At 44.4% G+C, this 112,748-nt stretch overlaps 6 protein-coding genes and 2 pseudogenes across 16 annotated transcripts; 6 read left to right on the plus strand and 2 right to left on the minus strand.

Annotated features, from left to right (window-relative positions):
- The first annotated feature begins 12,228 nt into the window (after positions 1 to 12,228).
- Positions 12,229 to 31,422, plus strand: LOC118390528 (actin-binding protein WASF3-like). Of its 3 annotated transcripts, none has more exons than XM_035781183.2 (9): positions 14,794 to 14,889; positions 24,476 to 24,634; positions 24,881 to 25,015; positions 27,000 to 27,153; positions 27,360 to 27,489; positions 28,293 to 28,465; positions 29,288 to 29,554; positions 29,756 to 30,135; positions 30,312 to 31,422. In XM_035781183.2, the coding sequence occupies exons 2-9, from the start codon at positions 24,502 to 24,504 to the stop codon at positions 30,467 to 30,469; spliced, it is 1,530 nt and encodes a 509-aa protein (XP_035637076.1). In that variant the 5' UTR covers positions 14,794 to 14,889; positions 24,476 to 24,501; the 3' UTR covers positions 30,470 to 31,422. The 3 variants fall into 3 exon arrangements, with proteins under 3 accessions (XP_035637077.1, XP_035637076.1, XP_035637075.1); XM_035781182.2 differs by lacking the exon at positions 14,794 to 14,889 and adding an exon at positions 16,450 to 18,291; XM_035781184.2 differs by lacking the exons at positions 24,476 to 24,634; positions 24,881 to 25,015; positions 27,000 to 27,153; ... (3 more) ...; positions 29,756 to 30,135; positions 30,312 to 31,422 and adding exons at positions 12,229 to 12,886; positions 15,381 to 16,402 and having other exon boundaries at positions 14,689 to 14,889.
- A 1,289-nt stretch (positions 31,423 to 32,711) lies between these two features.
- On the minus strand, positions 32,712 to 36,885 carry LOC118390781 (G-protein coupled receptor 12-like). Its single transcript, XM_035781490.2, has 2 exons — positions 36,648 to 36,885; positions 32,712 to 36,036 (listed from the first exon to the last, which is right to left on the minus strand). The coding sequence occupies exons 1-2, from the start codon at positions 36,653 to 36,655 to the stop codon at positions 35,019 to 35,021; spliced, it is 1,026 nt and encodes a 341-aa protein (XP_035637383.2). The 5' UTR covers positions 36,656 to 36,885; the 3' UTR covers positions 32,712 to 35,018.
- A 4,067-nt stretch (positions 36,886 to 40,952) lies between these two features.
- LOC118390530 (NHS-like protein 1) lies at positions 40,953 to 52,305 on the plus strand. 7 transcript variants are annotated; one of them, XM_052457425.1, is made up of 7 exons: positions 40,994 to 41,094; positions 41,483 to 41,533; positions 42,127 to 42,234; positions 42,673 to 42,806; positions 49,043 to 51,452; positions 51,642 to 51,780; positions 52,042 to 52,305. In XM_052457425.1, the coding sequence occupies exons 5-7, from the start codon at positions 49,142 to 49,144 to the stop codon at positions 52,262 to 52,264; spliced, it is 2,673 nt and encodes an 890-aa protein (XP_052313385.1). In that variant the 5' UTR covers positions 40,994 to 41,094; positions 41,483 to 41,533; positions 42,127 to 42,234; positions 42,673 to 42,806; positions 49,043 to 49,141; the 3' UTR covers positions 52,265 to 52,305. The 7 variants fall into 7 exon arrangements, with proteins under 7 accessions (XP_052313387.1, XP_035637078.2, XP_052313386.1 ...); XM_052457428.1 differs by having other exon boundaries at positions 42,127 to 42,228; XM_052457427.1 differs by lacking the exon at positions 41,483 to 41,533 and having other exon boundaries at positions 40,953 to 41,094; positions 42,665 to 42,806.
- A 3,674-nt stretch (positions 52,306 to 55,979) lies between these two features.
- On the plus strand, positions 55,980 to 62,098 carry LOC118389727 (retinal guanylyl cyclase 2-like; annotated as a pseudogene).
- A 523-nt stretch (positions 62,099 to 62,621) lies between these two features.
- LOC118390531 (cysteine protease ATG4A-like) lies at positions 62,622 to 67,144 on the minus strand. Its single transcript, XM_035781186.2, has 12 exons — positions 65,891 to 67,144; positions 65,720 to 65,791; positions 65,533 to 65,631; positions 65,031 to 65,132; positions 64,694 to 64,766; positions 64,462 to 64,541; positions 64,120 to 64,361; positions 63,929 to 64,007; positions 63,444 to 63,805; positions 63,182 to 63,238; positions 62,981 to 63,092; positions 62,622 to 62,693 (listed from the first exon to the last, which is right to left on the minus strand). The coding sequence occupies exons 3-12, from the start codon at positions 65,591 to 65,593 to the stop codon at positions 62,629 to 62,631; spliced, it is 1,233 nt and encodes a 410-aa protein (XP_035637079.2). The 5' UTR covers positions 65,594 to 65,631; positions 65,720 to 65,791; positions 65,891 to 67,144; the 3' UTR covers positions 62,622 to 62,628.
- A 1,916-nt stretch (positions 67,145 to 69,060) lies between these two features.
- Positions 69,061 to 74,820, plus strand: LOC118390532 (transmembrane protein 185-like). 3 transcript variants are annotated; one of them, XM_035781188.2, is made up of 7 exons: positions 69,061 to 69,204; positions 70,993 to 71,169; positions 71,314 to 71,521; positions 71,678 to 71,761; positions 71,877 to 72,053; positions 72,155 to 72,278; positions 72,447 to 74,820. In XM_035781188.2, exons 2-7 carry the CDS (start codon positions 71,111 to 71,113, stop codon positions 72,689 to 72,691), a joined length of 897 nt encoding a protein of 298 aa, XP_035637081.1. In that variant the 5' UTR covers positions 69,061 to 69,204; positions 70,993 to 71,110; the 3' UTR covers positions 72,692 to 74,820. The 3 variants fall into 3 exon arrangements, with proteins under 3 accessions (XP_035637081.1, XP_035637080.1, XP_035637082.1); XM_035781187.2 differs by lacking the exon at positions 69,061 to 69,204 and adding an exon at positions 69,257 to 70,530; XM_035781189.2 differs by lacking the exon at positions 69,061 to 69,204 and adding an exon at positions 70,567 to 70,775.
- Positions 74,821 to 74,968: 148 nt separating this feature from the next.
- Positions 74,969 to 76,033, plus strand: LOC118390533 (protein EOLA1-like). Its single transcript, XM_035781190.2, has 2 exons — positions 74,969 to 75,565; positions 75,696 to 76,033. The coding sequence occupies exons 1-2, from the start codon at positions 75,307 to 75,309 to the stop codon at positions 75,908 to 75,910; spliced, it is 474 nt and encodes a 157-aa protein (XP_035637083.1). The 5' UTR covers positions 74,969 to 75,306; the 3' UTR covers positions 75,911 to 76,033.
- An 18,592-nt stretch (positions 76,034 to 94,625) lies between these two features.
- Positions 94,626 to 96,410, plus strand: LOC118389728 (mitochondrial ornithine transporter 1-like; annotated as a pseudogene).
- The last annotated feature ends 16,338 nt before the right edge of the window (positions 96,411 to 112,748 follow it).

The raw sequence follows: 112,748 nt of genomic DNA on the forward strand, positions 1-112,748 counted from the left end.
AGAGTCACTGTAGGCTTTGTAGGGTCACTATATATGGGACCAAATACTAAACTTTTGACTACTTTAATACACTATAAGTGAATTTATACAAATACTTCTGGTAGTTTACTGGTAAACGTCGAAAGTTTCCGGTAATATACCATCCCTTTTACTACCCTACCTGGACCACCTATTGGTGGCGCCTTTTGTTAAGTAAATCAGGAGATAAATTAGGTGAAAAGGAGACTGGAGTGGGGCCTGGTTTCCATAGGTTTGATACCATTCCATTCACTCCATTCCAGGCATTATTATGAGCCGTGCTTTACATTAACCTGGGTTGAACATGCCAGACATCATTGTTGGCGCTGCAAGTCTTCCCCTGGGATGAAGGTCATGTTGTTTTTGAATCACTTCTGACTGTGGAACTGGACTGAGGACCTATTTGCCTACACAACAGAGGAGGCCTGAAAATAGTTTTTTTTTCTTCAGCACACTATTCCCATATGAGAGCCAGACAAGTCAAATGCATGAACAGCACTACACAGACCATTTAGAAGGGGATATTCTGTAAGGCTTCCAGCATGTGGGTTTTCATCTACGGTCTAAGTTCCAGCACAAATATGATTTTAAATGCAACCTCATAGTATAGGAACATCATTGCTTATGTCTGCAACATGTGAGCCCACCCAAGATGAATAAAAGTCATGTTAAAAGAAGCAACGGTATCATGAAACATGCATCTTAAGTGGGCTGTTTACGAAAGACCAAATCATATACTTTATTCTTATCGTCGTAGTCTTGGTTACCCCAGAACTGAAATCTCACAGAATTTGGTCAGCTGCTCATGAGAGATTACCATTATCGTATGTGTTCCGTTCTCTGTACAGCAGCTGGAAACCTCAAATATAGTGTGTTTATATTATTGCCTCTGAGTTCAAGGGAGGTTCAATGTGAGGGACACATGTTGCGTCTTCAGTATTATACTGTACAGTAAATGCATGTTTCAGACAAATGCATTTCCCATAATGTTCCCAAAGGGACACATTAACAGCCCAATCCCATGTGTTTGTTCTTATAATTGCCTGTGCAAACCGGGCACATCTCTGAAAGTTTATGTCAGAGATGTTAACGAAATGGATCTAATTTTGGGAAATCTCACGAAACCAACAGGGTCGTTCTTGAATTGTTTTTGTTCATATTGAACTGTTAATCCATGATAAAACATAATGCAAGTCATTTCTACTGCAAAATGTTGTGTTTACACATTGTTTAAAGTACTAAGATGAAGCAAATTGGCTTGTCCCAGTAGTGACCCAGTAGAGTTGTGGTGATATGTTTTGGGGATTTGGAGATATTGATCTATTATTTGGAATTCTAGAAAGTATTTAACTGAAGTATTTCATATATTCCATGGATTAATAACAACAGAGAAGGCTACTAAAATACCTGTTGATTTGACAAATATACTGTGTGTCCCTTAGATGTTTGTCATTGGTGTTATTACCTTAAAAATCACTCATTACAAATACATACTGTACAAGGACCTTGAGCATTCCCTCCAGTGACAAACTGTTATCGGGGAGTGGTCTACATTAAAGAAAATGTGACCGATCTGCTCAAATCAGTCTTATCTAGCAAAATTAGAATTGGTGTTTTTTACATTGGATAAGAGTAAAGACTCAGAGCTACAAAATGGTGTATCATACACTACAGTTGAGGAACAATGGGAAAGTAATTTTGCTTTGAAAGTTAATAAACTTGTAAACTCACTTTTGCAGTCTTACTACGCGATACATTTAAAAAGAAAGCTGTGTTAGAGAGGATTACCTAGACATACTGACTCAATATATTCAACTGTATTTTACCCCCCAAATATGAAATGCTAATTAGCTGCTAATGTGGCTATCATAAAGAACTACAAATGCCATGACGATCTGGACAAGACTGCCTAATCGAGGCAAAGGTAAGAATCTCTGGATTAACTATCTAACGTTAGCTGAAATGTAGTAATTCATTAATTGGCTACATTTCTTTAAATGGACAATTCTGTGAAAAGTCTTGTGAAACTTTTAAATTGACAAAATGACTGTTAGCAAAGGTGTCAGCTAGAGATGAAGTGCAGGAGCTTGCAGGAATTTGTAGTTTTGCATGATGTCGACTTTAAAGCTAATCAGCATTTTCGAAACTGAGAGTAAATAGAGCCTAATATTAAAAAAAGAAGTCACCTTGCCTGGGAGAGATGTACATATTAGGCAAGACAGTTAAGAACAAATTCTTATTTACAATGACGCCCTAGGAACAGTGGGTTAACTGCCTTGTTCAGGTGCAGAACGACAGCTTTTTACTTTGTCCGCTTAGGGATTCAATCTAGAAACATTTCGGTTACTGGCCCAACACTCTAACCACTAGGCTACCTGGTTATCAAAATGTCATGCCAGGGTAAGCCTACGCGAATCACAGCCCTTATTTTAAATGTTTCTAAAATCTCCTATGGGAAGAATTTGGGGTTGTAAAACAATTGGAAACATTTACCAATTTGACCGCTAGGTTTTATGGGTATTATGACACCTCCAATGTGGGGCTCTATTGTGTCAACAATGGAGGATTGGTTGATTTCCAGTCTTTAAGTATACATTTTTTCAAGATGACTGACGAGAAAAGTATCATCCAACCCATTGGGTATCTCACTGCACCCTCATATGTCATGTCTTGAAATGTTCATACACATTAAAAGTACATTTACATTGTAATACTTCTGACAGCCAACTTTCTAACTCCGCCCATAACTTTTTGACTTTATAGAATTCCCAGAAGGCAGGGATTATTGAGTCATTGTTAGTTTTACGCTTAAGACATGACTCTGCCATTGTGCTGTAGAATTTGTGAATTCTATATATTAGTTTATACTGGATTAAGTGTACATTTTCATTAACTGTAATTTTGTTAGTTATGTTCAAATTCCCTCCATCTTGTGCCAATATCAGTTCTTTTTAATTCTTGGTTCCAATAGTTTATAAAAAAAAAGTATACGAGATTGTCAGTTGGATAGGCTTTCTGCAAGGTTTTGCATATCTTTCCTATCATATGAACATCCTTTTCTGACTCAGAAGAGGACTCCCTCAAGATTGCCCTGCTGTCCAAAGGATTTCAAATCTACATTTCTTGATATGAAACTTTTAAGTTGCATGTATTTGAAAATATCTACATTGGTCAGTCCAAAATTGCCTTTTAATTAATGGAAATAAATTGATTTCCTATTACCAAGACATGCACAGTTTCTATGCCTTTAGTTTTCCATGTGGACCAATTTATCGGTGAATTCTGAAAAACCATCCAAGGATTGTTCCATAAAGTTGTGTTTTTAGGGAGTGGTATTGGTTCTTGTAGAATACGTTTAATTTTCTTCCATATTGTTATCGTGTTTTTAACTAAGAAGTTGTTCATATTCTTAGCTTTACCCTTTGAAAATAGACACGTGAAAATATTCTGGGGAGGAGCGTGCGCATCTTCAATGTGTACCTATGGTTCCTCTTTAGTGCATTTAAGTAGTAAGAAAAAACCATGGCTGGCGAGTTGATACAATTCCAAATCTGGAAGGTTAAAACCACCCTCAGACTTAGAAAGATGTAAAACGTTCCTTTTTATTTGATGCGTTTTATTTGCCCATATAAAGTTGATTATGACCGAGTATACTTTTTAAAATAATGTCTTGGTTGGGGTAATTGGAATTAAATACTTTGGGAGCCATGCCATTCTGAAGAGGTTTATTCTACCTGTAAGGTTTATGGGAAGATTGTTCAATTGAATTAGATCTGATTTCATATTGTTAAAGGGAAGTCAGGAACCAATACACGCAGTCAGTCAGGAAAGCAAAGGCCAGCTTCTTCAGGCAGAAATTTGCATCCTGTAGCTCTAACTCCAAAAAGTTCTGGGACACTGTAAAGTCCATGGAGAACAAGAGCACCTCCTTCCAGCTGCCCACTGCACTGAGGCTAGGTAACACGGTCACCACCGATAAATCCATGATTATCGAAAACTCCAACAAGTATTTCTCAACGGCTGGCCATGCCTTCCTCCTGGCTACTCCAACCTCCAACAGCCCCCCGCAGCTACTCGCCCAAGCCTCTCCAGGTTCTCCTTTACCCAAATCCAGATAGCAGATGTTCTTAAAGAGCTGCAAAACCTGGACCCATACAAATCAGCTGGGCTTGACAATCTGGACCCTCTATTTCTGAAACTATCCGCCGCCATTGTCGCAACCCCTATTACCAGCCTGTTCAACCTCTCTTTCATATCGTCTGAGATCCCCAAGGATTGGAAAGCTGCCGCAGTCATCCCCCTCTTGAAAGGAGGTGACACTCTAGACCCAAACTGTTACAGACCTATATCCTTCCTGCCCTGTCTATCCAAGGTCTTCGAAAGCCAAGTCAACAAGCAGATCACTGACCATCTCGAATCCTACGTACCTTCTCCGCTGTGCAATCTGGATTCCGAGCCGATCACGGGTGCACCTCAGCCACGCTCAAGGTACTAAACGATATCATAACCGCCATCGATAAAACACAGTACTGTGCAGCCGTCTTCATCGACCTGGCCAAGGCTTTCGACTCTGTCAATCACCATATTCTTATCGGCAGACTCAGTAGCCTCGGTTTTTCCAATGACTGCCTTGCCTGGTTCACCAACTACTTTGCAGACAGAGTTCAGTGTGTCAAATCGGAGGGCATGTTGTCCGGTCCTCTGGTAGTCTCTATGGGGGTGCCACAGGGTTCAATTCTCGGGCCAACTCTTTTCTCTGTATGTATCAATGATGTTGCTCTTGCTGCGGGCGATTCCCTGATCGACCTCTACGCAGACGACACCATTCTGTATACTTCCTTCCTTGGACACTGTGCTATCTAACCTCCAAACGAGCTTCAATGCCATACAACACTCCTTCCGTGGCCTCCAACTGCTCTTAAACGCTAGTAAAACCAAATGCATGCTTTTCAACCATTCGCTGCCTGCACCCGCACGCCCGACTAGCATCACCACCCTGGATGGTTCCGACCTAGAATACGTGGACATCTATAAGTACCTAGATGTCTGGCTAGACTGTAAACTCTCCTTCCAGACTCATATCAAACATCTCCAATCTAAAATCAAATCTAGAGTCGGCTTTCTATTCCGCAACAAAGCCTCCTTCACTCACGCCGCCAAACTTACCCTAGTAAAACTGACTATCCTACCGATCCTCGCTACAAATTCGTCGCCAGACCCACTGGCTCCAGGTCATCTACAAGTCCATGCTAGGTAAAGCTCCGCCTTATCTCAGTTCACTGGTCACGATGGCAAAACCCACCCGTAGCACGCGCTCCAGCAGGTGTATATCACTGATCATCCCTAAAGCCAACACCTCATTTGGCCGCCTTTCGTTCCAGTTCTCTGCTGCCTGTGACTGGAACGAATTGCAAAAATCGGGTTGGATACTTTTAACGTTAAAAGTTGGAGACTTTTTTCTCCCTCACCAACTTCAAACATCTACTATCTGAGCAGCTAACCGATCGCTGCAGCTGTACATAGTCTATCGGTAAATAGCCCACCCAATCTTACCTACCTCATCCCCATACTGTTTATATTTATTTACTTTTCTGCTCTTTTGTACACCAGTATCTCTACCTGTACATGACCATCTGATCATGTATCATTCCAGTGTTAATCTGCAAAATTGTAATTATTCGCCTACCTCCTCTTGCCTTTTGCACACAATGTATATAGACTCTCTTTTTTCTACTGTGTTATTGACTTGTTAATTGTGTAACTCTGTGTTGTCTGTTCACACTGCTATGCTTTATCTTGGCCAGGTCGCAGTTGTAAATGAGAACTTGTTCTCAACTAGCCTACCTGGTTAAATAAAGGTGAAATAAAAAAATAAAAAAATAAAAATGGGATAACGTTATCTTTATATATTTGTTGTCACTTATTATGCGTCCTAAGTAATTTATGTTTTTTTGTGGTCCACTTAACAGATTGCTGTAGATCATTATAAAAAAAGAATCCACACAAGTGTTATGTCCTGAGAATATTCTGTAAATATTTTTAGCAAGGGGGCATTGACTTTTCAATATTGGTCAGGTATATCAGGAGATCATCTGCAAATAATTTTAGTTTATTTTCATGTTTACCAATACTGATACCTGTTACATTTGGGACCTGTCTACAAGCGGTTTAATTGCTGGTGCAAACAGGAGGGGTGAGAGAGGACATCCCTGTCTTGTGGCCCTTTCTAAGACATTTTCATCAGATAAATGTATTATGTGTGTATATTTTTGCTTTAGGACATTTATAAAATATTTGAATTAAATGTATTATTTCAGATGAAAAGTTGAAAGCTTCTAAAGTTTTGAATGGAAAAGGCCATTCAAGACGGTCAAAAGCCTTTTGCGCATCAACAGCCATTATTGATGGATCTATATATTTTTTTTTCTTTTCGGTATTGTATTAAACTGAAACTTTCTTGTATTTGTTATTAAGTGTCTATTTTTAATAAACCCTGTTTGATTGATATCTGTCAAGTCTGGTAAGACTTTTGCCCTTCTATTTCTTATGAGATTTGTTATTATTTTATTGTCACAATTGATTATCCTTCGGGTCTGTAATCAGCAGGGAACTCTCCAGATTTAATAGGGGTGCTACTTTGTCCCAAAATGTTAAATAAAATTCTATGGGAAAGCCATCCAATCGTGGTGCTTTTCTCTGTGTGAATGTTTTAACAGTAGCTGATATTTAGTTTTGGGTGATTTCTGTTTTTACTGATTATTTTTGGTCTGCCGTTAATTGCATCAGGGTTGTTGAGTCTTTTTTGGAACACTATTATTTTGAGATTTACTGTCAGGGCCCAGGTCTGGCAGAATCTGTGCAGAATATCTAGGTGCTGCTGTAGGCCCTCCTTGGTTGGTGACAGAAGCACCAGATCATCAGCAAACAGTAGACATTTGATTTCAGATTATAGTAGGGTGAGGCCTGGTGCTGCAGACCTTTCTAGTGCCCGCGCCAATTCGTTTATATATATGTTGAAGAGGATGGGGCTTAAGCTGCATCTCTGTCTCACCCCACGGCCCTGTGGGAAGAAATGTGTGTTTTTTGCCAATTTTAACCGCACACTTGTTGTTTGTGTACATGGATTTTATAATGTCATATGTTTTACCCCCAACACCACTTTCCATCAATTTGTATAGCAGACACTCATGCCAAATTGAGTCGAATGCTTTTTGGAAATCAACAAAGCATGAGAAGACTTTGCCTTTGTTTTGGTTTGTTTGGTTGTCAATTAGGGTGTGCAGGGTGAATACATGGTCTGTTGTACGGTAATTTGGTACAAAGCCAATTTGACATTTGCTCAGTACATTGTTTTCATTGAGGAAATGTACAAGTCTGCTGTTAATGATAATGCAGAGGATTTTCCCAAGGTTGCTGTTGACGCATATCCCACAGTAGTTATTGGGGTCAAATTTGTCTCCACGTTTGTGGATTGAGGTGATCAGTCCTTGGTTCCAAATATTTTGGAAGATGCCAGAGCTAAGGATGATGTTGAAGCGTTTTAGTATAGCCAATTGTATTTGATCCTGTATATGTTTTTGCTCTTTATTCTTTGTTATAGAGCCAAAAAGATTGGAGAAGTGGTTTACCCATACATCTCCATTTTGGATAGATAATTCTTTGTGTTGTTGTTTCTCTCTCTCTCTCTCTCTCTCTCTCTCTCTCTCTCTCTCTCTCTCTCTCTCTCTCTCTCTCTCTCTCTCTCTCTCTCTCTCTCTCTCTCTCTCTCTCTCTCTCTCATGTGAGTCAGACAGCTCAGTTCAGTGACACTTATTCTGTCACCTTGGACAGGGACATCAAATCAAATGTATTTGTCACATACACATGGTTAGCAGATGTTAATGCGAGTGTAACGAAATGCTTGTGCTTCTAGTTCCGACAATGCAGTAATAACCAACGAGTAATCTAACCTAACAATTCCAAAACTACTACCTTATACACACAAGTGTAAAGGGATAAAGAACATGTACATAAAGATATGAATGAGTGATGGTACAGAACGGCATAGGCAAGATGCAGTAGATGGTATCGAGTACAGTATATACATATGAGATGAGTAATGTAGGGTATGTAAACAAAGTGGCATAGTTTAAAGTGGCTAGTGATACATGTATTACATAAAGATGCAGTAGATGATATAAGAGTACAGTATATACATATACATATGAGATGAATAGGGTAGGGTATGTAAACATTATATTAAGTAGCATTGTTTAAAGTGGCTAGTGATATATTTTACATCAATTCCCATTATTAAAGTGGCTGGAGTTGAGTCAGTGTGTTGGCAGCAGCCACTCAATGTTAGCGGTGGCTGTTTAACAGTCTGATGGCCTTGAGATAGAAGCTGTTTTTCAGTCTCTCGGTCCCTGCTTTGATGCACCTGTACTGACCTCGCCTTCTGGATGATAACGGGGTGAACAGGCAGTGGCTCGGGTGGTTGTTGTCCTTGATGATCTTTATGGCCTTCCTGTGACATCGGGTGGTGTAGGTGTCCTGGAGGGCCGGTAGTTTGCCCCCGGTGATGCGTTGTGCAGACCTCACTACCCTCTGGAGAGCCTTACGGCAGTTGCCGTACCAAGCGGTGATACAGCCCGACAGGATGCTCTCGATTGTGCATATGTAGAAGTTTGTGAGGGCTTTTGGTGACAAGCCGAATTTCTTCAGGCTCCTGAGGTTGAAGAGGCGCTGCTGCGCCTTCTTCACGATGCTGTCTGTGTGGGTGGACCAATTCAGTTTGTCTGTGATGTGTACGCCGAGGAACTTAAAACTTACTACTATCTCCACTACTGTCCCATCGATGTGGATAGGTGGTTACTCCCTCTGCTGTTTCCTGAAGTCCACAATCATGTCCTTAGTTTTGTTGACGTTGAGTGTGATGTTATTTTCCTGACATTTCCCTATGAGTCCTGCCAGCTCTAGATGTAAGTGAGCAGTCTCACAGTAGCTTTTCCTCTCCTGGGAGGCCAGTCATAGCATCACCCTCTAGGACATTGTCCCGCCTATGGCTCTTCCCAGGCCCTCAGTCCAGGTTCTGTCTGTCAGTACTGTAATGTTTGTCTGATGACGCTTGATTATGGTAGGCCTAACTGAAGTGGAATGAATTCTTGAGTTACAAACATAGGGCTATTATTATATAGCCAGATTTGTTAGTGTATTAGCTAACGCCTTTATCATGCGTTATCATACCATACTTGGCATTACAAAAGTCAGAGGAGTTAGCTAAAGCTTGGAACAGATTTGGATATATTATCAACACACTTAAGACTTTTATAACACAGAAAGATATAACACAGGTTATGTACATGGAGTAACACATGCAGATGTAGGATCTTAATTTGATCACTCTTTTGTTGCTGAGTATTTTCCTGCACGGCAGGAAATGCAAACTTGTGGTGTATTTGAGTTTTAAAAAGGCTTCTTAAGTTTGCAATTTCTAAGTTGAAATGTCAGACTTGATTTGTCCTCATGAAAAATGTTGCAACCACTAGAGAAATGTCCATTCATTATGAACTACATAATAATTCAAATTTACTTACAAATTTACGGAGGAATGAAGACAGCCAGGTACTAAAATCAACTCAGACTATCTCTAATTTGTCTCCCTCTTGAATCTTTATATGTTAAATTACTGGTGTAACAACTCAATTTGGTTCATTTACCACTGCCACAGCATTCACTATTCATTTTGCCCCTTTGAAGGATAATGCATTGACAATGTTTGGGATTATAGCACGGCATAGTGTGACATACACATGTTCTCACGGTGGTAGCGCCTTGTAGTCTGGCTATCATACTGTAGACACAGCATAGACTCCCGGTGTGGCACATAGACAGACGTGGTACACATCAGCACTAGGCTGTTCTTACAGAAGAACAGCATGCAATACCATCTGGGGTCTTCTTCAATAGCCAAGTGCTGTATCAAGTCTATGATTTTTTTGGGTTTGTTGCAGATTTGAGTCATCTTCTCTGCATAAACTGACTTATCCTGCTGTTTATTCTCAAACTGTTGCATGTTTAATTAAATGAGGCGTCCAATGCTCTATTTATCTATTCCATTCTACTTTATTCACAGAGACAGACATGTCAGGGCCACCCGAGTGAGGGTTGCCCTCATTACTGTTCTTAGTCAGACTGCATCAATCAATCAAATGTATTCATAAAGCCCTTTTTACATCAGCAGATGTCACAGAGTGCTATACAGTTACCCAGTTTAAAACCCCAAACAGCAAGCAATGCAGATGTAGAAACCCGGTGGCTAGGAAAAACTCCCCAGAAAGGCCGGAACCTAGGAAGAAACCTAGAGAGGAAACAGGCTCTGAGGGGTGGCCAGTCCTCTTCTGGCTGTGCCGGGGGGAGATTGTAAGAGTACACGGCCATTTAAAGCCCGATTGTTCAAGGTGTTCAAACGTTCATAGATGACCAGCAGGGTCAAATAATAATCCGTGGTTGTAGAGGGTGCAACAGGTCAGTACCTCAAGAGTAATTGTCAGTTGGCTTTTCATAGCCGAGCATTCAGACATTGAGACAGCAGGTGCGGTAGAGAGAAAGAGAGAGAGTCGAAAACAGCAGGTCCTGGACAAGGTAGCATGTCCGGTGAACAGGTCAGGGTTCCCTAGCCGCAGGCAGAACAGTTGAAACTGGAGCAGCAGCCCGACCAGTTGGACCGGGGACAGCCAGGAGTAATCAGGCCAGGAGGTCCTGAGGCATGATCCTAGTGCTCAGGTCCTGAGGGAGGGTTGGGAGAGAGGGACAGAGAGAGAATTAGAGGGAGCATACTTAAATTCACACAGGACACCAGAGAAGAAGGAAAATTACACCAGATATAACAGACTGACCCTAGCCCCCCCGGCACATAGACTATTTCAGCATATATACTGGAGACTGAGACAGGGGTGGGTCGGGGGACCTTGTGGCCAACCAGGCAGGATACAACCCACCCACTTTGCCAAAGCACAGCCCCCACTGTTGATATCCCACTATAGGGATATAAACAGACCACCAACTTACTATCCTGAGACAAGTGCTGACTGTAGCCCATGAAGATATCCTCCACCGCACGAGCCAGAGGGGGCGCAAAACCAGACAGGAAGATCACGTCCGTGACTCAACCCACTCAAGTCACGCACCCCTCCTAGGGACGGCATGGAAGAGCACCAGTAAGTCAGTGACTCAGCCCCCGTAATAGGGTTAGAGGCAGAGAATCCCAGTGGAGAGAAGGGAGCCGACCAGGCAGAGACAGCAAGGGAGGTTCGTCGCTCCAGTGCCTTTCTGTTCACCGTCACACCCCTGGGCCAGACTACACTTAATCATAGGACCCACTGAATAAATGGGTCTTCAGTAAAGACTTAAAGGTCGAGGCTGAGTCTGCGTCTCTCACCTGAATAACCAGACCATTCCATAAAAATGGAGCTCAATAGGAGAAACCCCGCCTCCAGCTGTTTGCTTAGAAATTCAAGGCATAATTTCTGTAGCGGTCCTGCTGTTCCTTGACTCGGTGGATCAGAACCGGATCCATGTCCCATGGTCACTCCCTGCACATCCTCTTTGGCACCAGTAGAGAGCCCAGAGCATCCAGCCCATCTGTCAGGAACAGTGGATTTAAACCATAGCAATTAGAGAATCACCCCTATTGCTGTCCCCTCTAAAGCTGTCCTCTGTATGATATGCACATGCAAATAGCACTTCATTTCTAGTAACACGTCATTTCAAGAAATAAAATAGCATACTAGTATTGCCCTGGGGGGAAAAAATGTGAAATGTGTTTACAGAAATGATAAAGGAATTTATATGTTTAAAGTAATGACTAAATAATTCCACCCTGAAACATATTTAACGGTGGGAAATGTATTAGAATAATAACACTATAATCCAATAATGTGTGTGTGGGACAAGTTACAGTAAGAGGGAGAAATGTATGGTTGAGAAAACAGAGGCTGTTAGACTACACATGACCTGGTTATAACTCTGATAAAGCTGACAATGGGAGAGGGCCCTTCCAAGGCCTCTCTAATCTAGGGAGGAGAGGAATGGCGAGAAACTGGCTGGTAGAAAAGTGATAAAACTGTGTGTGTGTGTGTGTGTGTGTGTGTGTGTGTGTGTGTGTGTGTGTAGAAGTTATAAAATGACTGTGTTTGCATTTTTTACTTCATAACGTTCTCTGAATAAAGAAGTACCCTATTGCAGACTGGGGGCTTTGTCTAATTCTTCATTAATCAGGGTCTTACAAACTTCTGGGAATTGGTCCAAGCTATAGTGATAGTTGAGTTCAACCATTGGGATAAAAATTATTGTGACAAGAAATGGGACTAACTCAGAAATGTTTCGGTTTCTTTTGCAGATTTGGTATAAAATAATCATAATAAACAACCGGAACATCCAAGGACACGAAGAACTTAACCTCCGGTCTGCCATTGACATCACATAAATATTTGTTGGGCTCCCTAGTGGTGCATTGGAACACAGGTGATGGCTGAGCACAGCAGCAACCCTGCTTGGAGGGTCCAGGCTGGCTCCACCCTAGCCTCACTCAGTGACAGGATGACTCTGCCAGAGAGCACTACCGTTCTCTTTAATCTGAGTTTCCCCATGGAATGGAATCAGTCTGACTCCAGACCAGAGACACCTGACAAGGAGAAGAACTGGCCTGCGCTGCTCATTTTGCTGGTCATCTTCTTCACTGTGGCGGGCAACATCCTGCTCATCCTGGCTGTGTCTCTGGAGAGGAAGCTGCAGAATGCCACCAGCTTCATCCTGCGCTCCCTGGCTGTGGCAGACATGCTCGTGGGCTTTCTCGTCATGCCGGTCTCACTGATTAACATTCTCTATGGTAGGTGGTAGGTTGAACTCTTTTTGAAATGCAAAGCAGTGTTTGTTTGCCCTCTGGATAATGATCTCTTGAAAGCAGCAAGGGATAAAAGGCTTGACTGTGAGGCAGGGGCGTCAATTGGGTATGGCAGGGTATGGCCCTAGCTCAACACCTTCAATTTAGAAATAGGCTACTAAAATGATTCCAATCCCGTTTCAATGGCAAATGCAGTTTAGCGGTACTCAGGCCGACCATGCGGATGCCTGGGAGCGGGATGGAACGCTGTGTGTATGGCTGGCTGGTTTTATGGAGAGCACATCAACGCAGCTGCTGGGAACAGCGCAACTGTTCGTCAAACTGAGTTTGACGAATATTAAGTCCCCTATTGACTGACCTGAATGAACCTACGGCAACAAGGTGATAATGGCTAGATTCAATTTGGCTTGTGTTTGCTGTGCTCTAAATTGCATTTATAAAAACATTTTTGCATAGAAATGCAGTAAATGAGCTTCAATTTGATAAAAATTCCCATCCAGGGACCGACTTTGCTTAACTTCAGAGACAAACCCGCAGTGGGATGCAGAGTGCAACTAGAAAAAAGGCAGTGAAATTGAAGGCCAGTGTAACGTAAACAAATATGGGGAAAAATGCAGGAAATATGGAGGCGTTTTATTCAATTGTGTTATCGTAAAAAATGTTTTGCTGAAAACTATTTTTTTGGATCCATTTACAATGTATTTGCTCTTGCATTTATCAATGATTTATTTCCAATATTTTGTTTTTACTATCAATACTTTTGGGTTTATGTTTTTTGCTTTCAATATCATTATTTTTGTTTGCAATACTAAGAATTGTATTCTCGACTTCAGAAGTTTTGCTTGATATTAATGTCACAAAGGTAATTCACACACTAGAGGATTGCATCATATAAGAACATCATTACTCTGTTAAATGTGTTCTAAGCGGGAATTTAAAAACATTTACAATTAAGAACCAAAATAGTACACCCCGCCACATTTTCTGGAAAAAGCTGAGGGATGAGGCTGGAGAAAAGCAACCACTTTCAAATCCCTAAACTACGCTATGGATGCAAGGACTGACCATCTATGTTATCCCAATTATAGCATTAACCATGGTTTTAGGCAAACCTGTGTTTGTTTAAATTCAGTTTGTTTACAAATATTGGAGTAAATGTGGACTTTTCTGACATGTGAAAGTACAAATGAGATTTTCACTTTCACACGTGGCATTTTCAAGTTCACGCGTGACAAAACAAATGCAGTTCTACATGTGAAAAACTTTCACAATGTGGAAATGCACATTAGATTTTTACATGCGATAGTTTTTATTTGACATGTGAAACAGCAAATGTGATTTTCACATTTGACTGTTTTTCACATTTAAAAATGCAATTCAGCATGTGAAAGTTTTTAACGTAGTAACCGCGAATGTCATATATTGTACGCAAAATAGTACGCAGTCACATTGTACGCAAAATAGTATGCAGCATCATTGTACGCAGCATCATCTGGATATGTACGCAAACAAAAGTTCAACATTCATCTTCTGCAGTTTCTGTCAAGACGTCTACGCGTACAGTTTGACGAATACGTGCCTCTGCAAGGCAACGCTGCAAGGCAAACGCAGCGTTTCGTTGGAAATGAATGTAATTCTGGTGTACCAAAACGCTGTCTATTTGATGATATATTGAATGAGAATGAAAAATGACTTTTGGATTTGTTTGCATGGTCACAAAGCAGGTGTTCCTATTTGATAATGAAATGTCAGTAATTCTTGGTGAACTGTGCCTGTCCATTCTTCAGACTACCTGTGGCCCTTCCCCAGACCCCTTTGTCCCATCTGGATCTACCTAGACGTGCTGTTCTCCACAGCATCCATCATGCACCTGTGTACCATTTCACTGGACCGCTATGTGGGCATCTGTAACCCCATCAAGCACAGCCGCTCCAACTCCCTCGCCAAGGCCAAGGCTAAGATCGCCCTCGTCTGGAGCATCTCCATAGGTGAGTTCCGGCTGACATAGCTACTGGAAATAGAACCACAACAAAGACAACAGATCGAAATCATTTGCTCCCACGGTGTTGTCTGCGTGCGAGAGATAGTGCGCCTAGAGAGATAGTGAGTTACTTTTGAAACCTTATTTTTCTTTCTCTACTGGCTGTCAAGAAGGAATGCTCCCGAGTGATGCTCTAAATGGTTGCCGACGGGACAGGCTATCATGGTCTCGACGCCTCAAGGCTTTTTGGTTTTGCGGAAATCGGATCGCCAGTCAACCTGTGAGCCTGTCGACTTCATCTAAAAGAAAACAACTTAATGTTCTATTTTCTCCGCCCTCGTGTCCTTTTTTGAAAGCCTCTGGTGGTCAATATGAATCACTATGATCCCCCCTTTAATTTAATAACGTGACGTTTTTAGATAGATGTAGCTGTGTTTGTGCATTGGTTTAAATGTGATATTCATTGTCCTTTCCTGCTCATCTCTCTCTCTCTGACAGTGATCTCCATGCCCATCCCTGTGATTGGCCTGTATGATGAGGGGAAGGTGTTTGTCAATGGGATCTGTGTACTGAACGAGCACAGCTTCGTCCTGATTGGCTCATTCGTAGCCTTCTTCGTCCCTCTGGTCATCATGGTGGGCAGCTACTGTTTGACCGTGCGCATGCTGCAGTGCCAAGCCTCTGATTACCTGCACGGAGGCATGGCTTCGATCGGCCGGCCTACCTTACTCGGGATCACCCCAAGGCTCCCCGCAGGGGAAAGTCTTAGCCTCCTCAAACAGGACCCGAGTCCCGAGACCTTGCCAGCTGTTGCAGCCTCCAATATTTCCGTCTCTCAAGCCTCCTCGCAACCCGTCTCTCCAGCAGGGAGGCAGGAGCCAGGGGGACCTGGTGGGAAACCTGGCGTGGCTCAATCAATCAAAAATGAGAGGAGAGCCTCCAAGGTCCTGGGTGTGGTGTTTTTCCTCTTCCTGGTGATGTGGTGTCCGTTCTTCATCACCAATGTGCTGAGCGTGTTGTGTGAGGACTCGATAATAAGCCTGTGCAATAAGCCTGTGTTGGCTGTGCTCCTAAATGTCTTCGTTTGGGTGGGATATGCCTCCTCTGGTGTCAACCCACTGGTCTACACTCTATTCAACAGGACCTACAGACAGGCCTTCCACCGCTACCTACGGTGTATCTACCACAGCCTGCCAGCCAAGAGCACCCCAGCCTACCCTGTCTTTTCTGTTTACACCGCCACCCCTATTCTCTGCGGGAAAGATGCCAACCGTCTGTAAATGTAGCAGACACAATGGGAATAATGGGGTGCGTTAATGGCAGAATGAGGTTGGAGAGAGTGGGAAAAAAAAGTTCTGGGACGTTAGAGAAGTTGGTCAGCGTCCGTAGCTAGCTCTCTCTCTCTCTCTCTCTCTCTCTCTCTCTCTCTCTCTCTCTCTCTCTCTCTCTCTCTCTCTCTCTCTCTCTCTCTCTCTCTCTCTCTCTCTCTCTCTCTCTCTCTCTCTCTCTCTCTCTCTCTCTCTCTCTCTCTACATCCAAAACAGTGTGGTGACAAAGCCATTGCTTCATGTCACTGCTTGGATTTCCCCCCCTCCACTCCCTGTTCGAACACAGGAGATGTACTCAATGTCTCCCTGCCCAAACACGTAAATATGAGATATGTATTAGTCTACAAGGCTGCACAATGTGACTGAAGACATTTGATACTTGAATATTTGCATTACATTTAGTGAGTAATAAGCGCATACTCAGTGTGGTGATCGTGGTGAAATGTCCGTTAACTGCGCTGCTGTTGCTGTTTGCATCTCCCATTGACAGGGCTGTGAGAGGTCACGGATGGCATGACAGGGGAAACCACCTGATGTATCTCTCCAATCATAGAGCCACAGTGCCACCATGTGGGAACATAGAATGCAGCACACAAGCGTTTCACTTCTAACTTGGTCTCTTCTTTTTCTGCCTGTCTGATAGCTTCAAGTGGCCGTTGAAGGGGAAGCGTATGTCCCATTGGACACAGATATGTTTCCCTCCTCATTCCCAGAGGACTGTTGCTATTTTGGTACATTTTTCCTGACAGATGAATATGATATGATCTGTTTCGTCTTCTTCCGCAGTTCTAACATGCAATATACATAACGGCGCTACTGCTGCAGGATTCTCGAAGATCAAACAATCCCCAATCTCTCCGAGGGTCGGGATGGGCCCGTGTTCTTTTCTTATTTTGTAATCATGTTCTGATCAGACGATTGTCCGCCACGGACTCAATGTGAATGATCATGCGCATGCTATTGTTGTGGAGGATTTCAGATGTACAATATTTGAATCGGTATTGTCTTCCAACTTCCATCATTAGTCTTGGGTATATGGTTGGTTTGCCCTTTACTAGAAACCATGTTATGCGTGCAGCAACAAGGACGTAAAACATTTCAAAGGTCACCTCATTAGCATTAGATATCAAGAATAAACCATGTTGAAATGCCCCTATCCTTTCAACAGAATACTTTTGCTTAAAGATTTAATGGTACACATTTGCTTTCAGCCTCTTAGATACGGTGTATTGCAATACCAAGTATCACCCTATTGCCAATATAAAGAACTGTATAGGTACAACTACAAGAGCCATTGTTGATCTACATACATATTTATGACTTTTGACTCTTTTGCATTGTCATTAGTGGGTGAGATGTATAGTGAATGCAAGAGCAAGAATGAATGTTCACCCAAGCTTCTGGTTAATTCCGCACTGAGCTATGAATGAATTCATTCTTTCCACTTTAATAGGCTGTACTACACAAACAAACACAAAGACACTCAACACAGGCACTTCTCCATAAGAGTCCCTTGTATTCCCCTTTCCCACAGATTCCACAGCATAGCACACTAGTACTGCCCCCCACCCTGATGCAAGGAACATGCGATTATCACATAACCTGGCCTGCATATTGGATGAAGCCATTTTGTCACAGCTACAGTATGCCATTATATTATGCGTCTGCTCTTTGTTGTTTGACAGATAAAGCATGTATGTCATTTTGCCTATTAAATTGTTTTGTTTTTTCTCGGTTCTGTGGGGTCTGGGCATCTTTGAAACACAGGGTGGTGGTCCGTATGAGCCCATGTACGCATGCGTCGTGGTTTCGCTGCTGCAGAGCGTTCGCGTTCCACGGTCGCGGAGGAAAGCCGACGCTGCCAAGGAAACACACATGCAGACATAAGGGAATCCAGATTTCAGCATCGTCGTCCATTCCCTTGACTTCGATAATTCACCGGTAGTGATGGTAGCGCGCAGTAACGCATTTGACCTACAGATCTATTCCACGCGCGATGCCTAAATAGCTGCCAAATAATACAGGCAACGAGAGGAGGTAAAATAAATCAAATAAAAAGTAAAGGGAAAGACAAACCAGCGGTAAGTAGATTTAGGTACCATTTCACCCTTCTTAGATCGCTAGGATAGACATCATTATTATACATTGCACAATAAGTATTTACAATTATATAATGTGTTTGGGGGCGGGGGGTCTAAACAAGAAGAGAGGGGATGCGGGTGACACCGGTTCTATTTATTATAATCTTACAATATAAGAAACGCTTGCATGAGAAAGAAAAGTATATGTTTGTGTGACAGATATTGTGCCTTGGAATTAGGGACAAAGATTGACGCTCTCGCCACTCGAGGCACCCGTCTCCTGGCCAATTCTAATCAATATATTGGTTTTCCTCTTCACATTCACGAATATACCATTTCCAGCTGTACTTGAACAATGGTTAACTGCTGTAGCCCTATGGTCGAACACCTGTTCTGTTCCCTTTGCGTTACAAATCACATGCTTGTGCAGAAGCAGCAATGGTTGGATGTATGACGTGATCATCAGTCCAACTGCAGGAACTCACTGATGTCATTCTTTTTAGTCAGTCAGATGTCTAATGAAGGATGACTACTAATTAAGTCAAATTGATATTTTTTGGGAGGGAAAAGCAATCTGTACCTGCAAGAGGCTACAGGTGCAGTCACATATCTGCTCATCTATTACTATGAAGTTACAAAGAAATTAGGCTTACTGAACTAGGTTACTGTGAAACAACGTGAATACTACAGTAAGGAATTGGTACAGAACATGATTCAGCCCCCCAAAAAATGTCAACCTGCTAATTACACAGGTGCAACTGATGCACAAGTGTTACCCAAATGCACTATTTAAATAAAGCATACTGAATATCCTATGAGATGAGAAGTCCAGGTGTTCTGAGATTATCGGTCTCCTTTGTAGCTCAGTTGGTAGACCATGGTGCTTGTTAATCCTAGGTTAGTGGGTTCAAATCCTGGCACCACCCATATGTAAAATGTATGTGTGCATGACTGTATGTTGGATAAAAGTGTCTGCTAAATGGCATATGTTACAGCAGTATCACTAGTCTAAAATATCACCTGCATATTTCTTATTAAAAGAGGCACATTTCTGCAACCAAGACCTCAAACAGTTTGTAGGAAAGAAATAGGAGGGGGGGCCTCAGAGCTTATATGGAACACATTTTGGTTGGCCTTGATAATTGACAGACAATTCTTGGTTAACTTGTTTTATTTGTCAACTCAAATGGTAGTTTGGCAATCTTGATTGATTTGGGATTACAAAGGGTAGGCCATAAAATGTGGTCTTAATTGCGGTTTACAGTTTGCGGTGACAGTTTGCGGTGACAGTTTGCGGTGACAGTTCGCATCCTGTAATTTTTTTTAAGCAATGGAGGAAGCTTATGGTGTCATGACTTCGGCAGTTTTCGGCAAGTGTCATGACTTCGATGGACTCCATACAGTTCTTTGAGGATTCACTTAATTTCAGCAACAGGAGAAGCCTGTCAAGTTGGGTGTTGTGCTTGTATATTTGACTCAAATGCTTGTACATTTGTGCTGATCTTTACATATTCTAATTGCTCTTACCTAGTTTGAATAGATTCACCCACTGACTATGGTTGAACTGCTAGGTCTACGATGGGAGGAATGCAGTAGATCATTGAGTTTCTACTATCTTGTTCTGAACATAGATTATGTAAAAGGGAGCCTGGAGCCAGTGTCATGCTAGCAGCACTGTGGACGTGTTGCTATGGTTTCCACTCATGAATCAGTTTTCTTCCCCTGTTGAGGCTGTGGCGGCATGCTATACTGGCTCCAGTAGAGGAGACAAGAATGAGAGATGAGAGAAAAGACACACAACTTGATGTTCCGGAATCAATGGTAGCATTTAGCCAGATTCTGAGAGCCACTCTTAGTTTGAATAGTGAGAAACTCCAACAAGAAAGGGGCATTGTGAGCGATGGAAAGGATGGCTAAAAATGCGGAAGAGGGTAATGGTTAGCAGATGCCAGCAACAGACTGGAGGCCAATAGATTTTTGAGGGGACAGCAGTGTTTGGGTGTGAAAGTAATCATTCATGAAGAATTAACACACAAAGGAGAACAGAAAGTTCGCTCATTCATATTTGAACAATAAGCTATGTCAGTAAATAAATAAGCATTTGGAAGGTGGGGTCTCAGCGGCCTCAGCAATGGAAGCGAGTCATGTATACATGATCCAAGTGATAGTTCACCCAGATAGTAAACGTACAGTTGAAGTCGGAAGTTTACTTTCACTTAGGTTGGAGTCATTAAAACTCGTTTTTCAACCACTCCACAAATTTCTTGTTAACACACTATAGTTTTGTCAAGTCGGTTAGGACATCTACTTTGTGCATGACACAAGTAATTTTTCCAACAATAGTTTACAGACAGAATATTTAACTTATGATTCACTGTGTCACAATTCCAGTGGGTCAGAAGTTTACATACACTAAGTTGACTGCCTTGAAACAGCTTGGAAAATTCCAGAAAATTATGTAATGGCTTTAGAAGCTTCTGATAGGCTAGTTGACATCATTTGAGTCAATTGGAGGTGTACCTGTGGATGTATTTCAAGGCCTACCTTCAAACTCAGTGCCTCTTTGCTTGACATTATGGGAAAATCAAAAGAAATCAGCCAAGACCCCATAATTGATTTTTTTACCTCCACAAGACTGGTTCACACTTGGGAGCAATTTCCAAATGCCTGAAGGTACCACATTAATCCGTACAAACAATAGTATGCAAGTATAAACACCATGGGACCATGCAGCCGTCATACCGCTCAGGAAGGAGACGCGTTCTGTCTCCTAGAGATGAACGTACTTTGGTGCGAAAAGTGCAAATCAGTCCCAGAACAACAGCAAATGACCTTGTGAAGATTCTGGAGGAAATAGGTACAAAAGTATCTATATCCTCAGTAAAACGAGTTCTATATCGACATAACCTGAAAGGCCGCTCAGCAAGGAAGAAGCCACTGCTCCAAAACCGCCATAACAAAGCCAGACTACGGTTTGCAACTGCACATGGGGACAAATATCGTACTTTTTGGAGTAATGTCCTCTGGTCTGATGAAACCAAAATGAAACTGTTTGGCCATAATGACCATCATTATGTTTGGAGGAAAAAGGGGGTGGCTTGCAAACTAAAGAACACCATCCCAACCATGAAGCATGGGGGTGGCTGCATCATGTTGTGGCGGTGCTTTGCTGCAGGAGGGACTGGTGCACTTCACGAAATAGATGGCATCATGAGGAAGCAAAATTATGTGGATATATTGAGGCAAAATCTCAAGACATCAGTCAGGAAGTTAAAGCTTGGTCACAAGTTTGTGGACATTGACCCCAAGCATACTTCCAAAGTTGTAGCAAAATGGCTTAAGGACAACAAAGTCAAGGTATTGGAGTGGCCATCACAAAGCCCTGAACACAATCCTATAGAACATTTGTGGGCAGAACTGAAAAAGCGCATGCGAGCAAGGAGGCCTACAAACCTGACTCAGTTACACCAGCTCTGTCAGGAGGAATGGGCTGAAATTCACCCAACTTATTGTGGGAAGCTTGTGGAAGGCTACCCAAAATGTTTGACCCATGTTAAACATTTTAAAGGCAATACTACCGAATACTAATTGAGTGTATGTAAACGTCTGACCCACTGGGAATGTGATGAAAGAAATAAAAGCTGAAATAAATCATTCTCTCTACTATTATTCTCACATTTCACATTCTTAAAATAAAGTGGTGATCCTAACTGACCTAAAACAGCACATTTTTACCCGGATGAAATGTCAGGAATTGTGAAAAACTGAGTTTAAGTGTACTTGGCTAAGGTGTATGTAAACCTCCGACTTCAACCGTACATATACACATAACCAAGGAGCTGCAGAGCAGACATGTTAAAAGGCCATACTCCCATCCTCCAGAGAGTATCATGAACCCGTCTCTCTGTGATAGTCTCCGTGCATGAGGCTGCATTTCCCTGCTAGAGGTTCCCCTTGAGGTTGTTTACGCATGTTTAGCTATTTTACCATGCCAATTTATTGCAATTCTTGACAGCTGCAAAAAGGACTCTGGAGCCTTGGGGAACATCTCGGCCTATTTATTTGAAATAGAAGACATATAATTAAAGCCTGACATTCCAAGATGATATGCTGATGTAGGAAAACTAATAATGTACTTTGTCTTTCTGGTCCTACATATGTTTTGTGTATTCTGTCCTTTTTCATTTTGTCTGGTCCAATGCTTCTATTTGCAGTGTACTACAGTATGTGTATGATTGCTTTGTTCTATTTCTCTCAAATGTACTTCTTCTCATCACATTGCAATGGGCAACAGAGCATAAGGGAAGGTCCTTGGAGGTTGCCATGGTGATGGCCCCAGACTGTAGCTCTGATATAGTAGAGCCCCTTGCTGTTTGCATGCACACTACTCACAACCCCCCCCCCCCCCCCCCACACACACCCAATGCAATACACTTTGTTGTACACGATCACAGAATAGACAAGATTTTGAAGCCCATAATTAGTCATCCATTGACATGAACATTCGATAAGGTACATTAGTACTATCTCACGAGCAAAATGTGTAAGCTTACTGTAGGTAAGTCTGTTTTTAGACTTGATATGCCCAAATGCCAAATGAAGATGAAAGCCCATTCTCATTGGATCCAAGCTCTTTGTCATTGGATATGCTTATTGGGTTATTTCTGTTCTGCTATTTTAAAAATATTTTTAGACCAGTGCTTGAAAGAGACACGACATGTAAAGGCCTATAAATACAGTGATTGAGAGAGATAGGAGGTAGAACACTTGTGAAAGAGGGACGTAAGCCAGAGGAAGAGAGGTCTCCTCCATGGTCTCCACTATAGGGACATGCTGAGCAGTAGGCAGTGGATCGTGTAAATGAATGTCAGGTGGTTGTGTAAATGAATGCCAGGCGGTTGTGTAAATGAATGCCAGGCGGTTGTTTAAAGGCATGCCAGGCGGTTGTGTAAATGAATGCCAGGCGGTTGTGTAAAGGCATGCCAGGCGGTTGTGTAAATGAATGCCAGGCGGTTGTGTAAATTAATGCCAGGCGGTTGTGTAAAGGCATGCCAGGCGGTTGTGTAAATTAATGCCAGGCGGTTGTGTAAATGAATGCTAGGCGGTTGTGTAAAGGCATGCCAGGCGGTTGATTAAAGGCATGCCAGGCGGTTGTGTAAAGGCATGCTAGGCGGTTGTATACAGGCATGCCAGGCGGTTGTGTAAAGGCATGCCAGGCGGTTGATTAAAGGCATGCCAGGCGGTTGTGTAAAGGCATGCCAGGCGGTTGTATACAGGCATGCCAGGCGGTTGTGTAAAGGCATGCCAGGCGGTTGTGTAAAGGCATGCCAGGCGGATGTGTAAAATGGCATGCCAGGCGGATGTGTAAAGGCATGCCACCCTGGCATTACAAGCGCCATGCTCTACCAACTGAGCCACAGAAGGACCACGGATTCAGGCATGCCAGGCGGATGGCCAGGCATACCCATTAGCCTGATGGGCTGGGAGAGATTCAGGCACTACCCATTAGCCTGACACACACACACACACACACACACACACACACACACACACACACACACACACACACACACACACACACACACACACACACACACACACACACACACACACACACACACACACACACACACACACACACACACACTCACTGTCAATCACACACTATCCATGATGCAATAGGCCATGATACTGTCCTAATATTTCATTGGTTCTTTAGTCTGTGCCCCCGACCTTTGAATCCTAATTTCCAGGCTTCCTTTGATTGCCCTTGCCTTCCTTTCAAACATAGTAAGTACTACTATAATCACAGTGTCATACTAATGAAGTTATGACCTTTCATAAATGCTTACTCTCAACCTCTTGTCTTTGACAATACTAGGTCTTTGTCCGGCACACCTTTCATTATTAGTCCATATGATTGCACCATTGCTGTAGATGTTGTGATTTCCCTCTGTTGGTTAATTACATAGTTTCTATCGGGTTCTCTCCGTTCTCTCTCCCCCGCCTATTGACTCTTTCTTTATTCAGTGCCTCTGATTGAGGTGTCACACAACATGGCGTTCAATATAGACTGCTCCACTGACGACTGAGTTCTATTGTTCTATAGCCGCAATGAATGTGCTAATTGGAGTGTTTTTTTTTGTGTGTTTTTTTAAACCCTTTCCTCCCTGGCTCTCTGTAGGTGAGTGTGTGTAGGGCGCAGCCGCCATGCCGCTGGTGAAGAGATGCATCGAGCCCAGGCACCTGTGCCGTGGAACCGTGCCGGATGGGGTCACCAGCGAGCTGGAGTGTGTCACTAACAGCACCCTGGCAGCCATCATCAAACAGTTGGGGGGCCTGAGTAAGTCTACACACCTGACTGACTGTCTGTCTGCTGACTGACTGACTGACTGTCTGTCTGCTGACTGACTGACACCGACTGACTGAATGCTGAATGGAAATGAACTCTTAACCAAACTATTTCAGGCAGTATTTTTTATTTTCTTCAAACATGTAATGCATGGTTTATTTTAAAGGTACATTCTCATAGCCCTACTCTGACCCTGACCTCTGTTAATGCATGTTGTGTGTGTTTTTGTGAACGCAGGTCGACATGCAGAGGACATCTTCGGGGAGCTGTTCAACGAGGCCAACAGCTTCTACATGAGAATGAACAGCCTCCAGGAGAGAGTGGACCTGCTGGCTGTCAAAGTCACCCAGCTGGACTCCACTGTGGAGGAGGGTGGGTGGAGGCGGCGCGTGACAGGGGTTATGAGGGGCGGGGGGGGGGGCAGAATCTGCTGAGGAAAGGGGAGTGGTCACATAATACTGTACATGCTATAGCATGATGTCAAAGTTGCAGCCCAGCATATGGTATGAGAGTGAGAGTGTGAATAAGCATCGAATTAAGCGCACCGTGCTAATTAGCGAAGTAAAACATACCGTTGCATAATGCAAGGGCTTCGTGCCCCACAGCTGAGCCACAGACTCACTGCTGCTGCAATCACCAATACATTGATTTCCATTATACAGCCTGGGATACGCTGAATACTGTATACAGTGCAGTCGGAAAGTATTCAGACCCCTTGACTTTTTCCACATTCTGTTATGTTACAGCCTTATTCCAAAATTGATTAAATTGTATTTTTTTCATACACACACCATCCCATATTGAAAAAACAAACGCTGTTTTTTAGAATTTTTGCACTGAAATATCACATTTAAATAAGTACTTCAGTACTTACTGAGTAAAGACTCAGTACTTTGTTGAAGCACCTTTGGTAGTGATTACAGAATCGAGTCTTGAGTATGACGCTACAAGCTTGGCTCACCTGTATTTGGGGAGTTTCTCACATTCAACTCTGCAGATCCTCTCAAGCTTTGTCAGTTTGAATGGGGAGCGTCGCTGCACAGTTATTTTCAGGTCTCTCCAGAGATGTTCGATCAGATTCAAGTCCGGGCTCCAGCTGGGCCACTCAAGGACATTCTTGTGTTGTCTTGGCTGTGTGCTGAGGGTCGTTGTCCTGTTGGAAGGACAACCTGAGTGCTCCAGGTTTTCTCTGTTCATATTTCCCTCGATCCTGACAAGGCTCCCAGTCACTGTTGCTGAAAAACATCCCCACAGCATGATGTTGCCACCAACATGCTTCACCGAATGGATGGTGCCAGGTTTCCTCCAGACGTGACGCTTGGCATTCAGGCCAAAGAGTTAAATCTTGGTTTTATCAGACCAGAGAATTTTGTTTCTCATGGTCTGAGAGTCCTTTAGGTGCCTTTTGGCAAACTCCAAGCAGGCTGTCATGTGCCTTTTACTGAGGAGTGGCTTCCGTCTGGCCACTCTACCATAAAGGCCTGATTGGTGGAGTGCTGCAGAGATGGTTGTTCTTCTGGAAGTTTCTCCCATCTCCACAGGGGAACTCTGAAGCTCTGTCAGAGTGACCATAGGGTTCTTGGTCCCCCGATTGCTCAGTTTGGCCGGACAGCCAGTTATAGGAAGAGTCTTGGTGGTTCCAAACTTCTTCCATTTAAGCATGATGGAGGCCACTGTGTTCTTGAGGACTTCAATGCTGCAGAAATGTTTTGGTACCCTTCCCCAGATCTCTGCCTCGACACAATCCTGTCCCAGAGCTCTATGGACAATTCCTTCAACCTCATGGCTTGGTTTTTGCTCTGACATGCACTGTCAATTGTGGCACCTTATATAGACAGGTGTGTGCCTTTCCAAATCATGTCCAATCAATTGAATTTATCACAGGTGGACTCCAATGAAGTTGTAGAAACATCTCAAGGATGATCAATTGAAACAGGATGTACCTGAGCTCAATTTCGAGTGTCATAGCAAAGTGTCTGAATACTTATGCAAATCAGGGATTTCTAAAAACCTGGTTTACCTTTGTCATTATGGTGTATTGTGTGTAGATTGATGAGGGCCTCTAACGTAACAAAATGTGGAAAAAGTCAAGGGGTCTGATTACTTTCCGAATGCACTGTATGTATCCCATTTAGCATCTCTGCTTACCTTAATCATGATTCATGAGCCTCTGTTTGCGGTCCTATGAAACTGTGTTGAAGCATTGATCCACCACTAATGAATGCGGTTGGTTTTCATGTTATTGAACTTCTAAACGTCCTCATGCAAACTGGGTTCCCGTGGCCATTCATAGCTGATAATGAGTCAGTGTTCGAGGGTTCATTCATTGTGTTCGTTCTTGGCATTCTGGTCCCAGTTTCGCTGCAGGACATCAACATGCGGAAGGCTTTCAAGAGCTCCACCATCCAGGACCAGCAGGTGGTGTCCAGGAACTCCATCCTCAACCCCGTCATGGAGATGTACCATCGCTGTGACAAACCTCCACCCCTCAACATCCTCAGCCCCTACAGGTCAACCCTCATCCAAACACATAACAACTTACTGAACCCCGCTTTAGTCTTTGCGTTTTTCCTTGGGTACAGGATACAGAATTAAGCATTGGGGATGAGCAAATGATGTGCATTACAACATAGTTGTATAATGTATCATATATAAAGTGTAGGTGTCAATTGCATTGCCGAAGCACAGTCTCAGGTCAGGATGTGTTGTCATACAGGGATGACAAAAAGGATGGCCTGAAGTTCTACACAGACCCATCCTACTTCTTTAACCTGTGGAAGGAGAAGATGATCCAAGCAACAGAAAACAAGCGGAAGGAGAAGAGGAAGCAGAAGGCGGGTGACAAGGTGTGTGACTTTGTTTGCGTGTCTTATGTGCGTCGATGATGAATCATTATTCTCACACGTCGCTAGATTCCGCTGCAAGCTCTTTGCTGGCTCTTGGTATGTTGGGGGGGGTATTTTACTAGGACACTCTTCCTGGGGGTCCGCACCGAACATGAAACATGACATAATTACATAACATTAATAGACGAGAACAGCTCTCTCTTATCCTCTATACTCTCATGACTGTTGGCTGTTTTTTCCCCCCTCTCAGACCCGCTCTCCTTCCCTCCGTCATTGAACATCAGGCCCGTCAGGATTAGCTCGTTGCTCCTTTTAGGCTGTCTGCGCACAAGCGTCCTAAGCCTGGGGATGTGGACGTGTGTTTAGACCGAGATAGAGGGGACGGGAAGGAAAGGAAAGAGAGAGAGAGGGAGCGAGGGCTTAAGGGGCGAGGTAGGGAGCAAGAGAAAAGACAGCGACATGGTTAGTAAATAGCCTTGTCATATGAGACACCTCTTACAAACACTACTAAGCTGTATAGCTAGAATTGACTTCATTAGAGGAGGTGTGCTCATTTATTTACTAAGAACTAGGACTAAGAAGGTCCACCACTAGTGTAAGGAACCGTAGCGGAATTGAAATGCATTTTATACATAATAAATGAGCATCTACATGTCCTGTTTATGGTTTATGTTTGTCCCATAATGATGATAGTCGATTATAGTTGTTTCCCATATGTTCGGATTTATATCGCATAAGGGAATCCTCTGGCGCAGTCCATATCCCTGTATTTCGGCTGTAGTCACCGTCCTTGTCATTTTCAGGAGCAGAAACAGGTGGAGGACCCCAGCCGGGAGGTGAAGAAGGTGAGGAAGGCCCGGAACCGCCGTCAGGAGTGGAACATGATGGCCTACGACAAGGAGTTCCGTCCAGACACCCGCCTCACGCCTTCACCCTACCATGGCATGTCCTCTGAGGGATCCCTCTCTCCAGACAGGTCAGTAGGGATGCACTGAATCAATCAATCAAGGAACAATTATTATATATTACTGTATATATTATTATAGATATTATGTGAAATATGGGGAAATGCTCATCACAAAATGTAAATGTACAAAATCTGCTTTCTGCTGCCATCTACCTAAATGTTCGTACGCCTCCATGTTCCTTAGAGGGATACTGCGAGATTTAGGTATAGAGATGTATAGAGAGCTCAACGTTGTATGTTTCTCAATGGCGCTGCCCGTCCGCTCACAGACGCCATAATGGAACAGAGACAACGTTGTGACCTCTATACATCTCTATGCGACAGCTGGTCAGAGTGAGGATGTGAATAGAATCTGGTTTCTTATGATTACCAGTTAAATAAGCACATTTAGAAAATATTGATTACTATGTATAGCTTTGTAAGACTTTAAATGACCAACCACCAAGCTTTGGAGTATTTAGAAGATCTGTTTCCTTGCTTTTGAGAGGAGCTGGCTACTGTACCAGCAGACTTTCAGCAATTGCGCTAAGCTAACAATATGCTAACTTTAATAAAACTGCACGCAGAGACATAAAAATGGTATCATGAGTTATTCTGACTCCGGGTAAGTAGAAAAATCGCCTAAATCTCGAAATATCCCTTTAACATGTAGTATTCTACATTGTACTCACAGTATAATGTTTGACTACCAAGTTACTAGGGTTTTCTTAGATGGCAAATAAAGAAACGTGGATGTCCATTGACATGAGAGTACATGAGTGTACACTGAACGTCTTGGAAGATATCCCTTTTGCTCCTCATCAACCTCTGTCTGTGGATGAAATGTTCCAGGTCTGGTATGTCTGATGAACAGTCCTACCCTGCCAGCCCTAACCACCCACCCCAGGAGGGAGTTGTGCTGGGTCCTGATGGGAAGGAGCACCTAACAGGCCCCAACCAGACCCAGTCCCTGGACCGGGCCTACCGCCCCCCTGCTGCTGCTACCACTGCAGCTCAAGGCCGCCAGCATTCCCTGGGCCGCATGCAGCCCCACCACGGACCCACACCTGCAGACCCATCCCTGAACGGACCCCGGCCCGCAGCTTCCAAAGAGGCCAGGTGTGTTAGCCAGCTACCCCTCTTGTCCCGCCTTCTGTGCGCATTTTTGCTATTTTATCTAAGCTGAATTCAAGTCTGAAAGCCTTTTCTATCTACAATAAATGTCACTGGTATTTATCTCATCCAACATGAATGATGTAGTGCTGGAATGGTGAGAAAGACTATGTCTGACTTGGTTGGTTTCCTGTCATTGGTCCACAGCGGTCACCAGATGCCAGAGCACTTTATCCCTCCGGCCCCGCCCCCACCTCCTCCCCTCATCCCCTCAGCTCAGACGGCCTTTGACAGCAAAACAGGGCCTCCCACCCTGGCCCCTGGCACAGTGGCCACCCTGTCCCGCCCCTACAGCCCCTCACCCCCTCCGCCCCCACCCGCTGGCTATGTCCCCTCTCCATCTCACCCTGTCACTGGAGGACCTCCTGTTGCCCCTCCTCCACCCCCACCTGGTGGCCCCCCAACATTCGCTCCCTCTCCAGCCCATGCCATACACCCCTCTGGGGGAACACTGCCAAGGAAGGGCAAAGTGCTAGGCATCCCGATAAGTGACGCACGCAGCGACCTGCTGTCAGCCATCCGCAGAGGTGAGACCCTATGGTTCTAGGTGGAACGTCCAGGATTACACTACATGATCTGTCTGCATTACTGTACATGGAAAGCTACTATTCTAGTAACATATTTATTGTATGGGAAATGTATTTTGACAGTTTGTAGTACGTATCATCTGTACTGTAGATGACCGTTGTGTTGTGTTCCTTAGGCATCCAGCTGAGGAAGGTGCAGGAGCAGCGTGAGCAGGAAGCCAAGAAGGAGCCAGTGGGGAACGACGTGGCCACCATCCTGTCCCGACGCATCGCAGTGGAGTACAGCGAATCAGATGAGGACTCGGAGCCTGAGGAGAACGAGTGGTCAGACTGAGACGGAGCAGAGGGCTTAGGCTTACTTTACTTACCTACAGAGTGCTGCTATTCCAATAACAGGAAACACACACACACACCACACACACACACACACACACAGTCATCGCACACTACGTCTCGATAGACCTCTTGTTACAGGAAGTAGATGAGAAAGTAGATGAGGAGACGCTTACACAGTATGACAGTATCCATTATCTAGTCAGATATGGGCTGGGAGGAAACCACAGTGGATCTGGAGCTGGGGGGGGTGGGGGGGTGAGGGGGGTCTGTTGAAAGCAGGCACAGCAAGCTTATACTTATATATATAATATGATATAGTATAATATATTACTTATGGTCCAGTATAAAAGTGTTTCTTTCATGAGTCCTGATATTGTAGTTTGAATATTATTTGTGGTTTCAGTTGCATTTAGATTTTCAATGCATCTCCTCCACCTGTAAATGAGCCACACCAACACCACAGATGTGGTTTTCTAGGTGAAGGTGCTATGGCATTCTTTCAACTCATCTAACTTGATGCACTTAAATATTTGTTCATTGAAAAGTATTATTTAGAGTCATCTTCTATTCTGGCTGTGCTGTTTGTGATAACTGTGCGTATGAAGATGCTGTCACATCAAGTGTTTAATCAGGTGGGTGGATACTTTTGGACATATGATGCTGTAGCCGTAACCGTATTGTCAACACAGCTTTTTGTTATCTGAGGGATGTCCCTTTAAATTTGTCACTTTGTTCAATTGTTTACAGTGTTGTGGTTGAGTATTGATACCCTATCTGGCAGTGTTTAACATCAGTTGTCGTTTTTGGTTTACATCATTTGCTAAAGATTTGCTGGTTGACTAATGACCACTGTGTAAGACAGACCCTAACATGGAAATTATTTTGGGGGGTTTATTTTCTCTATGGTACTTTGTGTGTGCGTGCGTGGTGTGCGTGGTGTGCGTGGTGTGCGTGCTGCGTGCGCGTGGTGTGCGTGGTGTGCGTGGTGTGCGTGCGCGTGGTGTGCGTGCGTGGTGTGCGTGGTGTGCGTGGTGTGCGTGGTGTGCGTGCGTGGTGTGCGTGGTGTGCGTGGTGTGCGTGGTGTGTGTGCGTGCGTGGTGTGCGTGGTGTGCGTGGTGTGCGTGGTGTGCGTGTCAGCGAAAGGGAATATCTCAATGCCTTGCCGTTTCCTTCTTTTCTGACTCACTTCTTTTATGTTGAAGGCCTGGAGAGATAGTATCTGATTGCTGGTGGACTTGTCGTCCATTTTGACTAACGTTCTACTGGGAGAGATGAGAGAGGGTTCATAGCAGTGTTTCGAACATACTGACCCTGTGTTCTATTAAGACATGTGTTTGTACAACTACTGTGTTTTACAATTCATTGTTGTATAGATTTTTTTTTTGTAACACTGCTTGTAAAAATGAATTTGGGTATCTAGATATGAAATGACTTTCACACTATTCGAAACTGGATATAATAAGGGCATGTGTGAGGGGGTAATAAAATGAAATAAGTGTTACGAGGCCTTACTTTTGTATTGGATCCTCTTGTGGCTGTTTTTTTTGCAAATCGCTGGTCTATTCCATTGACATAACTTCCCTATTGTACCGTATCACTCGAATGTGAACAACCAATTTATGCACTAGTTCTGAGAGACATTTGTATGTCGTTATTTTTTGCATGTACAGTGTGACCACCACCCACCACGTCAGGCCATCTGGCCATCTGCGACGGCAGGAAGGGCATAGGGACAAATGAACTCATAAGATCCACAACATGGGAGGGGACTGCTCACTCGGAGCCCAGGGAGAACACAGTATTTCTTGCCCAGCTGTATAGCCACACCCTAAGGATGGTATTTTAAGTACAGGTAAATCCCCACTAGATGTGGTACTGTACAAATAGAATTATAAGGACCTTGTGAGTATGAATATCTCATGTTTCGCACAATTACACAAATCCATAGAGAGCTCTGTTTTGTATGTTTTGAGGGGTGTAGTTCGTTCCAAAATTCCAGAACCTTCCAGTGCTACAGTGTTTTGGAATTAACTCTCCGTGTCTCTTTCTGAGTTCAGTGGAGTTTTCCCACACCAGACAGATATGGATAGCTGTTGTTGGATCCTGTTTGTCTTCAAAGGCAGTGGCGTCACACACGGCAGCGGTCACTGTGCCTCCATCTGTCCCAGAGTGCATCAAGCCAGGACCCAACTGAGTGACCCAAAACAGACAAGTGGTTAACAAACATTTATTGACCTTTCCCACAGACGCCTAGTTGGATATCTCGGTGCTACAGATTTGGTTGATTGCCTTTGTCACGAAAACCTCAACTAAAACCCTGTCTTGGTGACAATATGGTGAAGTGTTTTGAACAGAAGTCACCCATGCAACACGACGAGTAGTCCAGGGTCTCGAGGAAGCAAACAAATTTGACAGTAGCGTTGCTAATCGTTTGGCATCGTTTATGACAACAATCATTCCTTGAATACATTGAACGGGACACATTGAAGTTGTTTCCTAAAGACAAAATGAATCATTTCTGATTTAAAAAAAACAACAACTAGATTAACAAACTACATACATTTTTTTCAATAAATATATAAAAATATAGCTTTATACCAATACAATAAGACCTTATGGGTTTCTAAACCCTGTGAGAATACTAAATAGCTGAATCAATCATGCTGACTGTGGTGGATGAGCGACAGTGAATCTTCTGAATCGGACACAAGCATTCCATACAGTACTTCCACAAGCAGAGCTTGGCGGCACACACAAGATCGTCTTCAATTCAATAGTGATGACACTGGTTGCAGAGTCCCCACCAATGTTGACTGGAATCATAGGGGCTTCCAATGATTGTGGGTTGCTTATAGCAGCTCTTTGGCTGCACAACCAGAGAATAGGCAGTAGATAAGCCTACATACTGTAAGGGGTCTCCACACACATCTCAAATAACAGACGTTGCATTATCATTCAAGCGCTGTACACCACACATTATTGACGTCATAGAGCTGCTCATACTGTACCATACAGTCATAAACTGGCAAATGGCTATTTGTTAAGTATATTGATCCCTTTCTATTGAGAACCAACATATACATGTCATTCAGTTTATCACTTTACACAAGTTATACATTATTGCCAGTGAGACATAGTAAGGCAAAACAATTAAGACATTCTGCAGAAAATTGGTGTTTACCGACTATTGGAACAAATGACATAACAGAGAACAAAACTGTACCGTTTGCATAATTTAGATGCACTGCACCTATTATGTACAACTACCCTACAGACAAATCTTCTAGGTGTGACAAATATTGATTCGCTGTGGAAACATGAGCAATGTTATAACCAATAAAGCAATATATTATGACTTCTGTCCGCAATCAGATGTCGATATGTTAGGTCTACGGAGGATGTGTAGGCTATGGGCGTACAGATATTGCACGTGGACAATTGTAATTATAAGCAAGTAGTGTTGTGCGCGTGGCGAATGTAAGGAGTTTACCACTTTAAACATTTAGAGTGCCCTGTCATACTGGGAATATATGATACGGTCTGGGCGCGTTCATTTGGAAAACTTTGGCTGACACTATGTTGCTGTTTTTGTCTTGAATTCAATATGCACACAAGTGAGGCTTACTCTCTGCTGCTGTATTATTTATGGAAGATGACGCCACAGAGCTCGCATAACCAGGCATACGCGTGCGTTATTGAGTGGGTGATAGCTCACGTTTCACTGTCCATGGTGCTGAAAAGGCCGGCGCTGAATTGAGCTGTCCACTCATTCCGGCCTTTCTCCCTCGCAATAAAACGTTAATCACAAAATCAGCTCAATTTGACTTGCCCCAACATTTAACAGACGGAGGGGACAGTTTCAGCATAGTTTTGAGGGTGCAGAGGCGCAGCAAGTCAGTAGCCTATCACGTTTCAGCGTCATTCGGAAGAACATTCAACAACATTTGATAAAAAACACTATTCCCAATGAATTGAATCAGTACGGGGACATTAGAAGTAGTTTGTTTCCTTCCCCCTGTTGTACTGACACAGAACAGGTATTTGCCTATTGAGTCAGGGCGCTAGGCTACTCTGAATGCTTTATGAGCAACACCGAGCCACTGCACAATACATGTCCCAATGGGCGCACACTAGTTGAATCAACGTGGAAACAACGTGGAATAAAATGGACTTGAGTTGAATTGACGTCTGTGCCCAGTGGGTTACACTTATAAACGCATCTAGTATATATAATAAAAACGGGGTGTAACATGAGACCTTTACTATACAGTGATGGCTACTACCTTCACATTAAAGGTGCAAGTAGCTCTGGCACAATACACTTTTAGAGAGATTGAACGACTTTGTTTCGCGAAGAGAAGGGCCTTATCCCAATGCTATCACCAGTAAAAGATGCAACAAGAGGACAGTTATTCAATACAAATAAAATGCACACAACAACAACAACAACAACAACAAAACACTTACAAAGCTTTTCGGCATTGTCAGTAAGATTGCGATGTGCTTGTAACTAACTACTCGATAGGCTATGACGTTCAAACGTTTGCCTAGACATCACTTGGTGTCCTTGGTCGCAGAGAAAAGTTGGAAGACACACATCCACAACAACAAGCGATTCTCATAGATTTCTGTATGTCAGGATTTCTGAAAGCATAAATGATGGGGTTTATCATAGAGTGACAAATGGCCGGCAGAGCGGTGACGTAGGTATAGACAGGGGGATATCCGATGTCAGCCACCAGAGAGTACATGGCGAAAGGGATCCAGCACAATGCAAAGGTGCCAAGGATAATGGAGAGGGTGGATACCCCTTTAGTGGTGGTGGAGGAGGAGTGGGAGGTCGTCATGAACTTCTGCTGCACGGCGATTTGCTGCGCGTGACGAAAAGCAATCTTGCAAATCTGGAGGTATAGTTGCAAAATAAGTGCAAACACAAAAAGAAAAGTCACCGCCAGTGCAGCGGCGTGATTTTTATCAATGGGGGCGCAAATGCTGCAAGTCGTCTCATCCTCAAGGCAGTTCCATCCCATGATCGGTAGCGCACCAAGAGTGATGCTAGTCACCCAAATGAGCACCAGTGTGACGATGGTAAAAATCACCGTTCGTTCCGTGTGGTAAGTCAGTGCGTTGTAAAGGGAGAGGTATCTATCCACCGTGATTGCCAGGATATTGAGAACGGAGGCCGAAAAAGCAGTGATGAGCAGTCCAGCTGATAGCAGCGTCACGAATCCCGTATCAAAAATGTAGGTGATGGTGAAATTCACTATCAAACCAAGCCCCGCCAATAGGTCCGCAAAAGCCAAGCTCCCTATCAACACAAACATGGGCGCTTTCAGTGTGGGCGTGTAAATAATTAAGGCAAGGACAATTGCATTTTCGCAGGACATTAGGGTTCCCGTGACACACAGGACTATATCCCAGGGGTTGACGCTTATGACCACCGGTTCCATCTCGAACTGGAATGATGGAGGTGGTGTGGAATTCCCTCCTTCTTGAACATCCCAGGTTGAGGAAGAGGTGTTTTTGAATTGGTTACTCATTGCTGCGGCAGAGAGTGAATCATCACTGAGAAAGACAGAGAAGGCGAGGGGGGGCGAGATAGAGACCATTTCAGAGTGATCACCGGAGGAAATGTACAGTGTAAAGGCATTTGCGTTCAAGAGTGTATCTTACGTATTTCCAAATAAAACATGTGACTCATTAGACTGCCGCACGCCAAATTGCGAAGTGGCTAAAACGCCACATTTGACTACTTTTGATTCCCTCCGTTGACTCAACATTTAGAGCAAAGAGTTCAATTGAAATGAGAGCCCCTCTGTAGGGAGTATTCACACCACACATTGGCTGTTTAAGCAGGACTTGAATGAAAGGATAAACATGGAAATGAATGGGTTGTCTTTGATCTAATTTGAGATCTATGTCATTTCGATTAGTAATAGGATGCCCCAAAAAATAGATATGGGTTGTTTCACTTTGGGCTTGTCGCCAATATTATTAATCCACACATGTAGGCTATTGTACCCTCACGCCTGATTATAAAGGCCTTCTAAGGTAAAACAAAAACAAACAAAAAACATATGACATTTCTGTGAGAAAGTGGTTTTCTAGTCTATAATTTCTCTGTAGTCTAAACCTGAACATCACATAATATGTAGATATATAACCTGATCACTAACCAGAGCATCCATGCGTGTCACTATCAGTCAGTCAAGTGATGTTGCGATGGCTTGTTGAGGTCTACCCGGGCGCATTCCTTAACAGGGAAGATGGAGACGTTGAGCGCCCAGGTGGAGACTATCACCAGTAGCCGCTGGCGCCGTTTCACCCCTTTTTTCTTTTGCCGTTATTGTAACAAATCTTTTGTAAATCGATTTCTCACAGGAGGACGTTAAGACTTGGGTGACACACTGCTAGTGATGTTGGCAATTCGCTGGCATTGACTCTTGCTTGTTGCAATCCTATTGGTCCTTTGGATTATTCTCCAAATGACGTCAAGTGCTCCCTCACCATTCTTTACCGATGTGTTATTCAGAGCATCCCCGCTGCTCTCACATTAGCATACCAGTATAAATAGACAACTGTTTGTAAACCTGGAACCTGTAGGTGGCAGCATATTACTTTAAAGGCTCTGCTTGCCAAAGAAACATCCAGATTTCGCTATGTCTATAATTTAGTTAGCTGACAAAATACAACTCCATCAGAAACTTCCTTCACCATGGAGCTGTCCATTTGGCAAATCTGACCATAACTGATTCCTGCTTACACGCAAAAATTAAAGCGGGAAGCACCAGTGACTCGGTCTATAAAAAAGTGGTCAGGTGAAGCAGATGCTAAGCTACAGGACTGTTTTGCTAGCACAGACTGGAATATGTTCCGGGATTTTTCCGATGGCATTGAGGAGTACACCACATCAGTCACTGGCTTTATCAATAAGTGCATCGAGGACATCGTCCCCACAGTGACTGTATGTACATACCCCAACCAGAAGCCATGGATTACAGGCAACCTTCGCACTGAGCTAAAGAGTAGAGCTGACGCTTTCAAGGAGTGGGACTCTAACCCAGAAGCTTATAAGAAATCTCACTATGCCCTGCGACGAACCATCAAACAGGCAAAGCATCAATACAGAACTAAGATTGAATCGCACTACACTGACTTCGACGCTCGTCGGATGTGGCAGTGCTTTCAAACTATTAAAGACTGCAAAGGAAAGCACAGCCGAGAGCTCCCCAGTGACAAGAGCCTACCAGACGAGCTAAATAACTTCTATGCTCGTTTCGAGGCAAGTAACACTAAAACATGCATGAGAGCGTCAGCTGTTCCAGATGACTGTGCGATCACGCTCTCCGCAGCCAATGTGAGTAAAACCTTTAAACAGGTCAACATTCACAAGGCCGCTGGGCCAGACGGATTACCAGCACATGTACTGCGAACACGCGCTGACCAACTGGCAAGTGTCTTCACTGACATTTTCAACCTCTCCCTGTCTGAGTCTGTAATACCAACATGTTTCAAGCAGACCACCATAGTCCCTGTGCTCAAGAACACTAAGGTAACCTGCCTAAATGACCACCGACCCGTAGCACTTACGTCTGTAGCTATGAAATGCTTTGAAAGGCTGGTAGTGGCTCACATCAACACCATTATCCCAGAAACCCTAGACCCACTCCAATTTGCATACCACACCAACAGATCCACAGATGACGCAATCTTTATTGCACTCCACACTGCCCTTTCCCACCCGGACAAAAGGAACACCTATGTGAGAATGCTATTCATTGACTACAGTTCAACACCATAATGCCCTCAAAGCTCATCACTAAGCTAAGGACCCTGGAACTAAATACCTCCTTCTGCAACTGACGGGCCGCCCCCAGGTGGTAAGGGTAGGTAACAACACTTACGCCACGCTGATCCTCAACACGAGGGCCCCTCAGGGAGGAGGCCAGAGACCTGACCGTGTGGTGCAAGGACAACAACCTCTCCCTCAACGTGATCAAGATAAAGGAGATGATTGTGGACCACAGGACAAAATTGGACTAAGCATGTCCCTATTCTCATCGACGGGGCTGTCCACATCACCAACAAACTAACATGGTCCAAGCACACCAATACAGTCATGAAGAGGGCACAACAAAACCTATTCCCCCTCAGGAGACTGAAAAAAATTGGTATGGGTCCACAGATCTTCAAAAGGTTTTATAGCTGCTCCATCGAGAGCATCCTGACGGGTTGCATCACTGCCTGGTGTATGGCAACTGCTCGGCCTTTGACCACAAGGCGCTACAGAGGGCAGTGCGTATGGCCCAGTACATCACCAGGGCCAAGCATCCTGCCATCCAGGACCTCTATACCAGGCGGTGTCAGAGGAAGACCCTAAAAATTGTCAAAGACTCCAGACACCCTAGTCATAGACTTTTCTCTCTGCTACCGCATGGCAAGTGGTACCGGAGAGCCAAGTCTAGGTCCAAGAGGCTTCTAAACAACTTCATAAGACTACAGAACAGCTAATCAAATGGCTACCCAGACTATTTGCATTGCCGCCCCCCGCCCCCACACTGATGCTACTCTCTCTTATTATTTATGCATAGCCACTTTAATAACTCTACCTACATGTACATAATTACCTCAATTACCTCGACAACGATGCCACCGCACATTGACCCATTGACTCTGTACCGGTACCCCTGTATATAGCGCCACTCCCCACTATTGTTATTTACTGCTGCTCTTCAATTATTTGCTAGCTAACTTCTCTTACTTTTTTGGGGGTTAAGGGATTGTAAGTAAGCATTTCACTTTAAGGTCTACACCTGTTGTATTCGGCGCATGTGACAAATACAAATGTATTTGATTTAGTCAGCTATAATTGAGTGAAATCACTGTCAAGCTTTAGCCTCAACATGGAACTGAAATGAAATAGCTGTCAAAATAATGATTCGTAAGGCAGCTGAAATCTTTTGACCCTGAAAAGTTTGACCCCAACACTCGTGATTACAGAGTAACTCGTTAGCTGGTTAATAAAAAGGACTGTCAAAAACAAATTGACCCTAAACTGATCTTTGACCTGGCAAAGTATTTGTTTTGTACTTGTATTTTATGAAGACCAATTAACCAGCAATGTTCCCTCTAAGGGTGCGCGCATGCGAGGGCAAGAAGCTCACCAAGACTGCCTCAACAGAATAAATATGAGCCAGCGCAGTTTTCCCCTTTAGTTAACACAACAGACATTTCCCCCTTACATTGGGAATTGTGATCGAATCAACCCAAAATTGGCCACTTTCAATGCAATATACTGAAACAAAACGAACTATGCAAGATTTAGTATGCAAAACTAACTGTGAAAGAGATCGTCTTGTAGGCAGAGCACATTGGAGTAGAATTCTATTACGTTGGTAGGCGCGCGACTCAGGCCTGTACTCTACACAGGCAGGTGCGCCACAACCAATCAGAGCTGCAGTAGGCCTATATGCAAAGAGCCATTGCCATTTATGGATCTGTGCCATTTACTTTGAACTGGACTGTGTTCTGGCTACAGCGGTCACGAGTAGATGCACTTGTTTTGAGATCAAAGTGAGAGCTGCATGCAGCCACATGTGCAACATTTTCTTCATATTCTTTGCTAGTTAGTGAGGTATTAGCCCAGTTATAGCTCATTTCTAGTTAACAATGGGGGAGTGGTTGTTTCCTACAAGAGCACAAAATGTGTGCATTTCTATCCATCTTTAAAAAGGCAAGTCAGGTAAAGAGCTTTTTTATGTCTTAAAGGGGAAGCGTTGTATTTTGAGATTGTCTTGAATAGCTAAGTAGCCAATAGGCATAATTTGTCCGATTCTTTTTTTTTTTTTGTCAAGTGGTTTCTTGCATCAAACACAACATTTTCAGACACCTCCTTGTCTGAAGAACAAGTGGATAAACAGGTTCATGTCAAGCACTGCATCTTTATTTTCAAAAGTCTCATGGAATGTAGGCATTGTAACCCCCACACATTGGCTGCTACTGTAGGCTGAATGATAAAACAGCTATTTCCGTGTTAAAATGTTATGGGATGCATATCCTCCATTGTTTTTGACGGTAGGCGACTCTGGTAGGCCTACATTATGATCAAATAGCCACAGTAGTCTACATGGCCACTGTTAAAGATGTAACTTAAAGCAGGTACAGCCTCAATGTTCACAGTAAACACGCACTTTTGTTTGAGGGAACATTGATAACCAGTAATGTTTTACACCATCCATATATCCCCATCATCACTGTAAGACGCCCAATCAACTTCAGTAATCCCCAGGAGGGTGTGTGAGCATGATGTCTGCCTGTAAGGAACCAAGGGGTGTGGTGTACATTCGATGGTTCTCACCCTTCACTGAACCCTTGACCCTGATCATCGAGCCCCAGCCCGAATCACTCCCCTGCTCTGGTTTCCTGTCACAACGCCTGGTACACAGCCACTTCCTGTGTTCTAAGGGAGGGGCTGATTTAGAAGTTACATTTGAGGAACATTGGGTCATATTGGGACATATGTGACAAGAGTGGGGGTTACAGCCAGGTCTAGAGAGACAACTCACCATCTCATTCAGCTGCTTGAGGATGCTGATTGTGAGCTCCTTTCCTGCATGTAAAAAGGTATGTGATTTGGTTTCTATAGTGTAAAGGTTTATTCTACCAAGGGCTGCAGGGTTCGATTGATAACGTCAGTATGGAATGGTGAATTGATGGCCATTCAATAAACTCTCCGTTTTGAGCTCTTGATGATCAGCTAAGGCTCATGGCATGAAGATGACCTGTAGCAAGTTCAAGTATTTCAAAAGTACAATGATTCCTTTGCCACTTGAACTTTTCTTAATGTAATGCAGCAAATCAGTAAAGATTCAGTGCACTGAAATACAATTTAGTAGGTCATGTCGGCATGGTATTATAAAGGAAGAACTTGAATGTTCATGCACCATCTTAAGTTTACTCTTGGGAAAGAAGCAAAGCGTGCTTGAATAAACCCCAGCCTTTTAATTTCAAGGATTCACATTGACTCGGATCAAGCAACAATTGGCACAGCAGAGCTGTCTCGGTAAGGTTTGAGTGCATGAATTGCCTGCTGTGTTGTAATGCGTCTACTTTTCTTGCTATGATTCGCACAGTCATAAACCCAGCATTCCCACCAAGTTCATGAAGGCCTCAAAAGGCTCTATTCACATGTGTATCACAGAACAGTCTTCGCCTGGCTACCCAGACTCCAGACTCCGGCCAAACGTTACACGTCGCCCGTGGACGTTTAGTCTCTTCTCCGCAATGAAAAACGAAAGATCAGCTGAATCAATTTTGTGTGAGTCGTCAGACTACACAGGCAATGTATGTGTTGCACTGTTAATTTAGCGGAAGAACTTAAGCTCAGAGGGTGTTTTCCAGAAGTTGTGAAACGCTGGTCAACAGCGCGCTCAACTTAAAGCACAAAAGGGTGGACTGTCGTTAGCAGAAGCGATGGGGACCCAGTTGTATCTCTCTCACCTCTCGTCATCTTTCGCCTCAGTTGTTACTGTCAACACCTGCTACATCATGCATCAGTAATTTAGTTGAATTTGACTGTATGGCACGGCACTTGTTGATTGTTAAAAAAAAAAAAAAAAAACGATGCGAACATAAACATGGTTTATCTTTCTACAGCATCTGAAGGGACGTTCCTGAGCGAGCAGCCACTCATGACGTGAACTTCTGAACACACCCATTGAGATGAAAAAAAGATATACAAAAAATAAAAACACTGAGGTGATTGTAAGTTGACGTTAAAGGGTCTCAAGCTTTCATTCGTTTATTTACATCAAAAGTTGATGGAGTTGAACATTTCCATCTGGCAAAGTCAATTTAGCAAAACAGCTGGGAATGACTTGCGAATACAGTACTGTACATTGCATGATTGTGACGTAGAAACGGACCTACATTATCTATACTCCTCAGTGTAAACCAACCAAGGCGTACCAGGAATATCAAGTCATGTTAAGTCTGTTATGTCAATTCTTGTCATGCTGCAGCTGTCTTGAGTCCACAGAACTATTTTGATGTCCCAGCCTCTTTGAAACTGTTCAATACCCTTCTTGTCCCTTAGAGGCAAATGTGCTCCACACGCCATCAGAAAACAATTTTGATGTCCATCCTCTGTTCTCCCCTGTCTGTCTTTCTACCTCTCCCTCTCTCATCATCCGAGGAACTCAGAGCAAGCAGCAGCCCACTTCCAATTGTCATGGCAACAGCATGTGAATGCATTGGGCCATAGGTGCAGACTGTAGAGTGGATGTAGGAGTGCGGCATCGGAAGCCACAGCTCTATCTCCTGAAGCAAGCTGTAAGGTAGGAGGGGGACAACACAGAGGTTTGGAGGGGTTTAGGAACACGTTAATCGGGCTCTGTTTTACAGGAAGGTCGAGATGACAGTATGCCACTACTGTCCGTTCATTCTGTCATAGATTCATTTTTGACTTCATGTATGTAGACATGCGGACAGAGCTGTGTGGTTTATGTCAAATAATGGCATGTTTATTGTTCAAATTAGTATGTATTTATCCAAGGAAGTCGAGGGTCTCTGTCTATCTACAGTGTGTACACGTCTCTCTCTCTCTCGCTATCTCCATCTCGCTCTCATCTATCTGGAAAGGTAAAACATGAACATGATTATGTCAGCAAGTCCTCTATTTTAAGCGTTGTTGTTATTGTGTGTGTGTGTATTGTGATAGGTTGTGTGTGCGTGTGCAATGTGCATGCATTTGTGGGTTCATATATGCATGTGTGAGTGTGTGCATGAATGTGTGTGTGTGTGTGTGTGTGTGTGTGTGTGTGTGGGTGTGTAAGTATGTGTATATACACAGTACCAGTCAAAAGTTTGGACACACCTGCTCATTCAAGGGTTTTTCTTAATTTGCACTATTTTCTACATTGTAGAATAATAGTGAAGACATCAACACTATGAAATAACAAATATGGACTCATGTAGTAACCATGGAAAAAGTGTTAAACAAATCAAAATATATTCTACATTTGAGATTCTTCAAAGAAGTCACCCTTTGCCTTGATGACGGCTTTGCATATTATTGGTATTATCTCAACCAGCTTCACCTGGAATGCTTTCCCAACAGACTTGAAGGAGTCCCCACATATGCTGAGCACTTGTTGGCTACTTTTATTTCACCTTGCAGTCCAACTCATTACAAACCATCTCAGTTGGGTTGGGCTCAGGTGATTGTGGAGGCCAGGTCATCTTATGCAGCACTCCATCACTCTCCTTCTTGGTCAAATAGCCCTTACACAGCCTGGAGATGTCTTTTGGGTCATTGTCCTGTTGAAATACGAATGATAGTCCCACTAAGAGCAAACCCGATGGGATGGTGTATCACTGCAGAATACTGTGGTAGCCATGCAGGTTAAGTGTGCCTTGAATTCTAAATAAATCACTGACAGTTTCACCAGCAAAGCACCCCAACACCATCACACCTCCTCCTCCATGCTTCACGGTGGGAACAACACATGCGGAGATCATCCGTTCACCTACTCTGCGTCTCACAAAGACACGGCGGTTGGAACTAAAAATCTCAAATTTGGACTCATCAGACCAAAGGACGGAATTCCACATGTCTAATGTCCATTGCTCATGTTTCTTGGCCCAAGCAAGTCTCTTCTTCCTATTTGTGTCCTTTAGTAGGTGTTTCTTTGCAGCAGTTGGACCATGAAGGCCTGATTCACGTAGTATCCTCTGAACAGTTGATGTTGAGATGTGTCTGTTACTTGAACTCAGTAGAGCATTTATTTGGGCTGCAATTTCTGAGGCTGGTAACTCGAATGAACTTATCCTCTGCAGCAGAGGTAACTCTGGGTCTTCCTTTCCTGCGGTGGTCCTCATGAGAGCCAGTTTCATCACAGCGCTTGAGGGTTTTTGCGACTGCACTTGAAGAAAATTTCAAAGTTATTGACATTTTCCAAATTGACTGACCTACATGCCTTAAAGTAATGATAGACTAATTTCTCTTTGCTTATTTGAGCTGTTCCTGCCATAATATGGACTTGGTCTTTTACCAAATAGGCTATCTTCTGCATGCCACCCCTACCTTGTCACAACACAACTGATTGGCTCAAACACATTAAGATGGAAATAAATTCCACAAATTAACATTTAACAAGGTACACATTTTAATTGAAATGCATTACAGGAAGCATGAAGCTGGTTGAGAGAATGCCAAGAGTGTGCAAAGCTGTCATCAAGGCAAAGAGTGGCTACTTTGAAGAATCTGAAATATAAAATATATTTTGATTTGTTGAACACTTTTTTGGTTACTACATGATTCCATATGTGTTATTTCATAGTTTTGTCTTCACTATTATTCTACAATGTAGAAAATAGTAAAAATAAAGAAAAACCTTGGAATGTGTAGGTGTGTCCAAACCTTTGACTGGTACTGTATGTATGTACACACACCACACCACGCACACACACACACACACACACACACACACACACACACACACACACACACACACACACACACACACACACACACACACACACACACACACACACACACACACACACACACACACACACACACACACACACACACACACACACACACACACACACACACACACACACACAAAAAAAAACGTAAATATTACATTTACATAAGTATTCAGACCCTTTACTCAGTACTTTGTTGAAGCACCTTTGGCAGCGATTACAGCCTGGAGTCTCCTTGGTTGGGTATGATGCTACAAGCTTGGTACACCTGTATTCGGGGAGTTTATCCAATTCTTCTCTGCAGATCATCTCAAGCTCTGTCAGGTTGGATGGGGAGCTTCACTGCACAGCTATTTTCAGGTCTCTCCAGAGATGTTCGATCAGGTTCAAGTTCAGAGACTTGTCCCGAAACCACTCCTGTGTTGTCTTGGCTGTGTGCCTAGGGTCTTTGTCCTTTTGGAAGGTGAACCTTCTCCCCAGTCTGAGGTCTTGAGTGCTCTGGAGCAGGTTTTTGTCAAAAATCTCTCTCTACTTTGCTCCATTCATCTTTCCCCTGATCCTGACTAGTCTCCCAGTCCCTGCCGCTGAAAAACATCAACAAAGCATGATGCTGCCACCACCATGCTTCACCGTAGGGATGGTGCCAGGTTTCCTCCAGATGTGATGCCTGACATTCAGGCCAAACATTACATTACATTTAAGTCATTTAGCAGACGCAGAGTTCAATCTTGGTTTTATCAGACCAGAGCATCTTGTTTCTCATGGTCAAAGTCCTTTAGGTGCCTTTTGGAAAACTCAGAGCGGGCTGTAATGTGCCTTTTACAGAGGAGTGGCTTCCGTCTGGCCACTCTACCATAAAGGCCTGATTGGTGGAGTGCTGCAGAGATGGTTGTCCTTCTGGAAGGTTCTACCATCTCCACAGAGGAACTCTGGAGCTCTGCCAGAGTGACCATCGGTTTCTTGGTCACTTCCCTGACCAAGGCCCTTCTCCCCTGATTGCTCAGTTTGGCCGGGCGGCCAGCTCTAGGAAGAGTCTTGGTGGTTCCAAACTTCTTCCATTTAAGAATGATGGAGGCCACTGTGTTCTTGGGGACCTTAACTGCTGCAGACATTTTTTGGTACGCTTCCCAAAATCTCTGCCTGGACAAAATCCTGTCTCGGAGCTCTATGGACAATTCCTTCGACCTGATGTCTTGGTTTTTGCTCTGACTTGCACTGTCAACTGTTGGACCTTATATAGACAGGTGTGTGCCTTTCCAAATCAAATCCAATCAATTACTGAGGAGTATTTCTGTCTGTAATAAAGACATTTTGTGGGGAAAAACTCATTCTGATTGGCTGTGCCTGGCTCCCCAGTGGGTGGGCGTAGCTGCCAAGTGGGTGGGCCTATGCCCTCCCAGGCCCACTCATGGCTGCACTCCTGCCCTGACTGATTTCCTTATCTGAACTGTAACTCAGTAAAAATCTTTTAAATGTTTGTATGCTGTGTATATATCTATCTATCTGTTTAGATAGAGGAAAGGTAGTGGGACTGATCCTATCTAAATGGGGTAATTCCATTTGAATTCAATCACTTTTTGACATCATACTTTTTGCCCCATGGAAGAAGTGGTCAGAAAGGGACTTTTTGAACCAGAATGCCGGAACATGTAGGAGATAAAAGGTGCTCAAAGTTGACCCCTTTTTCGATACCCCACAATACCACGAGACATCAATGTCTTCATCACTGGAAAAGATAAACGGTCGAGAGTGATACAATTGAACCCTATCAGTCCCAAGACCCCGTTTTTTGTTCTCCATTTTTCTGACGTTCATTTATCTGCATGTCAGACTAACGGTTGGTTGGAGTCATTGGATTAAAAGCTTACAGTGCTGTCAAACTCTTTTTATTATTCCCTGAAAAAAAAATATGAAATTGTCATTTTGATACCTTTTTAAATGTCAATGATCTAAAATAACATAAACCTAAAAATACTTTAAAAAAAATCTTCATATTTGCATATTAAAGCCCATTTCACATCATATGAGGTTTTTGTGTGGTGCCAGCCATCGATTGAGACACAACATGCTCTTGAAAACAGTGTGGCTGTCATTTCAATCATAGATATAGGATTCATAGAATGGACCCATCCCTTCAGATCACTGCTACACCATTGAAACGTAAATTAAATTGTAGCTTCTAATTACTACCACAAAGATGACCGCAGGTCCACCCACCGTCGAATGTCAACTTAAATGGTCATGTTTATTCTATTATCTATGTGTGTTTCAATAGGTTTCCTATGCTGGATTGACAGTGTAACTTGAAACAACAGATATTCCCATTCAAATCAACATTCTCTGATGTGTGGACCTTCAAACCATCTTTGTGATACCATTTGAAAGTTTTACATTTCAATTGTATTCCCATTTCAGTACATTTATCAGTCAAAACATGACACCCACCCTGTATTCAAGAGCATGTTGTGTCTCAACTGATGATTGGCACAACACAAATACCTCAGATGTAAAATATGGTCGAAGCATATGTGAATATGAAGGGGAAAAAATCAAGAGTTAACACGTTTTTAAATAGTTGACATTAAAGGCAAAAAAAAAAAAAAAAAAGTTAATGCAGAAATTATAAAATAGATTGACAACCCTGTTTGTAATCTTTTCAATTATATACATCTCAACCATTCATCTTTTCCAGTGAATTGGATTTTTAAAAAACATTTTTTTTTTTAAATTGATCCTTTATTTAACTAGTCAAGTCAGTTAAGAACAAATTCTTATTTACAATGACAGCCTACCCCAGCCAAACCTGGACGACGCTGGGCCAATTGACATCTACCCTATAGGACTCACAATCACTGCCGGTTATGATACAGCCTAGATGAAGACATGGATGTCTCATGGTATGGTAGGGTATGCAAAACGGGTCAAATTGAATCACCCTTATCTCCTGAATGTTTTGGCATTCAGGTCCAAAAAGTCACTTTCTGAGCACTTCTACAGTGAGCAAATGTGTACGGAAGGTTTCATTCAAATCAAAAGGGGTGCTGTCAAAAAGGGAACCACTTCAAATGGATTTAGCCAATGGCCATGCAAAAACGTTCTCTTGAGTCCATCATAACCCACTTAGCATTTACAAGAAAGAAAGTGTTAAATGTCATTTTTTCCTAAATAGTATATTGTTCAGAGAGTTGTCAAGGGAGAAGGCAGGTGATAGAACGGAAATGAAAATGGAAGGAAGGAGGGATTTTGGACTGAAAGGAAGTAAGGTTTAGTCCAGCAATGAAAGAGGTGGGGATTCCATGAGCAGCTGTACACAACAGTCTTTACCCTACTAGTTGTCCCAAAAGAAGGTGCGCCCTCCAACAATAACAGATGATCATTTCCCCCATGAAACAGCATTGACCATCTTCATTAGCTAACTTCATCCGCACTCTCTCGGACTGTGCTGAGACTTGCTATCAAGTCTTCCATTGTTGAATGGGTAGATCTCAAAGCAACATTCATCACACTAGCCTTGAAACTATTACTACACTGCTCCTACCAGCTCTTTATTCCTGTTCAATAAATAACTGGTTGGTCTTCGTAATAGAGTTTGTCAATCTACCACAATCAAAATGTCAATTTTTTTAACACACTCTTTCCCTTTTTATCAATGGTCATGGCTTTGTTGTTGTCGTTGGCATGATCACTGGATCTTGTTCATCCAATGCAGTGTAAATGGTGAGAAACCAGACATCACGCAGTATAGATCTCATCTGGGAGTGTTTATGTGCTCTGACTATGGATGAACAGGTAGCAGTTGCCATGGCAAACACCCACTCTTTCTTTATCAAGCACAAGACCAAGATAAGTAGACATTTTCTGACGTCCTTCCTTCTTCCCAGCCACAGCTCTCTCTCGCCCCTCTCCTACTCTCACTCTCTCTCTATATACAGTATCCTTGTACTCAATGAACTACGTCTTAATTCAAAAGGGAAATTAACAAAAGGCAGAATAGCATATATTGGTTTTATTTCTGAGACCAAGATGAACACCCCAATATGCTCGCACTCACACAACTTGTTTCTTCTCTCTTCTCATCCAGCTGAATGAAAAGTGAAACCCCGTTCTCTAAAGAGGAGCCATCTCTGCTCAGCCAATCAGCCTGTGATCTGCCTGGTCTCTCAGGAAAGTCTCTGATGCCATGGAGCACAGGGCCCTGATGTATACCAGTCAACCCTGGAAGGGGCCCAAGGGCTCCACCTTCACCCCCAACTGGGACACCCCATCATGCCGACCAACCGTCACATCCCTTTGCCCTGACGTGGTAAAGTCCCCGTGTCAACATGCTGCCGACATATGTCACCCTTCAGAAGTCCCTGTGACCTCCCAGTCCCAGCAGATTGGCCCCCACGCCTCAACATCCTCTGGGTTTTCTGCCACTGCCAACACTGCCAGTAGAAAAGGTGAAAAGGAGTGTAATATAGTCATCCCCATTCAAAATGAGGAGACGGCCCTGCCAGCATACAACCCTGGGTTTCGCGGACGCTCCTTCTCCGCAGCCACTGCCTCACACCCAGTCCCACCCAGACGCAGATGTGACAGCTACGTCCACCTATGCCCCGACAACGGCTCAGAGGACACTAGCAGAGGCGACGCCTCCCAGTTGAGCCCAGACGTCTCCCCTGATCACGGTGGTCCACGGTCGCGTTCCCGCAGCATCATCCTGAGGAAGACAAAGAGGAGGCCGGCGCCGCCAACCCGTAGCGTGTCCCTCAGGAGAGAATCTGCCACCAAGCTCAGAGACAACAGGACTAAGAGCCTTTATATCGACAGGGACCCTGCCCCCCATGACTCCTTCCTGCCTGACCTCATCCTCATCTCCACACCGAGGACAGAGGAGGTGCTGTGCCTGGAGCAGTCCCCTGCTCAGCCTGTACAGGCCCGGGTTGGGCCACCAGTCAACGACAATGGGCAGCTACGTGAAGTAAGGTCTATTGAGCCCTGCTGTCTCATGTCAAGCTCAGGTCCTGCTATGGTTGCACCTATAAATGAGGGAAGAAAAGCCTCCAGCAGGTCAGAATCGGTCAGACCCCTTCCCCCCTTGCAACGCCCGCAGTCTCTAACTTGTAACCAGTCCCCCTTCCAACAACCTGCCTCAGTCTCTCCCTCCAGTGGCCAGTCCAGCTCTCAGTGTGAGACTCGTTCCCCTCCTGTCCTCACATCTGCCATCACGGGACCCTCCCCCTTGGGCTGCAGGATGCGCCCCAAGTCCTCCACCTCGCCCACCTCCCCCAGATCCAGCAGGCTGCGGCTATCCTTGGAGTTGCCAGGGGTCGTTCCTCTCCCGGACCCGGCAGTGATCAAACCCAAAGCCACCCGGCGACACTCAGAGTCTTCTGGGTCGTCTGGCACCACCAGACCCAGACAGAGGCTGAGCTCCAGCATGATGGTGATGCCTGTGGTGACCCAGGAGGATCTCAGCAATGTGCGTTTGCGTTCCGTCAGCAGCTCAGACTCTGACAAAGGCCTGGAGGGCTCACCTGAAGTCATCAGGGAGGAGGAGCTGGAACAGGAGCTGGAGCTGGAGAGCTGCCCACTGGTCCACCACAGTCCTAAAGCTAAACCACCTGTTGCTGCTAAGCCACCTGCACACAAATGGCCACCGATACATTTGGTAAAGTCTTCCTCAGTCTCTACTAATTTCTCAGAGACTGTTCCAACCTCACCAAGAGAGAGCCAGGGGGACATGTATATGGTGGAAAGGAGACCAAAACCTAAAAGGTCGCACCAGCTTCCTCGTGTTGCCAGTGATGGGGTTATGGTTGAGAGGCAGCAAGCTGTAGACAGGCAACAATATGATGACCCACACCCACCACCCGCCTCCTGCCATTCAGAGAACAGGGATGTGAGAAGGACCTCTCCCACCAGGACCTCATTTCTCCTAGCTGAACTGGATAGGAAGAAGAAGATGGTTCCCCCTCCAGTCGCAAAGAAACCGGATGTCCTCTTCATGTCCTCCATCAGCTCACTGGGACAGAAGAGTAATAGGAGCCATGTCTGGTCTGGGCCCAGTGGTGCTTACCAGTCTCCTGCCAGTGCATACCAGTCTCCTGCCACTGCATACCAGTCTCCAGCCACTGCATACCAGTCTCCTGCCAGTGCATACCAGTCTCCTGCCAGTGATTACCAGTCTCCTGCCAGTGCATACCAGTCTCCTGCCAGTGCATACCAGTCTCCTGCCAGTGCATACCAGTCTCCTGCCAGTGCATACCAGTCTCCTGCCAGTGCTTACCAGTCTCCTGCCACTGCATACCAGTCTCCTGCCAGTGCATACCAGTCTCCTGCCAGTGCATACCAGTCTCCTGCCAGTGCATACCAGTCTCCTGCCAGTGCATACCAGTCTCCTGCCAGTGCATACCAGTCTCCTGCCAGTGCATACCAGTCTCCTGCCAGTGCATACCGAGACAAAGACTTTACTGGACAAGATCTCAACCATCACAGTATAAGAGATGGTATTCTTCATTTTATAAGAGAAACGTTTTGAACTCTGCATGCTATCTGTAACCATCTTTATAGTTTGTTGTTACTATCGAGTCAATGTGTACAAATAATATGTAGGATGGCATGAGTTAGTTCTTAAACTAAGAGTTAGCTCTTGCACGAAGTAATGGAAATGACACTGTGTTATATTTTTCCAACAGGGTTCGTCCTAGTTGAGAACTGTGAAGAGAGGAGGGCAATGTCTCAGATGAGAACACTGTGCCTCGGGGAGGAAGAAGAGGAAGAGTTGGAGCACAACTCACAGTCAACTACTGAGGACCTATTCACCATCATACACAGGTAATGGGACGTACTGTTCCCCAAAATAGAATTGTGACAGACACACAAAACAAACTACCTGTATTACGTAAGTGAAAGAGATCCAGAGATGGGCCCTGTTCACTTTCATGCACACTAAATTAGTTACATAATTCCATCCAACAAAATAACCAAACATTACCACACTTCACAAAGAAATATGTTGTCAGAATTATTTTCAACTTATGTTTAAAATTAAAAATAGTGTATTAAGTTGTCTACTTTCGGTCTCCCTTTTTTAAGGTCCAAGAAGAAACTCCTGGGTCGCAAAGAAACAGCTGACAGCAGGCAAGGTTACGGATCCCCCATTAAAGGCATCCAGGGGGTTGTCCAGAAGTCAAGCTCAAAAAATGACAACTTCATGGCTTTTCTGCAGAGGCGGAGGAGCAATAAACCCAACTCTGGGGAGAGACTGTCAGCCGCTGAACTGCTGAAGAGTACCAAACCACTGGTCGGTCAGCCATAGAGCATCAAACAACTCCAATGTTAATGTTTCTCAATGTGTTGCAAACACTTATCACTCAATATGGGGCATGAGGGTATTGTGGACAATCAGGGACGGGTGTGGGGGGCTGGGAGAGGGGGGACTGGGAGAGGGGGGGGCTATTGTTTATATTGCTTTACGTGCTACACCGACAACTTGTTTCTGTGATGGCAATACAGCGTACAGAGGTCGAACTGTGAATATGACAACATGTTGCCCAGCTGTGTTTTGCTTATGAGCTGAGACAATCTATCACGTCAACATATTTGTCTTGCCTGGACTTGTGATGCTTACACCATTTGTTTTTGAGCTGCCAACATTTGTGCTTTTGGTCATGTGTCGCTCAGAAATAAAACAAAAAGCTGCTTGTGTGTCTATGACAGATCATTAGTATGCGTCTGACCTAACCCACTGCTGCCCAAACCGGATGCCCTTATTTACTCGGACAAGCGAACGGCTCAACGTGATTGCTGTTTTATTGACTGGCTTTTCATCAATGAATAATTCCTCCAGTGTCAGGGTTATTGAACTGATATCAATTCAAGACATGTTCAAGGGACAATGTTTTTTGCCCAATATTTCCCTATTACAATGACATTGCATCCAAAATTGGTAAACTGGTAGGGCTGTGAAAAAGAGCAATTTAAGTCATTCAATAACTTAGTCACTCAAAAGTGGGGATTGCTAAACATTCAAGCCAAGCAAGGGGACTCTGAGCATGAGGGGTGTTGGTGTTACTGAGAGTGTTAGAGATAGATAGATGGGACTTAATATATATACACTGCTCAAAAAAATAAAGGGAACGCAATGTAACTCCAAGTCAATCACACTTCTGTGAAATCAAACTGTCCACTTAGGAAGCAACACTGATTGACAATACATTTCACATGCTGTCGTGCAAATGGAATAGACAACAGTTGGAAATTATAGGCAATTAGCAAGACACCCCCAATAAAGGAGTGGTTCTGCAGGTGATAACCACAGACCACTTCTCAGTTCCTATGCTTCCTGGGTTATGTTTTGGTCACTTTTGAATGCTGGCTGTGCTTTCACTCTAGTGGTAGCATGAGACGGAGTCTACAACCCACACAAGTGGATCAGGTAGTGCAGCTCATCCAGGATGGTACATCAATGCGAGCTGTGGCAAGAAGGTTTGCTGTGTCTGTCAGCGTAGTGTCCAGAACGTGGAGACGCTACCAGGAGACAGGCCAGTACATCAGGAGATGTGGAGGAGGCCGTAGGAGGGAAACAACCCAGCAGCAGGACCGCTACCTCCGCCTTTGTGCAAGGAGGAGCAGGAGGAGCACTGCCAGAGCCCTGCAAAATGACCTCCAGCAGGCCACAAATGTGCATGTGTCTGCTCAAACGGTCAGAAACAGACTCCATGAGGGTGGTATGAGGGCCCGACATCCACAGGTGGGGGTTGTGCTTACAGCCCAACACCGTGCAGGACGTTTGGCATTTGCCAGAGAACACCAAGATTGGCAAATTTGCCAATGGCCCCCTGTGCTCTTCACAGATGAAAGCAGGTTCACACTGAGCACGTGACAGACGTGACAGTCTGGAGACGCCGTGGAGAACGTTCTGCTGCCTGCAACATCCTCCAGCATGAGCTGTTTGGCGGTGGGCCAGTCATGCTGTGGGGTGGCATTTCTTTGGGGAGCCGCACAGCGGCACAGCGGCTCCATGTGCTCGCCAGAGGTAGCCTGCCTGCCATTAGGTACCGAGATGAGATTGGGCCTGGGCCTGGGTTCCTCCTAATGCAAGACAATGCTAGACCTCATGTGGCTGGAGTGTGTCAGCAGTTCCTGCAAGAGGAAGGCATTGTTGCTATGGACTGGCCCACCCGTTCCCCAGACCTGAATCCAATTGAGCACATCTGGGACATCATGTCTCACTCCATCCACCACAGACTGTCCAGGAGTTGGCGGATGCTTTAGTCCAGGTCTGGGAGGAGATCCCTCAGGAGACCATCCACCACCTAATCAGGAGCATGCCCAGGCGTTGTAGGGAGGTCATACAGGCACGTGGAGGCCACACACACTACTGAGCCTCATTTTGACTTGTTTTAAGGACATTACATCAAAGTTGGATCAGCCTGTAGTGTGGTTTTCCACTTTAATTTTGAGTGTGACCTCCATGGGTTGATAAATTTGATTTCCATTGATAATTTTTGTTTGTTTTTGTTGTCAGCCCATTCAACTATGTAAAGAAAAAAGTATTTCATTCATTCAGATCTAGGATGTGTTATTTTAGTGTTCCCTTAATTTTAATGAGCAGTGTACATAATTGTATATATAATCCACAGGTAATTTGCCCTGGGTCCTGATACTATATGACTGACTGAACTACAAGCGTTTAGTATTTCACTCACACTACTAAGGTCCACTCTAAGTTTCAATTTCAACATGGTTTTCCTGTTCAGTGTTAGAGTGGGAACATCCCTGGATTGAAGAGACCTTAACGTTCCAGAAGGGGAGAATTGGTGCTAAAATGGTGAGGACTTGTCTAAGCTGAGGCTGGATGATGGTGCACCTGCCAAATACACGTTTGTATATCAATGTCGGCCAGCAGCGTGTCAATATATTGTGAGATATCACTCACCTTTGACCTCTGACCCCATCAGGTGATAGGAGGGCTGCTTTCTTTATGAAGTTAATGTTCAAATGCATTGCTCGTATTAATGAATGATATTTAAATGTTTGGGGAATGTAGTAGTAGTAGGAGCAGTAGTAGTAGTCTAGGTATCCTATATAACACAAGACGTGTCTACTTTCTGGACTTGGATGTCTCTTAAAGAATTAGAACTTTGTTGAAAATGTCATTTCAGGTTAATTCCAACAAAAAATACGTGTGACTGAGTTGTATTTAGTGATATCTCAACGTCTTTCAAAAGGATACGTAATGATGTCTTTCAAAAGGATACGTAATGATGTCTCACAACGTATTTCAAAAGGATATGTAATTAGGCAGGTGCCGAGGGCTTTTTCTATCTGTACTCCCTGTCTGCCTTGATTAGATTACCACCACACATGACGGATAATCATCCCATTGGAGAAAATAAACCTATAGAATTACGTCAAATAAACCTATAGAATTACGTCAAATAAACCTATAGAATTACGTCAAATAAACCTAGCCATATCTGTCACCAAAACTTTAGATTTCACAAGACATCAGGCCTTTTGGGGGAAGGACAGTGTTTGATGGAGAGTGGAATCTGCTGGAGGAGGCATCTTGCAATGCTCTGGCAGCTTTACCAGCTTCACGGTTCATTGCATGATTGGCCTCAACCTATTTAACAACTCCAGTCCTCAATGAAGCCAAGTTCAACTTATACCTACCTCCCCATGGACCCTGGCTGCTGTGGTTCCTGCAGGCATCCCTCAGTCTGTTTGTCCCATGTGGCCCGATCTGCTGTGTTCAAGGCAGGAATAGTGGGACCTTGGAAATGTGACCCTCTGTTTGCTAAGGTCCTGCCTCAGTCTGCAGCGCGGCTAACTATGGAGACGATCGACAATGTCCCCTCACTGTCTCTGGGCGCCACCTTCGAGTATGTCATCATCGATGAGGACTGCCAGACATCCATGCCACTCAAGGGTTGCCTAGGCCACTAGTCACAGGCTAATGCCTTCCTGGGCCCTGTCAACCCTGGCTACGGTGAAGCAGCCTCTTTATTCTTGGGTCTGTGTGAACTATGAGCTGGATGATCGAAGCAGGGCACCTTACCTTTGCCCGCACGGCGCCCTCGCCCACCTGGGCGCTGCTCAGCCTGGTGAGACACTTCCGCTGAGCACACATAGGGATCATCTCCTCGGCTGAGGATGTGCGTGGGTGGACACAGTCAGCATGGTGGCCAATTACCATTACAACCACCGTGGTATCCACAGACAAGGACTCTGCTAGCATCCGACTGGCTCTCACTAGGATCCAGAGAGCAGAAAACAGTACTGTTTTTTCATTGTGGTTTTTCTTTCAGTACAACTACTATTTGTCCACCATTAACTACTATTAGTACTACAATAAGTACCAGAGACAGTATAAAAAGACAACTACTACTGTGTCGCAACTACTACTATTACTACTAACCTATTGTGTGGTTGTGTTTGTGTTCCCTATAAATCGGTGGTGATCCTCGGCATGCGCTCGGTGCTGATTGGAGGGGGCAACCAGAGGTTGCTGCTCTGGACATGCATCTGACGGACGGTCCCTCGTGTTCATCCCCTACAACACGCTGCTCTACAGCCTGCCCTACAAGGACGTGCACTACCGCGCCCTCACTAACCACGGCAAGCCGCGGAGAGCACGCAACGCTGTCTTGACCGCCACCATGAACTCAGAGGAAAACTCCTCCTACAAGACACATCAAGCTCCACCAGGTACAGCTGAATGAGCTGAGGAGATCTGGGGCTAAAGGGTTTTTTCATGAATAGCCATAGTTTGGGCTAAATCAGATCGTTGGGAGTGTCCCTGGTTTTGAATATTTGCATTTGTGTTACATCAGTATGTTCTCATATCCTTTTCCACATTCCCCCTCTGTTTGGTACCGTCTACGGCTCTATCCTCTTCATGGCTAACGCTATGCAGTGTGCGTGACGTTGGGTAGTGGATGTCTGGAGCCGACCTGGTGCGCCACTCCAGAAATATGTCTTTCTACGGGTTCCGCCAGCGTGTCGGGGACCAATGGCTCCGGGGCCAGCCTACTGGAGTATGTGGTGCTGGACACAGATAGGCAGTCCTGGCCTCTGCTACCCATCCACCGTCTGGACCTAGACCCTGTGATGGTCAGGTCTCTGGGCTGCAGCACCCACTTCCCATCAGGGCCCCAGCCCAGCCTCCAACTGCTGGTTCATTCCAGGCACCTTATGCACAGGAGGTGATGGGAGAACACAGCAAATTATACAAAAACACATAGGGTAGGGGGGGGGGGTTAAACGCAGACAAAGGAACACACACACTAACACACTGCCTTCACTCACGCCCAGACACACACACAAACACACCAGCAAAACAGGAAGAGAATGTCACCATCTGTTCATAGAGAAGACATTTTTCTCTAGAGGAAAGTGGAACAGAGAATTAGAACAGGGTGTGGTGGTGGAGTGTTGATATAGTTTGTGGTAACTTCAGGAAGCTAAGGGTCTTTTAATTTTTAAATCAGGCAAATGCTACGTTTACTATATGATGTTCTAATATTACGTTTTTGTTTCCACTTCATCGTCCTATTCGGGGTCAGGAGGAGTGGATACATTCCATCGTATAGTCTTCCTGTGCATATCCCTTTTGATGATTCTCCTCTCAATTGGACTCTAGTTATCATGACACAAGGTGAGACCCAGACGCAGACACAGGAGGCAGATGGTTGGAGTTTAAGATGTTTAATAATCCAAAAGGAGCAGGCAAGAGAACGGTCGTGGACAGGCAAAAAGTCAAAAACCAGATCAGAGTCCAGGAGGTACAGAGTGGCAGACGGGCTCATGGTCAGGCAGTCAGGTACAGAGTCCAGAAACAGGCAGGGGTCAAAACCGGTGGGTGGGTGGGGGGGGGGAATAGAAAAAGGGAGAATAGCAAAAAGCAGGAGAACGGGAAAAGCTCTAGTTGACTTGGAAACACACAAGACGAACTGGCACAGAGAGACAGGAAACACAGGGATAAATACACTGGGGGAAAACAAGCGACACCTGGAGAGGGTGGAGACGATAACAAGGACAGGTGAAACAGATCGGGGCGTGACACTAGTACTGTATTAGGTATTTCCACATATTGCATTTTTTTTTAAACAGCTGGTAATAGCAGCAACACCTCCCTACTGTCTGCTGAAGGTAGGGATCGCTCATCCAATCACAACCCCCGACACAATCAAAAACAGGGTTAACAGTTTAGCGTGAGTGATTCAGGCTACATTTGAATGTGTGTACATATATGTGGTCAGTTGCATGCATGGTCCCAATGCTCTCTTCCTGTCAAATATCATCCAGAAGGTGAGAAACCCTCCTCCACTATGCTGTGGTGTTACCAGACCACGTACGCCCTGGAGTGTGTCCTTCTGATGAAACAGTGCTGGAACGAACAGGCAGACAGGCACACTTTGATGACATCTTTGACCAGGTACCTTAGCCTGGAGACATCAGAGGCATCAAAAACAGCTCACAATCGGCGTCTTCGTGAAATCGAGAAAGAAACAAACATTTGACTAAGCGAACCTTTTGTCAGTGAAATTTCAATCAATTTCACCATTCATTTAACCCTGTTCCCAATCAATCCCAGTTTAAGAACATTAACAAAAGGGGGGGAGACCAACGTTCTAGACTCTGTGCTGTGGATCCTGGAGCAGTACTCCTCTAGCACGGAGGAGCTGATCCGAGAGAGCTGGAGATAGAGCAACAGAAGACTGAGAAACTACTCACTCAGAAGCTGCCTCCATGACTAACAGACAACAACAACACACACCCTCAAAGAAACTGTCTAGGATGTACACGTTTATCCAGTTTCAATTGAATAGGGCCCTAAAGTGGTGTGTTTCAGTCAACGGGAAAGCGTAAGTCCTCTCACCTGTCACCAGAAAGCACAATATGGCTAAAAGATGAAGCAATTCTAAGCTGCGTTTTACCCATCGCTTTATCCCACACTCCCAAAATAGGATTTTCCCTGCCATGTTGTTTGCAGCATACGGAATCCATTTGAGCCATAGCACAGCAAAGACCCTAGTGGATCTGAGAGGCAACCAGGTTCAACTTGGTCAAAAGAAAGAGCTCAAGGTCAGTTGAGTGTTTTGTGCTCCCACTGTTTTGCATTTCTATTACCCTCAAAGGAAATAATCAAATGAACAACCGAATACTGTTTTAGTGACTTATCTGTGATACATAATGACCTTGGACATGTCCCATGTCTCCACAAGGAAAAGGCATGGATGAGACCTACTGGCTGGTAGAAGTGCAAAAACAACCTATACAGGGACAGTAACTGTGGTCCAAGTGACCGTGTTGCTGCAGGTATCAAACTACTGTAGGCATCATGAACTGTATACAAACTAGACTTAACCACCAGATCCTAACGAGTTACTATGACAATTTAAAGTGGATACCTGCAGCGCATTAGTTCCCATGTGCAAGAGTTCCCATATTGCAATTGCATTTGGTTGGTTTCGTCACACCGTGCTTGAGCGTGGGCAATGCAAGTACCGTATCTTGTGACGCAACTATGCACTAAAAGCCAACGTAGATGAATAAAGGAAACTTTCATCGAACTTTCTTTGGAAACAATTGTCCAGTGGACAAAGTGCCATTCTATTACAGTATCAGAATCCGGGCATTTAAAGATTCCAGTGTTTTCATCTCAACACCGGTATGCGCTACACTGCCCCCCTAAGGCTGAACGGGACGGTACCAGGGGCGCGTTCAGCACCACACAAAGGTTTGGAACGTTCAGATACAAACATGCCTCTCCGTCTCCGACATGTAATCATGTCGGCTCTATTCATGGCAACGTTCAACAGGGTTGGGAAACTGAACGTGGCCCATAATAGGCCCATGAGGCCAATATAATCCTATACGTAGGCCATCCTCATTACAATTTGCATGAAATTCTTCCATCAGCAGAGTGAGTAGCTAAAACATTGTGATCCAAAACAAGTGTAAACTCTGCTCAGATATCTTGCACTGTCCCTTGAGTTTGTAAAGCTGATTTGTTGCAAAAAATATGACTGGCTCCAAAACACTTTGAAATTGAGAGATTAAGTATTACATGTTGCAAAAAAATAAAAATACAATAGGTCTGTAGCCAACCACCGTGACGAGTCAATTATATGGATCGCTAAATGCACAACCTATAGCAGAGTTGTCACACTGGCATCTTTGTTTCATAATTGCCGAACCTCTATGTTTACGTACCATTTTATAGTGCTCCAACATAGACGAAGTGTCGAGCCATTTAAAACCAAATGTACTTAATTATTGTAAAAACCTCTCGATCTTATTGGCTGGTAGTGTTGTATGTTATAGTAAATCATAAACCCTAAAGACTGACCAATCGAAACGCAGACCTGTTCAATTTAAGTGTCGTCTTAATTTTAGTGCATCCTGCTTCAAGAAAAATGAGCGATTATTAGTTGTAAATGTGTAGCGAAATTGCAATTGCACAGCAAATATTGTGGCTTTCAGTTGCGAAGTACCTGGTAATTACCTGATCGTGTAAGTAAATGTATTAGAAAATCAAAACATGTACAAGCTACTGAGCACTAAAAGTTGGTGATTTCCCCGGAACGTTCAGCGCTTTGAAAATGGCGAAAACACCTGAGTGCAGAGGTATAACAAAGGAGAATATATTTTGCGTAGCTGCTATTCATCTACCCCGAAACCACCATAATCAACAACAACAACACCACCAACATCTTCCCTCGGGAGCAGTGCTCACCTTTAGCCAGAGGAAAAATCACTGCACGCTTGGAGTACAATTCATTTCGAAATCTCCCAGTGCTGTGAGTTCTCCTAAGAAGGTAATTGATCTGTATCAGTGTTTCACTGTTGGTAAGAGGGGAGATTCTCTTGGCAGAGGCACAGCAGGCACAGCCCTGTTCGGTTCTTGGTTTGAAGATGGTGCCAGGAGAGATTGTCCAGCATCCATAATTCAACTCCTCAGTGTCCTGGTGCTCTTTTTTTCTACTAGATACTCAGGTCATTCAGAGCCAGGTACCTATCCTCTTGCTCCTCCGCATTCTTCGCTCTCATGGTGAAGTTCTCATCCTTAGTGCACAGGCCTATCAGGTGCTTGTGTTTAGGGATTTCTACACTTATGCCAAAGTTGTCATCAACACTGACTTGGTGTAACATCATATCAAACTGACTACTCTTGCATGCCTTTTTCATGTATACTGGACAAATATATAAATGCGACGGTTTCGTAGCTCACCTCGTCGTACTTCTCATCCAAATGGTGATTTGTATGTATCGGATGCCACTGGTTTCTTATCCTGCTTTTGAATGGATTAATACATTGTAAACCAGATTGTGAATACTCAGCCTCGTTGTCTATAGCATGAGAAAGAAATAAATGGGAGTTATTTCTTATTTTAATTATTCATATTGAAAATGTCTGTAATGTTTATTTTCTTTTGGTGGTTGTTGCTGCACTTGGAGAACATGTTCCTATAGCTCCTTGCCAATAAGTTGGTTTTGTATTGGTTGTCGATTTGAAAATACTTTTTGTGTGGGCCTTACTGATGTCTTTTCAAGAGGGTTTTATTTTCTTATATTTCACAGGGCATTTACTGGAAAGTTGCTCTGTGCCTGTATGGAAGTCATCACTTTTGGGTTCTGAAAAAAAAACAACTGTTTCGTATTGGATTGCCACGCCCCGGTGATATCACCCTTTTATGCCGGAGATAGGATTATACCATTAAAATAAAGCAAATGCTGTTATCCACAGCCTGTCTTCATTTACTGGGTTAGATGAAAACCAGTAATTACTAGAACCATTATAATTCAGTTGTCACCACGGGCTATCATCTCCAGTACTAATACAGTGGGCTGCAGGGACAATCAATAACCATCATAGAACAACAATTCATCAGTGGAAAGGGGTTTGCAGGAACAGACGGGTTAGGCTCATCACAAGAAAACAAGCCAGTTTTGCTAATGACCGCTCAAGGCTCTATTCTACACATTCCCTTTCCACATGACACTGTGCACAAGGCCATTTTAGCTCCTCAGAAATACCCACGAGGAAGATGGTACTAAAACAATATCAACCCTGAGGCTGAATTATCATATATATTTAAATATCTTTATTGTCAGGCATATTTACATGGGGGGGTACTCCACACCAATACCTTGGGAGACCCCTTATTCTAACCATTGAATAACATACATATATTTAAGAGAGGCACTTTTCTTAAGTTATTTGTTGAATGTTTGTATTTTAACCCTGGAAAAACAATGTGTCAGCAGATTTGCTGTCTCCTGGCATCAGGAGGTAGTGTGTAATGAGGAGATATCATCCTCACCCCTGTCTTCACCTACTGTAGGACCCTGGCTTTGTTTCCTAGTTACAACATCAAAATGAGACAGTGCCAGCTTGTATTTACGATGTACGTCACATTTCTGCCTTCATTTGCTCACTTTGTTTTGAGTTGTTGTCCAGAATCTTTTCTTATCTTTCTTTTTTTGCAAAGTGGTAAGCAGTGAATGCTTGGTGTTGTTCTGAGGCACTTCTACAGCACAGTATGGAAGATGGTGGCCAAGGGAATCAACCCAATCGCCATCATCCACTGGACTGGGCGCGCAGGTCCTAATCCAGGCACTTGTCATCTCCCCGTCTGGATTACTGCAACTCGCTGTTGGCTGGGCTGGTCACACGTTAAGGATCTCAAACTCCTCCTCAGACTCAAACAGCTTGTCGGACGATTCGATGAACTCTGTTCAAAAAGAGAACACGACAGTAATCCGTTTGACATGGCACACTCGATTTAGTTTGTAGGTTGCAGTTGAGATTAAACACCACATAGAAGTTTCAATACGGTTCAAGTAACCTATAAATAACCTATAAATACCTGTAAATAAACACACTTCCTGTATACTGTAATCTCAAAACAATATAGACAAATAAGAGTGGAAGCTGGATACCCGTATCCCTGTAATTATTTGCAGCCAGAATTTGTTATTGGTGTAATATTATGGGTCTGTCTGGTGACATAGCTCATACCTGCCCCTGTGGTCTGAACCTCTGGTTTGGTGGGAGGAACAAAGGGGGGCCAGTGGGGCGGGTGATTCTCCACCAGCTCAAACATCCGCAGGTTCCTCTTCATCTGGATCTCCTTAAAAAAAAGGACAAGAACACGGGTCTCAATCACAAGAGAATAACCTCCATCTGCATTGACGTGTGACTTGAGTGGATGACTCTTACCTGCTGGACCAGGTTACACCAACTGTCAAAGTCATCCTCACTCTTACAAAAAAAAACCTTGGGGGAAATAAATAAATAAATAATTGAATTTTGATTTGGCAAAATCATCCCCACTGTACACAAAATTCACATTGGAGCAACACTTTAGAACATGCCACTTAAATTATCATTTTTTAAAAAAACTATGCAAACAAGGCCCGTGAGACGGGAGGCCCGGTAGCAGAGCAGGATGTGGTGATCAGTGTGTGGGTTCAGCTCTCACCAGGGCCACAGAGGGGTCCAGGTTGGTGATCTTCATGCGGCGTGGACTCCTCAGACATTGGTAGCTCTGGTCGTCCACTCCGCTGCCAGCCTCTGACTCCACGGCTGACTGGGTGGTGTGGGGGTCCAGGTTGGTGATCTTCATGTGGCGTGGACTCCTCAGACAGTGGTAGCTCTGGTCGTCCACTCCGCTGCCAGCCTCTGACTCCACGGCTGACTGGGTGGTGTGGGGGTCCAGGTTGGTGATCTTCATGCGGCATGGACTCCTCAGACAGTGGTAGCTCTGGTCATCCACTCCGCTGCCAGCCTCTGACTCCACGGCTGACTGGGTGGTGTGGGGGTCCAGGTAGATCAGCTCCTCTCCTGAAGGACACATACAGGCCTGGCTGAACACAGTGGCTTGACAACTCACAGGTTTGGCTTATTTATTTATTTTTTTTGCTTCCTTTTTGGGAACCTTCATTTACGGCTTCCTCTTAGACTCACCTACAAATCCGATGAAGTAATAGGCCAGATTGGGCTTTCCTCCCAGCACACCACAGGACTGTGGTATTTTAAAACACTCCTGAATGGGAGAACACCAAGTGAGACCAGTATAACTATTTAAAAGGCAACAGTAACTACAGGAATATTCTTGTTTAGTATCAATTGAATAAGAACAGAATAATTAATTGTACCTTGAGGGCCTGGATGTAGACAGGGTTGATGTGGTTGATTCCCAAACGGAGAGGTATGATCAGCAGCAGGGGCCTCCAGTCAGAACGAGACTGGGATTGAGAATGTGGACACATCGTGGCTCTGTTCCCGTGCGTGTGCAAACAGGCTTGCTCTGGTGTTTCTCCAGAGGTGAAGGGTTCCCCCCAGCCACAGGGTCTGGGCCGCAATCTGCTCCCTCTGCTTGCCTGGCGACACTGCTTCTCTGGAGAGGACATGGAAAGAAAACATCTGTGTCCTTTTGGCATCCTATACATAACTCTCAGATGGTAAGAGTTCAACAAGTGAGGGGAAGAAAAACGTACTGATGTCCTCGATCACCACCGTGTTGTCCATTGACACATACACAGCAAGAGAATTCCAGTCATCAAATAGTGCAAGTTTGCTGAGGAGAGATAACCGGTTTCTTATTTCGTGGCCCAAACTTATTTTAACTTGAAGTCACTGAGTCCACTGATTACTGATCTTTTCAGTGTTCCATAATCAATATTCAGAAATGAATTGATCAGTCGTAAAACATGCTCATAAAATACTTACTTGAGTACTTGCGCAACTGTGTTTGGGCCATACCACTCTCCCACAGACTTCCCTTCACCGACTCCCATCTGAGCTGCAAGCAGGTAAAAGGCAAAACAAAGTTCACTGCAAAGGTCTAACTCATGGCTCCTTTCTAGCCTGTCTAACCTGCCGCATATTCATCAGGCTATTTGATATTCTTTCTTCAAGTTACACCTTTTTACTTTGAGGACCTGTCCTCTAGAAAATTATAGGAATGTGAGTGAATTGTTGTTTTGTTTTTGATCTGCTGATTCATGGTAGGTGTGGTCAGGGCAGGGTGTGGTTAAGGCAGGGTTAGCTTATGACTCTGTCTTACCCATTTGGTGTACGGAGTAACAGCTGTCTTTCCTATCCAGGAAACAGTGGAGGATACGATGGTAGTCCTCTGGCTGTCCTCCCTCTGCCCTCCAACGCCAGGCTACAACAGGAAGACAGGCCACAATCACTGTGCCATTCTGACATAGCCATGCTACAGATGCTATGGTCAGGGAATACAGGACTAGTAAAGGCCCAGTGCACTACTTTTATGAAGAAAAAAAATTCACCAACAGCAAAAAATATATATATTCCGATTTTTCAGGGGGTGCTGCAGCACCCTCATCACCCCTAATTTCCGCAGCTATGCATTCTGATACCCTTTCTCTTTCTCACTGTTGAATTGATTACAAAGTACTATACATATCATGACCTATTTGGGGTCCTCAAAATCTCTCCCCCAGATGAATCATTCACACATAAAACACCCCTTTGCTGATGCAGTTCCATAGATCCCCACCCCATACAGCCATGTGCACGACTCCTGAGACAATCCTCCTCACCTCGTCCCAGCTGTGAGCATACCAGGGCCTGTGCAAGAATCATCTGCCCACACCGTAGCATGCATCCCCAGCCTGTATCTGAAGAGGGGCCTGTTCCGCCTACAGACCAAGCAAAGATAGACACTTAACCGTTAAAGCAACTAGCCATCAATTGGATGTCACAATAACATCTGCCCGTTTCACTCACCTATGGGAGAGAATTTCTTCCTGTAGGTGAACCATAGCCGCGAGTGAACGTCTGATAGGAGTTCTGTCTTTTCTGTGACCACACAACGAGAAGCACCGTCAAGCCCTTTTTTCTGCTTCTTTTCCCCCACATATAAAATCACAATCTGACTGCTGGAAGATGCCGGCCTACCTGTTTTAACATTGTAACACTCTCCTAAAACCCACACAGGTTCATCGGTGTCAGGCAAGTCTTCAAGGAATTCAGAAAACACATTTATCTGGTTTTCATACTTGGCTAATACTGAAACGAGACATGGAAAATGGGAGACATAAAAGAAGACGTGTCAATAAACATATATGATGTGATACACCAGTTCATAGAGTTTATATACAAGACGTTTTGGGGAATATGGGTCGTTAATTAGCTGCAATTTGATATAATAATTTAGGTTTACTGGAATTATTAGACATGCAGGTTGGTTTGTTGTTTCCAACACTATTTGTAGATGTCTGATAACACACAGTGTAGGCTGTACACTAGATCTCAAAAACCCTTCTCCGTATGAAGCATTTGCCACCATTGCATTTGCCCAGATTTGGCTCTGTGTAAACTACAAATCCATGCTGCGTTTTAACGTTTAGAAACGTCAATAATCATCGCTTTTCGAAACGTTTTTTTCGAAAACATATGCTCATACGGCCCTTCATCTTTCATGTCAGCGAGAAAGAATCTTTCGGTGTGGTACAGACCCCATATACTGACAAACACTACACTGCACCCCCCCCAGTTAGAGACAATAATGCTTGGTCCGAAAATATGGTCGGAGGTGCCGTATGGATGGTGCGACCGCGACCGCGGAGCCTCTGGAGTCACACAGAGGCTGGTCGCCTCTCAAAATGCTCTGTGAAGTGCAAGAAGTATGAATACCCTGCTTAGGCCGTATCACCGTAAATGCTGCACGGCCAATGCAGAGATTTCAGGGTGGGTCAATTACAGAGTTGGGTGCTGTGGAATCTGTGAGGGTAATCAGAAGTGGTCTTGTGCTAATTATATGTGTTTCTGTCGGTCAGAGGGAGTAGGTGCTCCATGTTAAACTAATGCAAGAGATGTGAATTATTATGCTCTCAGGAAAAGCGTGCCATTGAAAGGAGTGACTACTGGGGTAGCAGTAAATGTGAAAGCTGTCCAACTGAAGGGGAAGATTCCCAGTGTTTGTGATGCTTGTCGTGAGTGGCACCGAGTGGAGAATCAGAATACATTGTCTGATGATGTCGAGTCTGCCCGACAAAGTGATGTTAGGATATATAAGTTATCCTGTACGAGCCTTTGACCCGAATACATTACATTGTTACAGGTGTCAAGCTTATGGGCATGTGGCAGCAGTGTGTTGGGGGAAGGTTCCTAGGTGTGAGAAGTGTGCAGAAGGGCATGAGACAAAGGAATGTGTACCATTGTGGAAAGTAGTGATATGTGTTAATTGTAGGGGTGCCCATGGGGCTGGGGATCAGAAATGTTCCTTGTGAGAGAGTTGAAGTTTCCAGGGTTAGAGTAGTGCAAAAGTTGTCATATGCTGAGTCAGTGAAGAAAGTAGAGGAAGATGGATCAATGGGGATGGATCCCGAGAGGAGTGGTGTGAGTAGTATATCTGTACCAGTACAGAGGGATAAATAAACAAGTGATATGTTTCAGTAAGATTGGATTTTTGGAATTTATAGTAATGGTTATCAACTGTACTGAAGGGATGGAATGTAAGGCGCAGAAAATAGGTTGTGGTGGCAGCTGCAGTGAGATATTTGGGTGTGCGAGTCTTGACATCAGAAGAGTTACAGGGTGTTAAGGGGTGGTGTCCCATCTTTTCAGGATGTTGGCCTGAAGTAGGACTACGGTATGTATTATTATGGTATTTAAGACTGAGACTGCTCTTCTCTGTATCACGGAGGCGCTCCGCACTGCTAAAGCTAACTCTCTCTCCTCTGCTCTCATCCTTCTAGACCTATCGGCTGCCTTCGATACTGTGAACCATCAGATCCTCCTCTCCACCCTCTCCGAGTTGGGCATCTCCGGCGCGGCCCACGCTTGGATTGCGTCCTACCTGACAGGTCGCTCCTACCAGGTGGCGTGGCGAGAATCTGTCTCCTCACCACGCGCTCTCACCACTGGTGTCCCCAGGGCTCTGTTCTAGGCCCTCTCCTATTCTCGCTATACACCAAGTCACTTGGCTCTGTCATAACCTCACATGGTCTCTCCTATCATTGCTATGCAGACGACACACAATTAATCTTCTCCTTTCCCCCTTCTGATGACCAGGTGGCGAATCGCATCTCTGCATGTCTGGCAGACGTATCAGTGTGGATGACGGATCACCACCTCAAGCTGAACCTCGGCAAGACGGAGCTGCTCTTCCTCCCGGGAAGGACTGCCCGTTCCATGATCTCGCCATCACGGTTGACAACTCCATTGTGTCCTCCTCCCAGAGCGCTAAGAACCTTGGCGTGATCCTGGACAACACCCTGTCGTTCTCAACTAACATCAAGGTGGTGGCCCGTTCCTGTAGGTTCATGCTCTACAACATCCGCAGAGTACGACCCTGCCTCACACAGGAAGCGGCGCAGGTCCTAATCCAGGCACTTGTCATCTCCCGTCTGGATTACTGCAACTCGCTGTTGGCTGGGCTCCCTGCCTGTGCCATTAAACCCCTACAACTCATCCAGAACGCCGCAGCCCGTCTGGTGTTCAACCTTCCCAAGTTCTCTCACGTCACCCCGCTCCTCCGCTCTCTCCACTGGCTTCCAGTTGAAGCTCGCATCCGCTACAAGACCATGGTGCTTGCCTACGGAGCTGTGAGGGGAACGGCACCTCAGTACCTCCAGGCTCTGATCAGGCCCTACACCCAAACAAGGGCACTGCGTTCATCCACCTCTGGCCTGCTCGCCTCCCTACCACTGAGGAAGTACAGTTCCCGCTCAGCTCAGTCAAAACTGTTCGCTGCTCTGGCTCCCCAATGGTGGAACACACTCCCTCACGACGCCAGGACAGCGGAGTCAATCACCACCTTCCGGAGACACCTGAAACCCCACCTCTTTAAGGAATACCTAGGATAGGATAAAGTAATCCTCCCCCCCCCCCCCCTCCCCCTTAAAAGATTTAGATGCACTATTGTAAAGTGCACCAATTTGTAAGTCGCTCTGGATAAGAGCGTCTGCTAAATGACTTAAATGTAAATGTAATGTATTTATTACACTTTTTTTTGTGAGTGTAGTGTTAGATGGTAGGGTATTTGTTGTAATTGTTTTTTGTTGAGAGGGAAAAAAAAGAAAATTAAGCAAAGCATAAAGGGAGGTTATACTCCAGTCTAATAGGTGGCGGTAATGCAACATGTATTGGATGCCAAACGCCATTAAACCTCATCGAAGAAGATAGCTAATTAGCACAGTTGGCGGCCCATGTCTTCTGTAAACTAGTGGTGAAGAAATGGCCGTGTGGGAACACTAACCCTATAAAAGGCATGTAGTAATTTACCTTTTTTTTTTATCTTACTGATATGAAAGACACGTTCCTAAAACAGTACCGCAAGCCATGCGTGTTAATGTTTTGAGCAAGCTTAGGAGCTCTTATTAACAAAACTCCCCCTGCCAGAAGACACTATTGTCAATAGGGCTAAAGTAGCGTCTACGAGTGTAGCTGTACACTACTGACTACAGTACAATACTGTGTGTGACCAAATTATCATAGTATCATAACACTGAAAAAAACTACATATCGTACTTCAGAGAAGTACATTCCACTGACAATGCCTCGCTTTTCAAAAATGTTATGAAAGCCGCCGGGTAGACAAGTGAGCGAAACAGGCCACCAAGGAAACAACAATAACTAAAACTTTCACATTAGCCATAGCTTTTTACAGGGGCAAGTTAATAACGACCAAACATCTTTAGAAAACATGTTTTTGGTTCAATGGCAGGACGATCTGACAACACATGTAAGGGACTAAATGAAAGGCGCATAATACGTGAATAAGGTATTTGTTTTACTGCCTCCATCCTTCGGCTGTCATTGGCGTTAAAAGGCAGGATACACGCATAGTGTAACCTATTGGATAATGTAGTTTAAATACGTTTGTGATTCGTGACAACTAATAACATTTGAAAACATTATAAACTACATCTACCAAAATGTATTGTTCATAACGAATCAACGTGAGAGTTCCCAGACTGCAAAACATTACTTGACAGTCTGGTTTTTGTAGTTTTTTCACCCAATTAAAAAAAATGGTTATGGACATACTTAGATATGGCTAATTCCGATATGAAAAATATTCATTTTCATTGTCTCAATTATTAAATGCGTGCCCGTTGCTTTAAAACATAATCCTATTTGATTTTGCGTGCGTTTAGGCTAAAATGTATATATCAGTCAAAAAACGTTCATGCCCTGTGCCAGAATGTGGCAGTGTAAGAGAGGATCAAAATCGTAGTGTTGTTATCTATCACGGGTCAATTGTGACTGACTGATCTACAAATAATAATGAGTAGTTAGTTACGATGCAGTCAGTAGATCAGTCAGTCGGCAGTCTTCTGCAATGTCGAACATGCTCCATTATCATTGAAGCAAGTTGCTTTGACAACATTAGCTACATTGTTGCCAGTGGCAGTAGCCTTACTGTACATGACGCCCCTAGTGGCCTATCTCTCTAGCTAGCGTGAACCACAATAGCAAGCAGTTTGATAAAAAAAAACATCCTTTTGATACGTTATTTTATTGTTAATCCAAATAAGGATATAAAATATAGTCATGAATCTTCGGGGATTCTTTCAAGACTTCAATCCCAGGTAACGTAAAGAGAAATCTAGCTGTTAAATTAACGTCTCGCGTTCGAGCTACCAGGAACTAACTAATTTAACGTTAGCGAACTAGCGAGCTATCTGAACCGGTGAACCATTAGGACTTCTGACACAACTAACGAACATTAGTAAACTAATTTAGCTATTATATTGGGGAAGGACAGCATTAGCCAAGTTAGCAAACATTGACGTTAGCTAGCCAGCCTGGTTTTACAGTCGCTATTATTAGCTAGGTAACGTTAATTGTTTTTATTCCAACTAGCGAGATAACAAACCAGCTGAATAGTCGGAATGGCTGACTCCACTGAGCTCAGTTTCCTTGTTCTGGAATTGCATGGGGTGCACATTTTTGTAGCAGCCTGCGCTAACACAATCTGATGAGTAGTAAACTCAATTTATTGCTGAGTAGACTCATGGTTGATGAAATTGTTTTTTTCCCTCTCTTCTCAGTAAATTCCTCATCTATGCCTGTCTGTTGCTGTTCTCTGTTCTACTGTCCTTGCGTCTGGATGGCATCATCCATTGGAGCTATTGGGCTGTGTTTGCCCCCATTTGGCTATGGAAGCTAATGGTTATCATCGGTGCCTCAGTTGGCACAGGCGTCTGGTCCCATAACCCACAGTACAGGTGTGCTTTTAATCCCAAATGCTTTTATGTTTTGTTTTGTTTTCCTGTCAGTGTGGCTGTCATTAGCTATCAATAAGACGCTCTCTGGTTGCCACTGCTGACTAGTATGCCTTATTTACTGTGCCTGTTATGCTGGCAATGCAGGGCTGAGGGTGAAACCTGTGTGGAGTTCAAGGCCATGCTGATAGCGGTTGGGATCCACCTACTCCTGCTCACCTTTGAGGTTCTGGTGTGTGACCGTGTGGCGAGGGGCACCCACTTCTGGCTGCTGGTCTTCATGCCCCTCTTCTTCGTCTCGCCTGTCTCTGTTGCAGCATGTGTGTGGGGCTTCCGCCATGATCGCTCTCTAGAGGTCAGTCTGACATTTTTTATCAGTTACAAGGATGTTATTTTTCTCAAATAGAATATTTAGGCTAGATATTGGTGATTATAATAGATATATGTATCTATCTCCCTCATTTCCCCCCCTCACCCATTTTCTTCTGTTCTTCCTATCTCCTTGTATTAGTTGGAGATCTTGTGCTCGGTCAATATTCTCCAGTTTATCTTCATTGCCCTGCGACTGGATAAAATCATCAGTTGGCCATGGCTGGTAAGAGAACTACCTCCCTAATATTTAGGTCTGAAATATTATGGGAATTGAGTACAATATATAGCGAGTTGGAATGGAAATATACGTAGACATTCTGTTGATTTTTGTCGTCCAGGTCGTCTGTGTGCCACTGTGGATCCTCATGTCCTTCCTGTGCCTTGTGGTGCTCTACTACATGGTGTGGTCAGTGCTCTTTCTGCGGTCTATGGACGTCATCGCAGAGCAACGGCGCACTCACATCACCATGGCGATCAGCTGGATGACAATCGTTGTACCCTTGCTCACTTTTGAGGTATGTGGTCATGACATCTCCCCCCCCCCAGTTATTAGTGTGTTCAGAGAGTTAAAGAAGTTGGGACATTGTTATTGTTGTCTCTGTCATTGGCTCTTCAGATCCTGTTGGTCCATAAATTGGATGGCCACTACAGCTCCAGCTATGTGTCAGTTTTCGTGCCTCTCTGGGTATCCCTGGTGACTCTGATGTTCACAACCTTTGGCCAAAAAGGAGGCAACCACTGTGAGTTATTCCTCAGACAGTGATAGCAGTGCAGCAGAATGAATTGGCATATTGTCATATTGAGGCAGTGTTATTTTTATTCATCTGAGAATCCAGTCAGTGTAACTCTTTAAATGTTGCTTCAAGCTATATTTGTTTTAACTGGGTTTCTTCTCTCTTTTCTAACAGGGTGGTTTGGCATCCGAAAAGATTTCTGCCAGTTTCTTCTTGAGCTCTTTCCCTTCCTGCGGGAGTATGGGAACGTTTCTTATGACCTGCACCACGAGGACCCTGAGGTGTGCGAGGAGATGCCTGCACACGACCTGCCAAAAATAGCCCCGATGTTCAGCAAAAAAAATGGTGTGGTGATCACACAGAGCCCAGGGAAGTACTTTGTGCCTCCTCCAAAACTGTGCATTGACATGCCTGACTAAATTAAAGCTTTGCAACAACTGCTCTCGAGCTTTGATGGACTGCACATGCACCAGACAGCTGGATAAGTATTTTTTACAACCACATATCTATTTTTTATGGAAATGGAATGTTCTAGAAGGTTAAGTAGACACTTACCCCAAACGGCGAATCACTCCCTCAATATTGTTGTGCAGTATGGGTGCCCTGAAACATGATCAAAGGCTCCAAAAACACCCAAATATGGCCTTTTAGAAACGGCATATAACATTGTGGATAAAGTTCGGGGTGATGCGATTTCTTGTGTACATATCTAAATACCTGCGTCACTATACTGAGAGCTTTACCGTTTCTAAAGTAACCTATTTTGGTGTTTTTGGAGCATTCATGTTTTTTCTGGGCCCCCATATTGCACAACGAGGATGAGGAAGTGATTTGCTGTTTGTGTTAAGTTTCTCAAAAACAAGTAAAATCACAAATAAAAAGGTAGCTGGACCGTTCTATAACATGCCATTTACATCAGAAATAGAGATTTGATTGTAAAAAACAAACAACTTTAAAGAAGAGGCAGAAGAGCATAGCTTTCCATGTAAGTCACTCCAAGTGAGTGATGGGACCTGGTGGGACCGGAATTTGGACATGTTTTTTTCTGAAAACAAAAATCCATGGCAGAGTATGTGGATCAAAAGGCACTCTTATATCAACGTGTGTTTTTCCATTGTGTTGGCAGTGGAAATAATTAGTTCCTTTTCATTGATTTTATGTGATATACTGTATAGTACTTTCTATTTTCCTTGTGATGTTCTGGCCGCCAACAAAATATATCCAAAGCGTTCATCCTCTTTTATAATTCAGATATCTTTCACCTTATTCCAGTTGAAGATACATTTTGTTGTATGTTTGTCAAATTACCCAAACCCTGATTTATTTTTTTTGTATCAAAGCTCAAATACTATATGTTAAGATGACAACAAGATCATGCTTATTAGTCTAACCTTTTTAAACCTAAGATTAGCTTGCTACTTGGGTATATTTGCTTTTGTTTATTCAATTATTTAACTTCTCTATTGTGAGGAACATTTGTTGTAATATAATAGCGTGTGTATATATAGTATTATTCCCGAACACCCATTTTTGTATTTGGATGGTTTGGTTTTGATTTCATAGGGTATTTTCCTGAATTAAGACCCTGATCTATGTCCACTCAATTGTATTAAGGTTTACAACCTTGTTCCTCTAGTGGCCCTTTGCACTGAGTGTATAAAAACATTAGGAACACCTGCTCCTTCCACAACATAGCTTTCACCTGGATAGTCTGATCCCTTATTGATGTCACTTGTTAAATCCACTTTAAATCAGTGTAGATGAAGGGGACTGGTTAAAGAATGATTTTTAAGCCTTGAGACATGGATTGTTTGTGTGCCATTCAAATGGGCAATACAAACGATTGAAGTGCCTTTGAACGGGGTATGTTAGTAGGTGCCAATATTAGGAAGGTGTTCCTAATGTTTGGTATAGTCAGTGTATATGGCAGTATGACAGTCATTGTAGTTGGCTTTTGCTGTTACAATAATGTCAGATTCAGGGTGCACAACTTCACCTCAAGGTTCCTAGTGGTGTATTCTAGTTTTCAATTAATCTTGAGTATTATGGTTAAACAGCCTGTTTGGGTCTTCTACCTTGCCAGGTCTACATTGGGTAATGTAAGGGAGAAAACCTACAGTGCCGCTTCTCTATTATTATACCTGTGAAAAATTCTTTGTTTGTGAAATTGTGACTCCCCTTCATACAAAATGGTCTCCCCACCACCCCATTGAACTTCTAATATATCCCCTCATGTTTTGTTCATTTTGTCTATGTTCTGTGACCACTCTCAGCTGGCCTGAGAGATGAGCATTACTCATTTGAAAACATGTTTTGACCGAGAACGGACCAATGTTATACTTTTCCCCTCTATTGTACCTTGTTTCTAACCTTTCACCATACACATTATGTGGCAATATAGCTGTTTTTCTTTCTGCTGGCAAGCACTTCAGTACGTGTTAAATTATTAACATTTAAATCACTGTTAGTTATCTGGTCGTCATTTTGTTGACTTGTCAAATGCATGAACATTGATTTCAAATTGAAATAATACTTCTCCGTTTCCACATTGTGTTTACTTGATTTGCTGCAATTTACAGTGAATACAAATAATGGAATGAATGGTTTCCATGGACTTGTCAGTCGCTAGATGGCACTATGCGCCTATTTAAAGATTTTGGAACTCCCATTACCTTCTTATCAAGACGTGCTTGTTAACAGGACAAACAGGAAGTGCGTAAGGTTTGGGAGAGTAGTTGAAAAGTATTGTGGCTAATGTAAAAAAATACGTTTAGGGTGCGTCGAGGAACTGCCGAGTAAATTGCATTTGTTGTAACGAGGTGGTCTATATAAATACAAGTCAACCATTGCTCCTTTTATAATTACAGTCGGATACATGTAGCCAGCCAGATTTTACGCGTCACAGAGACTACAAAGGCGTTGATTGATTGCGTGATGATGTGTGCAATAGCTCTTTCTTCTTACTAGATAATTATTTTAGGATTGGTTTAGACTGATAGAGTAGCATAGCACCTGGTTACGACGTGGAGTGACGATGACATTACAAGTGGGTTGCCTATCATTCAAGCAGCCGTATGCAGGATTAGTACTGGACGGTGTAAAAAGTATTGAGACACGTTGGCGCCCTCTGCTATCCACAATGGAAAACTGCACTCTAGCGATTCATATTGCGCAGAAGGACTGGGAGGCCGACCAGTGGAGAGACATCCTCACCCATACACTGGGAATGAGCCACATGCAAATAGAGGAACTTCTAGCATCCGGAGACAGATTTGGCCGTGGAGTCGTAGCAGGTAAAACAGACTTTTGCATGACTGAGCATGTGGTGAGGACTAAAACGCAGCACATTGCATGTTTGTTTTAAACTCGATTTTCAATTGTACAGTAGATGAATCTCCAACCCCCGTCATGTCTTGTTTTTAGGCTTGGTGGAAGTGGGGGAGACCTGGTGCTGCTCTGACAATGTGCCAGAGAAGGATCTGAGGGAGCTGGAGAAGGCAGCAGTGCACACTGGGCTCACAGAGAAACACCTCACACAGCTGTCAAACCCACGCTGGCTCAAGGAACCCCTTTATGCCAGAGGTCACAAAGACATATGGACAGTAGATATCCCAGTGCAATTACTGCCATCTGCGTAGTTGTAATAAAATAATGTATACTCATTTTGTACTGATAGGATCATCTATCAAGTTAGGGAGGCAATATATTTGTAGACTACTCGCATTTGCTTTAAGGTGCAATAAATGACCAATGGACTATTGTATTGTCAAGGTTATTGTATATCCTGCATGTCTAAAATTCATATAGACACCATAACTTTGTTGCCATAGGCATTTATTATGAATCTAGATCTGTTTGCAGGGAGAATGAGAGGTCTGAATCATTGGAGAACTGTGGGAGGTGAATCCCTGTGGCAGGGAGGAGGTAAAAGAGGGCAAGGGTGCCATGCCTGCCATCACTAATGGAAGACCGAAGGATATCCAGGTGGTGGTCATGTAGGTCTGGAGCTGGGCTAGACAAGCTGCTCGGGCATTCCTCTTTGAGAACTGGGTAGTCAACCAGTGCTTGGGCTGCTGTTGCTGTGTTCTTCAGCCTCCTGGCCTGAAGTGCAAAGGGTCTGGTGCCAACGATATGGCTGAAGTGCTTGGGAGTGGAGCTCTGCAGGTTCAGCCCAGTCCGAGTCCCATTGCCTGTATCTGCTATGCTGGTGACCAGCGCTGGTCTCATTGCTGTTACCTGATTTCTCCCTCCCTCCCAATGCCTTTGACCTGCACACATCTCTTCATTCGTGACAGGAGGTGTTTGGATGCTCGGCCGGGATTCGGGATTGGAGTGGTAGTGCATAACAGAATAAAAATTTGGTGTCAAGAAATCACACGTCCGAATCGGAGACGACCGTTAACACAGTTTGATATTCACGAAACGTGCCTTTGACGTCCATGCATGGTCTTCCCAAGCCATGAAGGTGCTCAGTGAAAGTCAACCTCGATACCAGGGAAAGCTCTTAAATCCGTTAGGCGTTGAGTTGGCGTAGAAAACTCGTCATGCTAGACGTTTCGCAGATTTTTGGATGGTTCAGTACTTTTCATTACCTCCCGTGTGAACAGCTCCTCGTCTTCTCAGTGCTTTGCATTCCCGTCTGGCCCCATTTTCATAGATTCTAGAATTTCTCTCTCTACAATGGTCCACAGTTGTTTTGAGAATGAAATGTCATAAAAATGGGCATCCACCGGGTTAATTTTTGAGTCTTGAGTGGTATATTAAAGTTTCTTGGAAATGTTTTTCTGACACCGAATCTGGAATGCACTCTCTTCCTCTTTCAGTCCTCAACTCCAGAGTGTATACCAACCCAGAGTGTATACCAACCCAGAGTGTATACCAACCCAGAGTGTAGAGTGTATACCAACCCAGAGTGTATACCAACCCAGGGAGAGAAACTAGAACGCCAACTTTCTGCATGTTTCTTTTCCGTGGAAACTTTGGAAACCGAAATGTCACATACTTTCAAAATGAATATGCAACCTAGACATCAAGCCCTATATGCGTGGCGTTGAGGAGCAAAATTACCTGCCAAGCTTTAGAATTGTGATTTCAAATGAAAATATTCTTATTCTATTGTTAAAATCACAATTCAGATTGTTATAAATGGAAGGAATCAAACATTCTAGGCCATTCTTTTGTTGAAAAATAAAAGGCAACACGAGAATGATTCATTTATTTCACTATATAGAAACAATGGGTGAATGGGCAAGTAGAATGTGCGTCTTGCAGTGTTGTAGAACTCGAGACCACATATTTGCTATATCAAGCTTCGCCGTCAGAGAACGCACATCTGTGCATTTTCACATTGTACATCACTTTCTAGTTTAATGACGCGCCACTCATTCGGACAACACGTTCATCCGTAAAGCAGCACACGTGGTTCATCCGTAAAGCAGCACACGTCGTAAACCATAACAACGTACGGTATGACGAACAGCACGAACTGCTACACTCTGTGTTCTGAGTCTGTCCAGTGGCAGTTTCATCTCACGACCTAGCAAGAGAGATGCCGGGGAGACCTGTGTTGTGTGTTTTCTTGCTCTGTAGTGCATTAAGCGTTTGTTTCAAAGCAGTTTGGAATGTGCACCCCTGGACCAGGTGCGCTCTGATGCTGTTCTTCAGCGTTTGGTTGAAGCCTTCCACCCCTCTGTTAGCTTGTGGGTTGTAGTAGGCCGTGAGGATGTGTTTTGATTACCTTGTTACTGAGATTGTTGAGTTCCCTTGAGGTTAGCTGGGGCCCATTGTCCGTGGTGAAGGAGAGGGGTAGGCCCCACCTTGTGACCAGGCTGTCTAGGATGTCCACGATGGCCTGTGCTGTGACAGTTCCGACAGCAACCACTTCTGGTCACCACACAAGGTCTCGACATCGCTGATTGACCTTCACCAAATTGACCCTCGTGCACCATTGACAGAACACGCGCATGCAGACCACTCAGGACCACAGTGCAAAACCCTCGAGAGACAGACTTCTTTCCAGCAAGAAAGTTTGTGCTTCCCCCTGGCGAAAGTCTCCAGCTCTTCTGGCATACGTGCTGGCCATCCAGTGTGTATGTATACGTGGAGGGTAGACAGCGTGGGATCCTGTTCCGATGCTTGCTTCAGCTCCTCCAATGAGACGGCTGATTGAAGGGGAACGCAGATTATTTATAAGATGGTTGGAATAGGAGTGTCAAAGGGGCGTGTGAGGTCTGCTGTTATCCCTCCCCGGAATGAACTTCAGCTGATAGTCATACTGTCTGAGCTGGTCGGCCCATCTGTGCAGCTGAAGTGGCTTGTGGCCAGTTCCTGATGCTGACAGTAGCGTTGTGAGGGACTGGTGGTCGGTTCTGAGCAGCCGGCCATATAGGTAGAGGTGCCACCCCAAGACACAGGCCCAAGACACAGCTCCTAGTGCTCCAGCTGAGGTGGCACAGTAGACAATGGTGGGGGAGACTGGGTCAAAGTGAGCCAAGACTGGGGCTGTTGTGAGCTGGCTCTTCAGTGAGCGAACCGTGTCTGAGCAGGCTGCCGTCCATGCCCATGGCTCGTCCTTCTTGAGGAGCTGGCGAAGGGGCGCTGTGGTCTGAGAGTAGTGGGGCAGAAACCGGAGGTACTAAGCTGTCATGCCAAAGAATGAGGCTACCTGAGAGGCTAAGGTCGGTTTTGGGATGCGGAGGACATGAGTGGGGCAATGCCTTTGGCCGACAGGCGGAACCCCACAAATTCGACGGCTGGAGCTGCAAAGGTGCACTTTCCACCGTTGAGGATCAGGTTGTCACGCAGTAGAGTGACAAACTGAATACTCTGTGGAGTCGATGGTCATGGATGTGGAGGTCAGGGCCATGGACCACGATGTCATCCAGACAGACTGCCACCCCGGGTATTCCAGCGAGGATGGTGCTCATCACCTTCTGGAACCGGCTGTGGGCGGAGCTAAGTTCAAAAGGCATGCGTGTGTATCTGAACACACCAGCACATGTGACAAAGGTTCTGTTGCCATGTGCCGGTAACTTGGTGGATAGCTGACCCACTGTCATCTTCGTGTGAACCCCAAGCCTGTGAAGAGGTCGAGGCCCGGGAGGTTGGCACCCCACTTTGCAACGTGAAATGTAAATGATGGCAGATGCTTGGCGCCTGTGCAGCATGCATTGGCGCTGTAGTGCACTGGGACCTGGAGGGTGCCTGCAATGTCCATCTTGGATCTACCATACCTGCAGTGGAGGGCTGTTGGAGTGGTAGGTGACTGAAAAACTTGTGGCAAGCTTGAGCAATGACACTGCAGTGCCAGTATCCAGTAGCAAAGGCTAGCCCAGCTGCACAGTGCATGTTAGTGGAGATGGTTTGGATTTCAGTGTTCATGTTAAGAGCAAGATTAAAATAAGGTCCTGTTCTGGGTGGAGCTAGTAGCTGGGGTTTTAGCAAAGTGATTGTATTTTGAAAGGTTTTTGCATATTTTCCCACGGGCTGGGCAGTTTGAAGCCCTTGAATTGTGAGAGCTAGCCCCACAGTTGCCACAACTACTTCTGTTTGTTTGTCTGTGCATGCTGCACAGGCATGTCGGTGTCTGTGTCCATGCAGCTATCAATGTGGGAGGGCATGCGCAGTGAGTGATCTTTGTAGTGCGTGTGAAGTTGCTGTGTGAGAATGGCTGGGGGCCGAGTGCATGCTGCAGAGCTGTTTGGTAGCATAGTAGAGCGTTCCAAAGCCGCTATTTTAATAGCTCCATCAAGTTATAAATGATCTGATATAAAAGTAGTTTCTCCCTTGTCTTTTCACATAACGTCCCCTCTATCAGCTGATCCCTGATGATCTCCTCCTGAAGTGTCCCATAGTTACAAGAGCCTAAATCCTCAGATTAGCAACATATGAATGGACTCACCCGGGCGTTGGTGTCTTTTCCGTAGCCGGCAGCGTTGGAGGAGCACTCGCTCTTTCCCCGCGAACACTGACTGCAGCGGTGAATGTAGGAGCCAATCCAAACGCTCTGAAAATCCTCTGTGCCGAGGCAGTGACTGAGCAGTGCTGTCCTCCATAGCTTCGAGATAAGTGTTAACTTTGAAGCCAGTTATTCCACAGGACTGGAGGTTCGCCAGGCATGGTGAGGAATGGTGCTGGTGGTGGTAAACTGAATTCAGCCATCTTCGTCACCAATGTTATATCTGGCTTCACTGTCAAAGAACGCTCATCTGCACAGTTTCACATTGTACATCACTCTCTCATTTAATGACGTGCCACTCATTCTGACAACCCATTCATCCGAAAAGCAGCACACTGTCGTAAACCATAACGTACAGTACGTCGTACCATACATAACAATATTGATTGGGTTTTTGACTCGGTCTTGGACAGTGAGGACTCGTAATTTCTTCCCGAGTCCAGCAAAGTAAAAACAACTCATATCAGCTTCCATTTAGTTAGCGCATAAAACCGCTTCACCAGGCCAAATACACTGCTCAAAAAAATAAAGGGAATACTTAAACAACACAATGTAACTCCAAGACAATCACACTTCTGTGAAATCAAACTGTCAACTTAGGAAGCAACACTGATTGACAATAAATTTCACATGCTGTTGTGCAAATGGAATAGACAACAGGTGGAAATTATAGGCAATTAGCAAGACACCCCCAATAAAGGAGTTGTTCTGCAGGTGGTGACCACAGACCACTTCTCAGTTCCTATGCTTCCTGGCCGATGTTTTGGTCACTTTTGAATGCTGGCGATGCTTTCACTCTAGTGGTAGCATGAGACGGAGTCTACAACCCACACAAGTGGCTCAGGTAGTGCAGCTCATCCAGGATGGTACATCAATGCGAGCTGTGGCAAGAAGGTTTGCTGTGTCTGTCAGCGTAGTGTTAAGAGCATGGAGGCGCTACCAGGAGACAGGCCAGTACATCAGGAGACGTGGAGGAGGCCGTAGGAGGGCAACCATCCAGCAGCAGGACCGCTACCTCCGCCTTTGTGCAAGGAGGAGCAGGAGGAGCACTGCCAGAGCCCTGTAAAATGACCTCCAGCATGCCACAAATGTGCATGTGTCTCCTCAAACGGTCAGAAACAGACTCCATGAGGGCCCGACGTCCACAGGTGGGGGTTGTGCTTACAGTCCAACACCGTGCAGGACGTTTGGCATTTGCCAGAGATCACCAAGATTGGCAAATTCGCCACTGGTGCCCTGTGCTCTTCACAGATGAAAGCAGGTTCACACTGAGCACATGTGACAGTCTGGAGATGCCGTGGAGAACGTTCTGCTGCCTGCAACATCCTCCAGCATGACCGGTTTGGCGGTGGGTCAATCATGGTGTGGGGTGGCATTTCTTTGGGGGCCGCACAGCCCTCCATGTGCTCGCCAGAGGTAGCCTGACTGCCATTAGGTACCGAGATGAGATCCTCAGACCCCTTGGGAGACCATATGTTGGTGCGTACTGTCACTACGGAATCGCTATCACTTTTACATTTTTATTTTATTTTTATGACACACTCAAGAACCTCCAGACGCTAACCAGCTAACTAGCTACAAGCTATTTAGTCATTGTTAGTTTTTTTTTTTTTTTTTTTAAACCTGGATAACACTCGCCAGCCCAGCTTCCCTGCCCATCCACCGCTGCCCCCTGGACACTGATCTCTTGGCTACATAGCTGACGCACGCTGGACTGTCCATTAATCACGGTACCCCATTCTGCTTGTTTGTTTATCTGTCGGCCCAGTTGCCTAGTCAACGCCATTTTACCTGCTGTTTGTTGTGCTAGCTGATTAGCCTCGCCTACTGTTTTTAGCTAGCTTTCCCAATTCAACACCTGTGATTACTGTATGCCTCGCTGTATGTCTCTCCCAAATGTCAATATGCCTTGTATACTGTTGTTCAGGTTAGTTATCATTGTTTTAGTTCACAATGGAGCCCCTAGATCCACTCTGCATACCCCTGTTACCTCCTTTGTCCCACCCCCCACACATGCGGTGACCTCACCCATTACAACCAGCATGTCCAGAGATACAACCTCTCTCATCATCACCCAGTGCCTGGGCTTACCTCCGCTGTACCCGCACCCCACCATACCCCTGTCTGCGCATTATGCCCTGAATATATTCTACCATGCCCAGAAACCTGCTCCTCTTATCCTCTGCCCCCAACGCTCTAGGCGACCAGTTTTGATAGCCTTTAGCCGCACCCTCATACTACTCCTTCTCTGTTCCGCGGGTGATGTGGAGGTAAACCCAGGCCCTGCATGTCCCCAGGTACCCTCATTTGTTGACTTCTGTGATCGAAAAAGTCTTGGTTTTATGCATGTCAACATCAGAAGCCTCCTCCCTAAGTTTGTTTTACTCACTGCTTTAGCACACTCTGCTAACCCTGATGTCCTTGCCGTGTCTGAATCCTGGCTCAGGAAGGCCACCAAAAATTCAGAGATTTCCATACCCAACTATAACATCTTCCGTCAAGATAGAACTGCCAAAGGGGGCGGAGTCGCAGTCTACTGCAGAGATAGCCTGCAAAGTAATGTCATACTTTCCAGGTCCATACCCAAACAGTTTGAACTACTAATTTTGAAAATTACTCTCTCCAGAAACAAGTCTCTCACTGTTGCCGCCTGCTACCGACCCCCGTCAGCTCCCAGCTGTGCCCTGGACACCATTTGTGAATTGATCGCCCCCATCTAGCTTCAGAGTTTGTTCTGTTAGGTGACCTAAACTGGGATATGCTTAACACCCCGGCAGTCCTACAATCTAAGCTAGATGCCCTCAATCTCACTCAAATCATCAAGGAACCCACCAGGTACAACCCTAACTCTGTAAACAAGGGCACCCTCATAGACGTCATCCTGACCAACTGGCCCTCCAAATATACCTCCGCTGTCTTCAACCAGGATCTCAGCGATCACTGCCTCATCGCCTGTATCCGCCACGGAGCCGCAGTCAAACGACCACCCCTCATCACTGTCAAACGCTCCCTAAAACACTTCTGTGAGCAGGCCTTTCTAATCGACCTGGCCCGTGTATCCTGGAAGGACATTGACCTCATCCCGTCAGTTGAGGATGCCTGGTCATTCTTTAAAAGTAACTTCCTCACCATTTTAGATAAGCATGCTCCGTTCAAAAAATGCAGAACCAAGAACAGATACAGCCCTTGGTTCACTCCAGACCTTCATACCGCATCAAATAGCCTAGTCCCCATACAAGCGCGCACTTAGAATTTTGTGTTAAAATATGCCTAATGGATCTATTTGTGGCGGGGGAAAAACACAAAACACAAAAAGCTGTTAAAATTAAAGTACAGTTTCTTTCATGAGAATACAATTCACAAAATGGAGGATTAATAATTCCTGGTGAGGAATTCTCTTCAATCTGCAAGTGGGACAATGAGGAGTAGCATCACCAACAACGCTCACTAAAAATAATTTCTTCAAATTAATCTCAGTGTTTTGGTGGTGGATCATATAACTAAATGTCTCCAATGAATTATTTTAGAAAGCTATACTACCTAAAGTTATATAAAAATCTGATACAGTGCGTTTGGAAAGTATTCAGACCCCTTGATTTTTTTCTTCACATTTTGAAACATTACAGCCTTATTCTAAAATGGATACACACAATTCCCCATTATGACAAAGCAAAAAAACTTATTTTTGTGTGCAAATCTCTCTCAAAAAAACTTTAATATCACAATTAAATAAGTAAATAATTAAATAAGCTCCGCACTGCTAAAGCTAACTCTCTCTCCTCTGCTCTCATCCTTCTAGACCTATCGGCTGCCTTCGATACTGTGAACCATCAGATCCTCCTCTCCACCCTCTCCGAGTTGGGCATCTCCGGCGCGGCCCACGCTTGGATTGCGTCCTACCTGACAGGTCGCTCCTACCAGGTGGCGTGGCGAGAATCTGTCTCCTCACCACGCGCTCTCACCACTGGTGTCCCCCAGGGCTCTGTTCTAGGCCCTCTCCTATTCTCGCTATACACCAAGTCACATGGCTCTGTCATAACCTCACATGGTCTCTCCTATCATTGCTATGCAGACGACACACAATTAATCTTCTCCTTTCCCCTTCTGATGACCAGGTGGCGAATCGCATCTCTGCATGTCTGGCAGACATATCAGTGTGGATGACGGATCACCACCTCAAGCTGAACCTCGGCAAGACGGAGCTGCTCTTCCTCCCGGGGAAGGACTGCCCGTTCCATGATCTCGCCATCACGGTTGACAACTCCATTGTGTCCTCCTCCCAGAGCGCTAAGAACCTTGGCGTGATCCTGGACAACACCCTGTCGTTCTCAACTAACATCAAGGCGGTGGCCCGTTCCTGTAGGTTCATGCTCTACAACATCCGCAGAGTACGACCCTGCCTCACACAGGAAGCGGCGCAGGTCCTAATCCAGGCACTTGTCATCTCCCCGTCTGGATTACTGCAACTCGCTGTTGGCTGGGCTCCCTGCCTGTGCCATTAAACCCTACAACTCATCCAGAACGCCGCAGCCCGTCTGGTGTTCAACCTTCCCAAGTTCTCTCACGTCACCCCGCTCCTCCTCTCTCTCCACTGGCTTCCAGTTGAAGCTCGCATCCGCTACAAGACCATGGTGCTTGCCTACGGAGCTGTGAGGGAACGGCACCTCAGTACCTCCAGGCTCTGATCAGGCCCTACACCCAAACAAGGGCACTGCGTTCATCCACCTCTGGCCTGCCCGCCTCCCTACCACTGAGAAAGTACAGTTCCCGCTCAGCCCAGTCAAAACTGTTCGCTGCTCTGGCCCCCAATGGTGGAACAAACTCCCTCACAACGCCAGGACAGCGGAGTCAATCACCACCTTCCGGAGACACCTGAAACCCCACCTCTTTAAGGAATACCTAGGATAGGATAAGTAATCCTTCTCACCCCCCTTTAAGATTTAGATGCACTATTGTAAAGTGACTGTTCTACTGGATGTCATAAGGTGAATGCACCAATTTGTAAGTCGCTCTGGATAAGAGCGTCTGCTAAATGACTTAAATGTAATGTAAATGTAAGTATTCATACCCTTTACTCAGTACTTTGTTGAAGCATTTTTTGGCACCGATTAAAGCCTGGAGTATGATGCTACAAACTTGGTGCAACTGTATTTGGGGAGTTTCTGCAGATCTTCTCAACCTCTGTCAGGTTGGATGGGGAGCGTTGTAGCACAGCTATTTTCAGGTTTCTCCAGAGATGTTTGATCTGGCTTTTTTTTACTGAGGAGTGGCTTCTGTCTGGACACTCACTATAAAGGCCTGATTGATGGAGGACTGCATAAATGGTTGTTCTTCTGAAAGGTTCTCCCATCTCCACAGAGGATCTCTGGAGCTCTGTCAGAGTAACCATCAGGTTCTTGGGCACCTCTCTTACCAAGGTCCTTCTCCCCTGATTGCTCAGTTAGGCCTGGCAGCGAGCTCTAGGATAAAGTCTTGGTGGTTCCAATCTTCTTCTGTTTAATAATAATGGTGGTCACCGTGTTCTTGGGGACCTTCACTTGCTGCAGCCATTTTTTTGGTACCCTTCCCCAGATCTGTGCCTCGACACAATCCTGTCTCGGAGCTCTCCGGGCAATTCCTTCAACCTCATGGCTTGGTTTTTGCTTCTTCAGTATAATGTCATTCACAACAATTAGATATACATTCCGCCACCTACTGTGCGGGTGGCTAACAAGGATCCCAAAAAGCAAAACATTGTATTCTTTTTGTTTTTCTTTTGTTGTAGTATGTACAGGGGGTAGAACAAGTATTTGATACACTGCCAGTTTTGCAGGTTTTCCTACATACAAAGCATGTAGAGGTCTAATTTTGTATCATCGGTACACTTCAACTGTGAGAGACAGAATTTAAAACAAAAAGCCAGAAATCACATTGTATGATTTTTAAGTAATTAATTTGCATTTTATTGCATTTGACATAAGTATTTGATCACCTACCAACCAGTAAGAATTCTGTCTCTCACAGACCTGTTAGTTTTTATTTAAAATCCCTCGTTCTCCACTCATTACCTGTATTAACTGCACCTGTTTAAACTCGTTACCTGTATAAAAGACACCTGTCCACACACTCAATCAAACAGACTCCAACCTCTCCACAATGGCCACGACCAGAGAGCTGTGAAAGGACATCAGGGGAAAAAGTTTAGACCTGCACAAGGCTGGAATGGGCTACAGGACAATAGGCAAGCAGCTTGGTGAGAAGGCAACAACTTTTGGTGCAAATATTAGAAAATGGAAGAAGTTCAAGATGACGGTCAATCACCCTCGGTCTGGGGCTCCATGCAAGATCTCACCTCGTGGGGCATCAATGATCATGAGGAGGTGAGGGATCAGCCCGGAACTACATGGCAGGACCTGGTCAATGACCTGAAGAGAGCTGGGACCACAGTCTCAAATAAAACCATTAGTAACACATTACGCCGTCATGGATTAAAATCCTGCAGCGCACGCAAGGTCCCCCCGCTCAAGCCAGCGCATGTCCAGGCCCGTCTGAAGTTTGCCAATGACCATCTGGATGACCCAGAGGAGGAATAGGAGAAGGTCATGTGGTCTGATGAGACCAAAATATATATTTTTGGTCAAAACTCCACTTGCCGTGTTTGGAGGAAGAAGAAGGATGAGTACAACCCCAAGAACACCATCCCAACCGTGAATTATGGATGTGGAAATATCATTCTTTGGGGATGCTTTTCTGAAAAGGGGACAGGACAACTGCACTGTATTGAGGGGAGGATGGATGGGGCCATGTATCGCGAGATCTTGGCCAACAACCTCCACCCCTCAGTAAGAGCATTGAAGATGGGTCGTGGCTGGGTCTTCCAGCATGAAAATGACCCGAAACACACAGCCAGGGCAACTAAGGAGTGGCTCTGTAAGAAGCATCTCAAGGTTCTGGAGTGGCCTAGCCAGTCTCCAGACCTGAACCCAATAGAAAATCTTTGGAGGGAGCTGAAAGTCTGTATTGCCCAGCGACAGCCCCGAAACCTGAAAGATCTGGAGAAGGTTTGTATGGAGGAGTGGGCCAAAATACCTGCTGCAGTGTTTGCAAACCTGGTCAAGAACTTCAGGAAACATATGATCTCTGTAATTGCAAACAAAGGTTTCTGTACCAAATATTAAATTCTGCTTTTTTGATGTATCAAATACTTATGTCATGCAATAAAATGCTAATTAATTACTTTAAAATCATACAATGAGATTTTCGTTTTAGATTCCGTCTCTCACAGATAAAGTGTACCTATGATAAAAATTACAGACCTCTCTACATGCTTTGTAAGTAGGAAAACCTGCAAAACTGGCAGTGTATCAAATACTTGTTCTCACCAGTGTATGTGTGTATGTATTAGAGGTCAACCGAGTAATCGGAATGGCCGATTAATTAAGGCCGATTTCAAGTTTTCATAACAATCGGTAATCTGCATTTTTGGACACCGATTGTGGCCGTATTATTTTTATTTTTTGACACCTTTATTTAACTCTGCAAGTCAGTTAAGAACACATTCTTATTTTTAACGACGGCCTAGGAACGGTGGGTTAACTGCCTTGTTCAGGGGCAGAACAACAGATTTTTACCATGTCAGCTCAGGTATTTGTTTTTGAAACCTTCCAGTTACTAGTCCAACGCTCTAACCACCTACCTTACATTGCACTCCGCGAGAAGCCTGCATGGCAGGCTGACTACCTGTTTTACGCGAGGTCAGCAAGAAGCCAAGGTAAGTTGCTTGCTAGCATTAAACTTATAACAATCAATCTTGATGTAGTCCCTAGTTTACTACACATGGTTGATGATATTACTAGTTTATCTATAGTGTCCTGCGTTGCATATAATTGATGCGGTGCCTGTAAATTTCTCATCGAATCACAGCCTACTTTGCCAAATGGGTGGTGATTTAACAAACGCATTCGTGAAAAAAGCACTGTCGTTACACCAATGTGTAACTAACTATAAACATCAATGCCTTTCTTTAAAATCAATACACCATTATATATTTTTAAACCTGCATATTTAGTTAATATTGCCCGCTGACATGAATTTCTTATAACTAGGGAAATTGTGTCACTTCTCTTGCATTCCGTGCAAGTATCCAGGGCATATGCAGCAGTTTGGGCCGCCTGGCTCGTTGCGAACTGTGTCCATTTATTCCTAACAAAGACCGTAATTAATTTGCCAGAATTGTACATAATTATGACATAACCTTGAAGGTTGTACAATGTAACAGCAATATTTAGACTTAGGGATGCCATCTGTAAGATAATACGTAACGGTTACGTATTTCACTGAAAGAATAAACGTTTTGTTTCCATATTCGACCACATTGATGATCAAAGGCTCATATTTGCGTGTTATTATGTTATAATTAAGTCTATGATTTGATATTTGATAGAGCAGTCTGACTGAGCGATGGTAGGCAGCAGCAGGCTCATAAGCATTCATTCAAACAGCACTTTCGTGCGTTTGCCAGCAGCTCTTCGCTATGCTTCAAGCATTGAGCTGTTTATGACTTCAAGCCTATCAACTACCGAGATTAGGCTGGTGTAGCGGGGTGCATGCTCATAGTGTTTCAAACATCACTCGCTCTGAGACTTGGAGTAGTTGTTCCCCTTGCTCTGCAAGGGCTTTTGTGGAGCGATGGGTAACGATGCTTCGAGGGTGGCTGATGTCGATGTGTTCCTGGTTCGAGCCCAGGTAGAAGTAAAATATACTAACAACGGTAAGTTGGTGGTTTTACTATACTGAACAAAAATATAAACACAACTTGTAAAGTGTTGGTCCCATGTTTCATGAGCTGAAATAAAACATTTTCCATACGCACAAAAAGCTTATTTCTCTCACATTTTGTGCACAAATTTGTTTATATCCATGTAAGTGAGCAGTTCTCCTTTGCCAAGATAATCCATCCACCTGACAGTTGTGGCATATCAATAAGATGATTAAACAGCATGATCATTGCGCATGTGCACCTTGTGCTGGGGATAGTAAGGCCACTCTAAAATGTGCAGTTTTGTCACAACACAATGCCAAAGATGTTTTGAGGGAGCATGCAGTTGGCATGCTGACTGCAGGAATGTCCACCAGAGCTGTTGCCAGAAAATGGAATGTTGATTACTCTACCGTAAGATGCCTCCAGCATCGTTTTAGAGGATTTGACAGTACGTCCAACCGGCTGTCACAACAGCAGACCACGTGTAACTACGCCAGCCCACGATCTCCACATTCAGCTGATGAAACTGAGGAGTATTTCTGTCTAATAAAGCCCTTTTGTGGGGGAAAACTCATTCTGATTGACTGAGCATGGCTCCCAAGTGGGTTGGCCTATGCCCACCCATGTGAAATCCATAGATTATAGGGCCTAATGAATTCATTTCAATTGACTGATTCCCTTACATGAACTGTAACTCAGTAAAATTGTTGAAGTTGTTGCATGTTACGTTTTTATATTTCTGTTCTGTATATTTGATTGTTTTGTAAAGTTTGTTTTAGTGCGGTGAATCAAGCTGCTTAGCTAGAGGGGAAAAAAGGAGGACTTCACTGGCTTTTTGGTTTTGAAATGTATTTTGTAGCTCCTGTCACTTATTTAATTTCTCTATGGCTCTGTGTGTGTGAGATCATTATTTTGGTATTTTTGGGATATTTAGAAACATTTTGTGTTTCACCATTGGTTGTCGTAAGGTCAGTAGCATCATGGTGCTGGTGGTGGTTCTTTTGAAGTGGAGGACTGCTGCCCATTGTTACTCAGGGAGGTTTAGTGAATGCATTACACTGTGTTTCTAGCTATGTATTCTAGGTAAATGAATAGTTTTAAGCTGTGGATAGGCCTGTGTGTGTGTGCGTGGTCTTGTACTTAGGTAATGAGTGCGTGTGAATATGTTCAATGTATTTCCACGTGTTTGTGATGGATGATGTGCACTACATGGCCACAAGTAGGTGGACACCCCTTCAAATGAGTGGATTCGGCTATTTAAGCCACACCTGTTTCTGACGGGTGTATAAAATTGAGCACACCGCCATGCAATCTCCATAGACAGACATTGGCAGTAGAATTGCCTTACTGAAGAACTCAGTGACTTCAACGTGGCACCGTCATAGGATGAAATCTTTCCAACAAGTCAGTCTGACAGAGGAATCCTGGTTTGGTGGATGCCAGGAGAACACTACCTGCCCAAATGCAGTGCCAACTGTAAAGTTTGGTGGAGGCGGAATAGTGGTATGAGGCTGTTTTTCATGGTTCGGCCTAGGCCCCTTAGTTCCAGTGAAGGGAAATCTTAACGCTACAGCATACAATTACATTTTAGATGATTCTATACTTGCAACTTTGTGGCAACAGTTTGGGGAAGGCCCTTTCCTATTTCAGCATGACAATGCCCCCGTGCACAAAGTGAGGTCCATACAGAAATGGTTTGTCAAAATCGGTGTGGAATAACTTGACTAGCCGCTAGAGCCCTGATCTCAACCCCATCGATCACTTTTGGGAAGAATTGGAACGTCGACTGCAAGCCAGGCCTAATCGCCCAACCTCATTAATGCTCTTGGCTGAATGGAAGCAAGTCCTTGCAGCAATGTTCCAACGTCTAGTGGAAAGCCTTCCCAGAAGACTGGAGGCTGTTATAGCGGCAAAGGGTGGACCACGCCATATAAATGCACTTGATTTTTGGAAGGAGATGTTCGACGAGCAGGTGTCCACATACGTTTGGCCATATAGTGTATATGTGAGTGGTTATTTTTGTATGAAATTATTATTTTTGATACCAACAGACATGTTTTATATGTTCTATCAATTCTGAGTGATGCTGTCCACGAACCAGACACCTTATTTCCTGTCTCATATGTATTTTCTCTTGTTTTACAGGATACTATTATCTGTTGACGTGGTCCTAAGCCTGTTACACCTATATGAATTGCATCACCAACACACGCACTACAAATCATTTATTCAAATTAGTCATGGATGTGTGTTTTGGAGGTGGATGAGAACACAATGTCTTTTCTTGAATAAACAGACACACAGTTTCCTAATTTGATTTCAGGAGCAGCATGGAGCGATGAATAAACCTTTTCAGATGTCGTCAAGATGGTGTTGAAAACATTTATCATAACGTTTTATTTGGCACACTTCTTTTTTTTCTCCAAAGGAGAAGTCAAAGTTTGAGGACCAGACGAGGACTAGGTCTATTCCTAAAATACTGTAATCATCTATGCGCAACTCAATATTAGGAAGGTGTTCCTAATGCTTGCTTGGCGTTCTCATTGTATATTGGTTTATGCTGATTTATTATAGACAATTCCAGAGTCGGCCCTATGTTTTTGCGGGCCCTAAGCGCAAGATTTGGTTTGGGGGCCCCAAACATTTTAGTGGTCCCTCTTTTGACAGCGGAGAAAATGTCAGTTTTAAAGTTCATGGCAAAATGCGTAGAATTGCAGGGAGTGGAGAGAATTTGGCTGTTTTTAAAACTACACTGAACAAATATATAAATGTTTCAGTGCTAGTCCCCTGTTTCATGAGCTGAAATAAAAGATACCAGAAATGTTCCATACGTACAAAGCTTATTTCTCAAAAATGTTTTGCACAAATTTGTTTACATCCCTGTTAGTGAGCATTTAATATTTTGTCAAAATAATCCATCCACCTGACAGGTGTGGCATATCAAGAAGCTGATTAAACAGCGTGATCATTAAACAGAGACACATTGTGCTGGGGATAATAAGGCCAATCGAAAATGTGCTGTTTTGCCACACAACACAATGTCACAGATGTCTCAACTTTTGAGGAAGCATGCAATTGGCACGCTGACTGCAGAAATGTCCACCAGAACTGTTTGCCAGAGAATTCAATATTCATTTCTTTACCATAAGCTGCCTCCAACGTCATTTTAGAAAATTTGGCAGTACGTCCAACTGGCCTCACAACCGCAGAACACAGCCAGAACACAGGACCTCCACATCTGTCTGCTTCACCCGCGGGATTGTTGGGGGGGGTATTTCTGTCTGTAATAAAGAAGTTTTGTGGGGTACAACTCATTCTGATTGGCCTGGCTCCCAAGGGGGTGGGCCTGTGCCCTCCAATGTTGCATTTCTTTTCTTCATAATATTTTCATGCATTTCTACAAATTTTTGCCATGGGGTGGAGAGAAGTTTTAAAGCTGATTTCCTGTAATTCTACACATTTTGCCATGTTCATATGATATCTGAGTGAGAGTACCTAACAAAAATCAATGGGGGCCCCCTGGAGGTCAGGGCCCCTGGACACATGCCTTGTTTGCCTGGTCAGTAATTACTACAAGGTGTAGATAGCTGGCTAGACTAACTTACCAATACAAACCCTTTTTTAGCTGACATGAGCTACTTGAGTGACTGTCAGTTACTGACATGACATGAGATACTGCTGATGCGCTACCATATTTCAAAATTGCCCCTTGTGTATTCGACTAACTCTCAGCAAAAATGTGAATTTGGGTTGGGGGCCCCCTAGCGTCTGGGGGCCTTACGCGACCGCTTATGTCGCTTATGCCCAGGACCGGCCCTGGACAATTCAAAACAAAGTATGATATATTTTTGAAGTCCTGCAACCATCAGTAACAACTGCATTCCTTCTCTTATACAGATCAGGGTTCTTTGTTTTCTGTGCTGAGCAGCACCCCAAGATCAAAGCCCAACACCCAAGCCTTGGCATTTGGGATGTGGCCAAGAAGCTTGGAGAGATGTGGAACAATTTGACAGACTCCAATAAGCCGTCATATCGTGCCAAAACCATCAAACTCCAGGAAAAATGCAAAAAGGTAATGCCACTGGGGACTCCTTATTTGTCTCAAAGGAAATGTAATTGAATAGGATTTTTACCACTAATTGGTCTGACTGTGGTGTCAGACCCTATATGCAAGGAATCACTGGCTAAATATGACAAAACCTGTGATTTTTCCAAGGGATTGAAAATGTGACTTTTATTTAAGACACCTTTGCTTACTGTTTCTAGGATGTGGCATGATTACAAAGGAGGAAAAGGAAAACTGGGCGGGGCAGGAGCCTCTAAATTGAAGAAGGCGAAGATGATGATGATGAGGCAGATGACGAGGAAGATGAGGATGACTAATAGAAAAGGGTATTGTGGTTTGTTAAGACACTGGCCATTTAGATGTGAGCATACATAGCTGTAGGTTTTACACCTCGTTCAACTGTCCCAGAAGAAAACCTAAAATTGGTTTTGAAACTGGTTTCTCACTGTAGTTTCTTTCTGACTGTCATTTTGAGTCTTTAACACTTTGCTCTCCAGTGTTTGTCTTGATCCCTTTGCTTTTTTTGAAAGTCTGAACAAACCTATTCACAGTGATAGCATAAGGGTTCATACCCTATACAATGCTTATGTGGTGATGTGTATGGTTGTTGAAATAGATTTAGATGACATTTTTCTATTTTACATTTCAAGGAATTGCACGTTTGCGTTTGAGGGAGTTGTATGTGTATCTAGACACAAAATCCCTAGACTTGAGGTAGGTGTCCAGTCTGACAATCAGGTATTCAGGTAACATTGCCGTGGCCTATTATGCCAAACACCTGTGTGTTTGAGGCAGGACTGATCCATTTCAATGTGTATTGGCTGAAAGGAATGATGATGAAATGGGTTCTATGTTTTGTTGTTCATTTGGATAAGTGGAATGACATTTTATATGTTAACATTTCTCCATCTCTTGACCAGTGGTGACAATACATCTGTTGGACAAGGCGGGAGTTTTTTCTTTGCACCTGCACAATGTGTTTTATATGCCTCTGATCTAAAAAAAAAAATAATCATTATGTTTTTAACGTTCTGTGTGGACCAAATTGATTTATTCCCTCTATGGAAATGACCGATTTTTGTATTTTTGTGGCCTTTCTTTAGCGGTAAATGTTATAAACATTATGCAACATTGTGGTATTTTGATTTTACATTTGAACATTTAGCAGATGCTCTTATCCATAGTAAGTTGCACTACTGCATATTTTAGTAGCAACGTTAAAACTCATGATTACACTTAATAGGAACATGTCACAATTCTGAGAATTTAAAAATGTAGCTGCTTAGAAGTATTCTTATCTTTAAGAAATTGTATGCTTTGGGCCCTGAAAGTGCTCCCTGGAAAGCCACTATCCTGGATTTAATCTTCAAGGTTAATAATACCTTTTTTAAATAGCTCCTCCCATTGAGTTTCCCAAATATAATCTGCAACCCACCTTTCCCCACATGCACTACACCAAATACGCTGCACAGTAGTTGAACACGTTCCTCTTTTGTAGGTTATTTATTATCCAACAAAAAGTTTGCCCGACAAGTCAAAAGGTTTCATCATATCCGTCAGTGTGCGTGCATCACTGACTCTCCGGACACAATGGGCGTGGAGGAGGAATGTACATTACATCCCATCACCGACACAATCATAAACCTCATTGCTGAGGCAGCAGGCAAATACAACTTGTTTTTTAAAATCTTTAATTACCTCAATTACCTAAAGCCTTGATGACTCTTGACTGACACACGTACAACACAAGGTTGTTTTGTTGTTCAGTGGAAACGTCTAGTGAAGGACAAAGCTGAACAGGATGGCCTATCATTCAGAAAATTTGATTTTTTAAAACCCTGAACATGACAAGAGAGTGGAAGAAAGGGTTGAGGTCCTTCATGGTGACCCTGGAAATCTCTCCTCTCACATAGGGGGTGTTGCGTGTGTGCTGAGCGGTCAGCCCTTCGACGCGGTCAAGGTGAAGATGCAGACGTTCCCCAGCCTGTACCGTGGCTGCCTGGACTGTTCCCTGATGACATACCGCCACAACGGGCTTCGGGGTTCTCTACCAGGGAAGTGTGCCAGCTCTACTGGCCAACGTGGCAGAGAACGCTGTGCTCTTCGCCTGATACGGGACCTGCCAGCAGCTCACCAGGAGAGTCTTTGGGCTGGGGAAAGGGTCTCACCTCAGGTTGGCATCAGAGGATCTCTGTCTTAGCACTCTCATCTCATCCCTCTCCCCATTCCCCATGTGTCTGGCTGAGGGCTTAAAAAATGCAAAGCGGTCTCTTCGCCTGTTATTGTGTTTTGCTGCTGTTTCTCTTTGCCATATTGAAGACAGATGGTCCTCAAGGCCTCTTCCAGGGAATGACCAGCACCTGGCTCAGAGGGGTGCCTGGATACTTCCTCTTCTTTGGGGGCTATGAGATCTGCAGAACCCTCTTTACAAAGACTGGCCAGTCTACGGATGAGTTGGGTGAGTCCATTCCTTATGACTCCACTGAAGGGATTCAACTTCTCATTTAGCTATTCAGCAAATTCCAGATTAGATAGATGTCTATGATATAGATTTACGCAACTGATTTTATTATTTGTTTTTGTCTTTGGTAGATGCTGTTCCGCTGTTAATCAGTGGAGGAGTTGGTGGGGCCGCCTTTTGGCTGGCAGTGTACCCTGGCTGGCAGTGTACCCTGGCTGGCAGTGTACCCTGGCTGGCAGTGTACCCCATTGATTCAGTCAAATCCAGAATCCAGGTTCTATCTATGTCAGGCAAGCAGGCTGGGTTTATCAGAACACTGCTCTGTATCACGAGGACAGAAGGTGAGAACATACCACGTTATTTTTCCTAATCTGAGTCTATCCCCCAAGTCGTCTAAACTACATGGCATTCTGTCTCAAATGTGTTCATCAATAAACTTCTGGTTGCGTTATTTAACCTATCATTTGCTTATATACTCATGTTGGCAGCTTTCTTTTCCAGATAACAGAAATGAATGAACTCACTAGCTCACAGACGATTAGGATTGTCCCTCGTACTGAAGGCTCGTAATAACGTTTGGAACGGAGCGAATGGAATGGCATCAAGCACATGGAAAGCATGCGTTTGATGTACTTGATACCGTTCCAAGTATTCCGCTCCAGCCGTTACCATGAGGCCGTCGTCCCCAGTTAAGGTGCCACCGATCTCCTTGTAGTGGCCTCGGGCAGTTTGAGCTCCTTTAGATTTCACATGTATGGGCTGTTATGCATCCACCCATGATGTGCTTGATGATGTATTGTCTGTATTGTGGTCTAACCCCTACCGTCCTGCGGGCCTTCCCCTCCAACGGAGCTCTATTCCTGGCTTATGAGTGGACCAGAAGAACCCTCATCAACCACACATCTACAGCCTGAGTTTGTAGGGCTGGAGCACGAGGTTTGTGAATTCAAATTCCCCAACAGTCATCAACATCTACAGGATAAACCAGAAGACTGAAAGTTTTAAAAACTGACATTCAACATTTGTGGTAACCTCTGATCTTGTTTTGATCATGTTTTCTATGCTGGGTCAATAGGTCCAGCCACAGAACCTGACGAGTCAGTATTCAATCAATGGATTCCATGCAATCCAACAACATTCCATGCAATCCAACAACATTCCACCCACTTGCCCGAGACATGCATCACACGATTTCAGACAGGATGTGTTGTCAACTAGTGGAACACAATTATAAAAAAATATCCATGTATTTACTGTATAGGTGTGTACATAAAAGCCTTTTATATATATTTTATTTGAATGAACCTTTATTTAACCAGACAAGTCCGTTAAGAACAAAATCTTATTTACAATGACGGCCTACCCAGGCCAAACCATAACCCGGACGACATTGTGCGCCGCCCTGTGGGACTCCCTATTACGGCCGGTTGTGATACAGTCTGCATTTGAACCAGGGTCTGTAGTGACGCCTCTAGCACTGAGATGCAGTGCCTTAGACTGTTGCGCCACTCAGGATGTGACTACACCACTGATCAACAACATTGTTTTTTGTTATGTTTATTCTTTTTCTACATGAGATAAACACTGAGTGAACAAAACATTCAAGAACACCTGCTCTTTCCATGACACACACTGACCAGGTGAATCCAGGTGAGAGCTATGAGCCCTTATTGGTGTCACGGGGGGGGCAGGTTAAAGTAGGATTTTTAAGCCTTGAGACAATTGAGACGTGGATTGTGTACGTGTTCCATTCAGAGGGTGAATGAGCAAGACAAAAGATGTAAGCGCCTTTGAACTGGGTATGGTAGAAGGTGCCAGGCACAATGGTTTGCGTCAAGACCTGCAACGCTGCTAGGTTTTTCACACTCAACAGTTTCCCATGTGTACCAGGGAATGGTCCACCACCCAAAGGACATCCAAGCCAACTTGGCATCTGTGGGATTGGGAAGCGTTGGCCCATCCTGGCCCATGTTGACGCTTTCAACACCGCAGTCCATGCCCTGACGAATTGAGGCTGTTCTGAGCAGCGTAGGCTGTTGAGGGGAGAACGGCTCATAATAATGGGATGGCATCAAACACCTGGAAACCATGTGTTAGATTTTTATTGATACCATTCCACTGATTCCGATCCAGTGGAATAGGGGGTGCAACTCGATATTAGGAAGGTGTTCCTAATGTTTGGTGTACGTTGTGAATATTACACTCAAGTCAAGTGTTATGCCTTCTTTATCACGACGGAGAAGCTACTGTATGTATGAAATGGACAACAACGTGTTCTTTTGAACATCTGAATCTAATCCAAACTCAAAGTAAAGAGATGTTAAGGGAATGGGAACACTGTATGGAATTTGTTTTGAAGCTGACTTCAAATTCTTCATACCTTTCCAAGCTTTTTTTTCTTCTCCCAGGTCAGCAGGCGAACTGGTCATCTGATATTTTCTTTGCTGTCAGTGTGAACGCGGGGAGTCCTACGAAGCAGGTTTGAGGAGTTCATCTCGGGATAACCGGTCAGAAGAAAGTGTCTCACCTTTTAGCCAGGTACATTCCTATGGCAGCGAAACCTAACTCAGGCTAACCTGAGTTAGGCTCAGGGGGCAGGCGAACTCACGGCTAACTCCACTTACCTTGAATGAAGTGACTGAGCCGCGAGTTGAGGACCAATGAAAGCAGATTCCCATCCCCATCATTTGAGGAAGATGACTGATTAAATATTTTATTAATCAAATGTTTGAAAAAGGAAACCGCACACTGCCCTTGATAGTATCTCTGATCTTTAATGAGCTTACGTGAGCTTTAATACGCTTATTAAAGATCAGCGATACTATCAAGAGCAGTGCGCGGTTTCCTTTTTCATTCACCTTGTTCATCTGTTGCCATGCACCTGCAAAGAAATTTGTTCCGATGTGCGAGTGCCTTTTGAATATTAATTAAATGTTTGTTTTGTGTAAAAAAAAAAACATAACGTACACGTTTGGTGATGTCAAAATGCATTTTAAACTTTTTAACATAAATATTGATAGGAAGGCGCTTGTGCATTGCTAAGCACACCAAAGACGGCTTTAACAATAAGTCATAAAATAAAGATGGCACTTCTAAAAGCCTATTTCACACCATAGCCTGCTGAATTGCAAGACAACTTTTATTTTCGACGCAAACGAAACAGCGTCTCGATACATTTTTCAGCATTGTCTCAATAAAGGTGTTGGCGTTTGACTAGCCATGTGCGACATGTACGTGCAGTTACAAGCCAGAGGCAGGCGGACGAGCAATATTCACCGTCGCAGTAGGCCTACGGATGATGCCTGAGCTGGAATGTAAAGCGAACTGAAGTTGGTTAGCTTTAGAAAACCCTGAGTAGATATAGCTTGCTTCGTACGACACCCCTCTGGACATGTCACCATTTTCCTCAGCGCATTCAAAGTACAGTGGGTTCACTGAAGAAGCCAGAAGTGGAGAGGTCCTGCGCTGGCGTGGTTACACGTGGGCTGCGGGTGTGAGGCAAGTTGGACGTACTGCAAAATTCTTTAAAATTAAGTTGGAGGTGGCTTACGGTAGAGAAATTAACATTGAATTCTCTGGCAACAGCTCTGGTGGACATTCCTGCCGTCATCATGACACTTGCAAACTCCCTCAAAACATGAGACATCTGTGGCATTGTGTTGTGTGACAAAACAGAACATTTTAGAGTGGCTTTTTATTGTTCCCGAGCACAAGATGCACCTGTGTAATGATTTTGCTGTTTAATCAGCTTCTTAATATGCCACACCTGTCAGGTGGATGGATTATCTTGACAAAGGCTAACATGCTCACTAACAGGGATGAAAACACATTTGTGCACAACGTTTTAGAGAAAAAAGCATGTAGTGCATGTGGAAAATTCCAGCTCATGAAACATAGGACCAACACTTCGCGTTACGTTTATATTTTTGTTGTAGACGTAGAGCACAACGGTTCCACCAGAGCTCTCTCTCTCTCTCTCTCTCTCTCTCTCTCTCTCTCTCTCTCTCTCTTCTCTCTCTCTCTCTCTCTCTCTCTCTCTCTCTCTCTTTCTCTTGTTCTCACACTCTCTGTGTGTCTCTCTCTCTCTCTCTCTCTCTCTCTCTCTCTCTCTCTCTCTCTCTCTCTCTCTCTCTCTCTCAGCAAAAGGGGATGCATTAGCCAATCCTTTGCACAGCATTCACTGCTATACCCCCCTAGAAGCTCCCGTTTATTTGACCACAGCATAAAAGAAAATCAATTCAATGAAACGGAGATGTTGGTGTGATACTGCAGTATTATCGGCCCTGTTTTCTCATCTGGGTAGAGAGTTGATGAAGTATACTATAATTATTATAATAAAATGTCGCCAGGTGGTGGGGTTTTGATTATGCATATAATGGTTTTACCCTGATGTCACCTTTCAGAGTCCAGACCTTCATCAGTCATTGGTACTGTCTATGCGACTTTGACCACTTGGCAAAAGCACTGTGCATTACATACCGCCACTGATAGACAGCTAATGCACCCAGTCACCTATTGACTGTTTACATGCAAGAAAGGATTTTACGGAGGCGGCTAAAGACAATTGATTTATCTGCCTCTTCGTAGGAAAAGAAGCCTGGCTTTGCTGCTATTTACCATCATATGCCTGCATTGTACCGTACGATACACTATTAGGAACTAGTGCATAGTTTCGTCCACGTTAAACCGTAATGTCTTGATGCTGAAAGTAAAGGAGAGCCACCTGGAGGTTCACTCAGAATGTTTATGTTGTAGTAGGTGTAGTAATCACAGCACTATCCAATGACAATGTCAGCCAGAGGACATTGGAGGATTCAGAGAAGTTGCAGTGGTAATTGTGAAGATGAGACAGAGGCTCACAATCAACATACGATATACAGGAAGGTCCAGAATTATTTGCACCCTTAATAAAGATGAGCAAGAAAATATTAAAATGATCAATACAAAAATACTGAGCTATATTGTAGGCTCAGAGTAATTGGATGACGTGAAAATAGAGCTCTTTGGCCATTGCACACCAGTGGTTAGGAGTCTTTCCCCAGGGTGTCCGGCCATCTAGGCAGGCTATAGCCAAAGGTCAGAGCCATGCTTCAGTCTGCACAATGCCGCCGATCTGCTACAGTCCTGGAGAAACTGATGAATTATGGAGTGTATTGCATAAGCAGGATGTCATGTACATTCTCTACGTTGCAGGGAGTAGGTCCTCAAACAGACAGGGGGACAGGAATAGTGCCCATAAAGCTTCGTGGAGATTTCCATTTATGAAGAGGGAAGACTTCCTTTCTTCATGTCAAGTAAGTCGTTTGACCACATGAAGAGGGAGAAGGGGTGATATTAGTTAGTGGGTGTGTGTTTACTCAATAATAAGGGTATTACTGAAAGCTGACAGAAAGGCTTAAGTATCTGTAAACATTGGGATGCTTAATTTCTAATTTATAGCTTAGTATAAATGGCAATGCATTTTTATACAGGCCTTTTATGGCTGCAACAATGCCATGTATTCACAATAACAAAGACAAGATGGATGCCATCCCTGTAATCATTCCCGATCTTACAGTAAAATTGTTCATTAGTACTTGACAATCAACTTCATAACGATGGGACACAGACTTTTATTTTTCCCTATAAACCACAGATGTGGTTTTATACCCAAGGCCTTTTCTACTTACCGCATTAAAAGGACCTCTTTAATCCAGGCCATCGAATACGACCACGTCTACTAATGGGCTCTCTCCTAGTCCTTTGCTCCTCCATACGGTACTGTATATATGTCAGATATGAGTTTCACAATGCACAAGACTGAGAAAAATGTATGAAAATGCCTTTTAAAAGTCTCTCTTCAAAAATAGGCTTCTGGTGTAAATGCTCACGGGCAGTAAAGGGTGGGGCCAGTGGCCTGACGTTTCTACATTGTTGGTCGTACGCCTGCTGTTCTCGGGTCGCCTTCCCCACCTTCTCATAGGTCTCCAGGAGGACCTCTTGATGACGCTGCAGCCACTGGTCCATGGATCCACCTGTCTGGGAAAACTTGACTCCAAGAGTACATTCAATAGGCAATCGTGCATGTCCACCAAATATTAGGAAGTGTGGGGTGTACCCGGTCTACCTGTGGACTGTATTGGTGTTGGCTCAAATCAAATCAAATTTAATTGTCACATACACATGGTTAGCAGTTGTTAATGCGAGTGTAGCGAAATGCTTGTGCTTCTAGTTCCGACAATGCAGTAATAACCAACAAGTAATCTAACTAACAATTCCAAAACTACTGTCTTATACACAGTGTAAGGGGATAAAGAATATGTACATAAGGATATATGAATGAGTGATGGTACGGGGCAGCATACAGTAGATGGTATCGAGTACAGTATATACATATGAGATGAGTATGTAGACAAAGTAAACAAAGTGGCATAGTTAAAGTGGCTAGTGATACATGTATTACATAAGGATGCAGTCGATGATATAGAGTACAGTATATACGTATGCATATGAGATGAATAATGTAGGGTAAGTAACATTATATAAGGTAGCATTGTTTAAAGTGGCTAGTGATATATTTACATCATTTCCCATCAATTCCCATTATTAAAGTGTCTGGAGTTGGGTCAGTGTCAATGTCAGTGTGTTGGCAGCAGCCACTCAATGTTAGTGGTGGCTGTTTAACAGTCTGATGGCCTTGAGATAGAAGCTGTTTTTCAGTCTCTCGGTCCCAGCTTTGATGCACCTGTACTGACCTCGCCTTCTGGATGATAGCTTGGTGAACAGGCAGTGGCTCGGGTGGTTGATGTCCTTGATGATCTTTATGGCCTTCCTGTAACATCGGGTGGTGTAGGTGTCCTGGAGGGCAGGTAGTTTGCCCCGGTGATGCATTGTGCAGACCTCACTACCCTCTGGAGAGCCTTACGGTTGAGGGCGGAGCAGTTGCCGTACCAGGCGGTGATACAGCCCGCCAGGATGCTCTCGATTGTGCATCTGTAGAAGTTTGTGAGTGCTTTTGGTGACAAGCCGAATTTCTTCAGCCTCCTGAGGTTGAAGAGGCGCTGCTGCGCCTTCTTCACGACGCTGTCTGTGTGAGTGGACCAATTCAGTTTGTCTGTGATGTGTATGCAGAGGAACTTAAAACTTGCTACCCTCTCCACTACTGTTCCATCGATGTGGATAGGGGGGTGTTCCCTCTGCTGTTTCCTGAAGTCCACAATCATCTCCTTAGTTTTGTTGACGTTGAGTGTGAGGTTATATGGCTTGAAGAATAGCTGGTAGCTGTTCTTCTCAATGGGCCCGCCCTTCTTCACTCCATGTGTTTAACAGAGTCAACAGTGTCTGGTTCATTCTTTCACAAGCCCCATTACCTTGTGGCCAGCATGGGCTGGGTCTGGTTATGGTACAACCATACAATGCACACAGCTGTTTGACCACTGCAGACTCGAAAGTTGCCCCTCGGTGGCTGTGAAGATGCTTGGGGCAACCAAGGATGTGGTAGAAGTGTTTCCATAGTACTCGAGCTGTGGTGTGGGTCATCTGGTCCTTTGTGGGCAATGCCCATGCGTGCCTGGAAAGCACATCAACCATCACGAGTAAGTAGAGACATGCATTGGCTGGGCGACCCAGGGAGACGTAATCAATGGCCACCATTTCCATTGGGGCTCTAGTTGACACTAGAAGCATTGGTGCATGGGTAAAAGGCACAGGTTTACTCACCACACATTGTTGACATTGAGCAGTCTACATTAAATATCTGCTCTAATTTTTGTCAGGAAGAAACCTCTGCTGTAGGGCAGAAAGGGTCTCTGCCCCATGTGTTGTAGTGGTTCGTGGAAGTGTTTCCATACCTTTTGCCGTTTCCCCTCAGGGACAACTATCTGGATGTGATGCTCCCCCGTCCGTTCTTCTTGCATCTGTCTGACTATCATCCTCTCTTGTTTTTTGATCAGGTTCCTGTCTTTGAGCAGGTTCCACTCCTGCAGTAAAGTTTTGGTTGGCTGGGGTGGTGCTTGCCGTGCTGCCTTGCCCTGGTCTAACAGTGATCCCATGTGTTTGGGGGTCCCGCTCAACTGAAGTCCCTCCAACAAACTGGGACGGGGGTGTCTCTTCGACTCGTCCTTGCTCTAGAAGTCCTTCTGCTGAAGTCCCTCTAATGAACTGGGTCTGGGGTGTCATTTCATCTCCTTTCTCTGGAAGCGTTGATGTTGTGGGCTCCTGGACGGTGCTTGATGTTGAACTGTTAGTTTGCCAACTGGGCAGCCCAGCACTGCTTGACTGCCCCTAGGTTGGCTTTATCCAGATGGACAAGCGGGTTATTGTCAGTGTACACAGTGAAATCGGAGCCCCATAGGTATGGTTTAAACATCTCTGTTACCGCCAATTTCAGTCCCAGCAGTTCCAACTTGAAGGAGCTGTAGTTTTGGTAATTTCACTCAGTTTGGGATCAGGCTTCGGCTGCCGTACGTGATGAGCCTTTCCAGTCCATCCTGCACTTTAGACAACACAACCACCAGCCCCCGGAAGCTTGCATCTACATAGAGCCGGAAAGGGACAGCATATGCCATAACAGGGTGTCGCAAAAGGTTACTTTCAAGGTAACAAAAGCAGTCTGACACTCTAGTGACCACTGTACTGGAACCCTTTTTCGTGAGCTGGACCCCTGGTCCTTTAATAGCCTATTGAGAGGTGCAGCAATCATTGAGAACTTCGGAATAAATCACTGATAATACCCCACAAAGACCAGCAATGATTTTACTTGAGTCACTATGGTAGGGGTAACCCATTCCTTTACTGCTTCTACCTTACCAGGGTCCGGTGTGACCCCCTGGGTACCCACAATGTGCCCAAGGTAAGTGACCTGCCTCTGGAACAGGTGACACTTCAATGGGTTGTAGTTTCAATCCATGGCCCCAGAAGTGCTCAAACGCTTCTTCCAAGTAGGTCAGGTGGGTTTTGAAGTCTGGGAAAGAGACAATAACATTGTCAAAGGTAGAAAAGGTAGCAATGGTAGCAATGATTCTTCTACCTGGTACCCCAGACACCTTTCCATCAGTCTCTGCAATGTGGGTGGCACGTTACACAGCCCGAACGGCATCCACTCAATATTCAAACAGTGGTGAACGCAGTCCTTTCCCAGTCTCCGGGTTCCACCTCCACTTGCCAGTAGCAACTGGTGATGTCAAGAGTGGAGTACCAGGCAGCTTTTTTCAGGGTGGTTAAGGACTCCTCGATCCAGGGGAGGGTGTAGGCAACTTTGTAAGTCACTGCGTTGCACTTTCTGTAGTCAACACAGAAACGCCATGTACCATTCTTCTTCTTGACCAGGACAATAGGTGCAGCCCAAGGGCTAGTGCTCTCACACACCAGTCCTCCATCCAGCATCTGCTTCAAAAAGCTGCACAGTTCCTGGTAGAGTGCTGGGGGTTTGCTCCGGAACCATGTTCTGCTGAGTGGGACAGTGCCTGTATGGCCAAAGTCGTCTTCGTGACATGAAAACACCTGGGCCAATTCTGCAGGTCTGAGAGTTGTTCAGCTTGAGCTGGGGTCAAGTCCTTCCCTTCTATGACATCTGCTGGCAGCGTGTCTGCTAACACAGCTACTTCTGGGGTAGCACTGGTCACTTCCACCTCTATGGTGTGGGGCCCTTTTGGGTTAAGGTTGATGTCCTTTTCCCCTCTGATATACTCTGGATTGATGGTATGGATGATCTGCCATCCTCCATCCCTTCCACTAGGCCACAAAATGGTTGTATCACAGAGGGGCCACACACCTCAGTCCATACCACCATCTTGAGGACTAGTGATTGCGGCCGGTGGCGGACAGTGCGGCGTACTCCCTCCCCTCGTTCTGCCACTTGGACTTTGTTGCAGAGGGTGAAGGCTTTGTCTCACTCCTTCCAGGTCTCTGGTCTCATAACGGTTTAAAACTGAACATGTTGAATGGGAGGCGCTCCAAAGAGCTCTCGCCAGCAGGCGGTTATCGCATTCATTCCTAGCACATTCATTCTTAGTCATCTTGTACCAGGATCACTCCCCGTTTGAGTATCTCCACCCCTCCTACCTCAAAATTCAAGACTGCGTACCCCACATATGGACAGCCCATTAGCAGCCTTCTAAGTCAACCAGTCGATGCCCTCGGTAATACCATTTCTGGTTTTGGATCCACTTCTGAATGAAAAATTCACTGAACAGTGATACTTGAGATCCCGTGTCTGCTCATACTTCCTTCTCCCATTGCCCCATGTTAGTGGGCACGGGGGTTGCCCTTCTCTGGGTGGTATCCAACCGCAGCACACTGAGCCTCCCCATGGATGTCTGGCCACCTCCTTCCAAGGTATGGCCCTCCTGGGTGGCATCTGAAAATGACATATATGGTTATGACAAAGTTGTTTGTGAAGTTCTTGACTAACCGGATGTCTAAGGATCTAAGGATTCCCTTGTCTTTTGCTCCACTCTTAATGCCAGCTCATTCAGGCGAAAGGTGTAGCCTCGATTTCTCCCAAAATACGTTCTACTGGTGAACCTGGTGTACGAGGAACGTAAAAACTAGTGACACGTTATGTCTGTCAACAGCGGGCAAGATAAGTAAATTATCTTTTTGCATCCCTTTTCAATGCACGCGTTAGACACTCCAGCTGTTGTTGTGGAGTCAGCATTAGTGTTCGGATCATAAACTGAAATTTGGCCTTGCCATTCTTCATAAGAATCTTCATTATCTGACCCTTTAAATTTAGGAACCCATGGCGCTTCCATCATCGATGGCATTAACAGAGTGCTTGTTTGGGGGGCTGCATTATTTTGTTCACCTCGGTCGTTCATCCAAAACGTATTGAGCATCCTGCCAACTACGCCACATGTCAGATATGGAAAAACTTGTTGTGCCCCAGTGCCATTCTGGAGAGGGTGAACAACAACCAGGCAAGAATCATTTTGGAAAATGTATCCGAGTCAGATAGGTATCACAGTTTCCCCATACCAATTCCCTTTTACTTCTATATCTTCATCACATTGTTAGCTCATATGCTGCATAATCATTACACCGGTGACTTTGATACGCAAATGATAACTCCGAGAGTGAGGGGAAAAGAGTACCTACACTTTAGTTTGATTTATTTGTGTTTGGAGCGAAGAGTGTTCAGAGACCGGAGTGAATGCGGTCTCTGTGGGGGTCCTAACCCGACAGCTGTATGTCCACACCGTTGGATACAGGGAGAGAGGCTCACTGGCTACACACTTTCGTATTTTAGGGAGTCCTGTTCATTTTGTTCACCTGTGCACAATCGAGAGTAGAAAGAGAGGCACGGAGTAATGTCACCTCTCAATTTGGGTTAGAGTATATCATTGGTCGACGAGCTTAATAGATAGTACGTGTGAGAATTTAGCACATGCTTTATTGGTAGCATACGGGTGTCATGTTGGTATGAGTGATTTGGGAGACAGATGCAGGAATGCGTAATATGGGTTTTTATTTCACCCGAATTACGACCTGTCGTGTAAAGGCACAGGGACGAAGAGCAAACGGACATGTAACAAAAACAGAGGGTAGTAACCCAAAACAAAAGAGCGAGCAGTACCTCAAATAAATAACACACGCACACAATGATTAATGACACACGGGACGAGACCCGGAATCATCTGCGCAATTCACAATGGCATGAAAGCCAGAACACACAGCACAGGCACTCACACGCACCAACGGACATAGTAACAATAATCGACCGCACCATGGTGAACAAATGACACATACAGTGGGGCAAAAAAGTATTTAGTCAGCCACCAATTGTGCAAGTTCTCCCACCTAAAAAGATGAGAGAGGCCTGTCATTTTCATCATAGCTACATTTCAACTATGACAGACAAAATTAGGAAATAAAATCCAGAAAATCACATTGTAGGATTTTTTATTTTTTTTATTTTTTAATTTCTACCCCTTTTTCTCCCCAATTTTCATGGTATCCAATTGTTGTAGTAGCTACTATCTTGTCTCATCGCTACAACTCCCGTACGGGCTCGGGAGAGACGAAGGTTGAAAGTCATGCGTCCCCCGATACACAACCCAACCACGCCGCACTGCTTCCTAACACAGTGCTCATCCAACCCGGAAGCCAGCCGCACCAATGCGCCAGAGGAAACACCATGCACCTGGCCACCTTGGCAAGCGCACACTGCGCCCAGCCCGCCACAGGAGTCGCTGGTGCACGATGAGACAAGGACACCCCTACCGACCAAACCCTCCCTAACCCGGGCGACGCTAGGCCAATTGTGCATCGCCCCACGGACCTCCCGGTCGCGGCCGGTTACGACAGAGCCTGGGCGCGAACCCAGGGACTCTGATGGCACAGCTGGCGCTGCAATACAGCACCCTTAACCACTGCGCCACCCGGGAGGACATTGTAGGATTTTTAATGAATTTATTTGCAAATGATGGTGGAAAATAAGTATTTGGTCAATAACAAAAGTTTATCTCAATACTTTGTTATATACCCTTTGTTGGCAATGACAGAGGTCAAGCGTTTTCTGAAAGTCAGTGGGAATAGGGGCCAGGTGTGCGTAATGAAAGTTACCCGAGGGATCTGTGACAATACGTGCGATTTCACACTCCAATTAGTTAAATGAAGGTTACATTTAAAAAGATCTATTATTGAACACACGACTCTTGTGAATAGGTTGGCACAGCAGACGAACAGCAGTTCGAAACGTGTTCGAAACGTGAACACGGCACATGCGGGAGGAAAAAAAGGAAGCCGTTCATCCCTAGACGACATACAGTCTGTCTGCCTGGGTATGCTGGATCCATTTGCAGTGAGTCATTGTGAGGTTGGAAATCATTCTAATGTTAGCCCTTGTAGCTACTCTAGATATTGCGGAACTTGTTTGCATTCCCGGCGACAGTGATAGCATAGTTTCCATTCTGTGATAAGAACAATCCAACGTAGACGCTCAAAAGTCACAGTGCATTAAATATCCTGTTGATGTCATAATCTATCACAGCAGCCTATTAGCATCTGCATTTGAGAAGGGAAACAGGCTGGGGCAGAAACGGCATCGACCTCAGAATTGATTTTGATCATTTGAATCTTCTTTTTTCTCACTCTGTGCCTGCAGAATTTTGCAGAATTTGGTTTGTTCTCTGAAAAACCATTTCACTGCAACACCAGAAACACTGGGTCTCTCCCGACGTGAAGCGCAGTACATATATAAATCACAGATGATGAAAGTGTGCAGCATGTTATCGGTGTTTGGTGTGATCATTGACTACGGTGCCTAAAGATACAATCTGTAGCCTACATACTGTTTGGCCTATGGGCCTGTCGAAGGGTTCAAGGGTATGTTCTGATCAATCAACAACCGAGCAGCCGACAGTGTCCAAGTCATTCACTTTACCCGCATTGATTTATGGTAATGATGCTTCAGCATTCAGTATCACTATATATGCGTCTTTTTCCTCAGATCGTTGTTATGCATCCAAACATCAGTACCAGATGATCAGTGAAACAAGGGGAGGACTTGAGCTATTCACCATGTTGCTGGTTCTGGGAACATTGAGTATGCTGACCTGGTCTTCGTCACTGTGGCTGTCCTAGATTGAGCAAATATTGTATTGGAATACCTTTTGGTGAATCTCATCTTTCAAGTTCTGCTTATGTTTTATGGTCACTTGTTGTGATGCGAAACTAATGTATTAGCCTACACCAGGGGTCTCCAACTGGCGGGCCGATTCTGTTGTTGGTGTTAAGACCTAAAAACACAAGCAAATCATCTACAAGTGATTTTAATTTTGGAAATGTGTTCCAAGGTATTCCCATGCATAATGGAGAGGTATATGTGATCATATACAAATCTAAACATGGATTGAAGCGATTATGATTTAGTCAAATATTATTATATCTGTTTGGGTTTCTTGCTGTCCCATTTTTGCAAATCTCCAAATGATTTATAATTATGTTCTGCCCATTGACCATCCACTCAAGAACAAATTGTCCCATGGGCTGAATCTAGTTGATGATCCCTGGCCTGCACTATAATGCATGCTGCTGTAACTTACATTATAGAAGCCGCAGGTACGATGAAGTTGTCCGTTGATCGGCGTGCATGCATGTGCAAGGGCTGAGTCCGTTTTTTGCGGGGCACTTTTGTCCATATCGTTGTTGTGTATTTCCACCCAGAGAGGAAGTCCGCCTAGTGTAAATCTACTAGGGGATCGGGCAGCCAGAGTAGCTGACCAAGCAAGATAGGCCTTGTGTAGTGGATATCCTCTAGGGGGAGCTCTTACTACTCAGGAGGTTGAAAAATAAATAAAACTGCGAAAATTCGCCCACTGAACACTGCAAGAGAGGATGATGGAGAATACATATGTAATCTCCATTATAAACACCAGCTCTGGCCCCCCATATTCACACCAATTGGTTTTTACTTTACTTTTCGTGTAATTTGCAGGCCATTTAATAGCACACCAATTACCATCCTCAATACATTTTCTGACTTCCAACTTGTCTACTTTCGTAATTCTAGACAAATATCAGGCACTACTTTTCTGTTATCATTTGCTGCATTGTGAACACAAGCGTTTCGAGAAACTTCAATGAACAAAAGCAAACTCAGAAGCTACACGTGTTAATTTCGTACAGATAAGTCTTGTAGCATTACAATTTATGGCGTATACCGTACATCTTCACATATAACCCAACGGTTACCACGAATGTTACCGCAGGAATGTCCCTGTTGCTGATATGACTGTTACACATGAATGTCTGATACACTTTCTCTTGTCTGTTTGATGATTTCACTTGAAAGAGTATAGACTTTCTTGACTGGCATAAAGACCGAGGCCCTAATGTGTGCAGGAGGGAGATGCGTGTATCTTCTCACGAAACAAGTTCGACTCCCAACTCATTGCAGGCCAGCTGCCTCTACCAAGGCGAGTGCTTGCCGGGTACCCAAACATCGAGACCACATGTCTTTGTGGGAGACGAGGCATTCCCTCTGAGGGTAAACCTGATGCGACCATATCCAGGTAAGATAGCTAAATATTGTACATGTGACTATATCCACATGGTGTAAAAAGTATACCAATATAGATGTTGTAATTATATGCCTGACATAAAAGTGATCTGGCAGGATGGGGGCCTATGTCCAAAGCAAAGGCTACACAAGTTGATACAGTACACATTCGATAGCCTTCATGTTCCTGTTCAATACTAATGGAAACGCTTCTTTCATTCAAAAGTTTCTTCTGGCCTTGAAGCCGCCAAGAAGATTTACAACTACCGCCATTCACGAGCCATAATACTTTCAGAGAACTGCTTTGGGATCCTTGCTGCAAGATGGAGGAACCTGAGATGAGACCCAGAGGTTGCCCCAGAGAAAGCTGAGACCACGGTGAAGGCCTGCGTGGCCCTCCAAAAATACCTTTGCATCACAGACACTGACAACACAGAGTCATCAACACGGTACATCCACCCAACATTTTTTTGACCACTCCACATCCACTAGGGACCTGCGTCCAGGAGAGTGGAGACAGGTGGTACAATTGTTACACGCTCCCGGAGGGTCCTTTTCTATAGAGTATAATTGGCCTTTACTCGTCTGCGGAAATCCTTTTTTTGTGTGCTGATATTGGCGCTGGACAATTCAGGACCATGGACAGCGCCGTGATCAGCACGAAGTGAACCAAAGGACTGCTAGCCGATAACAGCGCCACAAGATTTGAAATCAATCAACGACAACCTTTTGCCATATGCGAACTCCAGTGGAGGCTGCTGAGGGGAGGACGACTCGTAATAATGGCTGAAATGGAATCAATGGAATGGTATCAAACACCATTCCATTCACTCCATTCCAGCCATTATTATCAAACGTCCTCCTCTCAGCAGCCTCCACTGGACAACTCCCCCCCAGTGGCGGGTGGGAGGTTACCAGGACAAGGGCACAGGCAGACCAAAACAAGAGATTAAGACCTGGCCTCACTGATCAATCTTCTCCTCCTCTCTCTCATGGCCAAAGTCATCCTGGGCCTAAGACTGTAATTGAAACGTTTGTTTTCCCGCTGATGATCTCAGAAAGCTCTCGGTGGTTTAGGTAGTGCGTGTGCAGAGGGACCGTCAGAGTGAGACTGCTGCTGCTGTCCGATGGCTGCTGTCCACAGCTGAGTGTGTAATGGCTTTATTGATCTCTGGGGCCTGTGTCACTGCCTTACCTCTGTCATTCCAGGCCCACATTGCCTGGGTATCCTTCCGTACTCCCAGGGTCCTATCTGATCAGTGCACACTCACGCATCTACCGAGTCTCTCTCTCTCTCTCTCTCTGTCTCTCTCTCTCTCTCTCTCTCTCTCTCTCTCTCTCTCTCTCTGTCTCTCTCTCTCTCTCTCTCTCTCTCTCTCTCTCTCTCTCACTCACTCACTCACTCACTCACTCACTCACTCACTCACTCACACACACACACCATATGCATCTCTTGTTTTTATTTGCACGGAAGTTGCAGCCATTTGGGTTGTATTTTTAATGCGTTGTAATTGTGTGTGAAACCTGGTGTGATAACCGGTGCACGTTCCAGGTCAAATGCCATTTCAAGACACTTCCCACAAAGTCTATTGGACTTTGACCTGAAGTAGAACCAGAAGCAGCACTATGGTATTTCATGTTGTTGCCGGGTCATTTACGTGGAGATATAATAGAGAGTACTAGTGACATCATGTTGAATAAATGATAGGACGTACTGTATCATGGCACTAAAAGTGCTACGGCGGAGAGTAAGGTGTTACTGAATAGCACCATCGTTGTCCATTTGCTCTACACGTTATCGTGGCCGTTAGGTGGTGCAGAACACAATTACGTTTACATCATTGCCACCGTTCGGTTTAGATTTATTCTCTCCATTACACTCACACTCTCCCCCAACACCCAAATGCTCCATCACTCCTCAATTTCCTTTGTAATATCAGCAGGCTCTCAAAGAGGCATGTAATCTGTTGATTATAAATCAACAAGATGGAGGGTTTGGTGGAATTTTCTCACATATATTGAGCCAGGGGCAGCGTTATGACCTAACTAGCAGGTTTATATACAGTGCCGTGCAAAAGTATTCATCCCCCTTGGTGATTTTCCTATTTTGTTGCATTACAACCTGTAATTGAAATAGATTTTTATTTGGATTTCATGTAATGGACATACACAAAATAGTCTAAATTGGTGAAGCTTATAGAGACATACCAAGAGACTTGCATCTGTATTTGCTGCAAAAGGTCTACAAAGTATTGACTTTAGGGGGGTGAGT

This window comes from Oncorhynchus keta, chromosome 11 (assembly GCF_023373465.1).
Source record: "Oncorhynchus keta strain PuntledgeMale-10-30-2019 chromosome 11, Oket_V2, whole genome shotgun sequence".
Classification (NCBI taxonomy): Eukaryota; Metazoa; Chordata; class Actinopteri; order Salmoniformes; family Salmonidae; genus Oncorhynchus; species Oncorhynchus keta.

Bases quoted from the DNA above. Each gene is read 5' to 3' on its own strand.
- LOC118390531 (XM_035781186.2), bottom strand. From the start codon at position 65,593: ATGCTACGGTGTGGGCAGATGATTCTTGCACAGGCCCTGGTATGCTCA. The intron at 63,239-63,443 runs GTGAGAGCTGAA...ATTTCCCCCAAG, and splicing joins TGGACCCCTCTGTGGCCCTG to GTTTTTTTTTGTAAGAGTGA. The intron at 62,694-62,980 runs GTATGAGCTATG...CTTTTTGAACAG, and splicing joins GGTTCAGACCACAGGGGCAG to AGTTCATCGAATCGTCCGAC.
- LOC118390530 (XM_052457427.1), top strand. From the start codon at position 49,142: ATGGAGCACAGGGCCCTGATGTATACCAGTCAACCCTGGAAGGGGCCC. The intron at 51,453-51,641 runs GTATTCTTCATT...TTTTTCCAACAG, and splicing joins CCATCACAGTATAAGAGATG to GGTTCGTCCTAGTTGAGAAC. The intron at 51,781-52,041 runs GTAATGGGACGT...CCCTTTTTTAAG, and splicing joins CTATTCACCATCATACACAG to GTCCAAGAAGAAACTCCTGG.
- LOC118390528 (XM_035781183.2), top strand. From the start codon at position 24,502: ATGCCGCTGGTGAAGAGATGCATCGAGCCCAGGCACCTGTGCCGTGGA. The intron at 27,490-28,292 runs GTGTGTGACTTT...TGTCATTTTCAG, and splicing joins AGCAGAAGGCGGGTGACAAG to GAGCAGAAACAGGTGGAGGA. The intron at 30,136-30,311 runs GTGAGACCCTAT...TGTGTTCCTTAG, and splicing joins GCTGTCAGCCATCCGCAGAG to GCATCCAGCTGAGGAAGGTG.
- LOC118390533 (XM_035781190.2), top strand. From the start codon at position 75,307: ATGACATTACAAGTGGGTTGCCTATCATTCAAGCAGCCGTATGCAGGA. The intron at 75,566-75,695 runs GTAAAACAGACT...TCTTGTTTTTAG, and splicing joins TGGCCGTGGAGTCGTAGCAG to GCTTGGTGGAAGTGGGGGAG.
- LOC118390532 (XM_035781187.2), top strand. From the start codon at position 70,493: ATGAATCTTCGGGGATTCTTTCAAGACTTCAATCCCAG. The intron at 71,762-71,876 runs GTAAGAGAACTA...TTTGTCGTCCAG, and splicing joins TCATCAGTTGGCCATGGCTG to GTCGTCTGTGTGCCACTGTG. The intron at 72,279-72,446 runs GTGAGTTATTCC...CTTTTCTAACAG, and splicing joins CCAAAAAGGAGGCAACCACT to GGTGGTTTGGCATCCGAAAA.